This window comes from Amaranthus tricolor, chromosome 13 (genome assembly GCF_026212465.1).
Source record: "Amaranthus tricolor cultivar Red isolate AtriRed21 chromosome 13, ASM2621246v1, whole genome shotgun sequence".
Lineage (NCBI taxonomy): Eukaryota > Viridiplantae > Streptophyta > Magnoliopsida > Caryophyllales > Amaranthaceae > Amaranthus > Amaranthus tricolor.
The window spans coordinates 9,623,020-9,762,810 of NC_080059.1; the positions used below are offsets into that span (position 1 = coordinate 9,623,020).

General features: G+C 32.1%; 11 protein-coding genes and 4 non-coding genes across 21 annotated transcripts; 10 read left to right on the forward strand and 5 right to left on the reverse strand.

Annotated features, from left to right (window-relative positions):
- Positions 1-14,751: 14,751 nt before the first annotated feature.
- Positions 14,752-26,277, reverse strand: LOC130797706 (calcineurin B-like protein 10). 6 transcript variants are annotated; one of them, XM_057660420.1, is made up of 10 exons: positions 26,100-26,277; positions 25,844-26,006; positions 25,661-25,743; positions 19,176-19,235; positions 17,958-18,017; positions 17,600-17,708; positions 17,322-17,374; positions 17,166-17,246; positions 16,862-16,974; positions 14,752-15,397 (listed from the first exon to the last, which is right to left on the reverse strand). In XM_057660420.1, exons 1-10 carry the CDS (start codon positions 26,127-26,129, stop codon positions 15,343-15,345), a joined length of 807 nt encoding a protein of 268 aa, XP_057516403.1. In that variant the 5' UTR covers positions 26,130-26,277; the 3' UTR covers positions 14,752-15,342. The 6 variants fall into 6 exon arrangements, 4 of the variants coding, with proteins under 4 accessions (XP_057516403.1, XP_057516402.1, XP_057516404.1 ...); XM_057660419.1 differs by having other exon boundaries at positions 25,832-26,006; XM_057660421.1 differs by lacking the exon at positions 17,958-18,017 and having other exon boundaries at positions 25,832-26,006.
- An 11,200-nt stretch (positions 26,278-37,477) lies between these two features.
- On the forward strand, positions 37,478-45,532 carry LOC130797708 (histone deacetylase 2). The gene is made up of 13 exons (XM_057660423.1): positions 37,478-37,830; positions 37,921-37,976; positions 41,304-41,421; positions 41,566-41,628; positions 42,279-42,347; positions 42,431-42,597; positions 42,675-42,739; positions 42,824-42,870; positions 43,552-43,596; positions 43,687-43,737; positions 44,032-44,118; positions 44,667-44,754; positions 45,181-45,532. Exons 1-13 carry the CDS (start codon positions 37,741-37,743, stop codon positions 45,279-45,281), a joined length of 1,047 nt encoding a protein of 348 aa, XP_057516406.1. The 5' UTR covers positions 37,478-37,740; the 3' UTR covers positions 45,282-45,532.
- Positions 45,533-52,128: 6,596 nt separating this feature from the next.
- Positions 52,129-59,045, forward strand: LOC130797709 (homeobox protein ATH1). Of its 2 annotated transcripts, none has more exons than XM_057660426.1 (5): positions 52,129-52,178; positions 55,959-57,238; positions 57,328-57,677; positions 58,089-58,149; positions 58,506-59,045. In XM_057660426.1, exons 2-5 carry the CDS (start codon positions 56,159-56,161, stop codon positions 58,671-58,673), a joined length of 1,659 nt encoding a protein of 552 aa, XP_057516409.1. In that variant the 5' UTR covers positions 52,129-52,178; positions 55,959-56,158; the 3' UTR covers positions 58,674-59,045. The 2 variants fall into 2 exon arrangements, with proteins under 2 accessions (XP_057516409.1, XP_057516408.1); XM_057660425.1 differs by lacking the exon at positions 52,129-52,178 and adding an exon at positions 52,607-53,644.
- Positions 59,046-69,502: 10,457 nt separating this feature from the next.
- On the reverse strand, positions 69,503-74,352 carry LOC130797711 (uncharacterized). Its single transcript, XM_057660428.1, has 5 exons — positions 73,265-74,352; positions 71,950-72,002; positions 71,450-71,610; positions 71,220-71,371; positions 69,503-70,792 (listed from the first exon to the last, which is right to left on the reverse strand). The coding sequence occupies exons 1-5, from the start codon at positions 74,064-74,066 to the stop codon at positions 70,389-70,391; spliced, it is 1,572 nt and encodes a 523-aa protein (XP_057516411.1). The 5' UTR covers positions 74,067-74,352; the 3' UTR covers positions 69,503-70,388.
- A 2,049-nt stretch (positions 74,353-76,401) lies between these two features.
- Positions 76,402-82,690, forward strand: LOC130797712 (uncharacterized). Its single transcript, XM_057660429.1, has 3 exons — positions 76,402-76,530; positions 79,451-79,644; positions 82,186-82,690. The coding sequence occupies exons 2-3, from the start codon at positions 79,463-79,465 to the stop codon at positions 82,370-82,372; spliced, it is 369 nt and encodes a 122-aa protein (XP_057516412.1). The 5' UTR covers positions 76,402-76,530; positions 79,451-79,462; the 3' UTR covers positions 82,373-82,690.
- A 156-nt stretch (positions 82,691-82,846) lies between these two features.
- LOC130797710 (ferrochelatase-1, chloroplastic) lies at positions 82,847-87,308 on the reverse strand. Its single transcript, XM_057660427.1, has 9 exons — positions 86,967-87,308; positions 85,463-85,790; positions 85,221-85,364; positions 84,978-85,079; positions 84,441-84,544; positions 84,008-84,134; positions 83,723-83,875; positions 83,433-83,533; positions 82,847-83,259 (listed from the first exon to the last, which is right to left on the reverse strand). The coding sequence occupies exons 1-9, from the start codon at positions 87,035-87,037 to the stop codon at positions 82,950-82,952; spliced, it is 1,440 nt and encodes a 479-aa protein (XP_057516410.1). The 5' UTR covers positions 87,038-87,308; the 3' UTR covers positions 82,847-82,949.
- Positions 87,309-92,719: 5,411 nt separating this feature from the next.
- LOC130798794 (uncharacterized) lies at positions 92,720-95,440 on the reverse strand. Its single transcript, XM_057661890.1, has 3 exons — positions 95,081-95,440; positions 93,090-93,314; positions 92,720-92,962 (listed from the first exon to the last, which is right to left on the reverse strand). The coding sequence occupies exons 1-3, from the start codon at positions 95,438-95,440 to the stop codon at positions 92,720-92,722; spliced, it is 828 nt and encodes a 275-aa protein (XP_057517873.1).
- Positions 95,441-103,069: 7,629 nt separating this feature from the next.
- Positions 103,070-108,982, forward strand: LOC130797714 (thioredoxin H4-1-like). Its single transcript, XM_057660431.1, has 2 exons — positions 103,070-106,948; positions 108,141-108,982. Exons 1-2 carry the CDS (start codon positions 106,822-106,824, stop codon positions 108,518-108,520), a joined length of 507 nt encoding a protein of 168 aa, XP_057516414.1. The 5' UTR covers positions 103,070-106,821; the 3' UTR covers positions 108,521-108,982.
- LOC130799061 (small nucleolar RNA U19) lies at positions 104,143-104,270 on the forward strand. The gene has a single exon (XR_009039207.1). It is a non-coding gene; the product is annotated as a small nucleolar RNA U19 (small nucleolar RNA).
- LOC130799051 (small nucleolar RNA R24) lies at positions 104,362-104,454 on the forward strand. The gene has a single exon (XR_009039198.1). It is a non-coding gene; the product is annotated as a small nucleolar RNA R24 (small nucleolar RNA).
- LOC130799054 (small nucleolar RNA R16) lies at positions 104,982-105,066 on the forward strand. Its single transcript, XR_009039201.1, has one exon. It is a non-coding gene; the product is annotated as a small nucleolar RNA R16 (small nucleolar RNA).
- LOC130799056 (small nucleolar RNA snoR98) lies at positions 106,061-106,177 on the forward strand. Its single transcript, XR_009039202.1, has one exon. It is a non-coding gene; the product is annotated as a small nucleolar RNA snoR98 (small nucleolar RNA).
- A 791-nt stretch (positions 108,983-109,773) lies between the features above and the next one.
- LOC130797713 (uncharacterized) lies at positions 109,774-117,782 on the reverse strand. The gene is made up of 9 exons (XM_057660430.1): positions 117,528-117,782; positions 116,378-116,458; positions 116,053-116,102; positions 115,889-115,966; positions 113,709-113,766; positions 113,568-113,617; positions 111,119-111,227; positions 110,972-111,033; positions 109,774-110,117 (listed from the first exon to the last, which is right to left on the reverse strand). Exons 1-9 carry the CDS (start codon positions 117,609-117,611, stop codon positions 110,075-110,077), a joined length of 615 nt encoding a protein of 204 aa, XP_057516413.1. The 5' UTR covers positions 117,612-117,782; the 3' UTR covers positions 109,774-110,074.
- A 1,495-nt stretch (positions 117,783-119,277) lies between these two features.
- LOC130797716 (uncharacterized) lies at positions 119,278-126,459 on the forward strand. Its single transcript, XM_057660432.1, has 3 exons — positions 119,278-119,618; positions 125,060-125,218; positions 125,842-126,459. The coding sequence occupies exons 1-3, from the start codon at positions 119,352-119,354 to the stop codon at positions 126,190-126,192; spliced, it is 777 nt and encodes a 258-aa protein (XP_057516415.1). The 5' UTR covers positions 119,278-119,351; the 3' UTR covers positions 126,193-126,459.
- Positions 126,460-128,397: 1,938 nt separating this feature from the next.
- On the forward strand, positions 128,398-132,820 carry LOC130797717 (probable protein phosphatase 2C 12). The gene is made up of 5 exons (XM_057660433.1): positions 128,398-128,765; positions 130,364-130,699; positions 131,266-131,380; positions 131,513-131,736; positions 132,267-132,820. The coding sequence occupies exons 1-5, from the start codon at positions 128,601-128,603 to the stop codon at positions 132,465-132,467; spliced, it is 1,041 nt and encodes a 346-aa protein (XP_057516416.1). The 5' UTR covers positions 128,398-128,600; the 3' UTR covers positions 132,468-132,820.
- The last annotated feature ends 6,971 nt before the right edge of the window (positions 132,821-139,791 follow it).

Consider the following 139,791-nt stretch of genomic DNA (forward strand, 5'->3'; position numbering starts at 1 on the left):
TGTGGCATTATCAATATGAATAACATGCCCTAACATTCCTGCAACTAATTTCAAACTTCTATCCCCCCCCATTAAGGCATACTAAGTCCAGGGAACCTAACCCATATAGGGATAGTGGTAATGCTCTCTTTCTCATAAGATACATTCTTAAACCAAGGCTTAACAATGAACGGCTTTTTGTAAAAAAGGATTCTGTTAGAGTCACGGGCCACAGTGAGTGCCTCCTGAGTCTTAAGTCTAACAAGAAAGACTCCCTTAGCTACAGTACACATTTTGTCAATGTGAAGAGGGTTCCATATACGTTTAACAAAGTCGTCGATAACATGTAAGGAAGGATTAACACCAAGGACATAGCATACAACAGATGTTTCCCAAAATGTAGTTTCATCAGCAATATCCTCATAAGAGATTTTAACAGGAGCAGGCATAAGGGAAGGGATAGGGGGTGTCGTACCTGTGTTACCAGCAGCACTACCATTACCCTGAGTAGCAGCATTCGCTATTTCATTTTTGCCTCCAGAAAAAATGCTATGAACATCCTCACATTTTCCATTCAGAACGTTAACTGTATTCGATTGAGTAGCAGCAGCCTTTCTGCCTCCAGAACAAATCTCACGATTGCCATACTGACCAGGTGAAGAAACCTAACATTCGCCATTTGAGGGTTCGACGGACCAACACTAGCTACTGCTGGAAGCCCTACCATTAACCACCGATGCCCAGTTAGCATAGAGACTATGGAATTGCAGTTGGACCAGGGAGGAACGGGGGCTTAAAATCTCATGCTCAAGAATCGTCACATCCGTATTTGGGGAACCATAGCCGGAGTGTGCTAGGTAGAACAGGAGGCACCACTTACGGATCCTTTTGAGGAGGAAGAAGAAGGAATTCACTTCTGAACCACCTGCTTCCTTGACCTTCCTTTGCCTCTCGCCATAGCAGGAACAATCGCACCAGAGGAGAGAAATTTGGAGAGGGAAAGTAGAGGGAGAAGCAAATCAGAGACAAAAAATGAAAATTATTATTATTATTATTATTATTATTATTATTACTATTATTATTATGAACCAAATTTCATTTTATAGAATTAGAAAATTAAAGGTCATATATAATTAAAAAATATAGTTTTTTTAATCATATAAGTTCTCTAAAAATGCTCTAATAGTTAGTTTCCTAATTTTATGTGGTTTAAATTTTTTTTTAAAACTCCGATAAATAGATTTGTTATGATGCTTATATTATTTCGTATCTTCAAATTTAAGAGAGAGTCTTGTGAGATTTGTGATTGTGAGAGAGTGTTTGAGTTGTCTCACACATTTTGCTTTATTACCTTATTTGAAAATGAATAATGCTCTTTTAATCTCATTGATAGATTTCAATTATATCCTAACATATCCATACAATTTTTTTTTTTTAATCATTACTAAATTCTTAACATTTCCTTAGGAACCACCCATTAATGAAGAAATTTCAAGGGGACTCTAAGGAGATGCATTTAGAAACAAAACAAAAAACAAAGAAACTAAGTTAAGCTTGGCATTTAGCATTTAGCAACATGAAACAAAAATCAAAATCATCAAGTGGTCAATGGTCATAAAAATCAAATCTCCTTCAATTAAATGCATTAGCAAGCTAGTCATTATTAGTAATAATAATAGAATAAAAATTGATTTTAAAAGCTTGGATTATACTAATAATAGTTCATAATATGAGACAGTCTCAATATGAGACGTATCTTATTCACGGACTACATAATATAACAAAGACAAATTACAAAGAAAATATAAATTTAAGCTCTTTGTTTTAAGATGATTTTATTAAATCATTTAAATGAAATCAGTCTTTCACGAGAGTTGATAATATATAGTACTACTAATATAGTACTCCATCCAATTTTTTTCAATTGTCCCATTTAGGTTGGGCACGAATATTAAGAAAGTGAAGGGGACTACCTTGAATAGTATACCCATGTGATGTAGTGGGTATTGGGGGTTAAATAGTATAGTTTAGTAAAAAAATAAGAGTGTTTTAGTAATTACATAAATAATATAAGACAATTTGGTCTAAAAATTATATTTTAAAATAGAAATGAGACAATTAAAATAAATTGTCCAAATAAAAAAAATAGGACAATTAAAAAAGTCAGAACGAGTATCTTGGTAGATATGGGGATGCGTTTACCCGTATATTTGTGGTCCAATAAAGAACACAAGTAGAAGTAATAATAAACTCAAATGGATCAACAACAAAAGCAAGAGAAAAAGAGGGTGTCATTGTCAATTGTCATACAAAGCTGAATGCCCCACGCTTTGAAAAACAATATTCATTTAAAACCAAATGTCTTAGGACGCCAAAAATATTGGCGCCAAAAAGCTCACCCATTATATTTTTATTTTTATTATATTTTTATATTTAATTTTTTAGAGTATATTATTATGAAAATGATCCTAGATTATACTTTCACTCTTTGCTTTATTGACTTTATTCCATTTAATTTCGGTATGTTTTCAAGATAATTATAAAAGATTTAATATTTATTATCTTTAATTGTGCATAATTAAAATTTATAAAAAAATAATATTGATAATTCTTGCATTAAGATGAATCAAATAAAATTTCACTTAATTATATTTTTAATTTATAGATTAAAAATAAAATACAAATTAAAAGTAAACTGTGATTAGAGTCAAAAATCCATATAAGATAAAGTCATTAAAACGGAAGGAGTAAGAAAATACTCTACTCATTAACTTTTGAATATGGAATGTTTTACTTATGAATGGAGAATGTTCAAAGTCTAATAATGTATATATCGCCATTCACCTGAAAACTTCTTGGATTAAAAAAATATAAATATAACACAAATCTTTCTTATACTTGATGTTAAATATCTTAAATTATATTCTCATATCATATCAATGACCAATTAATTTAAACCACCGTTATACATTAATGACTAAGAGCCTAAACCCTTATACCAAAACTATATTATCGATTTTTTCTTCATAAAAAAAAAAGAAAATTAAATTATCATCAAAAACTTTAGATTAAATTATTGGATATACTATGAAATTGGATAATAATAATAATAATAATAATAATAATAATAATAATAACCCTTTTATAAAAAAAAAAAATAATAATAATAATAATAATAATAATATGTCATTTCAAAAATAATAAAGACTATGAGTGGATATCCAATCTTTATTTGATAAGAGTTGCTTTCTTTGAACGGTGTGGCGTATTATAAAATGCGGTGCACATGCAAAAGAAAAAAGAAAGAAAAAATATTTCCAACTAAAACATCATAAAAATGTCCCACAAAAACAAGAAAGTGCAGGATTTATTGACCCTTTTGGGTGGACTAGCCAAAGAGAGTTTAAAAAAGACCCTACAAGTAAGAAACTATTCATCATCGTATCATTATCTGTATCCCGTTCATAAAAAAATTATGGACAGGATCTGGAGAGGGAAGGACGGGCCAACTCATACCTATGAAGAAGAGCGCGGCTAAAGGAGTCCCTCGGCTCGAGAAAGATAAAGAAACGTAACTACACGGAAACGATAAATTAAAAGCCTATATAAAATAAATAAGTAGAATTAACTACCAAATAAAAGAAAACAAAAACTAATAATAAAAAAACGAGAGAAATAAGAGGGCAAGAAGTAAGAAACTATTACTATTATCTATTAGCTTCTACTCTTTCCGTCTTTGTCATTTTACATTTAGTGTAAATAGATGAAATATAGTAAAAAAAAAATTAAGTTAAATAAGAATAAAAAAATAAGTGGATAATAAAAATGAGTGGTTAAGATAAAAATAGAGTATAAATTTGTGGATATAAATGGAGTAAAACCATTGCAAAACAATAATATAAGATCAATATGACAAATTAATTTAAAAAGTAGTGCAAAATAAAAAAAATGAAGAAATTTGTTAGTGTTATGGAACTTTTGTTGTTACCAATAGGAAGCTAAAGAGATGATGAAAGCTACCAAAATAACTTAACTACTATTCTTGTTCTCATCTTTGGACAAAATCTTGTTGAAAATCCTTCATAACCCACACTAGATTAGTGTAGCTAATGGGTTCAAGCTCTTAATAATGTTGTTGTTTCTCATTCTTAATTGAATGAATGATGTTATTTGCTTTACTCTAAGAACTAAGAGGTTGAATTAAATTGTTTCAACTGAAATATATTTAATTATTTTAAGTGATTATAATATTTTTCTTAGAAATTAACTTTTAATTTGTATATATGCTAATAAGATTAGTTTACTAATTATTATCTGGTCTTAAGATTAGATTAATCATGTATGTTCAATAATTGTATGGTTTTAATGGAGGATTAAACACACACTTAATCTTCATAAGTTACCAATGTAAATAATTCATATAATTTACGAATTACGATGATATTAAGTATATAATTGATCAGCATAAGTAACCTAACATGTAACTTATGATAAGATTGATACAAATATGTGTAGATGTGTTTAAGGTTTGTATTCATCATCATCTTTTGTGTACTTCATATTACACTACATCATATCATCATCACCATTATCAGCATTTTCAAAAAAGAATTTTCTAATATGTAACACCCATGTTTTGAACACATGACTTTGAGGTTATAAGGTTAAGGATAAAACCATCTATGCTATCATACTTTCCTTATTAATATGAGATTTTAATTGTATTTAATATTGTTGAGAGAGCTATTGCATTGTTAGAAATTTGAGAGCGTTCTTACTTTACTTTAGTATTTGTGATCTTGAGGGATTTGTTCTCAAGATAAGGGAGATTTATTATAATTGTATTGTTGAATCATTTATAATAAAACTACATTTGAGGGGGAGGTATCCAAGATACCTTATAAATACTTGTGTTTTTCTTTGCTTATATTTTATTTTGTTTTTCATTGTTAAACCTTTTTGAGGCTTTCATTTCAAAATAAAAAAATTATTTCTCTATATATTTGAATAAAATCTTTTATGCTAGTGTTAATAATTTGAATGTGTTGTATCTACTCAACGAAGAGAAAGACATTCTTAGCATAGTAAGCAAAAATATAAATTGAATGATACAAACCCAATCTATCTATGACATTGTGGTTTAAAGCATATCAACTCAAGTCACATTAAGAAGTAACACAAAGACTATGAACTTCTAACATATATCTTTTGATCATGAATCATTTGATATATGTGAACTAGAGCTGTTTATGGGTGGGCTACCCATTAGGCTCGACCCACCCGACTCGAAAAACGAGCGGGCTTGGACAATGTTTTTCAAAAAAAATTAAAATTTAAACGAGTAATACCTACCCACCAAGATAAATGGGCGGGTAGCGACACCAAAAAAATACCTACGGGTATATCCACCTGCCCGCTTAATTTAATATATTAATTATTAAATAATTAATTCTAAGTATTAAACTAGTACTACTACTTCACTACTTACTAGTACTAGTAGTACAACACCCATATGTTTATATATTTAATTACTTTCATATATGTTTATATCTTACAGTTACTTTGATAATTTTTTTTACTTATGATGATTGCCGTCTGTAGTAAGATGATGATAAATCGATGATACAATGTTTTGTTGGATCATTCAACATAATGTTTACATTCATATAATTTGAGTATTTAAAGACTTTTTATGTATTTGGAGTATTTTGGACAATTTATTGTATTTTAATTGTTAGTAAAACTTAATTTTCTAATTTGTATTATATTTTTAATTTTTATATAAGAAATACTCGCCTACCCGCGAGTCCCGACTGCTTTAAAAATGGACGGGTAGCGACAAAAAATACGACCACAAATGCGGGCGGGCTTTTGAAAATTTGAACCTGCGGTTAAATTGTAACACCCCTGAATTTCCAACCCCTTACACGAAACCAGAAATCGTGAAGGAAGGGAGGAAATTCGGGTGTTACATAAAAAAGAAAAGGGAAAAATAATTAAAATAAACGCTAAAGATTAATTAAAAAGGTGAGTGAGTGGAAATTTCGGCAGCATCTCGATTAAAACTGAGGATGTGTCAAATATATATATATATATATATATATATATATATATATATATATATATATATATATATATATATATATATATATATATATATATATATATATATATATATATATATATATATATATATATATATATATATAAATGATTAACATGACTAAACTAATCTAAGGCCTTTAACGTCTTTCAAAAAAAAATACGTCACAACGGAATGAATCATCGTCGGCTTCACAAATCATCAACTCTAACGAGGATCGTGGTTCCAGTGTTAACGCATCGATCTGACGGGTACTAAAGGAGTATTCTCCCTACTGTACATCCAAAAACTACACAGCGGATCTATGGATCATATGAGGAGTCACATGGCTCCATAAAAAAGAAATTATACAATCCCAAAAGAAAACTTTACAAGTATTATAGAAGCTACAAGTATTAGACAATTTATACACAATTGTTATGATCGTACTCCGCTCTTTTCCCCAATGCAAAGCAAAAGTAGCTCCTATACCTGTCATGTCAAGCTATGATCCTCCTGCTGCTCAACATAATGACCATAGTCAAATGTGTCATAGCAGGAACATCATAGAGAGTCATGAGCAAACAACAACAAACGCATACACGTCAGTAATTAATGAACTTATAACAATTAGAGTCATTGAACAAAACTATAGACAACAATATAGTATGACAATAGCAAGTCTACTCATCTGTCTAAACGCCTCTATTTACTCATAATTTCTCTTTCAAACTACTAATCTCTTGAAATATATTCAAGGGTAGTGAATCCTTTCTCTATTCATGGCATAGTGACACGGCCAAGGGCGTTATCGGCCATCCGGCGCCCATGGCAAAGTATGAGCTCATGCCCCCTCCAGCAGACCCTTTTGGGTCCTACTGTAACAGGTTCAAATTTCTTAATCTTAATTTTCCGATTAATTATTCCGAAATTTCTTTTCGAGTTCCTAATCCTTTGGTTATCTAATTCAAATCACCTTTAATTCCTAAACCTTATTCCGATTTTTGTAATTTCTTCCAAATATTAAACTTAAAAATATATATAAATATATATGTATATATATATTCTTAAATTTCTTTATAAGCACTAAAATATCATTTTATTATTTTATACTAAGAAAAGTAAAATTTTAATATTATATTTACGATTTTATTAAAACGTTACGTTTCAATTTCGTTTTCTTAAACTAACTTTACTACTTATCATTTTAACCTTACAACTTTGATTTAATTATTTTATACCTAAAAATTTACTATATTTTTCTTATTAACTTTAAGTATAGTTTTAACTAAAATTTTCTAAGTAAACTATCATATTTTCATAATCAAACCTTAATCATACTTTCCCATTAATCTAAAACATTTCACTAGTATAAACTAGAACAAAAATTTGATGAACCAAAATTCTTTCTATATCAATCCATAATGTTCATCACTTACACAAGCTATCACCATTTCCTTACACAAGTTAACCTTCTTCTACACTCCAAACTCTTACACATCCACTTACACACTCCAACTCTTACACATTCACTTACACACTCTAAATCACTTACACAAATTAACCTTCTTTTTCATACAATCTTATGAACTAAAAAGTTGCCCAAAACCCATTATAAATACCCCTTCTTAGCCATGAGATCACTTGCACCCCCATCATCAAATCTTTCTACCATTCTTTCTTATATCTTCACTTCATTAACATCTAACTAACTTTATACCCTTTTTATTTGTTGAAGAATCAAATGAAGATGGAGCTTGATCTTATCACTTCTTAAGCCAATAATCATCAACTTTTGAAAAGTCAAGTATTATCTTTTAGAGCTTGGATATCATTTTCTTTTGGGTAATTGAAGATCTACTTCTTTGAAGCTTGGAACCTTGAAGACTTTCTCTTTTGGAGCTTATTTCTTTAAGTTCTTATTTTCTTATTATTATTCTCTTACGTGGTTTAGCACCACCTTTGGGGGAAAATGGTACATATTTTCTTAACTCTCTCGTTATGTGATATTTATTTATGGTTACTCGATAATATAAAAGCATGATCAACATGACTTTATTTTAGTCATTTAAACTTTACATGGTAATATTAAAGTCATATCCAGTTTAGTGATATTTTCGTCAAAACAATAATACTTTTGGGTCACTCGAAAAAAAAGTCATACATATGGAAATTTTTGATTAATATGATAATATAAATATATATGAATTTTACTAGTTAAATAAACTTATGTGTTTAAAATGATTCCATATCATCTTGGTGTTTTGATAAAATTTTTAATCGGTTTATTGGTAAAATAGTCAAACAAATTTGTTAAAATGCTTAGCGTAGTTTTTCTTGAAAACTCATTTCATTTAGATTTTGGACCCTTAATAACTTGTCGGATTATGTTTTTTTATAGTTATGATAGATCCGTTTTACTATTTTATTGATTATTTGATAAAATACGTTATTAATATTACTCTTGACTTTTGTAATTATTTATGACATAATAATGACTTAGTTTAGCATCAGGAATCTTAGTATAGCTACGAAAATTTGTTATTTAATTAATATTAATTTATTAGATACTAGTAATTTGTTTCTATTAAAAGGGTAGAATTGTCATAATTTTGACTAGTGCAAGTTTGACTTATAAGAATGTAAACTATTTGGGTTTAGAGTCTTGTTTGATATTGCATGATATTGATTGTATGACTCTGATAGTAAGGTAACGTCGAACCATGGACCGGCATGTAAAATCCCGGCGTCCGTGTTAGCCGGCACGTAAAATGCGGTGTCAGACAGGGGGTCCGAGAAAAACCCATCCTGTGAAGTCTCGAGCATAACAGTATTGAGAGGAGTGACGACTCCCACCACAGTTAGGGTTTAGGACTACGGTCCTCACCTAACCAGACCCTTACATATATCAGTTGTCATTATTGTTGTGATCTTGTGATGTGCTATGAGGGTAAAGTTATGAGGATTAATTGAATTCGATTAAATAAGCATTAAGGTTACAAGTATTTAGTAGCAGTAATGAACTTCTGCAAGTATTGAGAATGTAACTTAGTGGCTTAGTAAAGGTCAATAATGAGTAATAACCTTCTATATTGTGCTTGATGATTATTCTGTAAGCATGATTTAACTATCGCATCATAAGCTTGTTGAGAAAATTGTACTCGGCTTTATCGCTGACCGATTTAATCGGCTGTCATCCGTATTATGGATGACAGTATTTTGTAGGAAAATTTAGCTCAGGTTTCGATCCAGGCCGCAACTTTAATTATTCTATCGAGGACTTAGCTTCAATGATTTTACTTGATGACTATATTGTACTTATGTTTTTTTATCGTATTTAAGTAAACCTTATTTTATATTTCTCAGTTGTAAGATATTTTTTTTACTTATGTTTTGAACGATTTTAGTTTAAATGGTTTTTAGTAGTTCGGCGTTTTACACTTTCGCATTATTTATCTTAAGTATAATTATTAATGTTAATTATGTATCGAGAGTACCGCTCCTGCTACACCTACCTTCGGGAAAAACTAACACACTGGGGTACTAAACCAGTGAAGAGGCCACCATATTGGGGTTTGCAAGGCCCGCATGGTATCACCTCAGTCAAGGGGCGGTATCGGCCATCCGGCGCCCAATGACCCAAGCATGCTCATACCCCCCTTACGGTGGTCCTGTCGAACCTCACCTAGGGGACTATTAAATCAACCGGACATAATCCAGTTGAGTCACGCCAACTAATCATACATCAAGGCTCAATAATTAGGAAGTCACTTCGATACCACACACAACCATGGTGCGTTCTCTACTATTTAGAAATCTGTTCTCATAGTCTCCTAATGTTTTCATTCTACTTGCCTATATCACTATTATGACTATACGCTAGCATAGTTTACTTTCTGGCGCTCTATAATTCTAATACGATGTATATAATCATGAAATATTGATAATACTTTGAAACAATGAATATGATAATTAATTACTGCGTATACGTACCTGCAAGCGTCACTGCACGACCACAAGTTACGAAAATCACCCAACTAAGGGTCTACTTTCCTCTTATAAACTGGAAGCCTATACAAGTTAGGAATAGAACTTATAAGTTCTCTTAACTACTTTGTCATACCAGCTAGAACCCAAGGTAACAACTATCATCCATTCACGACAAGTTTTCAATTATTTTTAGCACGTACGCATCTCATTCAACACCAAACATAATCGTCAATTCAACAATAACTCAAGTTTTTCCATTGGCAAAGAATAAAAGGATTATTTCGACTGTTTCATTACACCAACTAACTTTGAGTTATAATGATTCACACTTAAGTCTCACAAGGTTAAATATAACACTACTATGACATGAGGATAATTCTTAAAGTGGTCAGATCGCAACATTCTTCGCTACATCCTCCAAAGTTAGAGAGACTACAATCGAGCATCACCACAAGCAACTTAACAACCTTCTACAATAAGTTGATATCATTCTCATGGCCTTACTAAGATTATGTATTATGATTTCAATAACAATCTAATAAGAATACTTTTCGCAACAATCAAACCATAACAACTAGCAACTATTATCTCCAATTTAACAACCAAGATCACTTCCACAGTCAACCACAATCATCACCATTACTAACTATCACAACAAAATCAATCAACTAAGTTTCAAACAACGTTTAAGGTTACATAATCAATCATCACACCATCAAAATACAGGATAAACGCACACCATTTGTAATTTCATTTCTAAATTCAAACCCTAATCATTTCGTGTTCAAAGATAACATATTTAATTACTACCCATACTAAGATTCAAAGAACTTAACACAAAAATCAACATCACACACATAACCCTTATAAACTTTTAATTGAAACAAGAAGAATCAAATGAAAGAAGAGGAGATGGCTTACAAGGTTTAAAACTAGCAAGAATGGTGAAGAGGTGGATGAAGGTCGTGATGGTGATGCACGAGGGCCAAAACTAGCTGGTGTGCTGCGGTGGCCGCCTGTAGAGGAGAACAAAACAATGCGGCCCGCTGCTGGTGGTGGTCACTGTGGCGCGGCTGCTGGTTCTTCAAACTGAGGGAGGGAAGTGAAAGAAGAGGGAAGAGAGAAAGAAGGAGGAGAAGGAGAATGACGGCTAAGTTTTGAGCAACGAGTCTTTATGCGTTTTATCCTTGTTATTCTTATCATCATCATTATTATTATTATTATTATTATTATTATTATTATTATTATTATTATTATTGTTATTATTATTATTATTATTATTATTATTATTATTATTATTATTATTATTATTATTATTATGTTTATTTATTATTAGGTTTATTTATTTATTTATTTTTATCTCGATTCATTTCTTGCGAGACCCAACTAAGAGACTCACCTTCGTGGGCTCACACACTCTAATAAAATAATCGTTTTGATTCGAACTTCTTTATTTAAGAAATCGTAACTATATATATATATATATATATATATATATATATATATATATATATATATATATATATATATATATATATATAAGTTAACATTTAAATTCATGTATGCAAGAAATTTATTAAAACTAATTCAGAAATAATTAAATATAATTGTAAAATCTTTAAAAACTATTAAAATATTAAATAATTACGTCATTAAAATCTCGGGGTGTTACATAAATTTTTTAGGCACTACTCGATCCGCTACCCGCCCAAGCCCGCCCATGAACGGCTCTAGTGTGAACCTTGTTTGATGGAGAAAATATAAAGGTCACCTTTTACTAGAAAGGGCAAAAGGGCCAGTAAACTTTTAAGCCTAATGCATTCAGATGTATATAGACCAATGAGTACAAAAATTAAAAAATGTTTTAATTACTTCATCACCTTCACTGATGATTTAAGTAGTTATAATTATATTTATTTAATAAAACATAAGTCGAAATCTTTAGAAATTTTTAAAGAGTTAAAAAAGAAGTTGACAATTAAAGCATTACGATTTGATCTTGATAATATTTGAGTTTAAAATTCATTGATCAGATAAACTTGTTTCCAAAGCCGACAATTGTTTCTTCTTAGGTTATTCTAAAAGCAAAGATTTATTATTTCTAAACTCGTCACGAGAACAAATTGTGTTGTTGCTAAGAATGAAACCTTTGTAGAAAAAGATTTTATTTTCAAAAGGGTAAAAGGGAGTCATATAATTCTCGAAGAATTTCGAGAGGCGCAAAAAATAAATGTTAATCAATTTATGTTTGAAACAGAAGTACTTTTGCCAATACATATGGCTAAGGCACGTCTGACTTTGTGTTAGATCTTAAAAACAACGGATATTTCATGATATACCACTGAGTTTTTTCGAAATTCACCATATACCACACAAAATGTTTTAATTCACCATATACCATTGAGTTTTCGTCCGTTAGCACAGAATACCATTAATGGCAACTGCCGTTAGTGTGCCGTTTGTGGTAAATTATTAATTCACCATATACCATTAATTTTATTTTTTTGCGTCAAATACCATTTTTTGCGTCATTTACCATTAATGGCAACTATCGTCAGATTTGACGCAAAAAATGGTATTTGACGCAAAAAAAATAAAATTAATGGTATATGGTGAATTAATAATTTACCACAAACGACACACTAACGGCAGTTGCCATTGATGGTATTCTATGCTAACGGACGAAAACTCAATGGTATATGGTGAATTAAAACATTTTGTGTGGTATATGGTGAATTTCGAAGAAACTCAGTGGTATATCATGAAATATCCGTAAAAACAATGTATACAAGTACATTTTACATGAGATAGGTAGGTCACATTTACCTCAAAGGTTTTAGACATGTCCAACTGAGCAGATTTTGAAAATAGTAATTTTCAATTAGATTATTTTTTCGGGCAAATTTTGAATTGGACTATTTTTTGGTTAGATCTTTCTCGATATTGATCTATTTAAGTCGATTCAACGGTCATGAGTTTTATTTGAGTCATTTCAAAATTACGTATCGTATTCACATTGATTTTTATATAATTTTAAATTTATTTTGAGGTCGAATTAAAATCGAATTCAATTATATGATCAGGTAAATAACAAAATGAAGTGTTTTTTCCTAGCTATGAGAAAGTTAATTGTCATATAATAGATTGGAGTATATTCAATCATTCAATGTTCCAAGAGATATTTCGATAGTTGGTTAAACAAAAACTTGATAGATTGAGAATTAGAATAGTACGGTTATATACCGTTATAAGCTTCAATAGTTAAAGCTTATATAATACGGTTATAAGCTTATATACCGTTGAAGACTGGACTCATTTAAGTGATGATAATTCAAAACACAGATTAAATTAAATAAATAAATTAAGTAATTATATTTAGTTGTTTAAATAGGTCCAAAATCATATTAGATTTAGAGTGGTTAATTGATAAATATTTTAAGTCCAAAATATGTTGAGTTAAGTTTGAAATAAAATGACTTAAGTTAATTGTCTTTATTAAGATAAGGTTAAATCTAGATTAAATTTAAACGTGTATTTAATAAGTAATTATTTTGTGTTACACGTTTTGTTACTTGAATATTTGAATAAATAATTTGCTTGGCAAACAAGTTTTACTAATTATAGTTTTTCCTATAAGTGTGGAGTTATTTTTAACCTTACCTAAAAATAAGAAAAAGAATTCAAATTAAGCTAAAATTTAGGAACTTAATATGGCTTATCTTTTTCCGTTCATATTATATGAATTATTGAATTTTAAATGCCTTGTATGAGTATTAACGTGGTAGCATATTAAAGAATTGAAATAGCCAAAAATAGTATCAAAAACGTGTTTGAACAAGTCTTAAGTGGAGCGTCAGTTTTACTTGCGGTTCAAGATTTTGAAGATTGGTTGAGATTGATCAGATTGGCAAAATAATAGGATGAAGTTTCCTTGGTTTGCAAGAAGCTTCATTCAAGGATTGAGATTTGCAACACTACCCACAACTTAGCTTTTTATTTACTTTAAGATCTAGTATTCAAAAAGTGTTGTAAACTTAGTTCATCTAACACTTTCATTGTAATAGGATTTAGAGTTTAAAAGAATTAGAATTTTTGTTATCATCTACGCTTAAAACTTGGAATACTTTTTAAAGTATTCAATTTGTTTTCTCTTTTGTGATATTTGGATTAGTGCTTTTATTAAGGGAACTTGTAAGATGTTCTTCAAGGGGAAGAACGTGGTGAGAGAAGATAGAGAGATCTTCTAAGTCATCTTAAGTTCATTAATAAAAGGCGTTAAATCCTACAGGTTGGAAGAGAACTCCGTAGGAGGGGAGTAGGCTATTGATAGCTAAACCTCATTAACAAATCCCTTGTTTTTATTTAAGTATATTTTCGCACATATTTGATAGATCTATTATTCGACCTAAAACAATTTTAGAAAACTGTTTTGAAAGGTCTCCCAAGCTCTTGAGCTTATCTTCTAGAGGAAAATTTTAAACGGGCATACTCTCTATGCACCCCACCCCCTCTAGAGAGTATTCGATCTCCTATCAATCTTCAACTGTAATATGGTAGTCAATAAGCATTGAAGAAAGCGTTATTCCTCTCAAATCAGAATGCTTCGAGTTAATCCTGCAAGCATTGCAGAAAGGGCCATTCCTCTTAGACACTAATGAAGTTTATAATAAAGCAGATATGTATGAGCTGATCTGTTACTGTTAACATAATCCTTAATTAGCCATTCTAATATTATTTTTAACGAGGAAACACAAGGTTTACACAGCTCAGTGCTCTCGGGTGCTTACAAAGCTTCAATAATTTGAGATGACAAATTGTTTACATATCCAAATACTGATAACTGACAAGAGATATCCAAGTATTTGCTCACATTTGAGATATACTAGACTCCTGTAATTTACATTTGACAACCCATTACTATCATTTTCATGAATGAAGGTAACAAAATATGGAATACGAAGCTATTTGACAATTTTTGGCAAACAAATCATTTCCCGTGGCACAAAATAAATTGCCCAAGGCGTTCTAACTCCCAGATCCTATAAACGAAGCAGGTACTTGGTGGCTTTGCTCTCTAGGAGTTCATAGGCTCATGAGTGGTTACTTGATTGGTCCTCCATTCACTGAGCACAAACTTTTTGTCAATGCAACTACCAGTACCTCACTTGTGTCAGCCAACTGCTCCAATACTTGTAAGTTTTCTGTATCACGCACCATAATAAATGGTATCTCTTTGGAGCTCTATTTGGCATATGTTTTTCCCACATAATATCACAAATAAGAAGCAAGGCTCATTCCTCAAACTCGGTGTTAAAAATAAAGCTCGGAAAACATGTGGTTATATCCCTGTAAATTCATCACAAAAAGAACTAGTAAACTGACAGTACACAGAATCAAACCACGGCAACTACCCAATACCCTCACCCTAGAAAAGAAGTAAGAGAGAATCCCATCAACAGGAGGAATCCCAAAAGATGAGTCTAATATAGCTACTGAAATATATTTTTAATCAGTAAACAATCAGAAAGCCTTTTAATACATAATGGCAGGGGTAGGACACATAGGCAAGTCATTCATTTTGATTATGTCAATACTTTAACGGTTTAACCCATCAATACTCAGAAAATAGATCAATACAAATAGTCATCCAAAAGCAAGTTTGTAAAGAAATGATTGGAGTTCATAATGATAGTCGATAGATTGGTCATCCTTCTGGGCACCACAAATCCATTGAAATTAAGTGAGACCTTACATGGAATTTTGGAAGTTGAACAAAGTCCAGAAGGCGAGTTATGACATTACACAGAAATGTCAAAGCCTAACCCCAACTGATAGTCTAGAAGGTAAAATTATATGATACACCCGCCATCCTTGTGAATTTGCTACCGTTTTCTTTTGAGATGTACCACTTATTTAGCTACACTGTTATAATTGGTAAATGATATCACATTTGATCTCCCTTGTCTCATCTACAAAGCATCTTCACTTTCCATCTCATGAACATATTTTATAAAGTATGTAACACATTCTCGGGCTACAACTATCAACCCAAGCATTTGGTTGAGTTGTTTCCTTAACAGGGTATTAGAAGTCAATGTGACAAGAGGTCACGAGTTTGAGCCCCATCCATCCCTCGTTAATTCAAGTGGAATTTAGCATTATATTTAAGGAGAGCATGTGCTGCATCAACACTTTTAGTCGGAAGGGCTCTCGTGTAAGAGGGCGTGATAGAGTATGTAACATATCCTGGCTACAACCCTACAACTATCAGCTTAAACTTTTGGTTGAATTGGTTCCTTGACAAAAAAATTTCCGCCCACTTAATTTGTCACTTTCTCCTTCATATTTCAACCAAACCTTAAACAGGGTATTAGAAGCCAATGTGACAAGAGGTCACGAGTTTGAGCCCCATCCATCCCTCGTTAATTCAAGTGGAATTTAGCGTTATACTTAAGGAGAGCATGTGCTGCATCAACACTTTTAGTCGGAAGGGCTCTCGTGTAAGAGGGCGTGATAGAGTATGTAACATATCCTGGCTACAACCCTACAACTATCAGCTTAAACTTTTGGTTGAATTGGTTCCTTGACAAAAAAAATTCTGCCCACTTAATTTGTCACTTTCTCCTTCATATTTCAACCAAACCTTAATAAGGTAAGCTTTTACTTTTGTAGTGGAGTTAAAAGGACAGATGGAGTATTCAATATTTCGTTACTCATTTATCTATAATGGCTAAAACATGTATCATGAATGAAAGACATTAGAGAGGATGAAAGACAATTCAAGGAGGGAACATTTGCAAAACAACATACTTGAGATAAGGAAGAGTCATGTTTCTCAAGAGGCTTGGATTACGAAGAACAAAAGCTTTCCACTCTTCCTTGCAGATTTTGCCATCTTTGTTGGCATCAGCATCAGCAAAAGTCTGCAAAACAAAAAATTCAGAACACATAACAATTATGTCGACATTTTTCAGGAAGTGTCCATGTTTCTAAGAGACTTGGATTATAAAGAATATGAGCCTTCACACTTCAAGGCATTGAGCTCTATCAAGGCAGTTGTGAGCTTTAGACACAAGAAAACACAATTAAGATTAAATATACAAAAACCATTTACCTTATCAAGTATAGACTCTAGAAGATCATTTGACAAAGCCAAACCTGATTCTGATAAAATAGCTTTTACCATTTGCATAACCTGGAAGTATAGTGTCGGAGCAAATAAGTATTTTAAAATGCCCAAATATAACAATGATTTACGCATAAGACTTACTTCCTCACGTTCAATAAACCCAGTTTTTCGCAAATCATACAACCTGAACGCAACTGAAATACACAAATGCATACTATATTAGGCATCTGGTTTAGAAAAGGGAAAAGCTACAGGACGAGCTGTTCAACAGACTGTGAGAGTGGCAGATATGTAATTTTTCTCTTATTGTTGGCATTCACACCTCTCTTGGTATCCATAGACAAAGTATTTGGCACAGACCATACTATTTAAAGAATGCCTGATTACTGAATCTGGAACAGAATGCCCAGAAAACATACAGTGGATTTTATCTTCAATAGGTGCACAGGGATGAAATACACTCAGAACGTGAATAAATTCATCAAATTCAATTACGCCGTTCTTTTTTTCATCAAATAGATCAAATACCTGCAAAAATAATGTGGTGAGTGAATACAGGATGAATCATTTATTCAGCTGAATGTATAACTTATAGCTGATAAAAAGGTAGAAAACAGCCAGGCCAACACCCCTACACTTCAAACCGATAAAAGGTAATGCTACTGTAGCTGAAAAGGGAACACAATTCCAGATGTAAATATGACAAAAAGCAAGTTTACCAAAATGATACAACTGTAATAAAATGAAATAAACCAAAGTGAAGTGATCTGAAAATACCTGAAATGTGAATGAGAGATTGAAAGTTGTAGGAAGAGCAAGATTGTTAGGATTGGGATTCTACGTAAGATCGATGAGAGATTAGAATCGAAATCGGTAGAATCAGATCGTAGGATCGTATGATCCTACAAATATGCATTAATATGCTCTGGATAACTGATTATCAATTATATTTGTTATTTTTTAAAGTTTTGAGGTGTAAATCAAAATTTATTTGACTTCATCTATTAAGTTATGGAAAATAATACTTTTAATAATTATTCAAGCAACAAATCAAGAAACACTTGAATTTTAGTGTCATGTTGTTATACTAATTTTACATATATTTATTTATAAGTGAAATCTAGATTATAAGATGATTTTTTACAATTGAGACTATCCTGGTAGGATCAAATTGTTGAATCATAGGATCGTGGAATCATATTATGATTCTAGCTCTTAAATTCTTGAGATAAGTAGGATCGTACTATCCTACCAACTTTATGATCCTACCAACGATCCGGATCTGTCGACCATTTTTGGATCGTAGAATCGTAAAATTGTAGATTAGGATCGGAATTCTAATAACTATGAGGAAGAGCGTAAATAAATTCAATCAAAAATGTGAGAGAGCAAGTGATGGGTAGAACTAAACTAAACTACATTGAATTGATATTATTCAAATTGAATAAAGCTTAGTTTGACCCAGTTTAATTCAATTCAGTTGTAACAATTGGTTCCATCAGATTCTCTGTCACATTTTCACGTATTGGTGAGTTCTAGTAATTTATTTCAGTCCTATAAAATTTAATTTCATTTTTGTTCCAACTTCCAATTGTTTGGAGAAAAAAGAACCATAGAATTGTATTCACCGACAAGTTCCAACTTTTCCTAAACCAATGAAAGTTCGAAACCCAATCATATTCCTATTAATGCAAAAAACCAATGATAAACCATTCTCGTAAGAACTATGAAATAACAAAATATACAAGAGAAGAAGAAGCAATTGAATGCACACTATCTTTGAGTAATTACTCAAGTAATTAATTCTTCAGCCAGAGAACTATGTGGAACGTCTTTAGTTTAGCATTGCTTATCGATGCTGAGGTGTTAAAGTCATTCTATAGCACTTCTTAGCTTTTTAGAAGTTGATCACCCTTATCCACTGGATTAATAATCATGAATTATAGTCAATGAGACATCTCCAATAAAAATGAACAGGAAAAGAAAGACATTTACCCGGTCCACAAAGAGATTTTCACCATATGGACTTCTGAAAAGAGCCAATTGAAGTTCCTCCTGCATATTGAAGCCGATTAGAACCACCCACAAGAATAACAGCCAAACAAGTAAACAACCACAACTTGCACAATCACATCTAAGTTTTTTAGGAAAATGCTGCATCATCCACAAACATCACGCCCCATTTAAAAGATTTCCCATTGAAAATTGAAAGATTTTCATTGAAAACATAAGGACCACGATCACTACTACATGCTATTTATTCCTTTCAACGAGTACGTTTAGAGACGTTTTGGGATTATTTTGGCATAGTTTGTGTCACCTTGGAGTGAAAATGTCTATTTTCATATAATAATAGTAGCTTTGGAGTATAGGCTAATGATAGACGTTTTTGTGCATGATCAATGGAATATGTTGGGAGTAAAGGAGTTAGAGAAGCCATTAGGCAAGTAAAAAGTTGATTGAAAAGTTCATGTTCATTTTCCAAAACACAAGGTCATTTATTCGAAAGATCATATCTCCAAATGTACAAATGAATTTGCAGTGATTCAAGTCATGAATTTTCAAGGAACCAAACCGCAATGGGGTTGAATCTAATTTTTGTGAAATTCCCTTAAACCAAAACTAACCTAATTTTGATCTTTGACCGAACGACTCAAACTAAATTGCTTTTGTGCCGTGAATAACTCAACTCATAATAAGTTTAACCAAAACTTACACATGACTTACATGAAATAAACAATTACAAACTATCACTCGACCGAACGTTGCATTCACTGTGAACAATATCTTGCTCTCACTTGACCAAATGTTGCATTCACTATGAACAAATTATCACACTTTATGCACTTTCCCATTGATTCCCATCTACATGATCTCAAACAGCTACTACGATACCCCCATGATACCATGAGACATAGCCTTCTTCTCAGCCGCAACACACCTCTTCTTCTCCATGCCGACTAAGATACTAACTAGGTTTGTGATAAAGACAACTATCGTAGCACTTCTAGTTAGATTGTCTATGTTGGTTTAAACCCCATTTTCTGAAGCTCCAAACATCAAGACAACTAGCATACTCTTCTACCCAAGATGAGTTTCGTTCGGTTGCATCTACTACTACCGACCATTGGGTTACATGGCAACTGTAACCTCAACCATTGAAACTTAAGAGCTACCCACTCTTCTACTAATCCTTTTTTCCACTATCCAAAAAAGCATTTTGGTGTTGATTATATTATGTTCGAGAACGCATCCAATCTGATGCTCTTCATGTTACTAACATCTCCGAAAATGAACAACTTGTTGATGTTCTTACAAAACCACTCTCACGGCCTAGATTTGATTATCTTCTATCCAAGATTGTACTTGCCTTAAGATCGTCCATCTTGTGGGGTCATATCAAGTAAATATCAATAATATCTTCCATTACCTTATTTAGATTATTACGTAAATTGTTCTCTTCCATTTTAGCAAAGATTTAGTCAATAATATCTTGCATCTTTCAACCTTGATGTTTCATACTAACACTTAAAATAAGTGGTGAAATCAATAATATAATTAGCAAATCAATTCTTAATTGACTGCTATCTATTAGCCATTTACAAAACAAAGCCTTAAACTTATCAGATTTAAAATATGAAATGATTGAAGCTTATGCGTATGTAGATGTGAAATGAACTTTAGGCATCTCTTATCAAAACTTATTTAAATGATCTAATTTTTAAATGTGAAATGGATTAGGAAAACCCTTAATAAATATAATTTGAATTGATTAGCAATATCCTTAACCTACTTAAAGAATAGTTCCTTGTCTTGGTGACTTGGCCTCATCTTGACAAGGGATTGTTGATAAAATGAGTACAAAAAGTTGTTATTTTTTTATTTTGTTCAATAGTGTAATAAATTTGGTATTAAATGACAGAAGAGATTTTTTTTTTTCTTTTTTGAAAAAGACAGAGGAGATTGAATTGAGTAAAAAGTATTAAAAGAGAGTTTAAAAGTATGAATGCAATTTAAAGAAGGTAATAGAATCCATTTTGAAACAAAGAAATGAGCAAAAAAAAGTGTGACAGTGTAGGAAAATTACGTAAATCTAAAAGTAAATTTAAATAATATATATTTAGGAAAACTTGTTATTCTGTAAGAATATTTTTGGAAGATATTGTTATTTGTATCGGATTAGTCTTTTTGTATAAATATGTTGGTTTAGAAACTCAAAAATCTTTGTTTTATATTTAATTTAATATAGTATCAGAGCCAATGGTGTTTTGCGGTGACCGATAAAAGACCCATTTTTACAATTTCATTATTACCAAAAAAACTGATAGATGAAAATTGAAAATTGTTCTTTTCAAACCCCAAATTGCTGCAACCTAAATGGTTCAAGGTTCAACACCTACAAATCGTTCAAGTAACCAAAATCTCATCAAAATTCGGTTTTTTTGATTAAACAAAAAAGAACATGCACAAGATCTAGATATCTCAAATTCACAAACTGGCTTAAAAATGTGAACATGACTATTAATGGAATGGGGAGGCTTAAAATCATCATTGCTCCCTCACTAAGCATAAAATTGAAACTCAACCTTTATAAACTCAAACTTCCACAGTCAGGCCATGAAAATATGAGTGAAGAGAGAGAAAGACAAGGAGAGAGGGAAAAGTGTCGAAACTCACAATACCTATAAGATTACCAGACTGTTGAAGTAAAACCTAACCTCCATTTAAAAAGTACTCTCACGACTCCAATTATCTCATAAACTCCTTTCAATAATTAGTCAGTTGACTAAAAAACTTAATTGTACTGTTTTTATGTTTTCTGATGGTTGTACCGTGTAGGATGCTAAGACAGGAAAGATTATTGGGCATGATACCGAATGAGGTGGACTTAATTATGTTGATGAGGTGATTTAAGTCGGTCATGAAATGCTAGCTCATGGATCAACAAACATAAATTTTTGAAATTTCTCTAGAGTGTGAAACTTGTTTGTTGACCAAAAGTCATAAACATTCATATTTACCTAGTTCATCTCATTCTGAAAAATCTTTTATTCTTATTCATTCCAACATATGGGGTCTTCAACCTGGATTTACAACAAATCATTTTTCTTTCTCTGTGCTTTTCTTAAAACAAATATTTAAAGTTTTTAATGTATTTGTCATTCTATAAAATGATTAAAACCCAATATAATACTCATGTTCACATTTATAAGATCTAATGAAGGGGGAATATATTAAACTTGACATGAAACATTTCATATCTACAAATGATCTTATTCATATAACCTCTTGTTCAGCAACTGCACAATAAAATAGAGTAGTTGAACAAAAGAATTGTATCTTTTTAGAAATAATCAGAGCCCTTATGATCGAATCTTGCTAATTCTCTCACAAATTATCTTCCCACAAAAACCTTAAATATAAAACTCCTCTTGATTCCCTAAGATCCTTTATGTTACTCTCTATCAACGAGTGTCTTTGGATGCACAGTGTATGTCCATCTGTCAAAACAAAACCAAAACAAATTAAAGCCTATGGTAGTCTAGAGTGTCTTTGTTGGTATGTTTGAAATCAAAAAGGATATAAATGTTTTGATCCAATCCATAATAAAATGTATACTACTTTGGATTGTGATTTCTTTGAAAATTTCTATTATTATCACCACCTTCGATTTCAAAGGAAGAATTCTAGTGATTGATCTAAGCTGGTTGACATATGCTATAGAGTTAGTTCAGGATCTTCCGAAGCAAGTAAATGACAACTCTGTAATTGTCTCTGATAACGTAATACAATCTTTTTCTCCTAGTCACCCAACTTTTATTTTGTCTGGATGAAGAAAGAGTTAAAGAAGTAAATGAGGAGATTGTTAATGAAGTGAATCAAAGGGATTGTTAATACAATTCTATGTTACAGTGCTAAAACAAACTGAAGATGAAGTATCTTGTAGGGACCAATTATCTACTAGAAGTACAAGGGGATTCCCCCAAGGAAATATGATCCAGACTTTGAACCTCAACGATCCAAATATCCTATTTATCATGTTGCAAAAGGAAATTGATCAACAACATCAATTGCCTTTAACACTACTCTTTATTCTCTATAGTTTTTGAAGAAGCATTAAAGATAAATATATGGAAGAAGGCAATGGATAGAAAATTATTGCTCTTCAGAAAAATAAACTTAGAAAAAAATATAATGGTCCAGAAGGAATAAAACCAGTAGGGTGCAAATGGTGTTCACTGTTAAGTGTTAAGTGTTATGCGGATGAAACTATTGAAAGATATAAAGCTTGTTTAGAAGCAAAAGGTTATACTCAAACCTATGAAGTAGGGTATATGAAAGCTCCACCTGGTTTTTCTCAAGACTTTTAAAGGGGAGAAAGTTGCAAATTAAAAGGGTCTTGTATGAACTAAAACAATCTCTTGGAGCTTGATTTTGAAGATTTACTACAACAATGAAAAGATTTTGGTATAAACAAAGTAATACTAAGTTACTAACCATACTTTGTTTCTTAAAAGGAGAAATAATCAAATTACATGCCAGATAATTTATGTGGATGATATGATTATTACTGTAATGATGAAAAGGAAATTAAAAAAATTGAAGGGGAATTTTTTTCAAGAGTTTGAGATGAAGGATTTTGAAAACCTTAAATACTTTCTTCGCATTGAAGTTTTAAAAATAAAAGGGGGATCTTCATTTGTCAAAGAAAGTATATCATTGATCTTCTGGCTATTATGAAAGGTTGACTGCAAACCAGCTGAGACTCCTATTGAAGTGAATCATAGATTGCAAATTGTTGAAGAAGCAACCCTTGTTGACAAGAGACAATATCAGAGGACTGATGGAAAACTTATATATCGTGAACTTGCTTATGTTGTGGGATTTGTTAGTAATTTATGCACCTTCCACAAGTATAACACATGGAGGAAGTTTTGAGTACCATAAGATACCTCAAAGGAACTAGTAGCAGAGGAATTTTATCAAAAATAAAAGTCATCTAAATCTTGTGGCATTAACTGATGCAAATTGGACTGGAGATAGATATGAATGAAAGTCTACTTCATGTTACTTTACCTTGTTGGAGGAAACTTAGTAACATGGAAGAGTAAAAAACAAAAAAAAAAAAATTATTGCATCAAGTGCAGAACTAGAATTCAGTGAAATTGCAAAGGTGTTGCGGAAATTCTTTGGCTACGAAAGCAACAAAAGAACTTGGTCTTCCATAAATGGAAGCATGTCATTTATATTGTGATAATAAGGCGACAATCAGCAAATTCGAAAACCCAATGCAACATGGTTGTACAAAACATAATGAAATTGATTGACACTTTATTAAGGAAATTCTTGAATATAAAATTATTAGTCTTCCTTTGTGAAATCGAAAGATCAAATTGCAAATATTCTCACAAAAGATTGTTGGATGCGAAGCCTTGAAAGGAGCACTTTACAAGTTGGATATTCAAGATCCCACTATCCAGCCTAATAGGAGTGGAGAAAAATTAAGTAAATCTAAATAATATATGTTTAGGAAAGTTTAAAATTATGTTGAGTATTGTTAGGAAAGATTGTTATTTGTGAAAGGAGAGGTGTATATCTCACTCAAGGATCACAAAATGAAAATTTAGATAAGAGTTTATGATGCGTCTTAGTGTAGGAACCAAATAATGCAAGTTAGTGAAATGAATGATAATAATAAAGAAATAATCAAGACAAAGATTTAAGGTGATTCACCGATCAATGGGATGCATCCACCATCTACCCTGGGATTAATATTAAAGTGTATAAGGAGAATACAAATTTTTTGAGAGGAATTACAATGGAGGTTATGTGTAGAAGAGAGAAGAGAGAAGCTTATTTAGGGAGAAAAATAAACTAAGCAAGGATGTTCTATGTATGAGACTTTGGTACATCTAATTAAGGCCTAGAACAAGAGTATTTATAGTAGAAATGCCTTGGTGCCCAAGTACCCACTAACACCTTGTACAATGCACTAATGTACTATGTCCTCTGCTTACTTAACACTAACACACATAATTAATTTTCTTAATCATTATGTAAACATAAGTCGCAAATAATCCTAACAATTTGTATTAGGTTACTCTTTTTGTATAAATATGTGGGTTCAGTCCCTAATATAATCAAGAATATAGAGTATTAAAAACTCAGAAATCTTTGTTTAGTATTCAATTTAACAAGGCAACGAACCACAATAGAAAATGAGTTAAGTTGAGAGGAATGAGGAAATTAGTACATATAATTATCGGAACTTATTTCAAAGCAGTTAAGTATGAGAAAAATAAGTTCCTATTAAAAAAACACAAGGAAAAAAGGTTGAATAAAATCTATGAAGCTAAACATTGCCAGTTGCCAGTTGCCACCATTTCTTCAAATCAAATCTATCCAATAATTCAAAGCATATTCCTAATCAAATAACAGCAAACACTATATAAATTGAATAAAGGAAGAAGAAAAAGTACCTTGTGAATTGAGCCATCATCAATAATTGAACTACTCAATTTTTTGAACAACTCATACAATGCCTCCACTTCATTAACCGAAACTGCAAATGTAATCCACAGATCAATGACATCAAATTTTGCGAGTATTATATATCAGATCCAAAATTACAAAATTAACATCGCAATTACATCGAGATTCACCAGCAAGACGAACTAGGTCAGAGTAAGAATACTTGCAAATCTTCTTCTTAGGAAGATCCAACTCAAAGCAATGAGCAACAGCAAATGCGAAAGTCTCAATTATAGCGATAAACGGTATCAAAACAGCACACAATTTTTCTCCGATACTCAAAGAGCTTGAAATCTGCCATTTACAATTCAGAAAAACAACAATTATAAAAAAATGAAATCAAATCAAAAAAAAAAAAAGATTGAAAGAGAGAAATGGAAGAATTACAGAGGAATTATTATTGGTAGAGAAAGGCATTGCAGTAAAATGGAGAAATCCAAATCATAGGAGAGAGAATAAATCTAGGTTTTGATTATCCTATGTTGCTCAAGAGGAATAATAAAGATGAGAAGGTATAGAGAACGAAAGAATGAAGAGTTTAAAACGTAAGAAAACGTGATGCGAGTTGTTGAATGCATTATTAGTTTTTGAAAATCATACAATATAATAAAAATAAAAAAGTTAGAAAACCACGAAAGACTTTGCCAAATCGGTTTATTTAATAGGTTAGAATTGATTAATTGGTACTTTATTTTCTTAAATTAATATAATATTAAATTTGGGTATGTATTTAAAAGATTTTATAACATTAATTCTTTAAACCTAAATAAGATTTTAAAAAGATTAAGAAATATTTATATACTTTTCTTAAACAAATAAATATTTTTTTATGCATTCAATCATACAATATAACAGAAGAGTTGAAAATGACAAAGGACAAACTCTTAAAAACTTTGTCAAATGGATTTATTTAAACATCATACAATATAATAAAAGAGTTGAAAAATAACAAATGGTACACTCTTAAAGACTTTGCCAGATAGATTTATTTAATAGGTTAAAATTGATTACTTGGCACTTTATTTTCCTAAATTAACATGATACTAAATTTGGGTATGTATTTAAAATATTTTATAACATTAATTCTTTAAACCTAAATAAGATTTGAAAAAGATTAAGAAATATTTATATACTTTTCTTAAACAAATGAATATTTTCTATGCATCCAATTATACAAAATAACAGAAGAGTTGAAAAATGACAAATAACAAACTCTTAAAAACTTTGCCAAATAGATTTATTTAAAAGGTTAGAATTGATTACTTGGCACTTTATTTTCTTAAATTAACATGATGCTAAATTTTGGTATGTATTTAAAAGATTTTATAACATTAATTCTTTAAACCTAAATAAGATTTTAAAAAGATTAAGAAATGTTTATATATTTTTCTTAAATAAATGATTTTTTTTTTTTTGCGTCCAATCAATTAATAAATGTAAATATTTTATAATGACACATGATAATAGAAAAATATATTATTCTATTAAATTGTCATGTGTAATCATAAAATAGACACCTAAGGAACTAGACGGTTAGACGATTAATATAATGTAATGCACTCGATACATAACTAAATGAACACATAGCTAATAACGTATCATACATGTTGTATTGAGTTAGAAAAATGACATTTAGTGCAATGCATTTGATTTTGAGTATGTCCATATTCATTGCTCAATTATGTTTAATCAAGATTCATACATGTATTCGTCAATTACGTTGTTATTCTCCTTTTATTTCGTGTTTGCTTAGTGAATAAAACAAAATTAAAATGTATAATTATGTAAATCGCTGAACTAACACAAACGTGCAATGCACGGGCAACTATACTAGTAAACAATTATCAACTTTGAGATTAAAACAATGGTTCAGATGCTTGCCAACTCAACGTTATTATGTGTTTTTCAGTCTAATATAATATAAATGGATGTACACGTTGGATTTGATCTTAATTAAGGAGCACAAATTCTTGTTAAGCATTAAGTTTTAATGGATTGTGCCTAAGAGACGTCTCTCAGAGATACAATCTCTCGGGAGACTGGCTGATTAAGAAGACCTAAATTAAACATGGATCCATGGAGTCTAAAAGTTCCAAAACATTTTTATTTTTATATTTCTTTCAATTTTACATAAAATACACCTTTTTTCGCATTTATACTTATTTTTAGTTTGTTTGATTTTTATCCATATAGCAAATGGTATGAAAAATTGGAAATGATAAAGTATTAATATTATTTATACATTTTTTTTGTGGGAAAATGGTAGTATTGATAATTTTTTTGAGTCCCTTAACTAGATTGACGTTAATTCTTATGAAAAATCGTAATAATAAGAATTCATTCAATTCAAGTATTTGATATGTCTATGTGTATTAGAACTTGTGTTATGGTATTATTAGCATTCAAGTCTGATTAAGAGGTCAATTAACCACATTCACTATAAACGTTCAATCAAAATATAAACAAGTAGTGAAAGAATATGAAGTGTTTCGACAACAACAATCACAAAAAATAAATAAACAAAATACATGTCATTTATGGCTTGAGCATGCCGTGGCTTCTTTTAGTCCCAAATTCTTGTATGAGACAGTCTTACAATGAGACGTTGTTCATATATGGATTTATATAGCTCAACCAATATAATTATTAGCATATAAATTCCCTTTTTAAAATCGTCTCACTTAAAAACGATCACTCATCAAATCAGAGTAGCTCTCTTTTAGTTACCTTTATGATCTCAACTATGAATATTATAGATACAAGTTATATTACTTTTTACTTTTTATTCATAGGCTTTGTAACTTGTAATATTTTTAAATTGAAAAGGTAGTGTTGTAAGCATTTATGCACTAAATTGGAGTGCCATCATCATCTTATTCAGTGTATTTTGCTCATAGAAAAACTATGGACAGGGTCTGGGGAGGGAAGGACGGCGGCAACTGATACCCATAAAGGAGAGCACGACCAAAGGAGTCCCCTAGCTCGAGAAAGATAAAGAGACATAACTACACAGAAAAGATAAATTAAATGCCTACAAATAAAATAAATAAGTAGAACCAACAACGAAATAAAGAAAAAAAAAACTAATAATAAAAAGAATGAGAGAAGCAAAAGGGCAAGAACACCAAAAGGTAATCTAAGAGTACAACAGTAGTCTAAAACATGGATATGACGCCTCCAACTACCCCTATCTCTAGTTAGGCCCTCAGAGAGGTTTAACTCATACAAGTCAACTTTTATTTGCTCATCCCAAGTTCTCCTGGGTCTTCCTCGACTCCTTTTAGCCTTTACTATAATGCTTTCTATCCTCCTCATAGGAGCATCAAAAGTCTTTCTCTGCACATGTCCAAGCCACCTCAATCTATTTTTGCGCATTTTTTCAGAAATAGGGGTTACCCCTATTGGAAATATAATGCAAATACAAATAAACAAACCGATTTGTATTTCCCTTGTGTGGATGGCAATGGAACTCCTTACTTTGTAAATTACCAAATAGGCACCATGAAGATAAGGTTGCGACAATCAAAGAAGTCGCTCGGAAACTTGATATGAGTAGAAAGCGTTCATGCACTTTGCTATTGCGATATTTCTCCCACAAAAAGTGCTTGGGATGATAAAATGAAATTAGATAAAATATACACAACAAAATCCAAGCACAAGGAAATTCCAATAGTAAATATAAGTATTGTAGTGAATTATGAACTTTGATGATATTAAGAGTTAATTACTCTCTCAATATTATCTCATGAAAGGAAGAACAAGAATTAGAGTATTCTTAAGAGAGAAATCATAAATGATATGAATTTGGGATGGAATGTCCCTTGGCATGCAACCTCTATGGCATGCAACCTCTATTTATAGAGTTATGCATCAAACAATACCTCATTTTGAAACAAAAGTGTTTCACCAAGCAAAGCTTATGAATCAAAGTAATGTTTCACCAAGTAAAGCTTATGAATCAAAGTAATAATTCATCAAACAAAACTTATGAATCAAAGTAATGATTCATCAAATTCTTTGATGCATTTAATTTGGACTTATAATATATTTATTTAAGTCCCACTACTATACTAAGTATGTAGTATATACAAATCTAGGTTTATATACTTTAAATGTTCAACAACCCCTAGTTTGTCCCTAATCTCTTGGTTCCTAATTCGATCCATCAATATGTGCCCACACATTCACCTCAGCATACGTATTTCTATAACTTCTGCATTAAAATGGAGTGTAATCTCTAAAAATTGTAATTTTCAGGTATAACTATTGTTAAGATAAACCAAAGAATTATTGGTAGGTAATTATGGCTGCCAATTCCATGCACCTTCTTTGTGAAAGACCTAAGTTTGATCCTTAGGAAATAATTAGGTTTTAGGTATTATGCAAGTGAAAATGGAAGGGTAGGAGTGGTGAAAGAGAGGGGCACTTTGGGCTTTTGAGGTAATCCAAATTAGGTTTATCTAAAGTTGTCTAAAATGAGTTTAATTAACGAAAATCACGAGTATAATTAATCTGACTCAAAATTAAGTCACACTTAAAAATCAAATCAAATTGTCAAATATATATATATCCACATGAAGTTTCTAAAAATATCCTACAATAAAAACAAAAGAAGTATGTTAAGAGCAGTAGCATTATTTTGAGGCTATTGGGATATCGTGTACCAACACTTGGACTATAATAAAATTAAAAATAATAGAAGGAAGAAATACCGAGAGTGAGCACAAATGTCATTATTTGATATGTCAGTAAGGATAATGTTAACGTTCAATCATTTCAATTTTAGTATTGACATTATTGAAAGCATATGCATTTAATGACCGTCCATGATATCATATTGAAAAAAAAAATAATTAATTATTTTGTCTCATAAACTACTTACACAAATAAAATATATTTGTTATTGATAAATCAAAATATACGACTTTTTAATAACTATTAATAATGAATAGTTTATCTAATGAACAAATATAGCTAAGTTCTATCACATTTTTTAAATTGTAGAGATATATTAAAAGAGAAAAAAACTATATAGATAAGTTAGAAATAATATTAAAGACATTTTCATAAAATAAAGAAAATTATGACCGAAGTAGAAGAAACATATTATAAGATTTAAAAAGTATAATTACTATTTCAAAAAAATATAAAAATTACTACTTATTTGATGTATGTGTATAGGAGTCATAAACTTGTATTTTTTGAATAATAATTAAACGTAAATTTAATATTTTAATGATAAAAAGTATAGTTTATTGAACTTTATCTCAAAATATAGATGGTGTTTGGTATGTAATTCTTTTAACTGTGTCTAGATTTTCGTATGAATTAAGTTAATGTCTACAAACAGTTTTATACACATAGCTTTCGAAGTAAAAAATCGCCTCTAATGTCATTTTAAGAATTTGCATAGTATCAACATTTTTAAAAGCTTTTGAAAGCTTAATATAATATCAAGTCTAACTAAGTCTCATGAAGAGTCATTATTGGATTCTTTCATGTCACATCACATGATCCATTTATCATCACAAGTTTTGCTTGACTTGTGTATCAAGACTTTGTTAGGGAGTGTAAATTAGCATATTAATGAATTTGTCCTTTTGAAGTGCATGTATGACACGTTTTTGTTGTATCTTGGTAGTTTAAGATAATTGATACCTTAATATAGCCTTAGCCATTCGGCATTTAACTCTACATCTAGCCTAAATCTAACCCACCTTAATCCCTAGTCATTTTCTAAGTCAAACACATTCTAATCTTATCTTAAAAGTCTGTTGTTTGTTTATTTAGATTATATTTTTGGTTAAAAATTGGAAATGATCAAATAAATGGGTAATTTTGGATGAATGTGGTGGTAAAATGGTGGTTGATCGGAAAATTACTGAATTCTTGAAAATAAACATCAACCTCGGGGGGTCCCCAGAGGCGGTGCCTCCGACGCTCAAGTTATTACTCACATATAAGCTATTATGATATAGTGTAGTATTTTTAGAGAGATAAAGACTTTAGCCTAAGTTGTAAGCAATACCAAATTTTCCATCCATCATTCTTACCTCCTAAGAGGTGTATATATAGAGGCTTTTTAATGTGCCTATCTAGTGAATAGATTTTAGCCCATTAAAAGTAGACTTATCTTTTATTCAATCATAAACAAATTATATATCACAATTCCTTAAAATTTCACTTCAGATGTAAGTCACTTGATAATATTAAGATAACAAAATATTATGGTTGATATTGTTGTATTTTGGTAGTTTAAGATAATTAATGCAATATGCACTAGAAAAGTAACGATCTAAAGTGATGCGACCTTAGTGGAAACTGGAAACCCTTATTCGAAAGACATGCTTACTAAAGTTCTCCATTGAAAGACATTAGTGATTATTACAACAAAGAAAATAGCTAATTACAATATAGAAAATGGCAAGTACTTCCTTTATTTCTTATAGATGTTTTTATTTGTTATTTTAGGTTGTTTTATTTGTTATTTTCCTAAAAAATCTTTCTATTTATATCAAAAGTATAAGACATAATTAACCTTGTTCTTCATTTTAAAATTTTATTTATGTTATAGTCCCCGCATATCTGCTTTCACTTATTTCAATCTAAAATTTGCATATTATTTATGGTTCTTACATATTTTCTACTAATTTTATTTATATTTTTTTAATACTTATTTTACTTGTGAATATTTCTTAAGGGAACATCAATATGAAACAAAAAGAGTAATATATATGTATGTGGAATACTATGAATCACGATATCAATCAAGACTGTTTACATAATTCATGTTGAATTTATTTAATCTATCCCTTGTTGTACAACTACTTGAATTGTAGTGATGAGTAATGACATTATGGCAAAAATGTTTAGGTAACCTTTCATAATTTCATGTTGAATTTTGTTAGATGTTTGGTGACTCTTAAACATGTGAGTTGAGACCATGACATTAAATTTGTGAGTTGTGACCATGATTTTGATGATAATGTTTATGGAAAGAATAGTAGGAGCGACAATCTCGATATTAATTAATATTAATAAAATATTTATAATAATGTGAGAGTTTCAAAATGCCGATCTGTTAAAACTTAAAAAAAAAACTAAAAACTATTTATGACAAAGGATAAATATTACATCAGAGTTGGAAAATCAAATACATATCGTTTGTTCCAAAAACAAGTAAATTTTAATTATATCAAGGTTATCAATATCAAGGGATAACAAAATGCAGCTAAGTCCTCGATATCATAACTAAATTGTAGCTGCAGCCTAGATCAAAACCTGAAACTAAATCCTGCAAAATGTTGCCATCCATGATATGGATAACAGCCGATTAAATCGGTCAGCGCTTAACGCCGAGCATAATTCCCTATCCAGCTCAACATACAAAATTTATACACTATATTTACAAAATAATAATTAAAATACGAACTTATAATTAATTGATATCACCGTATACTTTTACTATATTCTTTTACTGTTCCATACTTTTAAGTCATTAAGATACCATTTCCAGCCCTGACAGAAATACATTACTGGCACTTATACAATTCGGTAATCTTAATACTTAAGCAAATTCATTTGGTTAATACTCATAATCGCATCATGCATCATAGCATCAATAGTAATCAAGTTTATCACTGATCAACAAGCACAACAATATGACACCTGATATATGTAAGGGTATAGCTGGATTAGGGCCGAGGTCCTATACCTAACTGTGGTGGGAGTCGTCACCCCTCCAATACAATTATGCTCGAGCTTCTATAGGATAGGTAGCTAACCCTCTGTTTTACACCGCATTTTACGTGCCGGCTAACACGGGCGCTGAGATTTTACATACCGGTCTATGGTTCGACATTACCTTACTAGGGTCATTCAATCAATACACAAATAATTTCACACATTTTTATTGCTAAAAGTCACTTTGACTTTGACAATCTTAGATGACAATTTTCCTTTATCTAATATAATCATATTGAGTTTACCTTTAAACCCTTATAAATTTTTTAGCTTAGCATTTACACTTAGTATTACCTTTATAACTTATAACTAATAATTCATTTGTCGATGCCAAATAAAATCATTCTCATAATTGAATGTTCAATTAATAGTCATTCAATTAATATTTTTCACGAGTGGCTACTAAAGTCTTATTTTACTTGGAATAAACTCTTAAAACCAATATTACCTAACTTTAAATCAACAGAACTTATTCTTTTGCTAAATTAATTATTTTATTTATAACTCCAATTTAAATTTTGTAACTTTCAGCGAAATCAATATCTCAAGTAAACTTCATAATTCTCATAAAATTTCATTTTTTTTCATTTTTTTAGTTGTAAGTCAATTGAAATTTTATAAATTTCTCAAAAACAAATACTTTAAGGTAAACTTTACAATTTTCACAAATTCAATATTCTTAGTTTAAATTTTTATTTTATTTTATTTTATTTATAATTTTTTAATAACTTCACGAGAATTAATGTTTTCAAGTAACTCTGAAAGTTTCAAACACTTTAATATTTTCATAGTAATTCAAGTGAAATTTTATAAATTCACGAAAATTATTATTTTCAACTAAACTTTATAAGGTTCAAAATTTCAATATCTTTAGTTGTAAATCAAACAAAATTTTATAATTTCACGAAAATTTATATGTTTAAATAAACTTTATAAATTTTACAACTTTAATATTTAATGCTTATAAAAGATTATTCACAAATATATTTGTAACTTATTATAAACATTTAGTAACTTATTATATTATTTAATATATAAGTGTTTATTATATTATTTTTATTTTTATTTTTCTTTTATTCATTTTTTTTATAGCCTACTTTTAGAATATTGTCCACCTATAAGTAACTAAATTTAATTCATCATAATAATCATAAATTTAAATAATTAACATAATCTATTAAAAATAGAAAATTATACTCTCTAATTAGAAATTTAGTATAACTTTGAGGACCCTTAAATAGCAACATTTTTAATATAATCTTAGTTAATATAACATGTTCATAGGATTGCACACAAAAATAAAAAAAATTATTAAACTAACAATAACATACTAAGAAAAATTCTAGCATGAACATACTTAATATATACCTAATATAACACATAAATAAAACCTACTAGTATTAATTTACACTTAACATTTCTAGAATAAAATTTTTAACCCGAATTCCTAAATAAGTTTATCCTTAAATATTATGTATATAAACATAATTAATATAATATAATCATAATTTCATCAACTAAAATTCTTAACTAAACATGTTTCATACTAAGCATATTATAAGATAAATATAATGTAAAATTCCACATAAAGAGTAGGGTAAGAAGTTATACTATACTAACACCAAAAATTAGTACTTAATACTAATTAGGAAAATAATAAGTAAGGTCCTCCAAGCTAAATACTTCAAGCTTTAATGCTCTAAAAATGATGTTCTTATAAGCTCCTAAAATAACTTTTCAACTCCAAAATGATGATGATTTAAATTAGTGTTTTAAGCTTCATTTTCTTGAGCTTCATCAACTATATAAAAAATATAATTAGGAGATGAATATAAATGTGTTATTTTGTAAAATGAAAATTAGGAATTAGATGGAAAAAAAAATCAAGAGGCTTAAGGTTTTGATAGTGCACGGCTAGGAGGGGCTAATTAGGGGTGTTTTGCTCCACTTTGCTAAGTGTAAATTACAAGAACATGGGTTCTTTTAATACTAAGACTTGGGGGACATATGGGTAAGGGGATTTGGATTAAAAAATTAGAAAAAATCTTAGTCCATGATTTCATATACAACCATGGGTTATAGGAGTAAGGGAGGGGTTGATTTTTTTTTTTTTTTTTGATTCATGAAATTTACTCGTACAAGTGTACAAGTATAAAATAATATGGGTAGGTTTTGACCGAAGCAAATTTTTGATGATAAAATTTAGTTAAGGTGTTAAACTAGCTTAAAATTTAATTAAAATTAATGATAAAATTATACTAGATTAAAATAGTTTAGATAAAAGCGTTAAAGTTATTAAAATAATGATTAACGAAATTAATTTATAAATAAGAATTTTATACGTAAAGTTTTAGAAAACCGAAAACTAAAATAAAAACGTTTTAAAAATTTTCGTAATAATAATAAAAACCTTTGGGCTCATAAAAAAAATATTCCGAAACCAAAAAAAATAAATTCAAATTTTATATCCGAATTAATTTAACAAATCGGACAAATAAAAGGAAAAAATAATAAATAACTTGAAAGAATGGAAAATGAAATCGACAAGATAAGAAATTGAAAATTAAATAAAGAAATAAGATAAAGAAAATAATTAGTTGGAATATAGGTTTTTAGAATAAAGTTGGAGCTTAATAATCAAGAATAAGGAATTAAATTGAATGACTTAAGAACTAATCATAAATGATTAAATTAAGAATGTCGAGTCGGATACAAAAAGTTTAAATTTGAGAGGCGATTTTAATGCGCAATTTAAGATTTTTTGAAATCTTAACATCCTTTTAATGGGAAGTCAATGAACTAGTGCCACTTGTTCTTTTCAATGATGAATTTGATGATAACATTGTTTTGGTATGAGAGACTATAAAATGAGTAAATGTTAAGTTACAGTCACAAAAGGGTTTAAAGTAAATCAAAGTGAAATAGAGCACACAAAGTACTACTTTAGCACAAATAAGAAAAATAGAAACACTGTAGAGTTGGAAGAGAAATTTATTTGCTCTAAGTTGATACTTTAATACCTTTAAATTTGGATATATAATCTAGAGTAACAAAGATATATAGTAGAAAACACACATATAATTATGTGGATGATAAAAATAGAAAGCAAATACTGAAATATTATATAATCGAAATACTTCTGATACCTTAGATGCATATTCTAAAGTAATGAATACATCCAGAAGTCAATCAGATGTAATTCATTCAATTATATATGAATGACAAAAAAAAAAAAGTATTGAGATACTTTAAATACTTAAAAACAAACTTTTATGGTAAGAAATTCATGTTATTCTCAAAGGTATAGTTTTTATCACTTAGTTATTCTTAAATTTAATACTAATAATTTGGAGGAAAGTTTTTAACACTTAGTTTTTCTCGTCAACATCTTTTGGTGGGCCCATGGATGGTCCAATAAAAATGTTAAAACGTAATGGAAAATTTAATGTGGTAATTCTAAGGTACTGAACTTTTCACGCGGTAAATAGTTTTTTAAAATTCACGTAGTAACCCTGATATTTACTAAATTCAAACTCTGTGACCTTTAAAAAACATTAGCAACCGTTAATTATGAAAGAATGTAATTGTTTTTTAAAACAGAAGTAAACATTTGAGTTTGAAGAACATTTGAGTTTTTCACAAATTTAAATTCACTAAATTTATAACTTTAAATTTGAAAAACTTTGGAAGAATCTAAAATTCCTAATTTGAATAGCATGCATTTTAATATAATGTTTGTTAGTTGGTCATACAATTGTTGATTTTTCTTGTAATTTCTAGTCCATAAATTTAGTCGATAAAACTTTGTGTTTAGAGCTGCTTAGTTTAGTTGTTGAGTTTTCATATATATATTTTTAAATGTTTGAATTTTTTGTTAAAGTTTAGAGCTTTCAGTAGAAATCATAATAACTATACAGAAATAAATATATAAATAAAACTAAAAAAATCACCATATTATATTATTATAAGTGTTATAATATAAAAGTATCTTTGTTTTTCAAGACTCTATCGAACTTCCTAAACTCCTTTCAAGACACATCAACATTCAACACGTTGTTTTATGAGATGTTCTTATCCTAGCTATGTGACTATTCTTGATGGTGGTTTTACAATAATACACGTGTACACTCAACCGTCAAAATACGTGTCTAAAGCGTCGAAAATCTCTCGTTCTGCGGTTCTATCGTTGAAATGTTATTAGATTTCGCCGGCGGTATCAGAAGTAGACCTTCACAATGTTCTCAGACATTCCTCCAACATTCATCTTCTCTCTTTCTTCCGCAGAATGTCAACTCCATCTCCATCTTCTTCCGAAGATGTTCGTCGCACTCGAATTCTCTCGAGTAAGCTCTACTTCGATGTTCCTCCTTCCAAGGTATGCTCAATCAATCTTTATATGTTTAATTTATTACCTTTTCAATCTCAAATCAATGTTAATTTTAATTTTTCTTATCTGTTTCTTCAGGTTCCGTTGATTTATTCTTCTGCTTATAATATTGCTTTCCTTGGGATGGAAAAATTGTAAGTTCTTGCCTCTTTATATAGAGTATAGGAGAATAGTATATGAATTTTTACTTGTTTTTGTTTGATGGTTTTGATCGAGTTACTTTATGTTGTGACTTGTGACTTATGCGTTATTTAGTAACAATCGAATTAGATACTTATATAGCTCGTTTGATTGTCTATGTTGAATGGCGGGAGTGTAATTTTGGAATGAAAACTTCTTTGACATGTTTAATCACGCTTTTTTTATTTCAATCGTCTCATTAGCTTTTGTGAACCCTTTTTATGATCAACATATCATCACCATTGAGAAGGACATCGTATAATTCATGGAAATTTACTCTACGAATCATTTTCATTACCGCTATTAAATACTCGTAAATGCTTCTTAATGTCTTTACAAATTAAAAGAAAGATCAAGTAAATCATTCTCAAATGATCTGAGCTTTTTATTTGACATTTGATGGTTTTGTATTTAGTGTTGTTTCATAGAGCAAAATGTTTAAAAAATTAACTCAACCAAAAGCTTTAAGTTAATTATTGTAGCTTGTAAGCTCATAATAAATAATAATTAATATGTTATATACTCTATCACAAAATGAGAATTTGGTGAATTAAATGTGAGATATGAGGTGTGAATTGTTGGTTCTACTTATGAATCTATTGTCGCATTTGGTAGGTAATGACAGTAGTGACGAGAATGTTGAGAGTGTATGATAAATTCCAATTGTAGGCTCACATATCGTTTCTCTCTTAAATTTCACTAATGATAGGCACATCATTTTGTATTAAACTTTTAGGTCTCACCAATTTCCATCTTTCAAGACATTTTTTTATAGTATTGGCCTCCTCTCAAGTCTCATTTTACCACCTCCACATTTCCTATTCCCCTAAAGCAAATAAAATACTTTTTAAATCTTACTAGCACACTGATAAAATTGATTCATGTCCGCGCATCCCGCCATCCTTTTTAATTGTTCAATTCTTTGATAACACGAAAAAAAAAATCATTGTTCAACTCTTTGACAACATGGAAAAACAAAAACTCTTGCTCTTCCTCACCATGCATATCTAAATCTACAAAGAGATGGACGAGGGAGGCCTTTGGTGCCCCCTCGAGTTAAGAATACGGGCCTCACAATCACTACCTACTATGAATTTCTTTCATGTCTTTCTTAAGGTGTAATGTTGTTAAAGCACTTTCTTTCCTCACTATCTATATCTATACAAAGAGATGCACTGTTGGAGGCCTTTGGTGTCTCTTCCAGTTTAGAATTTGGGTCGTACAATGTAGCTTACATGCCTTTCTTGGTTCATGATTTCATATTCTAGTGTCATACTAGTGTAATGTTGATATATTGCAAATGTGATCTTTGTTTGTGAAAGTTGTTGTAGGAAAGGCCACTGAAAATCATACTCATATGGTTTTTTATGTGCTAAGTTAAACTTGCAAGTTACAAGCTCAAAGTATTTCCCCAGTTGGGAAGTACATCACTATGTGATAGCTTGAAATGTTTGCAAATTGAAGATAATACAAAGATCAAAAGTTATGTGCTCTGTGTTCACAGAAGTTTTATTGGGAGACTTAGGATAAAGATCAAAAATAAACAACCTCATCATTATTAAGGTTAACATCGCGTATTTTGATCTGTGGGAGCCATATTGGAAAAATGGGGTAATATGATGTTGTTGATTGTCTTGTAGTTGTAGTATAATGTTCCATCTTATTTTTCGATTAGTAATATGTGTCTTGAGTTTTTTCAAGTTTGGGAACGTCTAAAATATATGGGTTGACGGCTTTGCTTATGAAATTGTGAATGAGCTCTACCAAATATTGATGGGGTTCTCTAACAAGCAAAGAAAGGCTTTGACGAGAAAGAGTCATGGCAGTTGCTTGGCAGAGCTCATGGTCGGACGAGCATATTTAGAGAACCCAGACTTAATGTTGGTTTGGTAGCATGCTTGGGAGAGTAGATGATGCATGTGAGATCAAGATGTAGTTGCGAAGGTAGTGACTAGAGTTGGGATTGTGCTAGGACAAGCGATTGAATCTTTAGGCAAGGAAGTAAAGAGATTTTTTGGACGATCAAAGCTATCGTGTGCAAGGAGAACCATGTAATGACTTGCTCAAACAATGCTTGTTGGTTTTTAGATGAGCTTTATGAGGTGCTGAAACGAGGAATTTGATGCTTGGACAAGCACAATCCAATCTATGTGCGCCTAGCATGTGTGAATGACATTGGGTAAAAAACCTGCATATGATGAATTTCAACAAAGGATGTTGACTGCCCCATAAAGCAACACAAGTCTTATCCGGTACATTACATCTTCACTTGTGAGCATACTAAGAACTTCACAAGAGGTCTCACATCCTAAGACTATTTTGCACCAAGTACACTTATATGTCTTCTTGGAAAATGGATTTCCTTGAAGTTAAGAGACACCTTATTGGTATGAGTAGTTTTATCAATCTTTTAAAGCTGTTTTCTTTTTGATCTCAACTTGAGGTATATAATGTGGTTCTCAAGGAATGATTCCTCTGACCTTGAAGGCTTTAAGTATCTCTCTTGTAGTCAGAGATTGATGTGTGGGGATATGCAGGACATTTTGAAGTTCATTAGACCCCATGAAAAGCTTTAGAGTTTAATATAGTGAGAAAACAAAGCCGCAAAAGAGGGAGAATAATCTTCAATGAAGATTACTTAGTTGTTGTTGGTGAGGGTAGCTAAAGATAAAATCTTTGTAAAGCTAAATTGAGTGTCCAAAGTATTGTAAAGAGTAATCTATTTTAGGAGCAAACACCATTAAAGGTGCTTGAGCTTGGTGAGATAAACATTGAGTGCTTGAGATTCTTGTATTTAAGTTGTAATTTTGCTTGATTTCTAGAAAAATACAAATCATTCTGATAGGTGTGGTATCAAAAGATACAGATAAGCCTCTCTCTTTCCTCTAATAAACCCTTTTTTGTTTTTTTTTTTTTTAATTTTTTGATTGTTATAAGTCATATTTCTTGTGTACTTACTTGTTGATGTAAGGGTTTATTCCTCTCCTTCCCCTACATTATTCGGTTTGATTTTGCAACATGCTCTTAAGATTTTTTAAAATCTTAATTGTTTATGAAGATACTTCCTATGCATAATCAGTATGTTTATTCCCTTTGTTTAAACATGTGTGTAGTTTTTCCTTGATATTAGATTAATTGAGTTTTGCCTGTGCTGCCATGCATATTCAAATGCAGCAACATATTTGCTTGAATCTCTGAAGATAATTTGTTGGTAGACAGGTTGAAGTAGTTTAGTGCTCTTGGCTGATCTCTGTGATTACTTCCCATTTGATAAACTACAGGCATCCATTTGATTCTTCAAAATGGGGTCGCATATGCCAGTTCCTTGTCTCAGCAGGTATATTGGACAAAAGATGTATAGTTGAACCTGAAGAAGCGTCAAGAGAGGATCTTTTAGTGGTAGTTGTCACAAATCTACCCGAATTGTTTTGTGAAGTTTTATTTCTCTCTCATCTTTTCAGCAATATGCAGTGTAAATTGTTTTTTATTCTGATTGAACAATCAGCTGTAGCTAATTTAATTGAGGTCTTCCTGTGTTAGTAGGTACATTCAGAGAAGTACCTCGATAGTCTTAAAAGCAGCATGACTGTTGCCAAAATTGTGGAGGTATATAAGAAATGAATGCTTTATATTTGAGATTTCTGCTTAATCAATCATTTCTCAGCATCCTTGACCTTTGATCTATGAGTTCTCTGAAGAATGTATTGCTGAAGTTTCATATTTATGTCATTGAGTTGAGTGAAAAGTTGGAAAAAAAATACTTGTTATGTTTCTGAAGATCGAGTTTGGGAGCTGTAGAGATCGAATGTTTATTCTTTGTCCTCATTCAACTTACCCGAGTTATAACTGTTTGAACAAATAGGTTGCTAATGACTTGTTATAGAATCAAATATTCACACTCCCTGTCTATCAAATTCCTGTATACTTATAGATATAGGAGACAGTAAGCATTTTTCTAAATAGCAAGATGGTAAAAATAAGTTCGATGATAATATTTTTTGAACTTCCTCCCATTGCTACCTAATTTAGAATTCACTGCTTTCTAAGTTTTGTTATTTCACTATTTCTTTCAAAACTCTTCCATGTTCGAGAGAGAAACAGTGCATGGAAAAAAATATGAAGTTTCTGTTGGAGTAGGTTGCAGAATGGAATACCTTGATTATGGTGTTAGGTTGCTTTTACTTCCCTGAATGCGTATCAATATCATGTTGCAATGTATGCTTTTGCTATCTTTTTTACTCGTAATTTATTTGCAGGTTCCACCAGTTGCAATGTTGCCCAATTGTATCATACAGAGAAAAGTTCTTGATCCATTTCGAAAACAGGCATAACAACTATATATTGTAATGATTTTCCATTTTTTACTTCATTCTTCAGTTGGATCTTTTTATATAAGCATGTAATGTAGGTAGGGGGATCTGTTCTGGCTTCAAAGCTTGCAAAAGAGCGAGGGTGGGCCATCAATGTTGGTGGAGGTTTTCATCATTGTTCTGCAGAGAAGGGTAGTGGATTTTGTGCATTTGCAGATATATCTCTCAGCATTCACTTTGCTTTTGTACGGTTAAACATTTCAAGGTAGTGGCTTCTGAAGGGCATATTTTCCGTTAGCAACTTTAAAGGCCTTGTTTAAATTTCATATTTATGGGTTGCAGGGTTATGATTATTGATCTTGATGCACATCAAGGAAATGGTCATGAATTAGATTTTGCTAAAGATCGTAAGATTTGTCGTCTTTGCTGATTAAGTTATTGCTCAATTCTTATGTCATGAAGCAAATATCTCATACTTCCCATATGTGCAGGCAGAGTATACATACTTGATATGTTCAATTCTGAAGTATATCCTTTAGTAAGTCGTTCTTTTTAATGCTTTTTGTAGTCAGTTTTTAGGTTGAGTCTTTTGTCCCACCTTGCTGTTAGTTTGAAGTTCTGTGGAAGATTTGCAAGTAATGTAGTCCGTGGACATTGCAAAGAAGACAAGGGGCCTTTTGTACAGAAGAAAATTATCCCATATATGAGCTACTAAGTTCAAAACAGGTCTATTATCTTTGTATTAGTCAATTAAGGCAATCACAATTTACTAGTTCATTTTGGTGTTTGGAAATAAGTTTAGCCGAGTACAAATAAGATCAGACAAGTACTCTCCGATTGATGAAGTTGAATAAATTTAGGGGTTTTCAGGTGAAAGAAAATAATCAAAATGGTTAGTACTCCTCCCCCACAAAAATACTGTAGATCGGAGATTGACACAAAAGGGGAGTTTGGCATTGATAAGCTTGCCAGGGATAAGATTGTTGGGAGTACTCATCAATATTTCTCCTTTTAGCAATGCGATAGAACGCAGAGGCACAGATGTGTCGGCAAAGATTTTGTTTTTTCATGCTAAAATTCTATAAGTAACCTATCTATTGTTACCTGTTCATCTAATTTTGAATTCATTGATGAGTAAATTACATACTATAGAGGAATAATGCACCTGTGGTCACCCCTCTAATATTTGAAATAAATGAATGTTTGAGATTTGTCGCAGGATTTCAATGCCAGGAGGCACATCCATCAGAAAGTTGAACTTCTTGTAAGCCATCAATTAGAAAAGGCTGAAATCATGTTGCTATAAGTTGTCTTCACAGATCAGAAATTAGCAATTAATTCAATTTTTCTACAGAGTGGAACCACAACGGATGTGTACTTAAAGAAATTGGACGAAGCACTGGAGGTATGTATTACAGTAGTGCCAATATCTACTGAATTTTCTTGTCTTTTCTTTTAAGCTGATCTATTTGAAGGGTTAAGCTATTATTCAGATTCCTTCCTATTTAAGATAATCGTATAAGCGAGATAGCACTTGACAACTGAATGAAATAGGAGGATTGTCATAGATGATCTCAATAATCGCATCTTAATTTTGCTTTTGTGGGATTCATGTATCCGACCTCATCTTAGGATTTAGAGTTTAACATCTTTATTATTGCTGTTGTATAAACTAGATCCCTTTGTGCATTGATTTCAGGTTGCAGGAAGAATGTTCAATCCTGAATTAATCGTATACAATGCAGGAACTGACGTCCTGGATGGAGATCCATTGGGCTGTCTGAGGGTAAGAGAATATTCCATCTTCATTGATATGTTCCCTTTATCCAATTTTTGTTTTGTGATGCTTATGCTTCTATTCTAATACGTTGCCTCTTTTGTATGTATGCATTTTTTTCAATCTAGTCGAAGTCTGTGGCTTTTTTTTTAAGGACGTATTAGATATCATTTTGCATATCTGCTAAAGCTGGATGGCTAATAAAGTAATAATGTATGATTTAGACTTTTCAAGAGGTTTAACTAACCTTGCACCTACTGTTCAAAGAATGCTCACCAATTAAGAATTAAGTGTTAAATTTTTACCTTAATTAGTGATGACCGTTCATGAAGGGCTGGAAGAGATGCCCCGGGCATGTTATGATGTCTACTCCTATATCAAATGGGTTTAGTTGAAAGCAATATATTTTAGCAACCCACTGCAAGGCTCCTCTGTCAAAAAGCACTAATAGCCATAATTGCATATGCACCGAGCTATTTGTGATAAGTTGGACTTGTAACTTGTTTGACGTTAATATCTAACAGTGCTTGCTCATCCTATCCTATTTATGTTTTCAGATCAGCCCTGATGGTATCATCAAGAGAGATGAGAAGGTGTTTACATTTGCACGTAGTAAGGGAGTTCCTATACTGATGCTGACATCAGGTTTTATTCTGTCTCAACTTGAACCAAAACTGTAAATTACTAGATTCCATCATTCCAGTGTTGTAATGTAGATTGGCTTGAGAAAAAGTTCCTAGTTTTCCTTAGTAGTGTAATTTCCCTCAATTTTTTCTATGCAACTTCAATTGCAAAGGAAGGTCAGTTTCATCTAAATCCTAAAACCAAACTTTTCCCGTAAACCATCGTGCACCGTGTACGCACAACATCTTATCTGGTTTGGATGAACATTAAGACTAATGCGTTTATATATGGTGCATGATGCCGCTGTAATTGATTAATTGGTTCATGTACTAATCTTTAGAGATTAAGGCTTTATAGTTGTTGCATTGCCGAATTCAACATGGGTTTTTTATTTTTATGGAGATGCATACTCAAAAGTCAAAATTATTGGTTTGTATCTTGTTGCAGGTGGCTATATGAAATCAAGTGCTAGAGTGATTGCGGATTCAATTATTAACTTATCGACAAAGTGCTTGATAGAAATGCAAGGCGAACAAAATACTTCATGAAGCAAAGGTCGAAAATCCAGCTCGGGTGGAATATAATATCTTTTGTGCAAAGAAAATAGTGTTTATAGCGGAAGAAACCCCCTTGTGTACACATAGTTGTAAGCATTTTGCTCTGTAATGTACAATTATAAAGCTTTCAGAAAATTAAAAACTTAAAACTAAAAACGCTTCGATGCATTATTGCTTCCATGCATCGAGTCACTTCAGCTTATGCAGTTATGCATATGGTATGGGATATATCTTTAAAATGATCGAAGAACAAGGTTTTAGATTACGTTATAGTAGGTGTTGTATGTGTCAAAAAAATCTTGATGTCTACCTCATATTTTGCTACATTATTCTGGTTAAAAAAGCTCGGAAGAACAATCTAATGGGTTTATGGAATTCATATTTAGAAAATAAAAATACTGTTATATCAACAAAATAATTAAGAACGAGTGATGGATAGGCTATGTATTTGAAATTTTGCTTGGAATTAGATTACATAAATTTTTGTATGTTTTACCTGAGACATATTTTCTATGTAAGTTGAATAGATTAACTAATATAAATTATTGGATGAGTTTTTTATTTTAAAGTCATTTCATCGATAAACTCTCTTACAAGTTACAAGAGTAACTGAGCTCATTACTCATTAGATTATGTGGATTATGGAAGCTATTTTTTGATTCTCAACCTGTTTATGGGCAGATTTGTGTTAGTTTTTTCAAGCTGACTTTTATGGTAGTAGTTTTCCTTTAAATTTGAATCAAATAAGCAAAATTATATAAAAAATTCTTAAACTAGATATGAGGAAACTTATTTCCCAAAATAAGCATGGAATCTCCAAAGCTATGGTTTAGTTTTGTTCGCCGTTAGTAACAGCGAACAAAAAACAAGGTCAATAAAAAGTCAAAGACTTTTGTTCGCTGTTAGTATCAGCAAACAAAGTTGGTGGTCAATAAAAGTCAACATCTTTGTTTTCACTTAGTAAGTGAAAACAAAGATGTTTGACTTTTTTGACCAATATCTTTGTGCGCTATTACTAATAGCGAACTAATGTGTTGTATATATTGTTTCGGAAACATTTTAATTCATTTGCCCCAAGGTCAAACAAAATCAAAACTTTATTCGTTCTTATCAACAGCGAACAAAGGTTTGACCCTGTTTGACCAAGGCTTCTTTTGTTTGCTGTTACTAACAGCGAATAAAGAGCTTGACTTTTTTACCAGGTCTCCTTTGTTCTCTATTACTAACAGCGAAAAGATTCAAATCACAGTTTTAAAAATTTCGTACTTATTTTAGTAATTAAGTTTCTTCCATATCTAGTTTAAGAATTTTTAATATAAATTTGCTTATTAAGTTCAAATTTTCGTTTTCCAATGAAGTAGAAATAGGTTTAATTTTCCTTTAAACAAAATTCATTTTGTTTTCTTTTATTTTTTCATTTACTTTTTGCACATTTTTAAAAGTGATTTTTAAGTTACATAATTTCTAAATACGTGCCACAATAATGTCATTCATATATGATAAAAAATATTACATTGAGATGAATCTAATAAGATTCCACATAATTAATTTTCTCATATACATCTTTTAAAAAACTTATTTAAGTTTCTCTATTATTAAATTGAAATATTCAAAATATGAAATATTAGAAAACTGATGGAGTAGGATATTTGTATATTTCACTTAAAAAGGGTGACAACCACTTAATAATTTTTTTGCTAAAATTGTTAAATTACTTTTTACTTTAAAATTGGATCAAGACACTAATAAACAATCAACACATAAAATTTTACACCTTTGATATTGTCAGGAGAAGTGGAGAACATGACATTGAATAAATGAGGATAAGCAAACATCATTGATACAAAATTCATGTCTTTTTTATGGATAAAATCAATATCACAGATTGTTATATAAAGCAGTCTTATTATAATACGCGTTATATATAGATTAAATAACCTGAATAATATAAATTATAAGAATTTGAACTTTGTATTTTAACGTCTGATCGTGTAATGGTCTTTTTGAGTTTGCAACATTTCTATTTTGAAGTTTGAACAATAGTCCAAAATTTTCTTTTAATTTGATCAATATAATTCATTTCTCTTTAATTTATCCATCCAATTTAATCTCTCTATAAATATCTAATATAACAAATATTAGTATTTATTTTATCTTTAAGAACATTTCATTTTCTTTTTGGTACTAAAACAAAGTTAAGATCACTAGGTAGTTGTCTAGACTTGATAAATCTTTTCTTTCCAATCTTGAGAACTGTGAGACAAGTCCTTTACTTGATCCGTACAAAGGCAGAAAAATACCCCCAGCTTCAGCCTCAAGGGTTCAGTTATTTTAGACTTTAAAGCATCCCCAAGTTAAGATTTCCTGACCATATCTTTGCTTTTAATGGCCTTTCCTATTTTACGCCTATGCTTACATCATTATCATCACCATTTCGGTTCTACCTCAACTTGATATTTCTATTGATTTAGTTGTATTCTGGAGTAATTCCTACCCAATTAGCACTTCTTTTTCATCTCCTACTAGACTTACTTGTAACCAATTTTTAGGATTTTCTTTGGGGTCTCTGGTTTTTTGATTCATTTCAATTCAATAAGGTTTGTGTTATAGAATTAGTATAAGCTTTTGATTGAATTGATTCCTTGACATGGTATCAGAGTCAGTGTGACAACAAGTCACGGGTTTCAAATCTCAATCACCTTTCAAATTCAAGTGATATTTTGCACCAGGTATGAGGAGGGCATGTGTTGCATTCACACTTTTAGCCTAAAGGGCTCTCATGTAAGGGGCTTTTAGGGCCTCAACCATTACCTTAAACTTTTGGTTAAATTGGTTCTTTTTCATGGTATCGGAAGCCAGCGTGACAAAAGGTCACGAGTTCGAATCTCAACCACCCCTCATTTAAAGTGGAATATTCAACGCCTGTGCGCATCCACATTTCTAGCCCAGTGAATTCTCGTGTGAAACGGCATATTAGAGTATATAACATATCTTGAGGCCTCAATCATCAACTTACCCATAAACTTAAGCTTTTGGTTGAGTTGGTTTCTTAACATTTTAATATAAATAAATTTTTGTCTCAATTTAACTACTATATTTTTACAGATTTGTCGCTTTTCTTTAAGGAAAATCTCACATGTTAGCATCGAACTTTCATGAAATGCAAACACGATAGCATCCAATTTATGCCTTATCTAACTACCGTAGCATTTTCAGTTAAATTTTTGTCAATTTCTGTTTAATTCACCATTTTGATGTTTCTACCCTTGTTAAATGTTGGTTCTTATCTTTATAATTTACCCTAAACATTTGAGAGTGTTGATGAATTAGACGTCAAAATGTTGAATTAAATATTTAAAAGCATAAAAATAGTTTAGGGCAAATTATAAAGACAAAAACCATAACTTAATAAGGGTAGAAATGTTAAAATGGTGAATTTAACAGAAAATGCTACGACAGTTAGATACGGGATAAACTGGATGCTACCATGTGCAAGTATCTTACAAAAATGTTACCACTGGCATTTCATGAAATTTCAATGTTACCACGTAGAATTTCCCTTATTTTAATCATTTATGTATTACTATACTTAGTAATATATTATATATATTTGTCCCATTACTATACTTAATATATATATATATATATATATATATATATATATATATATATATATATATATATATATTATATATATATATATATATATATATATATATATATATATATATATATATATATATATATATATATATACTCTAAATGTTTAACATTATATTCGTAAGCACGTTATGAAAGTGGGTAGTGGACAGAAGAGGGCGGGGCAAAAATTAAAGTGGGTAAGAGTTATCAGAAATGTTGAAGAAGAAAGAGGAGAAAGAAAAAAATGAAAGGGAGGGAAAGTTATGGTAAAGGGTAGACAGGTTGTTACAAGATATGTGAAGCAAACTTATCTATGATTGGTGAAAGAAAATTAAGTTAAGCTTCAAATGGGTATTAATGGAGCTTCAAGGGCACAACGTTGGTGATATTGGGGGAGAAATAAAGAATATTATGCGCCAAGAAGAGAAAGAAAATCGAGTAGGAAAGCTATTGTTGGAAAATAAGGGCTTCAAATATAGGTGTTAAGTGATTTTCAATTGGGTTGGGTTAGGCAAAAGATTGAATGCATGGATCATACTACTCCCTCCGTTGTTTTTTGATCTTCCACATTACTATAACAGGTAGTTTCAAAAGTTCTTCCATTTTAGAATACTTTCTATTTTTAAAATGTTTTATCCCACTTTTATCCCTTGAAACCCCCATTTTCTTTTAATGTACCCCTTTTCTTTTATTTATAATTATTTTCTCTCTTATATTTTCAATACAGTCATTACTTCACACTACTATTTAATTAAAATAATACCCACTACAACCTCATACTTTCAATACAATCATTATTTCACACTACTATTTAATTAAAATAATACCCACTACAACCCAAAGATTCTATCTTCCTTAGTATGTGTGAAAAACCCAAAGTGAAAGATCAAAAAAGAACGGAGGGAGTATTAATTAAAAGAACTGAAATTCTATGTACCATACTCATAAAGATTTATCACATGGAATAATCAAATTAATTAATCATTTTATTAACTAAAAACACTGAAATTTCATGTGGCATACTCTTAAAGATTTGTCACATGGAATAATCAAATTAATTAATTGCTATAGTTATTTACTAAAAGAATTTGAAATTTTTATGCGGGATCCTCACAAAGATTTGCCACATGGAATAGCTAAATTGGTTATTTGCTACATCTATTGAACTAAATAGAAAATTGTCAGCAATTATTTCTGGATTATTTTTATTTTTTGACAATGACCCATCACTATATTTTTATCTCATCCATACATGATAAGCTTTTTTTAATTTCTTCAACACGAATTATTTTCTCTCTTTATTTATTATCATATATCGATATTTTTTAAAAAAACAGTCAATTCAAAGGTATGAAATAACATTTTAAAAGGAAGGAAAAAATGTACTCTCTTAGTCCCTTTTGTTTGCTCATTTTACTTTTGACATGCTTTCAAAACAAACTTTAAGTCTTAATATCTTTAAGTATGTATCATAAAATTGTAAAAACTATATTTTAAAAACTTTTGCATCAAGACAAAGATAACAAAATTCCATATGAATGTATTTTATCTTCAATATATATATTTCCAAAATCAATTTTAAATTTATCTCACCTAAAGTGGAAAAAACTTAATGTGAAAAAACTTAAAGTGGATAAACAAAAAGGAATGGAGTGAGCATCTATCATTAAATTGCATTGTTATATAATTATATTGATTATAAAATTTTAATGTGAAAATTTCAACTTGATAACGATAATATATGATTATGTCATTGTTTAAAAATCATAATATTATTATATTTAAATATTAATAAATTTGTGCATTACACGAATTTTTATACTAGTTTTCTATGTTAATTATAAAAGTCATAAAACTAAGAAATACTATGTTATTTTATATAGAAGTATGTTATTTTCCAATTGAACCTTGATAGTAAAAATGTCATGTTTACTTTCATGTCAATAAAAAGTGTATATAATTAGTAAAAAAAATCTATTATCTAAAACTAAAGAAATATTCTTTTGTTCAAAAATGCTTACAACGTTTGACTTTTCACGCAATTTTAATTCCAATGCATCGATTTGATTCTTAATATTTCTAATTATTTATAATTAAAAATTATAAAAATTTAATATTAATAATCTTTGCGTTGAGACGAAGCAAATAAGATTACGTTTGACTATATTTTAACTTATAAATTAAAAACTAATTATAAATTAAAAATGACAGATAAATAATATAATATTTATAAACTAGTATAAAAACCTCGTGCAATGCACAGATTTCTTAGTATGAAGATATATATAAATATAATTTTCAAAGATACGTATTAATAAACACATTATATATTAAATATATGAAATAATAATTGTTATATATATATATATATATATATATATATATATATATATATATATATATATATATATTGTTTATATTATTTTATGCAACAAAAAATTTTTAGCTAATTAGTTTTATAAAAATATTCAAATAAATTATTTTTTAAAATGGTAAATTTACGGTATATGACAAAATTCAATCAATAATTTATTTTATATAGGTCAATATAAGCAAAAATAATTCAATTTATCTTGTTTTTAAAATGATAAGTTACTCAATTTAATAAATTTTTGATATGGCTAAAATGACATGTTAGTTAACTTTATTTGTCATGTAAACCAACATCAACCAATAAAATTCTTCCCATCTAGTGGACTTTTATAAGGATGGACATGTAATGTTTCAATATTTTAATTAAATTGTATATCACAATCTAAGTAATAATCATCAATTTATTCTGCTTTTAAAACTGCAAGTTACTTAATTTAATAAATTTTTGATAGGGCTAAAAATAAAATGTTAGTTAATTATATGTGCCATATAAGCCCACATTAACCGATAAAAATTTTCCATCTAGCGGGACTGTTATAATAATAACATGTGTAATTTTCCGATTTTTTAATTAAATTATATGATTGCAATTATTTGATTACAAAACAAAATTCTAAAAACATAAGGTTTCAAAAAAAAAAGCATGATATGATTATTCATTCCCCTAATAAAACAGGCAACAGTGAAGTATTCAAAGAGAAAATGAAAGGATACTCTGCTTTTAGCACAGTGAAACACACAAACCCCTCCTCTACTTAAACCCTGTTGCATTTTAATCTCCTGAATCCTGAAATCAAATCTTTACTTTCTTTACTCACTTACCTTTCTCATCAAATGAGCTCATGGATTCTGTCTTTAAATCAACTCTGTAAAGTAAGTTAACTACTTTTTCCCAATCATAAATGTTAAATGTTAAAGGAAGTAACTTAATCCAAAGTTCAAGCTGATGGTTGAGCTTGAGGCCCTATAATATGTTATTATATTTTAACAAGTGTCCTTATGAGAGCCTATTGGGCTTAAAATGTGGATGCGCATAGGTACTGAATATTCTACTTTAAATGAGGGTGAATATTCCACTAATAAGGAGGGTGGTTAAAATTCCAGTAACCTCCTATCATGTTGGCTTTTGATATCATATTAAAAAATTAATTCAACTAAAAACTTAAGCTAATGATTGAGGCCCAAGATATGATATATACTCTAACAATAAATGAAATAAAGAATAAAAGAAAAACCCATCAGCCATGAACAGAAATTTGATCAGAAAATGAATGAAACCAGCTATAATTATTGATCATCATGATTGTAGTACTGAAGCAGAAAAATTAAGGGTTATTAGGATAAAAGAGTGATCAATGTTAAGATGGGTCCCACATAGCCTGCACCAGAAATGAGTGGCACTGCACCAAGTTACTGCTGTTTTCCTTTTTCTTCTCTCTTTTCATACAATAACTCACTGATTTTTCCTTCGTTTTGCTCTTGTATTATGTGTGTGTGGTTCATCCTCTCTTTATCCTGATTAGAGGGTCCATTGGCTGCTTCACCCTTTATTTTTTTTTACTATACAACTATGCTTTATGACACTATATATACATATTCCTTCTTTTGATTAGGTTCTCTGAAATGGGTTTCCTTTATTTTGGACTTACACTTGTGTTTTTTTACTTTCAATAGTAATACTACAGTATTTTCTGTGAATTTCATTTATTTTCTTCACATTTTTCCTAATGGCTTTTAACATTTTGGAGTTTTGCTATTCTTTCTCTTGGGTTGTTGTGGGTTCTTCAAAAGAGACTAAGATAGTATAAAGGGTGTCCTTTTTTACTATTCCATTTCACTTTTTTGGTACATTTTTTTGGGTTTTTTTTGGTGCCATTTAAATTTTGAAGATTTTAGTAGTAATTTTCCATAGCTTTTTACCTTGGTTCCTTTATTTGTCAAAATAATGGGGGGAGAAAACTATTTACTCTATGTCATTTGGAAGTTTCCTTAGAGGTATAATTGTAGTACTATTTGAAGGAAAAGGAGAAACCAATGATTTCTTGTTTTGGGTTGTCCTTAGGAAACACATTTGGGAAGGGTAGGGTGATTCCTATCAATATAAAAAGGAACTATCAATAACTCATTTCAAAACCCTTATACCTTCAATTATAAGGCTATTTTATGTATATTTTGGGATGTTCTTATTTGCTTTAAACTAGTCATGTTTGTGGGTTGAATATTCTTGCCCCTCTTCATTGTTTTGTTTACATTTGGCAAGCTTTTGAGTAGAAAAGGTTGTGTTTTTAGTATCAAAGAGATTTTTTTATTGATGATAAGAAGGAAAGAAAGCAAGAAAGGTTAGTTCTTTTTGTATTGATCTCTTTTACTTTTGTTTTCATGATTTGATGCCTACTTTATTTTAAGTAATACTTGCCCTTTATATATAATACTCCAAAGCTAGAACTTTACTTGTAAGTTTGTAACTTCAAACTTGCTTAGATTGCTTGTTGCTTCAGATTTAGTGTTAATTCTACTGTGTTTATAAATGGGTGGCTTTCATTTTGAGGGTTCTACTGGTCTCATAAGAATAATAATAGTAGTACTTCAGCTTGAAGATGCATAAAGCAAGTGTACAGTTACAACATTTATTAGTGAAGAATTGGTTCTTTAACATAATAAATGCCCTATATGGCCCATCTAGAGATGTTCATTCGGGTCATCGAGTTGATTTCGGGTTAGGTGTTTCGGGTCGGTTTGAAATCGGATTTTGGGGTCCTTATTGCTTTTTACATAATTGTAAATCATTTTTGAAGTCCGGTCAAATTGAATTCAATTACAATCGCATCGGGTCTGTTTTGAACATCTCTAGCCCCTTCAAGTTGATAAGGGCATAGTTTGTCTTTATCTTACCCCTAATCATAGTTTTTATTAGCGGATTTATCGGGTATGATGATGTTTGTTAATAGTTCAAATTGCACTAGTAACGTGATCACTATTAAGGGGTTAGGAGCTTAGATTAAATGGTTGTTAGTCTGTCCTACAGTGAATGAATTAGGAAACTGATTTATCTCTTCTCTGCAATTGATGCAATTTTTGGATGGATATGGATGGGTAAGGTGACCCGGTTTTTTGATGCCTATAATGGAAGCAAGGCCTTGTCATGGTAACTTCTTATCCACTATTAGGCTCATTGTGAGCTGAGGTTTTGCATTATATATCTTAAATCATGGCCTTCTATCCCCATGTGCAAAGTGGTGGCTACAAAATTAGGATGATCCAATTTATTTGGGTTTTTTTTTCTATTTAGTGCGAGAAAAGATAGTGAGTAAAACGTGTGTGTAGTACAACGAACAAAATAAGAAGCATAATGGCATGAAACCATGGCTCCCAAAATGTTCAAGATGGTCTTGTCTTCAAGAATATAGAAATGCATGAGTTGGAGAAGGATGTTACTTGTTGTTTACTAAAAGAGGGGGAGACTCAAGGATGTTTGTGGAAGTTTTTTAATTTAGGTCAAATGAGTAGAATAATTTCCAGAAACCTAATTCCACCTCTTTTTCTCCTAAACAAACCCCATAAAAGTCTTTGTTTAGAACTTTTATGGTTATGTAAACCATATATTCTTTTTGGCAACTAGCTTTTACCAACATGTATGGAGATCCTAGGCCTAGAAGTTTCATTTTAGATAGTTGTGTTTTTTAGTTTGATGTCCTTGATAAAGGGTTTTCAGTGAAGCTTTGAAGGCGTACATTCTAAAATGCTAAAACATATAGTATGTTTCAACTTTCAAGTTGGATAGCAAACAATTTCCTTACAAGGCTTGATTGGCCAATCTAGTCAATTGCGACAGGGTCAAGTGAAGCCGTGTAGAACTCAAAGTAATATGCTTTACTATTAGCATGTTCGCCTATCTCTTTTGGTGCTCTGCAAAGGTGAAAGTCGTGTCTTTCTACTAAATAGACGTTGATTTGTATGATTAATTCATAACTATATCCCCTCAAGGAACTAGTACTATAAATTAATGAAATATAAGCCAAAAGATGGTTTTCTATAGATAATCCTAGTGATCATCTTAACGAATATATCTCTTTATATTGCTATTGACAGATTGTGTAAGCATTTTTTTTCTTGTTGAAAATTTTTGAGGAGTGTACGAACTCTCAATTGTTCTCTCTTCTCACCCTTATTCAGCCCTGCACTGGTATTTTTGGATTGGCAAGCATTGTTTTTTGTGCCGCTGCGTGTTAGAGTATATAAGATATCCTGGGCTCCAACCATGAGTTTAAAGATTTAAATATTTTGTCTACTCGGTCCTTAAAGAGTCTTGAGGCTTGGTAGTCATGTGTAGATTTCTAATCACAGTGTGGCTTCATGTTTCATGTTTGTTGATACTACTAATATCTAATGTTGCACTTTCAAATACTTCAATGATGTTGATTTGTAAGAAGGTATGTGCAATGTACATATGTTTCGACTTCTTGCATTTTCAGTATTTTGAGATATTCGGATGGCTACGTTGTTAAAGTATATAATTTATTCTGGGGCGTCAACCATCAACTTAAGCTTTTAATCCAACATACGTTACTTGCAAATGGCGGCCTTTCCCTAGTTCCCTCCTTTTATGAACCCACGATTGTATTGTAACAATGTTTCAAATGGTCTTAATTTCAGGTACGTAATCAAATTTTGCGATCATCCCGAAGATGTATCTTGATGATTCTACCTGCAAAATGGTATTAGCCTAAGCTGATTCCAGTTTACGTAATATGGGCGTGCCATGAAGCGACGTTTTTTGATGATACAAATGACTATTTTGATTATGTCATTTTTCTGAAAACATCGAAAGATTTACTGTTTCGACTTAGAAGATCATGGAGAGTGAATCATACATGCATTTAGATCATCCCAACGGTATACCTATGATCATTAATGGCATCCCTTCTCAATCGTTGTCTGAATCAAATCTTCGAACCAATTTCTTTGAACAAAACACCCAAAATGATAGCATGCTTGGGCTTCCTTTGCTCACATCGCTGCAAGGGCAATGTTACAAAGCCATTCATTCTGATAAAGCTGTCAGCTACGATGGATTAATTGACCGAAGTAACTCTATATTTCAAGATCTTTGCTTGGGTGGTTCCCCTTTTGCTCCTAGCTCACTACCTATGGTTCTAGCTCCCCGAAATGGGCTCAATAACGATGCAAATAACTCGATCATGTCTCTTCAACAAGAGGTTCCCCCCGAATCTCTAAGAGAAATGTTCACAAGCGGAATCTCCTATGCTTCGAGTCCCTCCATTCCAACTATAAATTGTAGCTATGATGGTTCGGTTGGTGATTTAAATGATAAATGGGATCATAACGGAATCCTGATCCATCAAGACATGAATTGGAGAGCCTCTACATCGGGGTTGGAACCAATACCGTTCAATTGTAGCGAAAACGCAAATAATGAATGGTTATTACCAAGCTCCAATAGTGTTTGCACTAGTCATCCAATGGGATTTTCGAGATCCCATAACGAGCTCTCTCTGAGCCTTGCAACTTCTGGGTCCTCACTTCCTTCCGATTTGAGTTCTAGCGTTTTCCACAGTTCGTCTCAAACAAGGTTAAGTTCAGAACGAAGTTCTCATCGCAGCAACGAGTTGCCTCATGGTTGCACCTCCAATAGTAGGTCTGCCGAGGTTTCTCCAGTGATATCTGGCTCAAGATACCACTCTGTGCTACAGCAAATACTCTCAGAAATCGCAAGCTTTTCACTTGACAGTTTGGACAGGACTAGTTATAAAAACTGTATGAGCTCGAGTTCAAACCACCCGTTTTCTGCAAATCATTTATTCGATCCAGGGTCCTCGTTCAACAATCCAAATGAGTTTGACGACAATGATAGATCGTTTGAAATTCCATCTGGAAGTTCAAAGAAGGCACAGATGTTAGCTCTGCTACAAATGGTATGTTTCAGTGAAACATAATTCGGTAGTTAGTTCGCCTTTTAAATTCGCAATTCGCTCAAAATGATTCAAACAATCTTATTTTGCAGGTGGATGATCGGTATAACCGGTGCTTAGATGAGATACACATGGTAATATCTGCATTTCATGCTGCAACTGAGCTGGATCCTCAACTACATTCATATTTTGCTCTTCAAACAATCTCATTCTTCTACAAAAATCTTCGAGAGAGAATAAGCAATCAAATCCTAGCCATGGGAATGGATAGTGGAAGTCCGAGATACAGTAATGGAAGGTCTTTAGACAAATCTTTCATTCAAAAGCAATGGACGATTCAACAAATGAAGAGAAAAGATCAAATGTGGAGACCCCAAAGAGGCCTTCCAGAGAGATCTGTATCAGTCTTACGAGCATGGATGTTCGACAACTTTCTTCACCCGTGAGTTTATGCCTTGATTAGTTATTTGTTTAGTTATTCTCGATGTCGATTGATCATTCACTAGATAAACAGTTAAAGTTGCAAAGATGAATTAACGCCCGAGTGATGCAAATTAAGTGAAATGATATCGATGGCTTCAAGTGCATCGGTAGTTGGATGAACTTCTCTGGCATTAGTTTCTGCGTCTAACTTGTCAAAGAACCAATTCAACCAAAAGTTTAAGCTGATGGTTGAGGTTTCAAGATATGTTATATAATCTAACACAATCCCGCACATAAGAGCCCTTTGGGCTTTGTGTGGATGCAGCACGAGCCGTCTTCAAACCTGATGCCAAATATAAACATTAGAAATAGATGATCCTTTACTCTTTTGAGTACCGGCTAAAAGGGTCTAAACATTGATGATTTTCAGGTACCCAAAAGATGCAGAGAAGCACTTGCTTGCTATTAAAAGTGGATTGACAAGGAGCCAGGTATCTAATATATTCGATCAATTTTTAGCTTGTAATTGATTACTGGTTGTGAATCATTTTCCTGCTGCTGTTGATGAGAAGTTACTTCTCCAATACTCGTGTCTGCTAAACTCATTTCCTAGTTATGGTTGAAGCGTGGTCAAACCCAGGTGTCCGCATGCCCTTGCATCTGAGGGCACTAAGTTTAAAATCGGAATAATTTTTAATATAATTTTACGATTTTGTGTTGAACTTTTTCTGAATCTACCTGCTCACGTTGATTTTCTCCAAGGTCCGCGTTAAAGTTTTTACATATCAAATTCCTAATTATAATGTTGAATGGTTGATCATCTTGTTCTTGATTGTGTATGCTAAAGGTTTCAAATTGGTTTATCAATGCCCGAGTTCGTCTTTGGAAACCTCTAGTCGAAGAAATGTGCTCCGAGCTAAACCGAAAGAAGGGAAGCCGCCAGCACGACGAAGAAAGCAACAACAATAATAGTAGTAGAAGCCAATTATGTGTGTATGATTATAATCAAAGGTGAAGGGAAAGTGTTGGTGATTAGCTGTAGTTATTTGGTAAGGTGAATATGAATGATATATTTATATGTATGTATTGTTTATTTATGTGTATGTGTATATAGAAGTATTAGGTTTTGAGTAGAAGATGAAGGCAATTGTACATAAATTGCTGATATGGTGATTCCTGGGTTGCTACTGTTTTGCCAGCTTCCATGGGAACTTGTAGGTTGTAGCATTTGAGTAGGATCACACATTTGGTAATTTTGTGTGACATTTTTAGTGAATTATATTTCTCTATTATATGTGGTGTACTTGTTTAAGCCCATTTTCATGGGGCCCAAGACTTGAAAGTTTTTCTATTTCCAATAAAAATGAACTATTTTAAAATCAGAAAATTATTGTAAGAGACCGTTTCTTTGAAAGACGCATTAGATATATAGGTTAAATATCCCAACTGATACAAATTAAAGAGAAAATAAGAATGTGAGCTTTTGGTTTTGAGGTCGCCTCTATTAGAGACAGTCTCTCACAAGAGTAGCTGTTTTAAAATATTTATTAATTTATGTTAACTCTTATATTTGTGTTAAGTTGCATAAGATTTTGTTATTAAGAGATAACTTTTGTTATTATTTGTGTTATGTGAATTGTACAGGTTTCTATATCAGTAAACATAATCCATATTTTTATTAATGAAATATTACTCACAAAGCTTGAACTTACACTTTAGTGCTTAAAGTTGAACTTACACCGTAGAGCTTTAAATTTTCTCCTTTAATAAAGTTCACTCATTAATACATGAAAGTCACACTTAATGGAGTGTTTGGGGATAAGTATTTCATTTTAAATTATTGATTTTAATTATGAAATCATAAATGAAGAGTTTGAGAATGACAAGGGTTTAGTAGTAAATTCTTAACTTTAACTACTTTAAAAATAATGGTGGAATTTAACTTAAATTCAAAAATTTTAGAATTTTTAATTTGCCAAATAATAAATTTGAATTAATTCCAAATTTTCAAATGAAATTGTCGTTTTCAAACATGCTTTTCAAAATTATATTTCAGCTCTAAATATTAGCCACCTCATTGACCTAATACCTATTTAGCCTCTTTATGTAAAGATCCCAAACAAAAGAAATGATGTGTCACATAAAATTAGTACACGAAAAATTGAGTTAGAGACTAACTATACAAAATTTGGTATTTCTTTTAGCCCTTTGAGCTTTGAGTAATTATCAAAAATTTGGAGTTTAAAAATTAATTTGTAGTTGGAGAACAAAACAAAATACATGTGCATGGCACAAACAAATAGATAAGATAGAGGGATAGAATAAAAAATAAAGCAAAATCATTGTTAAAAAATAAAAACGTACAAATTTAATAAGACAGACTAAAATAAAAAAAATAAAGTGTTTCATGGAAATAAAACATCCCCATTAGCTTACATAAATGGATTCATTATTCAAATCAAAGGCAATCATATAAGAATGAAGTGAGATTATGCTATCCACTTTTAATACTAACAATCCAACCAGGACTTGGACTAGAATCTTTTCAAACATTACCATTTGATTTGCCCACGACCTATAGCTACTCAGCTACCAATATCATGTACCACATAATTTTAAAAACTCTTGGGTATATCTTAATAATCTCAAAGGATAAGTAAAAGTATTCATTTAGGTTATCGGATTAAATTAATTTTCAGTCATATGTTTTGGATAGGTTTAAATTTGATCTTGTGTCCACATTGATTTCTACATATTTTTAAATTTATTTTGAAGTTGGATCAAGTCGGATTCGATTATAAGGTCGAATTAATATCAGATCATTAGTTCTATTTTGAACACCTTTTGACATACCAATCGTATCTCCAACCTCAATGAAGTGTATCATCCCCACGTTGCAGATACGATGGACTCAACTGACATATATCTCTTGCTTTCCTCCTACATATTAAGGATTCGCTTCCACCCTTTCTTTGATCACACGATTCATAGTATCACATTGTTAAATCTCACATTGTTGCCATCAATACACAGTATCATGTCTCTATGAAATTCATACAATGATAAATGGCACAAAAACTAAAAAACAGGTAGAATATTAGAATTATGGATAAAATATAAAAATATAAAATAATACTAATAAATATTATCAAATAAAAAGCAGATAGCAAAATAAAAACGTTGACTAACTCCTAAAAATAAAGGAGCATAATTTAGTCTTGTGCCAAAACATATCAATTAGAAGTTGGCAATTAAGCATCTATGCCCTATTTATGGGACTAGTGAAATTATGGAAGTCACTTAGTCCACAACTTATCACGTCATATAGGCTATAGCAATGCTCTACTAAATGTCATATTTCTAATTACACAATGATTAACTAATTTCTAATTTAGTTTAGTTTGGCTGATTTTTTTTTTCCTTGGAATATCATACATCTTCCGTTCTGTTTTATATGTTACACAAGAATTTTGCACAAAAATTATAAAATTAATATCTTTATGTTAAAAAGAATATTAAAACCTCTAAAAACAAAGATGTAACAGCTAATGAGATATGGTTTTAGAAAAAAAGGGAAAATATAAATTAACATAGTTATTTTTTGCAAAAAACAATAACATAACAAGTAATTTAAAACTATTAAATAAGAAAAATATACTTCTAGCAAGTATAATAAAATAGATGTCATAATAAGGCTAAAAAATTCCCTAAATAGAAAAATATGTCCCTAAATTATTCTTATGATATACTAAATGTTTTGTATATACTACATTTTAATTCCTTATATATAGCCCTTAGGATTATAAATACAACTACAAATACCATTTTCCGAAATTCTATGCAAAAAAATAAATCTTTGTTTTTTTTAGCTAATAAATTTTTTACTTTCTTTTTTAAGAATTTGTTAGTTACTAATTTGAGAATTGGGTCTTATTTCAATTGAAGCAATTATAATTTTCTCCTGATAATGTCTTAAGTTTAATTCTTACCTAAATCTCTATAAACAAAAAAAATGTAATTTAGTTAGAACCAATTAGGAATAGTGCTACATTGTTAAATCCTTTGTAATGGAATATGTTAGGCACTAAAACAAATTCTCTACTAAGAATAAGACTTTGTTTAGTTTACGTGACTTTTACTAATTTTATTGTTTTTCTCTAATTGAAATTAATTTTTACTAATATAACTTATTTTTACTGATGAAAACTAAACTATATTTATTATGACTGAATGAAATTGATTTATATTGATTCATAGTTATTAGTTAAAACTAGTTTTTAGTGATTAAAATGACTTTTACTTATTAAAATTGATTTTTAGTTATTAGTTAAAAAATAGTTTTTACTCATTAAAATTAGTTTTATTAATTTTTATTAATTAAAACTGATTTTTACTAGTGTTAACTAACTTTTACTATTCCCCCGTTCCTTTTTGTTTGTCCATCTTAAGTTTTTTCACTTTAGGAGAGAGAAATTTAAATTTGAATTTTGAAGTATATATTAAAGATAAAATGTAACAGACTCAATTTCGTAACCTCAATTATCCAATTAATTATCCTTTGTCTCCGATTTAAAATTTCTTAATTACCCGATTACCAAAATCAAACCACCAAAATCCCTAAAACCTTATTATCATTTTCAAATAGCCCAAAAAGCTTATTTATTATTTATATTACGAGAATTGTTACATTTTAAAATCGTTTTACGATTTAATTAAAGTCTACGTTTTAAACTCGTTTTCCAAAACAATTTGCATAATGATTATTTTAATAACTCTACAACTTTAATTTTCGTCAAAAATCTATTTTATACTTCTAATAAATTATTTATTATTTTATGTTACAAATATATATATTTTTTTTTTTATTTATTTTACGATTTCGTCAAAACGTTGCGTTTTAAGTTATTTTTCTTAACCGGACTTTGTTAAATTATTTTTTTTCGACTTTATAACTTTGATTTATATGTTTTGACACAAAGTATATTTATGAATATTATTATCAACTTTAAAGTGTATTTTTAGCTAATTTTGAATACAAACTAAGCTAAATTTCAATACCAAACCTTAAGCAAGCTTACCCATTATTTTGATGTACACCTACTAGCACCAAAATAGGATAAATTTAAGCTAAAAATCAGCTCTAAATAGCCCCTACAACTAGCCCTCTTTTCCCTTAACAAAACATCATTATTTCACTATATCTTCACTTACACAAACCACCTAGAGATTCTTACACCTATTCTAGCCTACCTAGACTTGCATGCACCACAATTAGTCCATTTTTAAGCATGATAAACCCTCCAAATCAGCCCCTACAAGCTGATTATATCCCCTCCCCATGTCCCTTTGATTTTTACTCATCCTTCCTCCTTAATACGCACTTAAACACATTCCTAACTTTCCTTATTTTTTTTCCTTATGTTTTTTATGTTTTTATTTGAAGAATCCCTTGAAGAACAAGCTTAACATCATCCATTTTTAAGTCAAGTTCATCAAATTTTCTCTTAAAGTTTGTCCATTTAAAAAAATAAAAAAGGGGATGAATTTTTACCCATCACCTTACTAACTTGAGTTTTGTTTAAATAGGTTGAGAAGTTTTTTTTTTTCCTCTTTCGAGCTTGGATTATTATTTTTCAATAACTATTTTGGGAGATTATCATTCTTGGAGTTTCTTGAAGAATATATTATTTGGGGAGCATTTTCTTATTTATTCTCTATTTTAGTCTTAGTACCACTTGATAGCTAAAATGGTACATACTCTTAACTTTCTTACTATGTGACATTTACATTATATCTACTTGAATATGTGAAAGATATGACAATATGTTAGATTGATTTAATTTTATCTTGCATGTTCACTCAAAGTAAGAATATTATATTTTTTTTGTGTTAAAAGTAAAAATAAAGTGTTTATTATAAGTTTAAGTATATGCATGTTATAAATTGAAAATTTATGATGTTTTTATATATAATAATGCTAGAAATGTTATTTACATGTTTATATTATAAATATTCAAGTATTGTGATTATTACCCGAAATCGGTATTAAATTAAAGTCACGAAAGAAAAATATATAAATCTGAAAATTTTTCATTTATATAATGTTATTGATGGATATATATTTTATTATGTGTATTTTTACTTTAATGTTCTTGCATGTAAATTTTATGTGATTTTTACTTTAATGTTCTTGCATGAATTTCTATCATGTAAAAATACGTAAAAACGGTATTTTGTGATTTTTTGTGAAGTTCTTGTTCTGAATAAATTTTGTGTGGGCTTAGGAACTTTAGGAGTATATTTTATATGAACTTTACAGTAGTTAAAAGTTAAAAAATCATTTAGGTTCATTTTCATAAAATAATTTCATTAAATGGTCAATTATGGAATTTTAAGTAATAAAATATGTTCTAATATATTAAAAGGGGTTAAATATATTATTAATGGATAAATTAGTTAATAAAATCATATTATTATATCTCCTACAAGTTTGAACCAAAATATAAACTTTTGGTTTTTTTTTTTTATGAATTTTTACTAAGTGTTGGCTACTAACCGAAAAGACACAAAAATGTTAAAATATAAAATAAATACTAAATGGACTATTTTGGACTTGAAATTTTTATGGGACTATTATATGGACAGTAGGTTTGAAATTTGATCATTGGATAAGCTTATATGACCATCTATTGACCCTTGTGAATTTTAAATAAAACGGTAAATTTAAAATCGATAAAATATAAAAAAAATATTAAACGGACTATTTTGGACTTAAAATTTTTATGGGACACTCTCATATGTAGTAGGATTATATGAGAACCCTTGGACAAACTTTCGTGGATATTTGAGGACATTAATAATTTTATGTCGATTTATCGGTAAATTGGCCAAACAATTTAGTTAAAATGCATAGGCTCATTTTTATTGAACTTTCTGGTCCAAAACTAACTTCATATAGTTTCTGAACATCTAATATATTTTTCTAGAATATTTTTTATTGGTTATTATGGATTTTTAATTAATTTATATGTTTAATCGATAAAAATTCCTTATTAAATATTACGAAAATTTTTCTTTAAGTTTTATAAGTTTATATAGTCTTGTAAAGAACTTATATAGCCCCTAGAATCTTGTCATAATTTGTGAATTTTTTTTATGGTAATCTCTTAATTATCGAATTAGCAAATATTTTGACTTTTCCTTTAAAGGATGTTGACTTGGAGTTTGACTAGACTAGGGTTGACTTATAGAAATGTGAAATAAATAACATGGAGTCTTGCTTGAAATTATGTGTACTTGGATGAAGAACTCTGATAGTAAGGAAATGTCGAACCACGGACCGGCGTGTAATCCGGCGCTTGTGTTTCCTGGCATGTAGAAATGCGGGGTTAGACAGGGGGTCCGAGAGAGTCCCATCCTGTAGAAGCTTGAGCATAAAAATTGGTGGAGTGACGACTTCCATCACAGTTAGAGTGTGGAACATGTTCCTCCTCTAGCTAGACCCTTACATATATCAGATAGTCATTATTATGTCTGTTGTGCAAATGTGATTTTTGGGTCTAAGTAGAACCATTGGATGAACCTTATAGTTACCAAGTGTAGGTGACTGTAGCCAATACGTTATTTACATTCGTGTGATAAATGTGAAAAATTGTTGAAAATTTTCTAGAATTAAAAATGAGAAACGAGAACCGAGGAACTTAAAATCAAGGCTTGCAATGTACTTTTGCATATCTCATGAATATATTATGATTGTCATATTATTATATTGTTGAGGAGTTTGTACTCGGCGTTAGGCGCTGATTCCGATTCAAACGGCTGTCATCCGTATCATGGATGGCAGTATTTTGCAGGAAGGTTTAGCTTCAGATTCGATCCAGGCCGCAATATTTACTATATATCGAGAACTTAGCTGCTTTTTGTACTTTTCATGATGACTTGATTATAATGTATTTCTTTTTTATTTTGAACAAATAATATTTCTTATCAGATATAATATTTTTTACTATTTTATTTTAAAGAATTTTAGTTTGTATGATTTGAAGTTTTTTTAACAGTTCGGTATTTGAGACTTCCGCTACATTGTTGTATTAGATATTATTATTATTATCATTATTAAATGTTAATCTTGTATCGAGAGTACCGCTACTGTTATATAAAATATATTCATGTAGAATTTTGTTAGATTTGTCTTGATGCAAACAATTTTAATATATAATTTTTACAATTTTTAATTAAGCGTACTAAGAGATGTCGAGGCTTAAAATTTGCTTTAAAATGCATACAAAAAATAAAATGTACAAACAAAAAAGAATGGAGAAAGTAATTAAAATAAATTTACTGATTGTAACTGATTTTTACAGATTTTTATCAATTAATTATTTTTGAAGGTGAATTTAAATATGGTCTAAGAATAAATATATCATAACTCATCTTTGAGGAACTTGTCAATGTTTGTCCTGTAAATTAAGAAAACTTAATTTCTTTTTGTTATATTTGAGAATAATTATTTCATTTTAAAATCTAGAATTGAATCAAATTTAATGTTAGACAAATCAATATAATTTAAGTTTGGATTTAAGCTAATTTCGCCATCGTTTTAAAAGCAACTAACATTGAGAATTTGATAAAGACTTTTCAAATCTTACCATTTTCAAATTCTTTTTCCTCGTGTTTCTCTGAGAAAGCATCATTTAACTAAAAAAACTCTCACATATTCCAATCAAATGATACGAAGTACTTTATGATTTTATAATTGAAATCTACAAATTGAAATTATTGTTTCAAACATAATTTTATTTTATTTTATTTTTATTTAAAAAAATCTTTAAAAGGTGATAAAAAAATATACATTAGGGTTAGAGGGCGGCTTTGATCACAAAATATAAGGCGGCTTTGATTATGGCAAAATATAGAAAAACACTTGTTGTTCAATGATCTTCAAAAATCAAAATAAAGAAATACTCCTATTTGCATTGTATTTGATTATGGCAAAACAAGAATTAGTGATTATATTTGATTTTGATAAAACCATAATTGAGTTTGATAGTGATGATTGGATTATTTGTAATCTTGGCTTAACTCATCTTTTCAACTCCTTTTTTCCATGCCTTACACCTCTCTTATGGTTAGTTTTTTTTTTCTAAATTATTATTTATTTAAAATTATGTTAGAATGACATATGGATAAAATTAAACATGATTCACATCGCATCTGTCTAAATTGGGTTGGATACGGTATAAATCTGATGGGTAGTGGATGAACATAAATATAAAGAGCGGGTAATTAATGGGCGTAAAAATTTTAGATGAACATGGGTATTGATAGAGCATACTGCACCCGTGTTTGCCGTGCCTAATTATGTGTTGATTTTACAGGTTCAAATGAATGGAGGAACTCCATTCAAAGTGCACAACATTACAAGATATTGCTAATTGTTTGATTAAGCTTCCATTGTCTCCCAAGATCATCAATGCCATTAAATCAGCATATGCTTCAGGGTATACATATATATTGTTTTATCAATTTGGGTTCTATATTCATCCATTATTTTTTATTATTATTATTTGGAAAATTTGTAAAAGAAATATTCTAACTATTGCTAATTCTCTCAAAATACTCTAAACTATCATTATATATCCTCAAGTATTGAGATATTTAACCTTAAACACTATGCACATTATTTTTAACCGATTGTTTTTAGTATTTTAAGTCAATTAGCAATAGTTGGGGACTTGGAGTATACAAATATCTCAATACTTAGGGTTATACAGTCTTTAATGATAGTATTAAGTATTTTAAGTCAATCAACAATAGTGGTGAAAATTTTTTACAAATTTTCATTATTATTATTATTATTATTATTATTATTATAGGTGTGATTTGAGGATTGTAAACGATTCAAATACGTCATTCATTGAGATTATATTGAAGCATCATGGAGTATTTGAGTGTTTTAGTGAAATAAAACACAAATTTAGCAACAACTCTTGTGGATGGAAGACTTAAGATTACACCTTTTTATGATTCTAAATCCTCCTCCCATGGTTGCAACCGTTGTGCTCCCAATCTTTGTAAGGTACACACTCTTTCATTTCTCATGCTTCTCAAACATACAACTCATCATTACCATCATATCCAGTGTATCCCGCTTATAGGAAAACTATGATTAGGGTCTGAGGAGAAAAGAAAGACGGCAATTCATACCCATAAAGGAAAGTGCAGTCAAAGAATCTCTCGGCCTCAAACATACAACTCTTCCTCACAAACCCTGATAACACCTACGTCCCATTTGATAGTCGGTATCAAATAGTGCGAATGATAATAAAAAATTAGTGTACTTTTGATAGGAAAATCTCTTGATAATATTAACGATTATATATTTATTCTCTTTCAATCATCTTATTGTCTTCACAAATTTCTCTAATGCATTATCATGGAAATGACATGTTATATTTCAGTAAAAGTTATCATGTAAGTTATTTTCAATACCACTTTTTAACACCAATTACCAAACAGGCGGCTAATGTATTTTGGTTTGGATAATAGGGAATGGTCTTAAAAAGGATTCAAGCATCTTGTTTAGAGAAACGAATCATTTATGTTGGGGATGGGATCAATGATTACTGCCCAAGTTTAAAGCTCAAAGAAACAGACTATGTGATGCCAAGAACACATTATTCTCTTTGGGATGAAATCAACAAGAATCCTTCACTTCTAAAGGCTTCAATTCTTGAATGGGAAGATGGTGAACAACTTGGGACCAACCTCATTAACTTAATCATTTCCTTAATTGTAACTGATTGTAAGTCTGACCGTAGGGCGGTTTAAGACATGTGAAAGATGTTCGATTGTAAAAGACCTTTTAAATTAAAGGGCTTTAAATTACGTTAGTTTAAGTAATTGTTTGTTGTTATACTTAAGGCTTGGACTACAAAACGTTTATTTTAATAATAAAAGTTTCCCAAGCTCACTTTGAGAATTGTTTTACAAAAGAAGCTTATTTTGTTCAAATTTTCTGTTTTGGTCACAATTTTGTGGCGGATTTTCAAGGGTTTTGTTGTACAATACATTAATGAGCTTATTTTCCTTAATTGTATGAGCTTATCTCTTAGTAAGACGAGTAGATGACTTTATGATTATGAGCTCATATTAGCAGAAATTGTATTAGATCGGGTGTTTGTCCTAAGTATGTTACAATAAGACCGCCTATATAACAATTTGTGTTTTCTAATTGATCATATTAAAGTTACAAGCGCATTAAGATTATAAGTGACTATCTTAAGACCATAAAAATATTCACTTTAAAATTGTAAGTGATTCTTTAAGGTTATAATCGATCACTTTAAGATTATAAGAGATCATTTCAAGGTTATTAGTGATCACTTTAAAATTATAAGTTATCCCTTTAAGATTATAATTGGTCAATTTAAGATTGTAAGTAATCACTTTAAGATTATAAGTTATACATATAAAATTACAAGTGATTACTTTAAGAATATAAATATATAATAAATTAGCCCAATAAAATAATCTTAACTATAGAATTTATAAAATAATCGTGCCTATTGTTTGTCCTTAGAAAATAAGGGCACACATTGACTGTTGTCTTATAATTCCACATAGTTTTTATATACCATTTTCCACAAATACAAGTGATAGTTAAGTTTTTTTCAAGCCAAATAAAAAACATAGATGGAATTCTCAGAGAATACTATTTTTATTTCTGTTATAATCATAATAACAATCGCAATTATTGCGGTTAATGAAATTTATATTTTATTTACGGTAAACTAAAATACTTTATTGTTACAATGTATTGACGCGACTTTATTTTTACACTATAGATAACAAATGTGAAAGATTATTAATGTTATGTTTTATTAGAAAAAAATAATAACTATAGGAAAAAAATTATTTGTGGTTATAAAACAATACAAATGTAGAGTAGGAACTTGGATAACTGTTTATAGTGTTTACCTAGGGACTTATCCGATGCAAGAATGGAAACAAAAGGCTTATAATATGTTGAGGAGTAGACAATATTTCCATATGTGAGAGCTTTTGAGTCAAAAGTTACTATTCCTGAAGCATAAAGGAGTATTTTCTACCACTTATTTAAGCCTTTATATCCACATTTTGAGGTGTTCGAGAGAGGTTAAGACCGATAATTGATGGTTCACTCTTAGGATTTTCTTGTGCATTTGGTGTAATACGATCGAAACTTTCTATATTTAGCTCTTTCCATCCCGATGTCAAGTAGTGGCGGAATAAGGTTGTAAAGTTATGCATTGAGGCCCCCTTCACTAGTGAAGATTTCTACTTCCGATTAGTCGGTACTTGACTACTCGGTATGTAGAACAGCCAAGAGTGCAGCAACACAAGCGACTACACCAAGAAAAGAGAAAAGGCGAAGAAGAGCCGAATCAAGCAATCTGTTATAAAAGGGTCTAAACCTTGGAGTTGGATCATCAATCTCAGCACTAATTTGCTCAAGAGGAAGATTTAATTGGGGCAATCTTGTTGATCAGAATGACTAGAAAAGACAATTAGACTTTTTTTTATATATACTACTACTATTATGCCCAGACCCTAGTTTTTCCTAAGAGCGGGATAGACTGGGTATGATGATGATGACTACTACTATGCTTACAACTGCATACTTCTAGAAACCATTACTCAATCACATATTACGTGCAGAATCTTCTGTGAGTTTCCTGTTGCTTGACCTTCAGAATGAACTTTCTGTGTCTATTTTTGGAAAGGCGTAGCTTCGTCTGATCAGACCAACTTCATTTTGGAAAGGCAAAATATTCTTTATCGGACTATCATGGATTTGGTACTTAAAAAGTTTCACTCGTAAGTCACCTTCATCTTTTTCTCCTTTACGCTTTCTACATGCGCCTGCAAAGTTCGAGTCACAACTTGTTTTAGCACCCTCTGTAGAATCAATCATCTCATGATCCTCGTCTCTGCACTCTTTGTGGTCAAAGATGACATGGTTATCGTTTGGCTCCAAGCATGGTAGCGCTCTTTTCATGTCGGACAAGTAATTCATGGCTTTTTCAAGAAGCATCGAGAACTCATCACTAATAAAGCATCTCGAGGCTTGACTCGTAACCTGTAATAGCCATTCTGAAACAAGAAAAGTTCACAATCAAAGAGTTGGATGTATACAGGAAAAACAGAAACGCCTTCAAGCTTATACGAAAATATAATTCTTTAATGAGGCCATCTCATTGTGAGACGTGGGTCAACCCAAACTATTTTAAAAAAATGCTTGCTGTACAAGTGTTAATTCAAATTTTATTGTTTTTTTAATGTTCTTTTACTAATGGGCTACTTGTATGGGCTTGTCTAACAGTGAGACGGTCTCATACAAGACTTGCTGCGAAACGAGAAACTTTGTAAAAATGGCTCAATAGCTAGCATATATCAGAATGAAAAACACATAATATCTATATCAAACCTCATCCCAACTTGCCATTGCAGAAGACAAAAGTCAAGTCCAAAGCCCTTATCGGAGAGAAAGATTACGAGGGTCACGACAAGACTCACTCACCCATAAAAGCAGTTGGAGTTGAGAAATTAATTTTATTTGCATTCTCTAGCGCAACGATTTGTGTAGAGACCCACTTCAATAACTGAGAGAGTATGAACGATTTCGAGAAAGCTTTCATGTAAAAGACGAGTCTATCATGATCGCCATTACACCTGCAGCCAAAGTCGATTAAACATCCAAGATATAACAAAGTAACGGCTTCCAACTATAGAACTTAGCATGCCTCGTACCGAACAAATTGCATCGCCTTGTCTGCGACAAACAACCATGTTGAAGCAAGTATGTTCGAGTGATGGCTACAAAGGCGAATTCCACATCCTCGATCAAATAAATCTTCTAAGATGATAGCATCAAAAATGGCTTCTCGCAAAAGAACCTCATCAACCGCAGTCTGTAAACACCAACACCAACACCAACCCAAGCTAAATTGTTTATGTGTCATTAGAATTTACATTGCCTCTTAAAGAAAGGTGATAGGTTACCCATCAAAGCGTTTCCATCATTTAATACGGTCCAAAAAAGAGGGCGTTGTCTACAATTCGAGTATCCAGTCCGCAAGGAACTCCTCTAACTGTAGTGTACAAAATGCTAATAGCTGACTAATGATGAAGTCAACATATTTGTGACAGAACGCTAAAAGACATGTTTATCTTCACATAACATATATCTGATAACATCAGCAAAACTTATGTAAAGGATTATCTCAAAGACACAGAAAATACATGCTTACCAGTAGAGATAAAACGGGCAAACTGGATTCCAACAGCATCTTGAGAAGAATGTCTGCCAAAGATTCACCAGTAAGATATTTTCATACTATTTTGTCTGGCATAAGGTGAAAACATCGCATCAAGAAAGCCGCCATGTAAGAGAGCTCAAGAACCAGTTCTCAAGATAAAGCTAAGGAGAGTACACTTTGTAGAAGACACAAGTACACAACTCTTGAAGACCACCAAAATAAGATAGAAAATCAATTTTTCCGAACTCAAAGCATCAGAAAACAATCAAAAATTTTACCAGGTAAAAACAATATGTTAGAACACACTAAAGAGAGGAAATAAAGTATAAGTAGCCTAACTTTATTTCCTATGTAGGCTAAGCACTGATTGTTAAAAGAGAACAAGCAAACTAACCATTGATGAAACTAAAGTGAACACACACAGAACGTTTGGGTAAAGGAGGGGCGACGGGTTGCAAAGAAGACAATGCAATAATGGCAAACAACGACCTATCTGCTGTTGTACACGAATCTTTGTCAACCATAGCTCCCAATCAAGAATCAACTTGTTCAATCAATATAAAATCCATGTGGACGACCACCAAAACTAATCTATTCGTTCATTCAGGCAACCCTTATCTCTTGGGATTAAGATTTTGTCATTGTTGTTCTTGTTGAATCAATATAGATCCAAAAGTTCTTAGAGAAACAGCAAATGGAGTTCTTAGAGAATGCTGTATCTATCATCTCGTTAAAATAAATTCATACATATGGTTGTTCCATGTCAAAACAAATCCACCCTTTCTTTACTTCGTTGCTAATAATTTGTTTAGACACGGTAAGTGCAGTATGTTATAGTACGCAGTTTCAATACATGAAACGTAACAGCAGAACTATACCAGATGCCAATGCCAATAACAACAAGAACTTCCCCATCATCAAGCAAAACATAGAAATGATTTTTTAGTGTTCATGTCACTTACTCCCTCCTCTCCAGCACACATGTCTCATTTTCTTTTTGCACTTTATCCAATACATTGAGAATCAAATAAGATCTCATTTAAAATATTTTTCACTTATAGATCAAGAATAATACATAACAAATTTTGATTGATAAATTAGTTCCCAAATAGTAAACGGTGTAAGAAGGGGGGCTATTAGTTAGTACATTAAACAAAACAATCAAGTAGATACTACTAATCACCCCAATAATTACATGAATACTAGTAAATAGTAAGAAGCAGTTCTTACATGTTATGGCTTCCCTAACAATAACATAATCCATAAAATTACACAAGCATACATGGCAAGAAAAAAGTAATCTTACCAAAGAAGTAACAACTCCTGAATCCACTATTGGTACTTACAACCAAGCTCAGAACATCTGCTTTCAGCTTTTCCTGTGAATCCTCCCAAACAAACTTCAAGCAAAGATACAGCAAAAATGTCTGGTACATTACAATCCCAGCTAAGAGACCAACCCTACCACCCATCAAAAGCTCATTGTGAACTTCACCACTGATAACTGGGAAAAACATCTTAACATCATCCTCAAATGCAAACCGACTCTCCCGTTTTTGAATTGTCCAAACTTTAACCAAATCAACAAAACAAGGCGTAAACACAAGAGCATCATCATGGTCATCTACTGCCTCACAACAACACAAACTAATAAAACTCACTAAACCCTCCATAAAACAACCAATTTCTACTTTAATAACTTCATCTAAGCTTGATTTAGTGTTTGATATTAAGTCAGAAACTAAATTATACAACTCAAAAGTTAATGGGGCTAATACAGCAACTTTTTTAAGACTACTACAACATGGACCAGAGCAAGAATTTAATGAATGAAAAAGTTCTTTAAGAGTGAAAATTCTTCCTAAATTAACATCTTGGGTAGTAATGTTTTTGTGGGTATGATAATTTACAGCCGAGTGAAACCAAATTAGTTCAATCGGTGGGGAAGGCATTGTATGAATTATGCGAGAAAACATCAAATTGAAGTGAGAAAAATCAGAAATTCCAGATTGGTGTTGGGATAAGAAAATATTAATTGATTCTTGTAACATGGTTTGGTAAGATTCTGTTGAAGAGGAATTGGAGGTTTGAGGGTTTAAGAGATTCATAGCTAATTCTGAGGAGGATATAGGAGAAATTAAATTGTGGGTTTTGTGAGAATTTTAGGGAATTTGAGAGGAGAATTAAGATAAATGAAAAAGGTTAACTGAAATTTGGTTGAATATGAGAAATTGAAACCCTAGTTTGTGGAATCGTTGAGTAGAGACTATAGAGGGAAAAGTTTGGGTTTTCTTTGTAACGGACAGAATTTGAATCTTTTTTGGTTCTACTGCAACTTTGGGTATAAAGAGCTTTATTTTAAATAAGAAAATTAGAAGAATTACTCAAAAAAAAAAAAAAGAAAAAACAAGAAGGAGAAAGAAATAATGAAAGAAGAGAGTGAGAACCTAAAATTTTATGGGGCTATTTATTTGTGGTTATTATTTTCATTGTCTCGTTATTTATTAATTGACATTATAGAATTGCTCTTTATTTTTATAAAATGGTAAAATCCTCATAATATTTATTCTTTTTTAAAAATCACTAAATTTATATTAATTTTCTTGAATTTAGAGCTTGAATATAACAAATTTTACTACACAAATGACATTTTGAGATAATTTTTAACAAATCTTCTTATTTTTAAATTTTAAAAAAATCTGAAATAGGGGTCCAAGTCACATGTTTTGTTTTATGAGACTATGACACCCAATTTTTTTTAGTACATAATTTTTATAAAATTATTATTGATTTTTGTTTTTTAATTAATTTTTGATAATCATTATTTATTAATAATTAATTATGTTTTATATGCATTTCTTTATATGTTTAATTTTTTTTTTAATTATGTAGTAATATGGTTGATAATCATGGTAGAGGCAATGTTTCCTTTCGGAGTCTATTATCAATCAATAGTTCTAGGCATATAATTCTAAAAAAGCGACCCTCATGAAAGGGATGTTACTCGGTTCGCTCGTCGTGTTAAGCAGAAGTAGGCGATGAGACAGAGTTAGACTCAAAGGTCTAGCACCATAAAACGTGTGTGTACTCATATAGGTGACTCAATGAGTCAACATATATAGTTTCTCGGGGTGTAGTGATGACGAGAATAGATATAGTTAGCACTACGAGTTGGGCCTTGCATTCATAAACCTTTTTGTAGAACCTATAGGCAAGTTGCGCAGGACGAAGATGTTTACTAGTGGAAGCGTCTATGTCATTGACTTTCTCAGCATGTGCAACAAGACTCAGTCTCTACAAGTGTAGATTATAGCCTACTACATGTTGTGTCGACACTGCTAGTTGACAAGACACGTATTACCGTATTGGGATAAGGCCTCACCTCATTTTAGTTAAGGACGAGGAAAAGTGTGAATTTTTTTAGGGGCAGTTACTCTAGCGTACTTAGATCGTCAACTGGATACCGCTAGCTGGTTTGATTGCAAGATTATTAGGGGATATTTAATGTTGTTACATACATGGATCTATACTCCCTGACCTTTTGCCCTCATCCTCGTCAACGTAACGTTCAAAATAAGAAGTGGGCTTAGCTTTGGATGTCGTCGAAAACATCTCGTGACGTATTCATACTAGCTATCTATAGTTGTATTTTGGACTCCATGTTAAAATTCGGGTAATGTTTTAGATATATAATTCTATTGTTTTTTCTACTTTAAATGAAATTTTTACTGCTTATATATGTATTTGCTTGTTAATTGGACTTCATACATCGCTAATCCTACTACATTATTGAGATCCATAGACATTGAGATTTTTGCTGCTTATATGTCTCTTTGCTGGTTTGATCTATTTTGGGTTCAATTTCCATGTTTACAATTTAGGTTGAGGTCATAATTCTTTGTGTCAAATTAGAGTATTATTTTGCTTCTCAAATCACAATTTTCCATGTTCTACTTTTATGTTCCTCCTACCAAAGAAAAAGACTCTTAAAATATTTTTGTTCTCGCATACCCCTCCAACTTAATGTGAAGCAGATCTACATTAGGTAATCATACCTCAAATGTTACAAGTGTATAACTACAATTATAGCTACACTCAACTATTTAAACAGCTAACAACTGATTCCTCTATTTTATTATATTTATTATATTTCACTTAATTACACAGTTTAATATGTTATTTTAATTATTTATAGTTATCTATATACATAACTATAAATTATAGATATTTAATATATTTCACGTTATACATAAAAAATCTCATATAATTATAATTTTTTATATATGTGCAACAGCGCAAATCACAATATATAAAATTTCATTTAATTTGGTCAGCCTATTATCATCTTTTAATTTAAGTAAGCTTTAATGAGTTGAGTGTGAAAGAGGTTTCATACCACACCCACTGAACCTAAATACTCAAAGTCTTTTTTTTTTTTTTTTTGTCTGCTTGAATTTGGACGGTAATTAAAAGTTTCTCGCACCATAGTATTTCTCCCCCATCATCTCTTTACCTTTCTTCTCTCTCCTCCCTAGCCTTCTTACTCGACGATTTCTCTAATCTGCTCTCGAGGTCAGTTTCATTTTCATCTTTTTGTTACAATTTCTATGATCTCTGATTTTGTATGATTACTTTACTTATGATTTAGTTTGTCACTAATTCTCTATAATTTGCTTACATATATGTTTTTTATACTAGTGGTTTATTTGGTCAAAAAATGTGGGCTGATTTGATTAATCTCAAGTTTTGTTAGGGTTTGTTTGTATCACTAATTCAGCTTTTAAGATCCTGAGATGTAGTCAATGAAGTTAGGATTTTGCATCGTCTAAAGACCGTTTAGCTTTTAAGATTTAATGCAGTTTTTTTGTTTTAAATATTCCCCATTTGATTTAGGGTTTATCATTTTGATTTGTGGCTGTTCCTTTTGTTTGAAGCTAGACAAATTGTTTATTTAGTTAGCATGTTGTGCGACAGCGGAAGCGAAGATCGAAAACAATAATGAAACAATAAAGATTCAAACAAACAATAAAGAAAATCACACCGAGAAATTAACGTGGTTCACTATCAACGTGATAGTTACATCCACCGGCATCGACAATAAACTTTTCACTATAAACCGAGAGATTACAAGATGAATACGAGAAACCACAACAATGGCTCTCCAAGCTTTTTCTCTCTTAGTTTTCCTCACTTTGTGTTTTGCATTGCATCCTATTCTAATTCTAATTACATGGGGCCTTTATAGGAAATTAGGGTTAAGAAAATACAAAAAACCGTCAAAGACTAAGAGTAACCGGCCAAAAACGTGCCAAGAAACCGCCATTACGCAAGCTGTGTAAAACTACGCGAGCCGCAGAGTGAGATCAAAAGCAACTCTGCGCCCCGCGGACTAGTTCAGCAGGCACTCCGCGCCCCGCGGTCTTCTACGCGGCCCTGTTCGAGTCACTATATTTCAACATAGCATTTGGAAACTGTTGTGATGATGTTCTGTTAATTATTTTTGATGAGTCTCAATACATGGTTTGTTTTAGCTGAATTCAATATGTGGGTTTGAAGAAAATACCATTCTAAAGGGTTATGGAGTTGGGATTTAACTGTGTGTTAATTGATAAATGAAATTTAAAATGTTGAGACTTGAGTCAATCCTAGGCATCAATCAACAAAGTAGTTTGTTAACTTTGAGAGAAGTTTTAGGGAAACAAACATTGTCACTGCAATATTTTGAACTTTTCTACAATCAATGATATTTTAATAAGTTATTCTGGCTATTCTAAATTAGACTATATTTTGGACCCTTTTGTTTTAGTGTAGTTATCTATACTGCTAGTTTAGTTGGTTCATTGAAAGAATAGTTGGTTTTGAGTGTTGATCTCCTAGGTTCTTGAAAATGTTTATGGGTTATTGTAGTAATATATGACATTAATATCTGAGTGAAATGATATCTTTAGTTTGGGCATTTAACTACGTAATGAGGAGTCTTGTTATCATGCTCTTGATAAAAATGCACTTATGTGCATTTGGATTTTCTATTTAAGGAAATGCAAATATACTAAATAAATAGAATCATAGGCCGTCAAACGCCCACTTGTGGTAGCAATTTACGAGTTTGAGAATTTACAATGTTGTATCTTTTATTATAATACCTCTCCTTCTTATTAGTCGCTACACTTGCATGTTGCATAGATACCAATATTCACCAACCAATATTGTCTTACTTGTTCTTTATATATAAGAAAAATACTTAAATGAGACCTTAATTGTTAGAGTTACTGGTGACTTGAGTGCACCATTCAAGACCATGCATTAGTAAAGTGCGTAGAATTGGAATCTTTTGGGTGTTTAAGTTAGACACTTAATGTGTAGTCCAGTTGGTGGATTAATTTGTGTGTTAATGATGGTGTTTAAGTTGGTGATCAATGCGTGGTGTATATGGTGTGTTGATGGAGGCACTTAAACATGCATATTATGATGGTAATTAAAGCATGTTGAATAATGAGGTTAATGAGGAATTGCAAGAGGTTGTAGATGCTTTGAACGAGGCATCCAAGAAGTATGGTTCGTGTCTTGATCGAGCAAAAATGAAAACAGAATGCTTCCCTGCACAGTGCTCGAACGAGCACTTCACAAACTCAAGTCAGTAGCTTCATTTTTGGAACTGCTCGAATGAGCTCTAAGGAGGCTCGAATGAGCAAGCTTGGCAGTGCACATTGGATGCTGTTTTTTAATGTTTGTTTTTCTTAGAAGTTACTACATGTAATTTACTCTTAGCCATTATTGTATACACTCATCAAATGTATACCCTCTATAAATAGAGGTCATGCTCATACAAATCATCCACAAAAAATACCCTAAGCCTAAACACATAGCCTATATCTCTTCTCTATTATAATTCTCCAATTTGAGAGTTCTTTGAACTCCTTTGTGATAATATAAGCGAGATACTACACACCTCCGAGGAAGTAGCCAAAATTGGGTGAACCTCGTAAATCAATGTGTCATTTCTATTGCATTATTTTCTCTTTCAAATATTGTTTTCATTGAAAATGTAATTTGTTCATCACAAGACTTCATACCCTCTATCTTAGTGATATTGGAGTTTAAAACACGTCTTGAACTCTAATATAGCATCGTTTTTATAATTGATATATATGGTTGCATTTCTAAATAAAAGCAACTTTTATAATTTTTAGTTTTGTGCAACTAAAGATATTAAGGGTCAAGGTAGTGCATTGTATAGAGTGTAAACAAGAAATGTACCATCTATTTAAAGCATAGGAAGTATTGAACTTTATGAATACACAAATTCTTATTTGTAATATAGTTGGACTTGTAAATAAGATATGGTTCTATCTATACATTCTCTATCTGAATCTGTCGTTTAATCCTCTTCCCCTCTTGTCAATATTGTTCATGTCATCAGATCCTGTCATGAGGATTTAATGATCTTGATCTTTGAAGTACTATTCTCATTTCTCACTTTCTATGCTTGTAGTTCTGGTATTCGATGGCATCCAAGCTTCGTCAGTTGCAGTCCAAGGCTTGTCAGGCTACTCAGTTCCTCTCCAAGCATGGTGAAGTTTATTACAAACAGATGATAGAACAGAACAAGGAACACATTCAAGAGCCTGCAACTGTTGAGACTTGCAATCGATTAGCAAAACAGTTGTTTTACACTCGTTTTGCCAGGTGAGTATTTAAACAGTACAGCTATTTATATCTCTAAAATTTTCGAAGGCCATGTTGACTTATAGTGATATTTATGTTTGACTAATTGAATTCTTTCATGAATGCTGCAATCGTGGATGGGATAGAATAAAAAATTACTTCATCTTATCTTTTACTAGTGGATGGGGTAATGTTAAGATGTTTACTGAATTCAATGTTGTTTTTATTATAATTATCTTAGATTATGTAAAAATCTTTTGGGGGGAGCAAAAAACATTGATATAGTATTGGAGTTAATTGTATTGAGCCTGGAAGGTGCATATTCAAATCTGGTTTTTTTATATCCGGAAAATAATTCTTTATTAGTGTTATCACTAACAACGGTAAGTTTACGAAATTGACCTCCAAAAACACCACCCTAGGTGGGAGTCACTTTATGGCATTAGGGTAAGGAAATGTTGTTGTGTCTGAATTGACGTGTCAAAAGTATCATGTCTTATTTGGGTCCAAAAACTAGTCATTATCACACTAGACAAGAATGAATAGAAAAGGATGTTAATGTGGTTGATCTCATGAATCAAATCTTTTTTTCCTGTAGCGAATCTATCTTTTCTACTAAAAGTATGGTTTTTGTGGTTGTGGTTATGTGGTTGATCTTTGTATTTAAGCCCTTCTAACTCAAAAAAAAAAAAAAAAAAAAAAAAACACTCTTGAGTTTATGCACTGTCTTTAGAAGTTAATGAGAATGCATACATAAACACTTCTGGGAAAGACATTAAAATAGGAGTATAAAAATATTGCATGACTGTCCTTACAATGACATTGGAATTATAGGTGTCATGACTCAAGAGTACCATTATGTTTGACCTGAACAAGTCACCTCCGCCAAGGTATTTCAATCTTTACTTGTGAATGTAGTTTATTTGAAGATGTCTGATATGTCGGAATATTGGGATCGTTGTGTTTTGTCATGTGCGCCTCCTGTTGACTTGCATTTTATTGGAAAAATATTTGTGAGTAGTTTTTAAGACTTCGGCACTTCATGGGCGTTAATCTCGTAAAATGTGTCATGGATAATAGAAATATTAAAATGGCATGATTTATTTGGCATTTGACTTGTTTCTACAGTAATTATGAATAAAATTTAATTGAAATTTTAAACTGATATGTTGCTTGTTAATTCTGGAATTTTCACATTAAAGTTTCTTCTTAGTTGAGCTGAATTATAAGATGTGTTTCTACAGTTCAATGAGAGTTGATTTATTGTAGTTTGCTTGATGTAATGTTTCATTGAAGCATTTTTTGATCATGCTGTTTCATTCCATTCTATTCACTGTCCTGGAATGTCTTTTGGATTAGTAGTGTGTCTGCTTCCCTCTCTTTTTTTATATAGGGGAAACAATACGATGATTGTCAATGATTTTGTGTCAATAATTTCCAGACATTTAAATAGCGTGGCTTGCTTTATTTTGATATAGGGGAATATTTGTGACCATTTAATTTCAAATTGATTGTCAAATAATGGCTCTGGTTGAGGCAGCCTTGCTTAATTACTTGGGTGTGGTTGGTAATATTCGTTAGCAGATTTTTGGATGATATAAGCTAGAGGGCGGCCAATTTTGAAACTTCCAGCCTCTTGCATAACGTACTCTTAGATTTACGTTGTTCAAATTAGACAATATTTCACTTACATAAAATGACAAGAATTTTCAGGAGGCCTAGCCCCTTTCGGCCCTAACTGAAGATCTGCCATTGGTAAATCTTAAACGCTTTTATCTTATTTACAGATGGAACTTCTTTAAAAACTTGTGGGTTATTGTTTGCAAGAGATTATATGTATTTTTCATGTTCACTTTGAATTGTTGATAGATCGAATTAGGAATCAAGAGTTTAGGAACAAACTAGGGGTGGACCCTATTTCTAGAAAAATGCGCGAAAATAGATTAAGGTGGTTTGGATATGTGCAGAGAAAGACTTTCGACGCCCCTGTGAGGAGGGTAGAAAGCATTATAGTAGAGGGTAAAAAGAGTCGAGGAAGACCCAAGAAAACTTGGGATAAGCAAATAAAAGTTGACTTGTATGAGTTAAACCTCTTTAAGGGCCTGACTAGGGATAGGTGTAGTTGGAGGCGCCATATCCATGTTTTAGACTACTGATGTCCTCTTAGATTACCTTTTGGTGTTCTTACCCTCTTGCTTCTTTCGTTTCTTTTATTATTAGCTTTTTTTCTTTTATTTTGTAGTTGGTTCTACTTATTTATTTTATTTATAGGCATTTAATTATCTTTCCCATATATTTACGTCTCTTCATCTTTCTCGAGTCGGGGAACTCCTTTGGCCGCGCTCTCGTTTATGGGTATGAGTTGCCACCGTCCTTCCCTCCCCAGACCCTGTCCATAGTTTTTCTATGAGCGGGATACACTGGATAGGATGATGATAACGACGACGACGACTTTGAATTGTTGATAATCTTCACCTAGGAAAGTCACATTATTTTATGTGTAAGCAAAACTAATTTTGTGATTAGATCATTGGTTAAACTTTTTTCTCATTGCTTGTGCAGCTTACCTGGTCGTCGTGAGGCATTCTGGAAAGAAGTCGAGCAAGTTAAGCAGGTATGGAAGAACAGGAAGGACGTGAAAGTTGAAGAAGTTGGAATTGCAACTTTGTTTGGGCTCGAATGCTTTGCATGGTTTTGTGCAGGTGAAATAGTAGGACGCGGATTTACCTTCACCGGCTATAAAGTCTAACTTTGACTTCCACATCAATGTGACTCGCCATTGAGACAATTTGGCTTCTTTCCATTCTCTTTGTCCCCAAATACTTGGTTGAGTTTAAGTTTTTTTTTTTTTTTGAAAAATAGTAGACACAATGAGGATTTTTGACATCAATCAAAGGAATGAAGTTTAGTTCCATTGAAATATCTCTCTAGTCTCTATTTAAGAAGATACATAAATAAAAGGCAAATTTCATACTCTGATATTTTGGCTGTTGATTGCTGGTGTTAGCGAAAAACAATGTATTTGACTTTGAATGGATTGATAGTGAATAACTCTTTTCTTCAGGTCTGCTTAATTGTTTTGTTCGGACACCCATTTTAGAATAACTATCAAGCTACAAATATACTTCACATTCTTATCATTATGTTTAGCTCATTACAATCAACTATCTTTTACAGCAAAATCTCGTCATTGGAATCAAGAACCAAGAACGAAATGCAAAAATACAAGCATCCTTCAAAACATTTCTCACTAGGTTTACCAATTACCCCTATCTGTTGTTGTGTATAACCGATTCGCTTCAAATTCGAGCAAACCCTGCCTTTTCCTACAAAAGGTTATTCCTAAATGACGAAATCATCTTCGGAGACAACAGCAGGACAAAGGCCAGCAGTGAACCGAAGAACAATTTTATCACATACTTGACTACATCATTGTCCGCCTCTTCGGATGTATTAGTTGATATTGCAGCTGCTGCAGGTAGAGCTTCATTGACAGCATCAGCTAGATCATTGATGAAAGAAGAAGTGCAGTTAAGAGCAGGAACACGACCCCAATTCTCTATGCCAGATTCAAGCGCCAATTCCTTGTATTCCATATCTATCTCTTCTAGTGTCTCAATGTGCTCGCTCACAAAGCTACAATAAGAGTTTGACAGACAACAGTGTTAAAACACTAATAATCAACCACGTTTAAGCTATATGGAGTTTTGGGTTTTTCTTTTACTCCGACATCGGCCCTTGAGGACTCTGTAAATAGCAGTATAATGCGAAAAAAACAACGGTGCGCTAGTATATTATTTGTGACTCACCTCACAGGAACTGCCAAAAGACTCTTGACTCCGTTCTTGCCGAGCTCCACAAGAACATCATCAGTATACGGTTTCAGCCATTGCACAGGACCAACTCGACTCTGATGGGTAAAAGAAAAAAAATTAGCAAATGAATATGTAGGCATAAGAAACAAAAAAAGATTGGAGTTCCATGATACAAGCCTATAAGCATAACTGATTGGTTTAGAGAAGACATCAATGTAGCTTTCTAGATTGGAAATTGTGAAGTCTATGACATAAGAATTTTTTTTCATGGTGTCATTGCGAACCTGGTACGCAAGTTTATGATCATTGTTGATTCCTCTAGCCTTTAATTCTCTCATAATTAAGAAGATGCAGTCCTCCATCTGATTTTTGTAAGGATCTCCAGCCTCCTCTACATAGCTAACTGGCACTCCATGAGCACTGAAGAATATCATAACCTAGACATTGTAATCATGAATCATGAACATCAGTTCCCCGGCAGATATCAAAATGCCAAAAGGTTCAAAAAGAAATGAGCAGGTGCAGCCAGGAAGCTACAAAGTAAAGGTGTATGGAAGGTTCTAGATTACTTCGTCGGGCATGGAAAATGACTGAAGCTCTTTCTCAATCAAGTCAGCCATGGACTTGATATAACCTTCTCTCTGGTACCAGGATCGGATGATTGCAACAGGCAGTTGAGAAAGATATGCATCATTCCTGACAATACCAAGATAATGTAAGACAATAGAATAAATGAAGGCGGAATAATTAAAGGGCAACGGTGGCTAAAATAAGAGGTAAATGAGCCCAAAATCTTGATGTGTGAGGTGTAAATAGTTGAAGGAGAAGGGATAGATTAGGAACTGATAAAAATATTTTGGGGAGGTCTATTAACCCTAGTGGTAAGTTCAACTACTACGATTTGCACCCATCTTTATTTTTCCTTGTTTGATCTCCTATTACTACATCACTTCAATTACAAACATGCCCTCTAGTTCAAAAAGGTCATGTAGACAAGTTTACCTGAACATGTTTTGGAGAACTCGGAGGCTTGAACCTGTTGTAGATATAGAAAACTGAGGATAGAGAGGAAGGACAACAAGCCTTGTTATCTTGTCCCTCTTAATCTGAAAAAATAAAAAAGAAAAGGTCAAATTCATTTACTCCGAATTTCCAACAGATACTCTCAAAAAGAACACAAGAAATAGAAAAAAAGAAAAAAAGGGTTGTTGAAGTAGACACTAGTAAGATAGCAAAAGTTTGTAAAAACACTATACGGTCACTTATAGGCCAAAGATTTGAAGTTCCTTGATTTCGGATTAGTGCCAGTGCGATATGGCTTATTATATCATGCGCATTTCTTACTTATATAAGGTTGCACATGCCGTTTGCTACCAAGGGTCCATCGAAAACAATAACTTTGTTAAAAACACTTATAAGTGAACACTTAAAAATGAAAAGAGCAGAACATGAAACATAGTCCAAAAGAGACACATCCTTTTCCTCAAATAATTGTTTTTAACAAAGCAATGATTAGAAAGAACAATGATGAAAGCAAACCTGGTCAACTGCCTCTTCTGTGAACGGATACCAGTACCTCATGCCAACATAGACAGATACATTCTTGTTTTTTGCTTCCAATGCCAACTTAATTGCATTTGCCTTCAAAACAAAGTCATTTCAACAAAAATTGGCGACATAAGTGACTTGCACAACTCAAATACAAATTTATCCGAAACAATATATAGTAAGGATGTGAAAGAGAAAGTAGAACGGAAGTCGACAATGGAAAACTTGTCTCACCTGTTCATCCGTAATCTTTCGCAAAGGTGAACCTCCTCCTATTGAAGCATACCCTTCCTTGCTTTTAGGGGCCCTAAGTGTGGAAATCAATTGAGCAAGTGGTCTTTGCAGAAATCGGAAAATCCTGGGTAGGCGAATGATGTCCTATTTTAAATTGTAACACAACACACATATCAGATAAATAGACGTCATGTACCTTTTAACGGCTGACAGAATCAAACAAATCAGTGAAGGGAGCATACCGGGTCAGCAAAAAGGTTAAACAAGAATGGCTGGACGTCATTAAGAGTATCAGGACCTCCTAAATTCAAAAGAAGCACCCCAATTTTTTCCTCTGCAATGTGTGAAGAATCGTTCACCAAGTCTTCACTATAAATACTTGTGTGTGTAGCAGCAGAACAATCAATTTTTCTCACTACATTACTTCTCGTATCTGGTTGAGAATAAGAGAGTCCACTGTTCTTTCCAGGTTGGCCGTCAAAGGAGGCTGAGATCGTATACAAACTAAACAACGATTGCTTACGGCTATATCTACATGGCGACATGTATGTTCTAAGTCGCAAACCTGACCTGCCGACAGAGCAATGCATTGGCTTGTCAGAAATCATTGACTTAGCTCTCTTTCATACTGTTTGCATACTCTAAGCTATTACAACACTAAAACTTTTCCATTCAAAAACAAACAGACTTTTAATTTGTTCTTATACAACTAATCATTCATCTATATTATTTTCTAGTTTATCAGCTATAAGACTGTAATTTTCATGCTACTATATCCTTCGGCACATCAGCTACTTGGCCCCCAAATTGCATTTCATGGCTTCCCCTATACTCATAATATAAGTAAACGCAAAATTACTGCAAGACCTTTTAGGATAGTGTTACAATTCTCATACTACTTCCAGATTTTTATCTTGAGGAACATTCGGGACGCTAATCACCAGTCGTTAATACACATCTTACAACATTGATACCCCGATATGGCAGTATGCCAAAGATAAGTGGACTCGCATATCTCAGTGCAAACTACTCCCTGCTATTCACCCTAATAGTCCCATTTGACTTTTAACTTTATTCATCAACCACCACTCTTAATTTGTATTTTACTTTTAATCTATAAATTATAACATAGTCAAGTGGGATATTGTTTGTAATTCTTTTCAATGCATAGAATATAGATCATTAATATCAAACTTTTTACAATTTTTGATTCTGCATAATTAGAAATATTAATGATAGAATTATTGCATTAGCAAACGTGTCCAGTCAAATGAGACTATTAGGGTGATAAAGGTAGAAGAAGCAATCTAAATAAATTCAAGAATGAAAACAACAACAGGGTGCAGTATCAATGAAGCTTTAAATGAATGAAGCGAGTCAACACTTTTGATTTTTGGATCAACAACGATTAAAAAAAGGAGAAACATGAACAAATTTATTATAAATGGAAGAAGGAAATCTAATCTAATAATCCATAATCATAATTTCCGGTCTCCACAGAGAAAAAAATTTATAGCCATCAACAAAAAATTAAATAGGAAGTTTAATTGGGCACCATTAACATTCATCTAATCAAATAAGCAAAAAAAAAAAAGATCAGAATTCATGATCAATAAAAACCCTATCATCAAAAAGTTAGAAAGATCCAACATGAATTCATCAAAGCATCAAAAATCACAAGGTTGATTCGTTTGCAAGAATATGGGCAAAAAAGGGAAATCCAAATTTCACTCAAAGAATCAATACCTGAAATCTCGGACAGAAGGAGATAATAATTTCATCTGGGAAATCACGGCAGAGCTGGAGGTTGCTTCCATGGCACTAATTAAAATTACCCAGTAGCCAGAAAACAGTAATCTAGTAGTTGGAAAATCAAAAGTCAGGAAATTTTTTAGGGTTTTGAAAGATAGAAGAATTTTCAATATCTAAAAGAGTAAATGAAGAATGTGATCAAAGGTCAAAAGAAGGAATAAAATAGAGAAAATATGGAGGTGTTCAAGAATGGTGGATGGTATTGGTTTGTGTTTAGGTGCACCTAATTTGCATGTAGACTTTTTCCAAATATAGGAAACAGCTAGTTTGTTCGATATTTCAATTTTCCGTGGACTAAAAGTCGGTTTTTCTTTTTACTATTTATGGAAGGTCGGTTGGGATCAGCTTCGGAACTCGGAAGCATTGCTTCCATGTAGACGTGCTATGGATAGTTGGTCGCTTTGGTTATGGTAATAGATCTTGGATTCGATTTGGAATTGTGAATATATATGTTTTACAATTTATGGTTGGTATGATATGATGTCCAAACATGCGGAAATTATAGGGGAGACTAATCGATAGTAATCGTGAGAGAGACTAATCGAGAGTAGAATTAGACAGCTGTCGACGGTCAAATAAAACCAATTAGCTAGGATTTGTCAAGGAGATCTACTACTGAAGCAGTTCATGCTTTGAGGCAGTTGATGGAGAAGTATCGAGACCCAAAGAGTGATTACATATGGTGTTCATTGATTTAGAAAAATATGATAGCGTCTCACGCGACATTATTTGGAATAGCTTTGGAGCAATAGGAATTGATTTGAGGTGTATTGAATGAATCCAAAACATATATGAGGGAGCCATGACTAGCATCTAGACATCGATGGACTAATTAAACTTTTCCCTGTTCAAGTGGGTCTATACCAGGGTTCAGCTCTAAGTTCTTTTCTTATTTGCGGCGATCCTTGATGAACTTTCCAAGGACATTTGTAACCTGGTGCATGTTATTTGTTGACAACATTAAGCTCGTAGAAGAATTCATAGAATAAGTCAAGGCGAAATCAAAGTAATGGAGAGTAGCTCTTGTAGGAAAAGTCGCACCAGGACCAAATGTTGGTCCATATTAAAAAAAAATTATGAGAGAAAGATGGAAGTTACGGAAATGCGTATGCTGATATGAATTTGCGGCCATACCAAGATGGATAAGATCAAGAATGAGGTTATTAGAGTGACGCTAGGGGTCACTCCAATTTTTGTAAAGTTTCGTGAAGGCAGATTGAGGTGATTTGATCATATGCAAAGAAAAGTTAGTGATGCACCAGTGAGAATAGTGGATAGCATCACAATCGATGGTAAAAGAGGTCGAGAAAGACATAAGAAAATATGGGAGGAACAAATTATGAAGGACTTAAGTGAATTGTACCTCTAGGAGGAGTTAACTTGGGATAGGAGTAGTTGGAGATGTCGAATCCATGCACGTAAGTCTCATTAGCTTTTTTGTTTTTTTTATGCCTTAGTCGTTTTTGTCTACTTGTTCTTTGGTTAGTTTTGTCTTCAAAGTTGTTGTTTTTGTATGTTTTGTGTTTCTGCTTTTGTTTCCTTTTGCAGTCTTCCTTTATAGGGACCTCATATGTCAAGTGTTACTTGGGTTAAAGGGCTTCCTTTGATTGCGACCTCCTCGTGATGAGGGTATTGTACTGCCTTATTCCCACCCTCTACTGACCCTGCCTTAGACAAGACTTATTGAGATGATGATGATGATGATAAATGAGGGGGTAAAACTAGGGTTATTTGATTATTATTTATGAATTACTTTTAAAAATCTCAATTTTGCATAATTTTATTCTAAAAATCCCAACTGTACATTAATATTTAAAACATCTATCTTTTGAGGCTATTTAATTCTAAATCACTTAACTGATTTGGTAGCTTGTATAAGTGGTAAAAAGGACATGTGGCATCATTATAGTGGTTTAAAATCTTTAGAAATAACGAAACTTGAAGCAAAAAATTCTAACCTATACCTGTTTGCCACCCCACCCTCCTTCAAAACCTAATTGCCCCTTACCAAGCCCATCTTCACCTTTGTAGTTGTCACAACCCAAACACTACTCAATTGACCCCGTTGAACAACCCCAACCACAACCACTTAAACCCTCTTCGTACTACCCCATCCAACATCACTTTGAACCCCTTCATGCAACCTTAATCACCACTCATTCAACCCCTTGCATAACCCTAAAACCACCCATCGATCTCCACCTAGCAAACTTTCCAACCCCTTACTTATTTTCGACCCCTTTCTCATCTAGCAAATCTAGAAAATTTGGTACTTAAAGAAATCAAAGGTGGTGTGTTATTAGTTATGTTGTTAGGTAGCACTTATGTGTGGATTTGTGGGTGGGTTGGAAAAGTGAAAAACTCTCTAAGTTGGTTGTGAATTTATTGAATAGAGGCTAAGGGATGACATGTTTACAGTAGCTGGGGTTCTAGGGGACAGAAGGTTGTATCGATGGTGGCCATAGAGATTAGTTTGATGACTATAGAGGTAAGTTGGTAGTGGAGGGTGGGTTTGTTAATTTATAATGTTAAAATTAAGAAAAGTTAAAATGTTTACTTGATGTACCGGTTAGAGCCTTGGAGGTCATCTAATACTTTAGAATTAAATTGCTTCCAAAGTTGTAATTTTAAATATTACTCCAAAATTGAGATTTTAAAATTAAATCATGCAAAAAAGTAATTTTCTTCATTATTTAAAAAATATAACTAAACTTTATTTTTTTTTTTGTTATAAAACAAATCATGATGGAATATTTTACAAACTTCAAAGTTACCATGCAGAAATAAAAACAAGGATAATAATTACCCTCAATTGAAGTCCACAACAAAGAGTTGCCCTCTAAAATTTCGGCCCGTTTGATTACTGGTACTAAATGGTGGCAATGAGAATAATTATAGTGTAAAAGTTTATAAAAAGTTCCATATCATTCCCATGGTGATGAAACTTTGATCACTTTGTTTATAAATTTCCATTGCCACCTAATACCACATTTTCCAGTGGTAATACATTGGAATGAATTTTATGAAAAAAACGAGATGATTGAAGTTGGACAAGTATGGTCATCAAGGTAGCCAAGAAATTTTTCAACCAAAATTACATTAGTTTTCATTTTTATTACCATTGTTTATGTTAACTCTCTTTTATTGAGAATTTTTACAAGTGTACAAGAACTCTATTCTAAACAGATATGAGGGAAAGATTAGACAAGAAGAGAAAATAGAAGAAGAGAAGTTTGTTATTATTTTTCATATGGTCAATACACTTTCTTTAGCTGTATATATACTAAAGCTAAAGGAATACAATCAGTTGTAACAAACTTTAACAACTAATAACTACTTTTACATTTTGTAGTACCCAACAAGTATACTAATTAGCCACGTCACTAATGCTATAACATTGTTGTCCCCTCAAACAAAACTTGTCCTCAAGTTTTAAGGAAGGATGTCAAACGAAGGAAAATATGACTGAAATAAACCCGTATTCATCCAAGTAGCATCCTACACAGGAGTATTTGTCCATTTAACCAAAACCTTTTGTTGCCTTTGGTGAATCCTTTTGTCCAAAATTTCCTCAGGAAGAGGTGTGCTATCTGTAGCAGCTAAACCTTGTAACCAGTCTGGAATCTGAATGACAGTAGGTAAAGTCACATGAAAGGCCTTTAATAAAGATACATGAAATACATTATGTATTTTGACAGAAGGAGGGAGGGCCAATTTGTACGCAATTGGACCAATTGATGCTGTTATTCGGAAGGGGCCTGAGTACTTGTTAGCTAATTTTTGATAGTGGCGAGGTTTCAAAGTAGCCTGCTTATGTGGATGTAATTTTAACCAAACCCAATCACCAACTGTAAACCATCTCGCTAATCTGTGGTTAGCCTGAATTTTCATCCTATTTTGAGCTTGTAGCAAATGTTGCTTCATCCTATCAACACAATGATTTGATGACTCTCCAACCAAATAAGGTAGATAGAGTGGAGGTGGCTGGCCATACACCATTTCATAAGGAGTTTTGTGAGTTGCAAAATGAAAATGGATGTTGAACTACCACTCAGCTAAAGGTAGCCATTTGCACCAATCTTTAGGTTCACTACTGCACATACACCTCAAATATATTTCCAAGCATCTGTTCACCACTTCAGTTTGGCCATCACTTTAAGAATGGTAGGCTGAAGATAAACAAAACTGAGTTCCCTGTAATGAAAAGAGTGTCTGTCAAAAGTTACTCATAAAAATGGGGTCTCGATTAGATACAATACTTCGTGGTCATCCATGGAGTTTGAACACAAAATCTAAGTAGGCTTGAGTAACCTCTATAGCTGTAAAAGGATGAGAAAGTGGAATAAAATGTGCATACTTTCTGAACCTGTCTACTACCACTAGGATGACATCATTTTTCATTGACTTAGGTAGACCAGAAATAAAATCCATAGACACATCAATCGATACTTCTTCCGGGACTACCAAAGGTTGGATCTTGCTTGGGGTTGAAGTAGTCTTATGTTTTGCAGCCTAACATATCACACATTCTTGCACAAATTGGCGGATTGATTTGGTCAATCCTTTCTAATAGGATAGGGCTTTTAATCTTCTAGCCATACCATCCCTTCCTGGATGGCCTGCCTCTGCACAACTATGGTGCCACTCAATAATGGCCTTCCTCAAAAGCATGTCAGGACCTACCACCAATTTACCCTTCCTTCGCAACAAATTATCAGCTAGGGTATAGTTCTTAACAGAAGTTCCTTGCTTAAGCTTTGTCAAAACAGCCTATAAATTCATATCCAGGGAATAAATAGCTTGAAGTTGATCACCAAGATTGGAAGATACAAGTGAAATTTCTATGTATGACAACGGAGCCCCTTAAACCCTAGATAATACATCAACTGCAATATTATCTTTGCAACTTTTAAGATAAATTTCATAATTGAAGCCCATTAGTTTTGATAACCAAAACTGTTGAAAAGGGGTGGAAACTTTGAGATGCAACAACCATTTAAGACTCTTTTGATCAGTACGTACAATAAAATGGTTTCCTATCAGGTATTGACTCCATTTCTGAACTGCATAAACCAAAGCGAACAATTCTTTTTCATAAACGGATAGAGCTTTCCCCTTAGGCCCCAAACTCCTACTAATGAATGCAATAAGATGGTTATGCTGCATTAAAATTGCTCGTATACCCTCCTTAGAGGCATTAGTCTCTATCTCGAATGGAGCATCAAAATTAGGTAAGGCTAGGACTGGTGCTGTAGTCAAAGCCTTCTTTAAGGAATTTATAGCGTGCTCAACATCATCAGACCACACAAATGCATTCTTTTTCAAAAGATTATGCAAAGGTCTACTCATGCTTGCATAATCTTTAATAAATTTCCTATAATAACCTGTTAAGCCAAGGAAAATACGTAGCTCTTTTACACTCTGAGGGCTAGGCCAACTGTGAATTGCATCAATCTTTCTAGGATCTGTTTCTACTCCATCTCCGGAGATAAAATGCCCCAAATACTCGACCTTATCAGCTGAAAAAATACATTTAGACTCCTTGGCATACATACGGTTATCTCTCATGATTTAAAACACTTAGTGCATGTTTCCAATGCTCTTCTTTAGATTTACTATAGATAAGTATATCATCAAAAAAATTCAAAAAGACATTTCCTGAGCAACGATTTGAAGACCTGATTCATTCAACTCTGAAAGGATGCAGGGGCATTGGTAAGGCCGAATGGCATTACAAGGAACTCAAAATGTCCCAAATGAGTCTTGAAAGCTGTCTTGAAAACATCATCCACATGAATTCTTAATTGGTGGTATCCTGATTTCAAATCCACCTTGCTAAAAACCTTTGCCCCAACCAATTCATCCACTAATTCCTCCAAGATAGGGATGGGGAATTTGTTCTTTAAAGGCCCTAAAACGTAGATCCCCTTCTGTCTCAACACCAACACTTTCACCCTTAGAACAGAGAAACAAGGATTTTGCATCATGTCCCTCCAATGCTGGTTGCACTTGCATCATAGAAAAATGGATGTCAATCCCTCCTTTGTTCAAAGATACGCTATGATCCACTACTTGAAGACTTCGAGGAAGCACTCCTTTTAAGCGCACTTCCTTATTATTGATGAAAAAAGTCATTAACATATCCTTAAAGTTCCAATGATCTCCGAGTGTTTCCAACCATGAAACCCCAAGAACCATATCACAACTCACAATGGGAATGCACATCACATTAGTTGTGAAGGAAGTATTATGCATGTCCCACTTAAAGTTCCTACAATGAAACTGACAAGGAATATGGTTTCCATCTGTAACACCCTCAGAATAGGTCGGACTTTTGAAAACACCTTTAATGAAAAACATGAGCCAAAACCTACTCGTGGGAGTGTTACCGCCACATCTATTTCTAATAAAATAAATGTAAGGCTTAATGACTAAGAAATAACTTAATAACTTTAAATCCAACAAAGGGTCTTACAACATAAGAGAAGACTGAAACGCAATCTATGTCCATATAAAATTTAAACAACTTAAGGTAAAATTTAAACTGAAATACGACTCTAACAAAAGCTATGTTTCTAGGTGATCCTCACTCCACGATTCCCACGCAATCAATAACCTGCAACATAAGAATGCAAGAAAAACAAGGGAAAAATTCCCAAAATCAGAAAATTGAGTAATTCCAACTCCATCCCGTAAAACGATTAAGTTTAAAAATGATTTAAAAAAATAAAATATAATCAAATTGAAAATAATTTTAGAAAATAATTAATAGCTGAGTTTAAAAGAAAAACAATTTGAGAAAACAATATATATAATATCACATAAACCAATTTATTAATTTGATATTTAATAATGACAAACACATAATCAAATTTTTTTAATTTGAGGGAACGAGAACGCCAGTAGGCCGAGGCTTTACCCCTATACCTACTTCATCAAGAGGTCGTCACCCCAAATAATTCAAGGCTAGCAGAGTAGTCTCAGAAAACCCTAGTGTGCACACCCCTTATACTCGGATCACAACAAATAGAAGGAAGACCAAACATCGTATCAAGTATCAGAAATAATAATACCTGTCGGAAGCTATACTAACCAAACAGGACAACCTGTTCATCACCCTTATCCTTGGATCACAACAAATATAAGAGCTTCATTTCCCTCGTATTACACTTTACGTGATTTAATATATTTTAATAATTAGTCGCGTGCACACAAACATATAATCAAACATACATTATACATTTTATTTTATAATCATAAATTTTCCCAATAAATATATATCTCAGGAATATCCAACTGAAATCTCATTTTTCAAATCACCATTCTAACATCAATTGGTGGCAATAGGAATTAATATCATAAATATTTTTCTTTCAAATAAATCGTATCAAATTTCGATATCAAAATAATAATATAAATTTTATCAAAATAATAATTATAAATTCAAGTTTGACAAAAATAATAGTAGATATAATTTGAGAATTTATAAAACATAATATCAAAATAATAATATAAGTTTTATCAAAATAATAATTATAAATTCAAGTTTGACAAAAATAATAGTAGATATAATTTGAGAATTTATAAAACATAATATCATACAAAATAATGTCATATAAAATCATACATCCTATTAAACACATTAATTATCACTTAGCACATAATACTAACGGGATAGTCCTAATTAGATGGACATTGAGAATTACCTTGTCACGCGATCCTAGACAATGTACGCTCCTAATAATCTCTGTCTACGAATCCGCTGTCTTTAATATCGAAATCTAGCGTTTTCTTGACTGAATTTTAAGCAATTGGAAGATGGAGGAAGTAGTTTGTAGGAGAAAAAAAGGACATGTGAGTAATAATGTGAATGAATTAAGCGTAATTGGTTTAATTTATAATAGGTAAGTGAGGTTAGTTATAAGATTTAGAGGGAGAAGTGGGAAGTTATTTGCTAATGGAGAGTTTTTTTTATTATTATTTTTAAAATTTCTAAAATTTATTTATTTATTTATTGTTATTATTTTTTTAAAAAAAACGGATGTTACACCATCAGCCACATTCACCTCCAAAGGATGTATCTGTTCTAGCTTACACCCTAGGGACTTTGCATACCTAATGTCAAGAAAATTATGTGTGCTTCCAGAATCCACCAATATATGCAAAGGTTTCCTTTCATACATTCCTACTACTCTCATGGTATTATGGCTTCTATCCCCAGTCAGTGCTTGTAAAGAAATACAAGCATCTTCCCATTTCTTCTCAGCATTATTGCATTCTTCTGTCTCTACTTCATCATTTTCTTCCTCACCACAAACTTCAATGGTAAACAAGTGTGGTTCTTTAAACCCACAATTATGACCTTTGCTATAAGGCTTGTCACAAATAAAACAAAGGCCCCGAGCCATTTTTTATTGCTCGTACTTTTGTTGGGATATACTTAAATATTTGGAAATTTTGATTTGAAAGGTATGAACTTTGCCTCATTTGTTTCTAAAGGTTCGAACTTGCGTTTATTTTTAAAAGGCTCAAACTTTGGGGTATGTCCGCTTTTAAAGATGCGAATGACCTGTAACCGGATAAATTTGAAAAAACGTTTAAGTTGTTCAGGGTGCCATTAATTCCCACTTGTAAAAGCTTTTTTTCCCTCCATTAATACGATTACATACCCATCTTCATCACCATAACTCCTCTACTACTTTCAACCAATCCCCTCCCTATATAATCACTCCAAATCTACTCTAAAGGATTCAGTCAGGAGGGAGCATTAAAGAACTGTGATGCGCGGGAAGGTAAGTGAAACTAGTTGTTTTGTGTTTATATTTGTTCCATTTTTGCCTAATCTGATGCTTCATTTATGCACAATCTGAATGTTCTTTTGCATGTTTTGTATATTTTGTAGAACATGGATAAGAAGTTTACATTCTGTTACTGGTTTGGTGGTAAATTTGTTTAAGAAAATGATGGTGTTGTTTATGTTGGGAGGGATGGGTAAAATTTTTATGTTGATCCTGTTGATTTATGCCTGAAGTATTTGATGAATCTGGGTGAAATGTGCGTTGATAGTAAAATAATACAGGGTTTATTCTATTGTGTTTCTGATATGGCATTGAAAGAAGGATTAAGGAAAATTGTAGTTGAAGATGATGCATTTCAACTAGGTCAAACTGCAATTCTGAATAAGTATGTTGATGTGTATGTTTTGGCTAAGATTCCTGTATCCCCTCTTTCAATTTTAGGAAGCCTTTTTGTCCAAACTCTAGTTTCACTCACTGAAAGTGATACTACATCAGTTGGAGTCAAAATAGTAACCAAAAAGTTGATTGTAAAAAGAGGACCACAAGGTGGTATTTCTTGTAAAAAACAAACAAAACCAAACCCAGATTTGTCTTTCCATATAGACAGAATCATTGATTCCTAGTTATTAAATGAACCAGTTGATGAACCACCAACTTCTGAACTACCCATTGATAACCCATCCTCCTCCATCATTAATGAAACAACACAACCATTAGATCTAGGTATAAATGAGTTAAAACAAAACATAACAACAAAGGCAAAGAACCCTGTAGATCTGTAGAGTTTGGAGAAAGTAGTGAGGATGTTGATGAGGATGTTGAGGAGTTTATAGGAGCAGATGCTGAGATTCTTTACATGAAAATGAGTTATTGAATGAGGAATATGGGGTTGAAGACTCTTGTAACATCTCGGAATAACTCGGGTCGTACGAAAAGAGAAGATGACCTTTTAAAAACGAGACAACTATAATCCGAGTCAAACCGGGATGTTAGAAAACAGTTTAAAACGGTTTTGAAGTTAAGGAAAATGTGCGGATCGAGTTCTATTAGCGTTATTATGAACTACTAGATAATAAGAAATTCTTAGCAGCGGATAAGAACGAAAAGTTAAATCTACTTATTACAACTTGAGGACGAAAATCGCCTCATAAAAACCAAATGTTCTTTAAACTAAATTTTGAAGTTCTTATCAAGACTTCTCTATCCTAGTAATTTATTTCTTCAAGGGACAATCCTCACTCCCCAGACCTGCAACTTAACTTACTGCTAGTCATTGCCCAGATAGGTAACAACATCATCGCAGGGTCGTTAAGACCAAAAGTACACGTCAGCAAACGTCGCATACCAAATAAATAATAACACAAGAGAAAGTTTTAATTTATTAGCTGACAATTTACAGAACCTTATGCTTCGATCGTGCTTATTAAGAATAATTATTTTCATGTAAAGGTTAGTCAGCCATACTGCTGTACTATCCAGCCATACTGCCGGTACACTCCAAACTCCATAAGTGAGACAATACATTAGGGGGAGCTAACCCCTAAGCAAGTCTCTACCATAGACACTCGCCTTACTTTGGTGTCTATGGTTAAGTATGCATACCCCCGCGGTGGCTCATAATGCCCTCATAAACCGCGAGTAATTCTTTTCCACCAATTGACGTCATACTACGTCCACTTTAAAGTTAGTGAGGTCATACTACCTCTGCTTATCAAAACAATGTATAAAAAAATTACTGATTCGAAAGATAACATTACTCGTACTATATATCCCTGCTTTACTTTTGTATATCATTATTATATGATACATCGGACTAGTGCGAACCACGCTGCGTGTACATACCTTAAGCAAGATAACCAACTCACAAGCGTCTTAATCAATTCCCGGTCACGAATCGACTTCCTACAAGGTTCAATCGTATTCGGGAAATAAGCACACATACACACTTTCCTCAAATCAACCATAACACACACATACAATTACACCCACACCTAGAATACCACACACATCATGAACATCCATCACATACTATAACATGGTAAATGCACAAAACAGGACAGCATACATAATCTGTCCAGAAACGCAATTTAAAACTGTTAAACTGAAAATCCGACTTCACCGTTGCGTCCGGAAGGCGTCAAAACCCCTGGGTACCAATTTTCATAATTTATAACATAGTATAAGTATTTTTAACCTAATTTCAAAGCCAAAAATGTTCCAAAAACACCTTTTTTCACCATTTTCCAAACCTACGGGATTTTGTCATTTCATTTTTTTTTATCACAAAAATATAAATTTCAATACTTTATTTCCTATTAAATCTAAACGACAATATTTACATAATTTTCATGATCATCTATGAAATTAATTTTTATTCCTCAAAAATAATTCTTTTTACACAATGTACACAGACACACATCACATATATATTTATATATATGTCTCTAGCAACATTATAAATTCCTCCTATTAATCAATAAAATAAATTTCTAACACCACATACATTTTTCTATGAGCATCCATTTTTTTTTATATATATACTTTACAATCATCCATCAAACAAATCCTTCACACACATATAAACATATCTAAAACCCTAAAAAGAAACATTCTTCATCAATTTAGATAGAAAAATACATCCCAAAATCATACATGAAATTTTAAATTCATAAATTAAACATGAATTATAAGATAAAACATATAATAATCATAGAATTTTAAATTAAAACTTAAGATTCAACATAGATTAAGAATTACAGTTACAATTGTAAAGGAAAACACCAAATGATGAAGTGTGATGGAGTTAGGAATGTGAATTAGGAGGAATTTTGAAAGGATGTCAATATGAAAATAATTTAGGAATTAAGAAGGGTTAATTATATGGGATTAATGCCTTGATCCTTCATTACCCTAAGGGAGTTACAAGCTCCACCAAGAGTCCCTCCTTTTTTTTATTTTTTTTTATTTTTTGAAAATAAAAGATGGGTTAAGGAAAAGTTTGGGCCCAAATAATTCTAATTGCCAAAAAGGATTGCAAATCTCATGATCAAGCCCAATAATAAATAATATATATATATAGAAATAATATTATTAGTGAATTATTAAATATATCGGGAAGAAAATATCGGGGTGTTACAACTCTAGTGATGAGGAATTTGTTCAAGCAAGAGAAAGAGTCAAAAGTACTTGCTTTAGATTGGCTCAAACTAGTAAACAGGTTCAAGAGGAAGTTGTACAAGGTTGTTTAGGTAGTCATTCTAAGGATGCGGTCCAGGTTGAAGAACCTCAACAAGGTAGCACATCTGAGTATGAAGAGAGTGAAGAAGAGCAAGATAGTCCTCTTACTTCAGATGCTGAGGATACAAGTGATATAAGAAGGAAAATGAGGGGATCTATGGTTGGCAAAAACACAGATTTTAAAACATTTCAATGGGTTGTTGGACAAAGGTTTGGTAGCAAATCTTTTTTTAAGCAAGCTTTAGCAAAATATACAATTTTTCAGGGTAGAAATGTAGGATTAGGTCAAGTAACAAAAAGTATAGGCAAAGAACTATGGTTAGATGTATTGGTGATTGTCCTTTCTACATATATGCTAGTTGGGATAGTAGGAGAGCAACATTTGTTGTCAAGTCTGTGCAGGGTGAACATAGTTGTTGTAGGAACATGGAAAAAAACAAGCAAATGAAAGCAATGTGGGTAGCAAAAAAATTGTTAATTGTGTTCAAGACTAGACCACATTGGCCTGCCAAAGAGATTATGGAAACAGTGAAGAGGGCTTATGGTGTGATAGTCAAGAGGGATTTTGCTTACAAGGTTAAATACAATGCTCATAGGTTGCTACATGGGAGCATGACAGAACACTACAACAAATTGGGGGTTTATGTTCATGTGCTTCAGCAAACATGTCCAAAAAGTTTAATTGAGCTTGTTACTGATCCTGTTCCATCAGATGTACAAGTGCTTAAAAGATTACATGTATGCTTTGAGGCTTTGAAGCAAGGTTGGGTAGAAGGGTGTAGAAAAGTGATATGCATAGATGCTTGTTTTTTGAAAACTTTCTTAGGTGGTCAGTTATTGGTTGCAATTGGTAGGGATAACAATAACCAGATGTTTCCAATTTCTTGGGTAGTAGTAGAAGGTGAGAATAATGACAGCTGGGGATGGTTTCTCAAGGGATTACAGAGCTATTTGGGTTTAGGAACTGGACAGGATGTTGTTATAATATCATATTAACACAAGTTATGTTCAATCACTTCTTTGTGCATCTTTTTATCTGTTTTTTTTTTTTGTGAATGAAGAGTATTGTTAGTTATGTTACGCAAGTTCTTCCTTTGGCAGAGCATAGACATTGTGCCAGACATATTTATGACATTGTGCCAGACATATTTATGCTAACTAGCGTAAGACATTTGTGAATGAAGAGGACTACATCGATCTAATGAATACAAAGCAAAGGTATCTGAAAGCCTATTCATTCTCCATACCTCCAATTGAAGGCCCTAGGTTCTGGCCAAGAATACTAGTGCTTTAATACCACCACCTATCAAGATTGGTCCTGGAAGACCAAGAACAAAACACAGAAGAGATCCTCATGAGGGTCCCTAAAAACCAGGCAAATTGAGTAGACATGGTAAAAAATAAGCTGCAGTGTTTGCATTGGGAAGGGGCACAACAAGAGATCATGTCCAAACAAAGCTTCAACTGCTGCAACAGGTATAAATCTAAATGAGATCCCACAGCAACCTGAAACTGAAGGTAAGGATCAACTCATACTATGTCCATGCCATCTGCACAACCTACAAAGACTGGGAGGCATGAAAGGTCAATATGGAGTTGTGTAGGTGCTAGAGGTGGAAGATCAAAAAGAGGAAATTCTGACCAGCCTAGTCAATGTTCTCATCCAACACAAGGATCGGGAATTTGATTAAGCAGTAGCCTACAAGTACGTATATAGTATATTTAACGATGGTGTCTTTTGGGAATGTTATATTACACCAGTATGTCAGTTACTATGTTTTAGAAAAATTGTTCTTTTGGGATAACATTGGAGTAGGTGTTTGTTGTTTTTTTGCTGATTTTGTGGGAATGTATGTTTTAGGAACAATGTTCTTTTGCAGTAAGCATGAATCAGAAAAAATCAGTTTTATCAAACTGATATTTCATTAAACCATAATTCCTTACAAAACAATCCTTTTGTTAGACATTACATAATCATGTTCTTCTTGAATTTTGCATTCTACTTCTTAGTTTGGGCTGTATACATTACAAACACAGCCCATGAAATAAAAAAAATTAAAAATAGGTTCTTCTCCCTAGCTGTTGCTTTCTTCAATTCCAATTGAAGGTTGTTAATTTCAGCTTTGTATTGTTGTTTCTTCAGTAGGGCTTTGTCCATCTTATACTCTGCTTTTTTCTTCATTTCACCCAATTCCTTCATCATCTTCTCTATCTCACTCAGCTTCAATTGCAAGTCTTGTTCTTCTGGATAAATACATTCTTTTGCCCATTTGAAAAATGCACAATCATCATTTTTCAAGAATACGCATAGATTTAGAATGCTAATAAACCTAAAAAGATGATTAAACCTAAAAATTTAGAAATACTTACAGGCTAATTAGGGCATCCATAAAACCTTTCTTCCATGTTTGGACCCTTCCTAACCATACTGAGTTTAGCATTGAATTCATGGTGATAATGAATGGATTGAGGATTTGAGCTTCACAAGGTCGAGGAAGAAGAAGCCATTGACAAATCTGAATGGTTACCTTACTGCTGCTTAGCTTCACCAGTTCAAATCCATACAACTTCAACATATGAATGGTAAATGGTTATTAAGGGTTACCATTTACCTGAACATCTTTAAAAGCGAACATACCCCAAAGTTCGAACCTTTAATAAATAAACGCAAGTTCGATCCTTTAGAAGCAAATAAGGCAAAGTTCATACCTTTCAAATCAAATTTTCCTAAATATTTTGGTTGGTTGTTTAACGGGTGTATTATTATTAAAGAACTTTCTACTGTTATTGGTATCCAAAAGGGTAGGCAATAAGGTGGTAAAGAACTTTTTGAGGGAGGTTTGAAAGAAGTAGATGAAACATGATTGGATTTTTGTAGGGGTATCTGTTTATGTGTTGATTTGAAGGCATCATATTGCAAATGTGCATATTCTACAGCTTGAGTAATAGTTTTCGGTTTAAAGGCTTTGACAAAGGGTTTAAAATGGGGTAACAAGCCATTAAGAAAAGTATCTAACAAGAATTTGAAAGAGAGTTCATACCCATGCATTTCCATCAAAGATTTGCCATATTCAAAAGCATCAATGTAATCTTCCAAACTATTTGTTTGAGTTAATTTCAAGAATTTGTCAATAGCTGTTTCAAGAATCTCATCTTTAAATTTGGCTCTTGCTGCAACACTAAATTTCACCCAATTAATCATGGGTTTTACAGTCAAGAAGCTAGATACCCACCCCGCTGCTTTTCCTACCATATGCAAAGAAGCTAAATCAACTTTCTCTTCTTCTGATATTTTACAAAGATCAAAATATTTGCAGCACTTTCAGATCTATTCATTTGATTCTGTACCATCAAACTTTGAAAACTCAATTTAAGGATTATAACCTTGTTGTGTGCCATGGCTTACCACATCTGCATTTGTTCCATTTGATTGATTGACATGGGCTGAATTTCCCTCTGAAAGTTTGGCCATGATCATATCAAATCTTCCATTCACTTATGTTCTCAATTCATTTATTTGAGGTTGGAAATCTTGAAGATTGTGTTCCATGTTTGCAATTCTTTTCGACTGATTTGAAGGCGCTATGTTTGTGTTATGATGCTTCTTAAAGAAACTTAGAAAAACTGGGAAGAATGTGCCTTAAGTCACTGCTCTGATACCAGTGTTAACTCTCTTTTATTGAAAATTGTTACAAGTGTACAAGAAGTCTATTCTAGACAAATATAAGGGAAAGATTAAACAAGAAGAGAAAATAGAAGAAGAAGAGAAGTTTGTTATTATTTTTCATATGGTCAATACACTTTCTTTAGCTATATATATACTAAAGCTAAAGGAATACAATCAGTTGTAACAAACTTCAACAACTAATAACTACTTTTACATTTTGTAACCGATAAGTTTACTAATCAGTCACGTCACTAATGCTATAATAGTTTATCGGTGCCTATTAAACAAATCGTTATTAGTCAAAAAAAAAAAATATGTTGAGAGAAAAAAAGGAACGGAAAAATGGGGACGAGGGTTTATAATTAGGTTGGGTCTCTTTGTTTTGGACACGCATTAGGGTTTTAAGAGAACTCTTCTCGTTCTGTTTCCTTATAAATTTTACGCCGTTGTTCATTTGTGCATTCACACATCTCATCTCAAGCCTCAACATCATCGCCTCTTCCTCACATCTCTACATTCTCCAATCCCTCGTCTATCTCTCTAATGGAATTTACCTGTTCCAATGTTTCAATTTTATCTTGTCCCATTTTCCATTAATCTTCACAACTACACAACTCTGTTAACCAGATGATTCTCTAAATTTCTTTTAGTGATTTCTTGTTTTAACTGTGTGAATTGATTGATTCAAAACATATGAGTTTGGTGAAAGTTTTAATTTAGGTGTTATATGATCGTAAATCTTCCTAATTTTGAGGTTTTTTTTTTTTTTCTATTCTTTATATTTCTAACTAGGGTTTTATGGATTCTGAGAAAATAATATGTAATTTGTATTTTTTTGGGAAAAGAATTGGCACATTTCAGACACGGGTGTTAGTTTTTACCAATAATTAGCCACCTTTTGCACGGTGCCTATAAAGATGCTATTCATCACGATTGGAGGGAGCTTTTATTTTCAGCTATAGTTCTCCTTCAAATTTAGAACAGCTATATATTCCAATTTCAAAACTTCCATTATATGCTTTCCGTATTTCCAATTATTGCCTGGTTTTAATTTTTTGTAATGGAACTACTTTTGCTAGATTGAATATGATAAACTGCTATTAATTCTAACCTATCAAATAAATGGCTCCATCATAAGAGTCAACAGCAAGTGCCGATTGATGGTAATTTGACTGCCGCTTGGAGCCAATAGGAAAGCTTGCTGTAGGAAGATTGCTTGAAACTCATTGTTGTTTCATGCCACAATACCCAGCTACATCTCCACCTTCATTTTGATTAAGCTTTTTAACTATGGTTTATTTATGTGCAGTGTAATTGAACTAGTTGAATTGAATAGATTAATGGGTTTGTTTTCATTTACATAATTTCTTGCCTCTAAAGAGTAGCCTTGTGAATTACTTGAATTTCACATTGGTTTAGTTAGGGGGCATACATGAACTTGAGGTTCAAATTTTATATTTGAACCTTTTTTGCTGAGGCCTTTTGAGGGGATTATTCTTTTACCATGTATAGTCTTCCAAGCAGCCTTGGACAGCTCTTTTCAATACATTAATGTCCTTAATTTATTTCTTAGATTACTTGAGATGTGTCATTTTTTAGTTCTATTTGAGAAATCTTGTGTGATCATTCATCAGTGATGAGCCTTTAACATGTAAGAAGATTTGACTTGGTGTTGGATCTTCGATGCAATACTCTTGTTAACGCTTGGCTTCTGAGATGAACTACAAGTGCAAATTCCCATTTTATAGGCTATAGTATCTTTAATTGTACCCTTTACTATTGGAAATGGTCCATAAGGAGTACTCTGTCCGACTGTCCCTTTAAATATGCTAAGTAACGCAAAATAAGAGCTTTTTGGATGTTGTATAGCAAAACGCAAATTGATATGAGATGGATTAGGTTATGAACACTGAAATTCTTGCAATTCGACCATGAAGGCATAATAGGTCTTGTTGATCCCGAATTTCACTTTTAGATTATATTTGATCAACTATAATCATCTATTTGTTGGAAAGAATCACATATATGAAACTAATTGTATATTGCCTTTTGATTCAGTTCATGTTTTTATTGCATCTGATTTACCTACTCTTCAGTCACATATTGATGTTTATGAAGAGGTATAGCAGGTGCATATAATGAAAAGGATGGCTTACCAGCCCATTGCATTGTGTTTTTCTGTAGCTATGGCGTCAAATGGACCTTCCGATATCCCTATTTTTGTGTTATATTCCAATAAGCTTAGAAGTTGGCAAATGATGAAATAAGTTTTATGCTTAACACTGAATGTTTTGGTGTTGACAACATACTCCGCTTATTATCTGATGTCATTCATTTCATCTTAATCATGGTTTTTACTTGCAAGTAGAGGTGTAATTCAGGTTATCGGGTCACATGTTTCAGATCGAGTTGGGATCGGGTTTTGAGTCCATATTAATTTTTACATAATTCTAAATTATTTTGTAGTCGAATTAAGTCAGGTTTGGTTACAATGTCGGCTAAATATTGTGTCATTGGGTCTATTTTTAAAACTTCTACTCTAAGTTTTCTACTTGTTAGTTTGGCATGTTGGTGAAGTCTGGGCTTGAATGTACAAGATCTTACCTTTGTTATACTTTTGTTAGATTGGCGTATGATGAAAATAAATTGTTGAAAAATACTTATCCTACACTCTGAAATTTGATGTTGATTCAGCTCTACTACATTTCTGATGCCTTTCTAGAGTATGTTCTCTTCTTACAAAATGGGCAAGTTTTTTTAAATTCATCAGTTTTATCTTCAATGATGAGAAATAGCAGACGGGCGGTCAGAATCTGATGCTGTGTAGAATGTCTGCAAACTTCCAATATTTGGAATTACTCTGAGGTTCTTGGTTATACTGTGTGTTAATGACTGACTTTTCAATTTTTTTTACTGCATTAAATTTGCTACTTTTACATGAAAAGCTAACAAATTTGATTAAACAGAGAATTATTTCTGATTGAAAAATGAGAAGGTTTAAATTTCCTGCCATGATGAATAGCAAATTTATGTCTGGACTTCTGAAGTTCGATAATGAATTATTTATGCTCTCACTGAGCAGGATTTAAGTCCCATTTTCTTATTTTGTCTGCTAAAATTAAAATAAGTTTAATATGCGATCGTGAATTCGGTCGTGTATGTGTGCAGGTGCCTACTGATGTAAAACCAATAATAATTTGGGGAGTAAATTTCATCTCGGTTCAAGAGTAATTATCACATTTTTAATTTGATTTTTATATAGTTCTTTCATTCATTTGACCTACTTTTAAAAAAGGAGATGGGCAGTGGGTATCTGGTGCGTATTTGGATATCAGATATCAATATGCCCCATTTGAGATTAAACGTCTCCGATATTAAAAGCAGGATTTAATGCTTGTGCACCGATGATTATGGTTTGCAAGTTTGGCTTTTCTGTTACATTTATCTCTAATTATTGTTCATTGAAACTAATAATATAGCAAGAAAATCCTAATCAATAACGGATAAAATGACAAAATACGTAAAGAAAAAGTTAAAATAAAAATCTCAAAAGCCCTCTTTAAAATGGAGATATATAAGTGTGATTTATTACTTTCTTAATTAACTGTTATTTACTTATACCAACTCTAATATAGTTGTATGATTGTACTTTCTTTTGGTCAATTTCAGTTGTGAGAGCGATAGGCAAGTTGGTTTGATGTCTTCTCTATTGACGCCAAAGGGTTTTAAAATAGATTCGATGATCTGAAGTTTGTTCGATTTTTGAATTGAATTCTATTTAATTCGACTTCAAAATGAATTTAAAATAATGTAAAAAGCAATGAGGACACGAGTTTTGGTGTTAAACCCAATTGAAACATCCATTTGAAATATATGGTCTGAAATTTACTTAATGACCTGATTGAATATTCTAAACATTTTGATTTTTTATAAATGTAGTGTGTGGAGCCACTTGCAAAATATATTAAAATGTTTTGATATGTGTTGCCTGTTCTAATGTAAATAATTTTTTTAATTGAATCTCAACTTGTAAACCAAAATGTGTAACGTATAACAGTCCAATCGTCTGATTGGTGTTCAATTTTGAATGCTTAAAAATGATTGGCTAAAGGGCATTAGCGGTCGTGTAGTAGCAACCCTCAGGTTCGAAGCTAACCATCAACAGCATGGATGCGTTGCGGGTGCACTTACATCTAACACGGGCAATGAGCAGGGTACGGCACTTAATTAATGTTTTTATGTTCTTTCATTTGTAAATTATATATATTGTTTATTAATATTACTAAATTTGTACCATTGCACAATTCAATTTGTTGATCAATGTTTCCAAGTATCATGACGGGAGCATTGATCTTTAATTTTAGTTTATAATTTGAAAGGCCGAATTAATTGATACTGTTTAATTACTCAACAGAAATGACATCGGTATTAGTTTTAAAATATCTGTTTACTTATAGAACAAGATATTAAGTAAACCTTTTGATTACCAGGTTATAACAAAAGAATATATTTATTCACTTTTTCAATAATATTATTTGTAGAACAAGTATGATCCTTTCTTGAAAGAAATTTCTATCACTTTAAGTTTTCATGTATGAATGGATATATTCTTTTAATTATGGCACCAATAGGATCTATAAATCCTTAATTAGAAATCGATCAGGAATATTAATTATGGATTCTCCATCATTAGGTCAACCTAGTATGTTATCACTGATATTTAAGAAAAATCAGTAAATTTCTTTAAATCATCATCATCCGACTAACTTTGCAATATCATATTCTTTGTAAGTCTTAAAACCTTAAATGAATGCCAAATGTAAGAAGAGTTTAATGATATAAATTGAATCTCATGTGGGACACTAAATGATATTAATAAATTCCGCTTATTAAATAAAAGGTTTATAGATAAATAATATACAAATCATATATGTATTTCTTGTAAAAGAAAAAAGGAGTAATGATTAGAAAAAATTCACAAATCTCCAACCATTGGTGATGTTCATTACATAAGACATACCTTAAAATGGATGGTATAGCATTAGAAAGAAGAGAATTTCGTTGGCATATGCTATTTTTTATAGGGAGATTTTTTTAGTTTCCTAAAATCAATAAAAGCACCAAACGTAGTTGTTTGCTTCTTTGAGCACCATAGATGTATTCTTGGTATCATTGCTCCTTGTTTTTCTCCCTTGCGTGAATTTATCCATAAACAAATTAATAGCACACATTTTTTTTTTCTAATTGTTAAAAAAAAATTGGATGCAAAAATTTCAACAACTAACTTCAATTGAAATTTCATTGGGGGCTTGGCCATAATTTTTAGATAAATTTGGCCTTCCCCCTATAATAAAAGTTGTAAGATGGTTTCAATCATAAATAAAATATGTTGTTTTAATATATTAGGACTATGCGGATTAGCAGACGATGATGACGACGATTCATTCCACGCAAATGGGAATGTACAACATATTTTAACGATTGAAGCTTGGGAGGAAACCTTAAATCTACCAGGGAAGATTATTATAGCATGTTTTAAGGCATCATGGTGCGGACCTTGCAAGATAATTGAACCCTTTTACGGAGATATGTCTCGAAAATATTCGTCATATTTATTCATTAGTGTTGATGTCGATGATGTACCAGAGATAAGCGAATCATTCGATATTCAAGCTACCCCTACATTCTACTTCTTCTTGGATAGACATGAGATCGACAAGCTTGTTGGCTCAACCAAAGCGGACTTACAAAAGAAGTTAGTTGCTATTTCAGAATTATACATATAAGTGAGTTAGAAATACCAAAATGTGTATGTTAGGGGTAGTCTAACTTACCTTAAAAATAACTTAATCATGCCACATTATCTCTTATCCTAAAACATGGTATCATCATTTATTTTTTCTAAAATCTATTACCACTCTTGTGTTGGAGTTTGGAGAATGTATTGGACTGGTTTCATGCATGATTTTCACATATTTGTTATTAGATTCAAGAGAAGGTTCTAAGAAAAACATTGTTATATTTTTTTGGTATATGATATGAATAGTTGTGTTTAGCATTTAGACAAACTCATCTTGTGAAACAGACTTGCATTTGTTTCTTTACTCTACAATAACTTCATGTATGATTGAGAGTTTTATCTTTTGTTTTTAATGACATGATTTCGATACTCATTTATCTACAGGAAGAATTATGTTCTCTTTCCCTTTACTTGTAGGAATTCCTTTGTTGAGTAGAATTCAATAAATTGTCCTGTACAAGAACACACTACTGTCTTTTTTAGGGTTAAGCTAGAGAGCATCTATAGGTCAAAGGGACATGAAATTTATTCTACCCGAATCCAACCCTTATCACAAGGGCGAAAGAAAAAACCTCAACCACCATGCTTACTAGTCGTTCTCGATATTATTGTTGTAACTACGTATTGCAAACAGAATTTAATTCTCAAAACAAAAATATCATAATTTAATTCCATTGGTCGTCTAAGAGTTTGAGTCGTTGGAGCAAAGGTACATTGATAAAAGCTTGAGTTTTGGTTAATCTGTGACACCCTTACCTGAGAAAGAAACGAGGGTTGTGTTTGGGAACATGTTTTTCATTTTAAATTCTTAATGTCAATTATGGAATCATAAATGAGGAATTTGAAAATGACAAGATTAGACAAGTCATTTTCAAATTCGCAACTTTAACTACTTTGAAAACGAAGGTGGAATTTAATCCAAATCCAAATTTGAAGTTTTTTTATTTGTCAAACACTTAATTTGATCCAATGCTAGATTTACAAATAAAATCATCAATCCCAAACATAGCCTAGAAGTATTTGCAAATAATGCCACCACCAATCCACAAAGAAATATGCTGACATTTTAAACTGAATCACCAAACATTTCACTGGGAAAAGCAAGTCTAAAGGATGTAGAACAATATTTCATCTGGTGTAGGTTCTCACGGTGAACTCGACAAAATTTGCACAAAAATCGTTTAAAAGACGGGACGATTGCAGAACTGCACAACTATCAAAACAAGAGAATGAAACGAATTGTTTCGAACAAGATTTCTTACTCCTTTACACACCTTCTGCAGGCGGGCATTGTGAGAAAACATGTTAAGTTAGTTTTTTGGAATCCGTCAGCATGTTAATATACTAAGAGAGGGATTAACCCATGTATCTTAAAGTCTCCTAAGACAGCATGAATATACAGCATTTCAAGCAAGTAAAGATCAAATCACAGCTGATATCATGCCTATCACTCAAATTTAGGGGTTTTCCTGAAGTAGATGTTGCAGCAAAGAAGGCCAGCATGTCACAAGTATGGACGGCATTTTGTTGCATATTTGCTTCATTCGATTTGTGAAAGACCCCCTCCTGTTTCAGCGCGTGTTCTGTGTGGAAGTGATTGATAGAGAAGACGACTCATAAGTTGTGGAAAAGTTGCAATTTTAACTAGCAGTTCTGTGACTCTGTCTAATTGAGGCCTGAGCACAACTCATTCGACGACAAAGGGTCGCAAAGACGTGAGTAAAGTGAGTTGTCGACCCTACATTTTAGAAGGCCTAGACTATCTATATTTTTGATATTATTATATCAATACATTTAACTATCGTTGTTATAAAAATTATTTTTATCATTGAAATATCATTGAAATTTAAACTAATTATTGGAAAGAGAAGATTATAGATTTGTTTTATAATGTTATAAGGTCTTTTTGGGCCTCTCGAATATTCAAGACAACTCTGTATGACAATGCTATAATTATCTCCATCCTAATTAGATTCATTGTGTGATTTCTGTCCCTTAATTCAATGGGCCAAAGATTTACAGTTTTTTTTTATTTTTTTTAATTTTTTATTTTACCTTTTTACAGTTCTTCGTTTTGGAGTATAATAAACTATAATAAAATGACTCATTTGCTTATGTGTACTTATTTATGTGAAGTTGCAAATGATGTTTGTTACCAAGTAACAAGGGTAAGGTTGCATACATCCGGTCATCCCAAACTCCACCCTAAGTAGGAGACACTTAATGCCCATTGAGGTAATGAAATGTGGTTGCCAATTAGATTCATTAGCATAACGTATGTGATTCAAACTGACTATTAAGAACTGCAACTTTACGTAAAAATTTATTGTATCATTCCGAGCCAGAGTGCTCACTCATAAGAAATCCTGGAAAGACATCATGGAACTACGTCTATTGGATGATAACACATCTATAACATATGGTAAAGAAAACGTACTTGTGATCAGATGGATTTGGCATAAGTTCATATACGATATTTACAGCAACATCCCTTTTCAGCTGAAACTCATTGTGAGAAGAGATGTTAGTCAATAATAGGTTATAAAGAATTGTTGCATTCTCCGCACTTAAGTCGGACGAATACCTGAGTTGCTTCACCCTTCAAGCCAATGTAATGTATCTGAGATGTGTCCGCACCAAAGTTGTCAGGAAAGTGCAAAGTCAAATTGCCCACACTCTGGAATTTAGAATATCTGTTCACATATTACTTAGTATCATGCAACATTTTATAATGATACCAATCCCAAAAATATGGGGTCGGCTACATATACCAGAACAAAACAATGTAAAAGACTATTGCCAATCTGATACTAATCTACTAGTATGAAATCAATTCCAATGATCATCCAAATAATAAAAAGGAAAAATTGCCCAGAATAATTCAATCTTTGTCTGATTTCCCTACAATAATCCCCAGTATTGATTAACCATGAATAATTCCATCTATTGATAGTTGTTTCCAGTGGCAATGTGACTTTATCTGTTACCTGTATGAAGAGAATTAACTTATTTTTTTTACTTAATTAAATAACATTTACTCTCTCTCACATAACTTTTCATCCACTTCCTCCTTCATAACTGATTTTTATAGACTGATTTTTTTTGCATATACATGAAAATGGAAGTGGTTGCATATTCCCTGATTTTATAGACTGATTACATACACTGATTTATTCATCAGTAGCATTTGAATACAGATCTGTATACTGATTTTTTGCTTATTCACTGATTTTTTGCATTTGAATATCAGCATTTGATTTTTTGCATATACACTGATTTTGTTTGACGAAATGTGAAGCATAGAAAAATTGCCCAAATATTTGACTTAATTCATCCGATGCACCATTTGCCCGACAGTTTCACAAATTTTTTGATCTTAAAAGGTTGGGCTTCTATACCTGCTCCCTTATTTTTCATCAGTGACATAGGAAGACAATATTTTTGAGCATGCATATACACACACTGATCTGTACATCAGGTATATACATCAGGTATACTCACTGATCTGGACACAGATTAGTAGCTTTTCATTATATACACTGTTCTGTACATTTTGGAATATACACTGATTTTGTTCTCTACATTGTATGTACACTGATTTTTCATTTTGGATTGGAGTAAGAATGGTTTTTAATGGAGAAGAGGACGTAAATGAGAGAAAAATTGGTTTTAATGGAGAAAAACAAGGTAAATGAGGGAAAGAATGGTTTTTAATGGAGAAGGTAAACTGATTTTAAAGGAGGAAATATCATGTGAAGATGAAGATGCTTTGATGAAGAAGAAGAAGAAAGTCAACAAATGACCTGCTACAGCCGGTTCTTTAACTTGCTTGGATGCCACTGGAAACAACTATCAATATATGGGATCATTCATGGTTAATCAATACTTGGGATTATTGTAAGAAAATCAGACAAAAGTTGGATTATTCTGGGCAATTTTTTCTAATAAAAAAAGAAAGCAACACAAAAAAATACTGAGTTCACATAAAGCAGTTCCGGAGTTAACTTTTCAGCTTTAGCAACACCCAATAGAAGAAAGCTTGAAAGTAAAAGCTCAGTTACAGATAGCAGGTAAGGATAAAGCTTTTCAGATGTATCCACACCTAGCAGGACATTAATTGAAGTAAAAAGCCAATCGTGATAAACGCAGGAACTGGATTTTTTCTTGCGACTTTATTTTTAGGCTTAGTGAAGCATTAATTGTAAGTGAAAAGTTTTTTGCTGTGAATCCAAGTTCTGACTTTCAAAACATGGCTAACGCCTGTGCAGAAGACATTACTTTTGGGATGGTCCGCCAAAGTAGGATTAGGTAAGATTAAAGCAAGTTCTAGCTTCATGATATCACAGCAGAACATCAGTTTTAAATGTCAAAACGTGCCAACATATTTTGATGATTGTAGTTAGAACCAGAAAAGCAACTACAGTTGCACAAAATATTCAAACCTCATTCTTTTCACCTTAAAGAAGTTTCAAGCGAACTATGTTCACATAGGGGTTATCAGGTCAAATGTTCAGATAAGGGCCACCCAATATCAAAGTCGCACCGAGTAATAGTTTAATTTAGGGAAAGCAGGTCCAAATAAATATGTTTAGCTTAAAAGTATAAAGCCTCAGTGTATGGAGAAAAACATTGGTGGAAAAAACATTCTTAACCCATTGTTCTTCTAATGGTGCGCTAATCTGAGCCTGTTTTAGTCGTGATTGGAGTTTGGGACTTAGGTAACCCTTATCTAAAGTTATATCACTAAATACCAATTGGCCCTTTTCCACACTTAATTTGATTTATTTTTTCTAAAACTTCAATTATTAAAATGAAAGGCTAAAGGCTTCATGGAAGATAAATTCGCATCCCTTGTGCTAGCCCCATTTAGTCATGATAGAAAACTGGGTTATTGCAAGTACTAATGCAATAAGTCAAAAACTAGCTGCTTTGGCAGAAAAATGTGACAAAACTAAGAAGACAGATCATATCTCTTTAGTTCTGACCAACAAATACCTGAAACAATAAAGAGAAAAAGACAGCAAGATCATCACCTTGTTTGATATTCCAATATTCCTTGCAGGTTCTCGACCAAGTCCCATTCCTTGACAGTAGAAAACATTGCATTAGTAAAAGAAGAAAGACAGAATATATTGACATACATCTAAGGCAGCTTAGCTTTAGCAAGTAGATACCTGAACAGGCGGCATACTTTCAGCATCAGAGAAATCAATGCCCTCTCGATTGATGAACCTAAAGGTAGTTAACAGGATAATAACATTAATCGTGGCAGCAGATGAATGGATGCAAAACAATGAAGCAGGAAGGTACTTGAGCTGTTCAATATGCACAACAATACAATAGGGATCCTTCTTCTTTCCCTCTCAAAGCACTTGTATGTCCCAGTTGGTCACCAAAATACTTAAAATTGTCTCAATACTAGTAGGGATTGTATTGTGGTCCCAATGTTTTAGCTCTAGAATTGAACAAACACTGTTTGATCCTCAAAATGAATATCATTTTCTAGTATGTATCAAAATAAATTGCTGGTTAGACACTGGAATTTATAGATTTTGTCATATGGAAAACTATCAAACTGCACCCTTTGCTTTCAGCAAGCCACTAGATATAGTAGAACATGTAAATTGTTTGTACACACAAGGAATTAATGAGAGCATTGATACTAAGTACTGAAGCAACAAAAAAGAAGGTTAATATAGCAGAATGAAGCTTAAAATGGGAGCACCATGTGTGTCATTTCTACATAACTTGGCCAACTACCAAATGTAAAATCGTTATATGAATGTCCTTTCTCTTTTGATCATAGTGCAAAATATCACCTGTATCACCATATGTGACATTTGTAGTTTTACAAATTCTTTTTCTGAGTGAGACCAAATAAATAAAATTGTATTCAATTATCTAAAAATGATGTTAAAAAGCAAAATAACAAATGAATAAGAAGCAATTCCCACGAGTAACTCATAGACATCAAATTTAATAAGAGTTCACCGTCTTTCATGAGAAACTAGATATCCTCCATAACAAATTCGAAGAACCGTGGGCCATCAATCTTAATCTGCCCTAGATCAAGCATCTAGTTTTGACACGATTAAAACTATTGATAAGAGAAATTATTTGCACTTATTCTCATGATTTATACACCTTTATGATGGTCGTTATTAGTCAGTTTGTGCTTATTTTAGAAGATTTATGTGACTTGACTAATTTTGGCTATATATGATGATTTATAGAGGTTTTGATCATTTCTAGCATAATTCTTATGATTTTGATGACTACAGAGCTTCGTAGGGTGATTTTGGCTTGATTGAAGAAGTTTTACAAAGAATAGAATTAAAAAAGTTAATGAGTGTTCAAAATGTAAAAGCTTTTAGATGAAATTTGACACATGTCCACTCTTTTAATCATAACTTTTGATAAGAAGATCATATTGATGCAAGACTAGCGGCGTTGAAAACTAGACTTCAAGAGCTTTCCAACGACATATAATATGCCTACTCGAGTAAGAAATGGCGGTCGTTTAAAGGTTGCTAGATAGCAAACAAGCGACAAGTCGCCGCTGTATAAGCGACGACTCGCTGCTTCTACTCTGAAATGCATCCACAATTCGATTCCTTTACTTCCGTCCGAGTTTTATTTATTTAGTTTTTATTTGTTATTTTTCTAGGACATAGTTAGTACAAAAAAGAATTTTATTGTATCCCAAGATAACCATATTTTATTTTATTTTTCCTTTAGCCTTGATCTTTCTCACTCAATTGATATCCATTTAATGAAAGTTTGAGATTAACAAGATCACTTTTAAATATCTTAAGGATCCATGTTCAACAAACAAAGAAAACAATTGATATCCATAAGCAAATTATGTGATTCTCGATATCCTAAACTCATTTTATTACTATTTACAAAGAGTAAATTTACCTTCATATATTATCAGCATTTTTATTGGTAGAGTTAGGTATAAATTCTTCATAACCTTTGTTCCTCATCGCGTAATAATTAGAATTGTAATAATTAGAATTAGGCACAATAATTATACTAGCTTCCTTGAGTTTGACTCGTTAGCTATACATTTTGATGTTTTCTCCATATCAACTATAAATTCCAAACTCTACAAAGATCAACCTATTAAAGCAAATGCTTTTGATGTTTTCGACACATATTATTACAAGGTACTTCACAAAAACAATTTTAAAGGACCATAACTTGTCAGTTTACCGCATAAGCTTTGATAAAATCATCTTTTAAAAGTTATAGTGGAAAGATATACCAGTCACCATAGGAGCTCAAATCAGCACTCACAGACTAGCAAAGGCAACCCAAACAACGTCAAGCTTTGTGAAGAAAGACTTACGCTCTCATCTTTGAAGGACTTGTTCCATCAGCACCACCTACAATCGATATGCCTTTGATTTTGACATCCGAAGTGAATCTAATGTGAAGTTTGCATAAATTAGGTTAATGAGCATGAACAATTTTACACAAAACACAATGACTAAACATTTCAATGTCACTTACGGAATGAAAACAATTAACTCGGGATCTCCTTCATTGCTCTCCAAAAATGCCTGGTTCAATAGAGAAACTTAGATTAGACCTCATGCAGGGGTTTACAACTCATTTTTTAAAAATATGCAAGTAATATGGATAGAAAGATATTAGAGCCTCAAAGGTATGGTAGTCATAAGGAAACTCTGCACCGTTCATTAAAAGTCAAATGGAAACAATACGATTTGAAAATATTTTAAATGACATGGATGGATTAAGTAGCAAAGAATCAATTCAACAGCTATCTCCAATACGGCTTCTCAACAACACAAGTCGCAAGTGTTATTGTAATTACCCCCGCAGAGTTTAGACGATGCTCCCAAGATCTGAAAACTGACTTTGCACTTCCTTGAATAGCCTCATTCAGAGCAGACACCTGCATAAAATCTACAGTTATAACTTTTACTTCCAAATAAGAACTTAAGCTATAGACTCAGCTCTAAGAAATTATCCTAAGCATTAAGTATTAACCATTGTTACTTGGTACGGCATTCGGATTGAAACGGGGAACAGGAACAAGGAAAGGCAACCTAGATTGACACGGGAACGATTGGGTACAAGATACATTGTGTATAAAAAATATATTTGGAAACAAAGTTAAATTAAATTCATTATTTTTTTTCTTTAAGAAGTTGTTTTTAACCGGAATTTATTTAGTTTTCTAGGTCTCATCTTCCTTTTTTTAATTTGATTCGTAAATAAAGGCCAAACTACCCTTTAAAAAGGTCTTCCACATTGAGACGCCATCTTGAGCGATTTAGATCGCATTTCGTTGTGATTGGGGATGGATGTTCTCGGATTGCGGTACGTGGCTAAGTCCCAAGTTCCATGTAACTATGGTATTAACACAAGCTAAAAGAAACCACACCAAGCATCCTGTGCAAGTCCTTCATTCCTCACGGTGTAATGGCTGGTACTAGGATCTTTTAGTGAACAAAACACATGTCCAACTAAAGGCATCATACATTTCTACTGAAATATTAAGCAAACTTTTCCAATGGTCTATCAAAAGTGAGTTCCCTTTGCATGTAAATTCTTATGAAAGAATCTCTAAACCCACTTACACATACAAGAATGAAAAGAAAAAAACATACAATCAGCTAAACTGCAAAAAAATCTAAGAAAAACTCCTAAATTTTTCCTTCCCGAATTTCAAACTGATATGATAAGCCCACAGAATCCATATTATCTCAGTTGTATCATGTAGGACTTTCCCTAGAGAAACCCGAGTTCGATTATAGCTGCCCCACCCTACCCCTCCCCTTCCCTAAACCTAACCTGTACCCAAATTCCAATATACACTATCCAAAAATTCCAAACAAGTCACTGAGTATGAAATTCAAAGCAAAATAAGTCAACAAAAAAGAAATCAGTAATCACATATGAAATAATAATGGGTAAATTGAGAACGAATGGAAAGCAGAAAAGAGAGGGAAAAAGAGAACCTTAGAGAGATCGATGTGCTTATAAAGAGACCAATCAGATGAGCAATTGTGATCCTCACAGCTATGGTCGTGCGAGCATGCCATTCTACGATCTTCAATCTGTGTTCCAGATATCAATGGTGAATCAATGGGTATACTGCTGATAAATTCTCAAAGATAAATTCGTGTCAGGAATATTGGACTATGTTGGGAAGCAAAGAATATTGGAGTGCCAAGTACCAACGCACCGTTTTTGGACTTGTGTTTCGAGTCTCATCCACTCAAAGAAAATCATTTTCATTTAGAAAAAATAAAAAGTTTTTTTTTTTTTTGTTTTTTTTTGTTTTTTTTTGAGGTTTAAAGCTAACTTTAGTATTCTACATTCTTATTATCCATTTGATTTCTCTGCAATAAGATATAAAACTTCACAATCAAACGTATTTAGTGGGGAATAATCTTAGAATAAATGACCTATAATCTTCATAGGTAGGTGTTACAAGTGGTATCAGAGCAACCCTACAACTATGACTGATATATTCAGTGCACCTAGCAGGAAAAGATCTTGAAAATGAGGTGCATCAAAGACGTTGCAATCTAAGGTGGGTGTGAGTGGGATATTTCAGGTTGAGCTTTAATAAAACAGATTGATAAACTACCCATATTAATAAGGTGTATTTTATTTCCAAGCGAGCTTATTTTTGCTAAGAACTCCCCAATTGAGCGTCTTTGGTGGGGGAGCAATCTCAGGAAAGTTTATCGGGTGCGCATGAGTGAGACCAAAGTGAGCTAAAAGAAGTACTTGTATTGGTTTGTGGGGCCAATCTACAGCCTCCATGGATAGTCACCATCAGTTCGATGGGGCCGGAGTGTTATAAATGGTACTAGAGCCACCTACGACTGTAATTAATTATGTGTTCAGTATACCTGAAACTGAGGTGCAAAGAGGACGTTGTATTTTTAAGTGGGGGTGAGTTCTAAAAAACAAATTGATTAAATACCCATATTGATAAGGTGTGTGTTCTTTTCAAGGGAGTCTATTTGCAAAAAAAGTCCATAATTAAACATATTTGATAAGAGAACAATCTCAGAATGAATGACCTTGAATTTCCTAAAACTTGTGTTTGAACATCTATTCCAAAACCTGATCTACCAAAATATGGGTTTTCCATGCTCCTAAATGGATTTTGAAAACAACCCTCCTACAATGATGATTAATTTTACGCAAATTCTTATTTAAGACTGTCTTATCATAAGATAATTTTAAATTGAGTTAAATAACCCAATAAAATTTATCAAAACATTCACTTTTATACTTTAAGTACTCACTTTTAATTATTTATATTAAATATCTCAATTTATGAAATAAAATTGAGACTTCATATATTAAAAAGGAAAAATCATCTAGAATAATTCAACATTTTATAATTTTCTACAATAATCGTACCTATTGATTAATCATAAATAATCCAAATTTTAGGAGTATTTGCCTAAAGTAAACCCGGTAACCAAATAATTTGCTATAACGAGTTTTATTTTATTTAAAAAAGATATATTAAAACAAATGTTGAAAAAAGTTAATTTTTTTTCTAATTTTTTTATTATTTAAAACTTTATATGTAAATTTTCAAAATTTTTCTCTAATTTTATATTAATTTTAAATTAATTATCAATCAATTGGTAGAATTAATGTGAAAAATCACGAAAATGTTGTACTAAACGCAAATTTCAGTTGATTGTTTGAAAGAGCGACTTTGAACCTGTTTGACCGTGACAGAAACGGTCTGGTACGCTATATTTAACCAGCGACAGTCTTATTTGCTTCCACATGAACCCACCAACAAAAGGATGGAAGGCGTAGAGGGAAGCGGTAGCAGTGCTGGTGGTTCAACCTACACATTGCAATCAACAAAGTATAACAATGAAGACATACTCTTCTGTGTTGACGTTGACAATGAATGCCTTACTGAAATGAAGAACACTGGCCCAAATGGTAGACCAATTACTCGACTTGATTCCATCCAACAATCAATCCTCTTATTCATCCATACTAAACTCACTATCAACCCTGATCATCGCTTTGCTTTTGCCCTCCTCTCTAAATCCGCTGCTTGGGTATGTTTTTCCTTTTTTTCATTTCGATTTTTTGCTTTGAAAGTTTATTTTTCATTGTTTATTTGTTACCCAGATTGGCAGTTTGAAAAATTTTAGTCATTTAAGTTGTTGGGTTGATTTTAATTGAGGAATTTAACTACAAAGATGGGATAATTTTAAAATTTGACGGTTTTTAAAGTTGATCAGAGATTTGGATTTATTTTCAAGGGATTTTTTGAATCGCGGTTTTGGGTTTGTTTGAATTTATTTGTGAAAACTGGTTCTTTTAATTCTTTAAGTTTACTGGAATATGGATGAAGTTTAAATTTGCATTTTTTGGTTGGTCTTTGTGGGTTGCAATTTCTCAAATGTGAAGATGATTTGTTTCTGTTTGACTGCACTATCAAACTAGCTGTCTTATATGAAGATGGTTTTGAGGATTTTGTTCGTTTAGAATTTTTGATTGGAAGAATTGCTTAAATTGAGTAGGATTTTGATGGCTAGTTGTGGAAGTTTTGCACATGATTCTTAGTTAAGGTTTAGGTTTTGATCGGAGGTAGTAATGAATTAGATTTGATGCTTTTTATCTCAAGAAAACAAGTTAAGGATAGCCAAGCTGAAATTATTCTAGATAAGAGTTACCAAATTCATATCTAACTAGAATTGAGTTTTAGATAAGGGGTTTACCTCTAAAAACAATGAAGCCCAATTCACTATTATGCATTGTTCAACATCTTAGGTTTTCTTCTATCAAACGAAGGTGGGCTATTGAGTGCATATTGGCGTGTTTGTAATACACTTTGTGATTCATATGGTGGGAAAAAGGATGATACAAGTTGGGAAGGGTTGTTGGCTCAAGCTCTAAGGAAATCTTGATCAAAGGGTTAACAAGGAGGGTTGGGCGTAGGTGTGTCATCGAGAGCATTAATAGGATATCTTATGCGGATGCATTGACCAATTTAGTTGACATCATCACACATGGGCAAGGCAACTAGCATCTGTATTGCATAGTGGCATGTTTGCAAGGTGTCTAGTGAAGTCATCAAGCAACAACTTATAGCACCGAATAAGCAATTCCTGGCTTCTTGACAAGTGCTTGGTCAGTAGTTAGCAAAAGTACATCATAGGCAAGCTAATCAACTCCACGTAGGTTTATCTTTTGTGGCTCCTCATAGGATTTAATATTTTGCAAGATTTACTTAGAATAGGAGTTTAGCTAGTTAGCTACTTATTGTTAAGGAGTAAATAGTAAAGCTATATATACATTGCATATAATGTGTAAGGGTATGTATGTTCCATCCTAGTGAATCAGAGAGGGATTAGTGATCAATGGTGGTACTACATGAGAGTCAATGAGAGGTGGAAGAGCTAGTAGGCTACTCCAAGAAGGTCGTCACTTATGAGGAATCATGGGGACTCTCCTACACATGACAACAATAATCACCAGTAGTTCCCTCTTAGAATCAACTCTTTTTTTTTGGGTAAAGCTAGAGAATCCCTTGTAGTAGAACATATCATGAATATAATGCAAGATCCAAATCTCATGACGGAGAGGTAACAAAACCAATTACGTTACTTAAGAGTTGCGTGAGAAGCTTGCTTTGTCTACTACACCTCACCCTTACGAATATGAGTTACTTTGCTTAGATGATCATCAAGTAGCTATATTTAGGACACAATAATTAGTTTAGTTTAACATTAGTTATTTCAAGGAAGAGGTGTTATGTGATATGTCATGAATGGATGCTGATCATATGTTACTTGTTCATTCATGACAATCACATAGAAAATGTTTGTATGATGGTTATTCTAATGTGGACACAATAATTGATGGAGGAGTCAAGAAATAATTAATGACCTTACCCATTTCAAATATTATACCTCCATGAAGGGAGCTAAAAGAACACTTATGTTGATGGGAGTGCGAGAACAAGATCCTTCAAACCAAGTAACCAAGAACAATATGAAAGTATTCCCATAATTCCTTGGTTAAAGACACAACAATGCGTTGAAGATGCATGGGTCCGGGTTCGAATAAAGCATTCTAAGTATAAGGGAAGCAAGATATAGTGTTTTGATGAAAGGTCATTGTCATTCAAAGTGGTTAGCATAGTGATGTATAAACTACTTTCAATGCTTGTGATCTCCCTATTCATTTTTTGCCTCAAATTGAGGGTAATTTTATCTTATCTTGGTCTATTATTTCTGAACGTCTTATGTTGCTCTAATGAAGGTCAATTTTGAAGGTAACTTTTTTAGATGTTTATTAATTAGCTTTCCGGTAGAAAGTAACTTTTAGTCTTTTTTTGGTTAAGTTTCATAGTTACTTTGTTCTTGCTTTCCTTGATAATGTCCATTAGAGATTTTGTGTTGGCTTTATTTTTACTAAAGACTTTTAGTTAAGCTTTGTCTAGGTTTCATTTGAATGTTTCAAATGTTTTTCATTTTAAAAGGGGGTTTTCAATTCCTAGGAAATGATGTTTGTCTGTGTTTTGAGTTTGTAACTTTATTTAAAGGTTAAAAATACAATTCATTCATCCATTCAAAGTGTAAAAATCCAATCCATGTGATGTTGGATGAATAGAGGCGCAAGCATTGGGCTAAGCTAGGAGTTCCACGTGAAATATGAACAAAATGACCTTAAAAGCAAGAAGCCCGAGTTCTAATTGTGTATAAGGAGCTCTAACGTGAATGCATCCCATAATTTCAGTTGATAGTTTTGACCCTCATTTAAATTCGAAGCACTTGATCCAAATTCGAAGATTGAAATTCAGATTCAAGTTCGGATTCAAAATTTGTATGTTGATTTCAAATCCTTAAAGATCAAGTTATAAGGCTTGGAAGTAGGAGCTTAATTAGGAGTCCACTTATTGAACGTGCCTAACTAGTAGTGACACGTAGCTAAGGTCGCTTTGTGATATTGGAATCCTTTGGTAGTTAATTTGTGGTGAATGAGTTCGACTAATCGTAAGTAGCTATCTATCCCTTTTAACACAAAGACACAAACACATCTTTATTGCTTTTTACTCCTTCGTGACATTTAAAGTTATTTAAGGCCTCCCCATCATTTACGCCAACTCTTAAACTCACAAATGCAATTCTATCTTTCTTTTTCTTCGTTTTCTTCATTCTAAGCCCGCAAACACATCTTCTTTCTATACCTATCCATCCTTAGAGTTAATCAATTTCTCAATCACAAATCCTTTCTATTCTATGCTATATGCTAAACCTTAAAGAGGAATCATCTATCTTCAACCCTTGCCTACTCAAAACCTAACACATTCCTCTTTTATCCCCCCTAATCTTATGCCTACCATTACCTATCTAAACCTTTTCTAAACCATAAACACATTCTCAACCCCTCATCTCTCTCAACCTGACTAAATGTGTATGGCCGGATTTTGTTACACATGATGCTACATCATTTCTAAAGAAGGGTGATGAACTGAACTCAAATGATGGGATTAATAGTGATACAGGTCAGGAATGGTTGTTGGTTCAAGCCCTAAGGAAAGGTAGGTTTCAGAATTGGTAAATAAGGGTTGGCGTAGGCGAGTCATTGAAATCATTAATTGTGATATCAAATGTATCGGGCAATTTACTGGACAACATCACATATGGGCAAGGCAACGAGCAAGTGTAACATATAGTAGCATGCTTGGTAAGGTGTATAGTAGATTCATCGAGCTCTATGTTGGGCTTAGTATCTTGGCTAGTGCTCTGCGAGTTTTCACAAAATAAGGAGTTTTCTCAAAATAAGGAAGCCATGCACTGCATGCATGAATGGTTGGAGATGGGCAATAGCTGGCAACATACGGACATTCTAAGTTAGCAAATCAACTTAGTGTATGATTTCTTTTGCAGTCTGCAACATAGGACTTGATTTTGCGTAAGACTATTTTAAAAATAGGGTTCAGCTAGTTAACAATTTAACTCTCTATTGTTAAGTAGGAGTACAAGTTCGTAAAGCTATAAATACATAGCATATATTGTGTAATTGATCACGAAATTCAAAAATTCAAAACGAACTATTGTTCAAATCTTTTTTTTCCTCAGTGAGGAAAAGGAATACCTAATAAAAACCAATTACAAATATCTTTCTAGGTAAGTGAAGCCAAGATATTTATTGTCCATTTGCAAGAGTGCAAGTATATTGTCCATGCGAATCGATCAGGGTGTGGACTTACATATGCAAACTAATATCGTTGAATTAAGTGAGTGATCCTTGTCAACACAAATCTTTTGCATACAAGCACATCATCCTGTGAGTATTTCTTGATGAATTCTGCACTTTTATCGAATTAAGTTATGTGAAATCACATGGGATGTCCTTGCCTTGAAAGTCAGACTTCTCTATTGTTGGATAACTTGTGCTCTAAATGGTATCATACAAAATTATACGTGTTAAGTAGGTTCTTGTGCACATTATGAACTCGTTGCTTGCTTATTTTCTTTTGTTTGATATTTGTTTGTCTACTTATCTATAAAAGAGTACCAAATTTGTTTCAAAGACATTTGATGTGGCTTTAATTGGGACACTGAAAGAACTCTTTGCAATGTTGTCTATGAGATAGCTGCAAACATTGTTTATTTTGCATGATGTTACGTTGATGCCCTTTCTTAGTTTTGGGAGTTCTGCACCTAGAATTTAGTTTTTAATCTCCTTCTCAAAGTTGAATTTTTTCGTTATGTCCATCAGTCCATTTCCCCTCTACCATTAAAGGTACTCCTGTTAAGCATTTTTGTTAAGGGATCTGGAATGTGAGCTACTTGGAAATATCATATCTTGTTTTGCCTTTTCGCGTTTGGTAACACTAGTTAACAATTAATCCTATGACATGAATTGGGCCATAAACATGTGTTTGGATTTAGAAATATTGATGTTTAAGGAAGAGGAAAGAGAGAGGAGAAGAAGAGAGGGAGGGGATAGAGTTTTATTTACACTCCAAATCTCCAACATGGGAGTGATGGTGTTTATTAATGAGGGAAGGGGATTGGACCCGTCCTTTCTCTCTCTTCCCGCAACCCTCTATTCAAATGAAGGAACTTGACCCCCTCCCTTCCCTTTCTTTCCATTTTTGCTCATTTAAAGAAAGTGTAGGTTCTCTTGTGTTCACAATTATGATATAACTTATAAGTATGATGTGCAATAGCTTAATGTAATATCCGGAACTACATGGGGTTGATCTGATCTTGTATTCAAGCTTGTGATTAATACCTTTGCTGAATGGGCTTAGCTGGTTTATTAACCAGGTCTAAAACTCCAGCGCTTCTATGTGCACATGGTTACTAGAAGCTAAGGCTGTTGTAGTTAGGGATTGATGTTCAGACAAGCCCATTCTTTATCATGGGAGAGCGTGAACTTATGCTTTGCGTTTCTCGTTCCCTCCTTTCTAAAAGGGGAAAGCTTATTGATCAGTCATTTCAAAGCTTATTTTAACAGTCTTTATCTGCTGCTGAAGGTGCGGAAGGACTTCACGAGTGATATTGATTCTGCAATTGCTGCATTCCGGGGGTTGTCCGTGATCCCATCAGGGGGTGAAGCAGACCTTACCCAGCTATTTCGTATTGCAGCTCATGAAGCAAAAAAATCTCGGTCTCAGAATAGAATATTAAGGGTGGTATGTTTCTGGACTTTGTTTGAAGGAACAAATGCATTTGTTGTCTATTGGAAGTTCTTGTCATTGATGATTTCAAAAAGCTTCTTTTCTTAAAATAACTTCAAAAGATTTTTTCTTGTAATTTTGAAGAGCTTTTCTTCATGAAGTATTAATTATGGCCTTATCTGGTTATATAAAAGATTGGGACTTATTATTTGGATGTCTATATAGTTATCGCTATATGTTTTATATGATTGATTAACTTATCGTTGAATATTTCTGTATTCCATTCAATTTGCTACATTTGCATGAGACGAACTCATGGGAGTATCATATTGCTCTTAGTTTTGATTGGCCAATAATTTTCGCTTATTTCGTGTAACTTGCTGGAGATTGGTGTCTCTCTTTTTTGTCGTAAAATTTCATATCCATTTTTTTTTTTATAAAAAATTTGTATTGCATGTTGCGCAATAGGTTTGCTCGATGATTCTTATATACTAATAATTAGTGATTAGCTGCTTTGTGATGTTTTTCTGTTTTCGATCTTTCAAACTAAAATGTCTCAAACATCAGAAATGTCTGGATTGTTTAGTCATTGTCCCAAACTCATCCGACTGATGTTTTATCGCCTATGGTATGTCCAGATCTTATTGTATTGCCGTTCAAGCGTACAACCACAATTTCAATGGCCTGTGAACCAGAAAACCTTCACTTTGGATGTCATATACCTCCATGATAAGCCAGGACCTGAAAATTGCCCCCAGAAAGTGTATGATGCTCTTGTAGATGCCCTTGAGCACGTAACTGAGTACGAGGGCTACATTTTTGAAAGTGGTCAGGCCCTGCAACGTGTTCTTTTCCGTTACATGTGTTTGCTCTTATCACACCCTCAGCAGCGTTGCATGCAAGATGACCTTGGTTTACCTATGGCCCTAACTAAAAAAGTACCCGACTCTTCACAGGGTGATGACACCATCACCGTCTCCAGCCAATAAGAACATTGATAACTAATCGACATGGTACTCGCCACTCGGTGAATGCGACATGTTGCAGGTGAATTTCGAGATTTTTTTGGGTAGTTGTCATATCAACGTTATCTTCAGATATTGCATCGGTTTGGATATTGTTGTCGGTTTTTCTTTTGGGGCGGCCGAGCAGGGCTAAGATCATGTTTTTGTTTTTAGGTTAGCATTATGTAAATTATGAAGCTTTACTACTGAATTTCAATCATTATATGTTTATAAAATTTTCATGATTTTCCCCAAGTCTCCCTTTTCATAAGGTTGACCCTCCCAAAACTTTGAGGCCAGTGCTATCTGCTGGCCGAAAATGACGCGAGGAACACACAAAGAAGTGTCCATACCTTTGGATTTGACTTTCTGCAACATTATTAAAATTAATCTGTCAGACAAGTATATTAATATTGGTGACAGTTGATAAGGATATTTATTATTATTCTTTTAGAAAGATAAGGATATTTATTAAAAATAAAAAGAAAGGTGAAGAAGAATTCTTAGTTGGTTCAGTAATTCTGTTATTATTACTTTCTCTGTTCTTTTTTACTTATAATATTATTGACTTTGACATTATTTATCAAGCAAATTGACTTTCATATTGTAGTTAATGTATAATTTAAAACATAGTCATATGAGATCTTGTTTAAATCGTCTCGATTCAACGTTTATTGATTTCTAATTTCCATAATTTTTTGATATACATAATTAGAGAGATATTAACAATTGAATTCGTACATTTGACAGTGTGAAAAAGCATATATTGCAAGTAAAAAAAGAGAGGAAGTGCTAATTTGGATTAGATATGGTTCTTATTACAATAATTGAAACTGATATATTGATTTTTATAGCGAATCTAATTTTTTAGAATTAAGGCTGACATTGTTGTATGTTTGTTAGTTTAGTGATGGTAAAGAAGCATTTTAATGTTTTGACCCTGATCAAGTTGCACTTTTAGAAAACTATCAACTTGCGAAACTATATTTAGAAAGTTCATTAGCAATTGAGGCAAATCAAGATCTATTGATTTGGATTAGATAAATTGGCACAAATTTGTAATGTTGACCTATTATGTAGTTTGCATAAAAATATATATAGCGGTAATATTTAGCTGTTTGGGTAAATTATCTAATTAAAACGGTCAAACAAGCTTGTTTTGACAGCTTTTTAATGTCAACAAGCTAATTTTAATATGCTGGATTCTCAATCAAAAAGTTAAAAATGACTAACTATAATTTTTGTCGAAAATAAAGTATAGACTAAGTGAAGAAGAATCAAACTTATTAAAAACCTCACATGAGAAAATAATATATACTTCAATTAAGAAAAAATATTATCCTCGTTACGAGTTATATTCTAAATAAAACTATTCTAATTCTTTTAATGTATAAAAATTTAAAGGTCTAAACCGTTGTTCATGCTGATGGTGCGCATCTTTAAACCATCGGGCATGATTGAGTCTATGTAGATCAAGTATTTCCCATAATTGTAGTAATCAAAGGGCATATATTTCTAATATGTCTACGCCTCATCTGCATTCTAGGCGTCACTTTATTTGGTCGGTCATCTACAAATAAACTAATAACAATAATCCACCAACTTAAGTCTTACTCTTCTATGCTTATCAATTTGCCTTATTTTTCATTCTAAATTACTCTTCGTTTCTTAAAAAGTTTACACTTTTTATTTTAAGGTGTTTTATTTGTTGTTCTCATAAGAAATCTTTTTATTCATATTATAAATTTTGGATAAAAATAACCTTACCCATCCTTATTTTAATATTTTAGTAATGCTTATGATCCCCAATTATCTTGCACAAACTTCATTTTAAAATTTTTATATTTCGGTTCCCACATGTTTTTCACTGACTTTATAAAAATATTTTTTTTAGTTGTGGTCCTTATATTTTTTTTCACTAACTTTCTTTTAATATTTATGGTCCCTACTTTTCTTCCATTAAATTTTTTCAATAAAATAATATCTTCGTTATCTAAAATATTTTATTTTTCTTAATTCCCATTAATATTTCTTATGACTTATGGGAACAAAAACGGAGGGAGTACCATTTATTTTACATTATTTCTTTATTTGAAAATAAACCCATCACTTTTTAAAACTTATCTATATGTTTTAATTTTTAACCCATTTTTATTTTCTCGACAAATTTCATCTATCTTTTTATATATTTTTAAAATATTTACATTTTTTTTAAAAACACCTTATTTTTTCATGGATGCTAATTAAGAGCCATGGAGTATTAGTACTTATACAACAAAACTACCCTTTTCATAATTCAAATGAGTGGAAAAGGGAAAGTTCTCAAAATAGCAAGACTAAGTTAGAAGAAGATTTGTGCTAGAGTACAAGTTTTCATTATTATCTGTATAAATATGGGAAATAAAATGTCAACTGGATCAGCGATAATTCCAGAAGGTGTTGGAAGTGTAGTTTATGATCAACAAGGGATGAAACATAATCATCAAATCAAATCTGGGTCTGTCCATTCCCAACGAGGTGGTAAACCTGTTAACCAAGATTCAGCTGTTCTTTGTCAGGTATTAATATTTCTCCTTTTCCCAATTCTTTAGTCAACTTATGGCCTCTAGAACGTTATTGTAGTTCTTTATTTTTACTTTTATTCATATTTCTAGAATCAAAATTCAGACTATTTTACTTTTATTATATTTTACTTATGAGATTCAAGATTTTTTTGATTAATAATTAGTGTTATGGTTATATTTCTAGCTTATGATCAATGTATTTGAACAACACCATGACTTTATCTTAGCCTCTATTAGATCAAATTTCATATGCTATGTTTAAAAGCATGAAATCAATATTTCTATTTTTTGTTTCGTTTCTTGTATCGGATCATATATGACCAAGAAGAAATACAGAGGATATAGATTGTGACAACTGAGGCTAAGGTTCTACGGAAACCATGTGTTCACATGTCAGGAAGATCCCACGCCACTAAATAGTGGCTTGAGGATTTACATATTGCTTGATGGGTAATCTTCCTAATATTATATAATTTTGGGTAAGAGTGAACCACAACACGTATGTATGAAAATCAACGCTCATTACCCGTGGGTTTATAGACTCGAGCTTACGGGTGCCCCGTGAGTATGTTCATACGAGTGGGCCCACAAGATGATTATGTGACCAATTATCAAAAATTTTTTTGAAAAGAATAAGTAATTTCATATAAAAAATTCAAAAAAAAATCAAAATCTAAACTTTATTCCCAAAATAGCACTTATTTTCCATAGCACAAGTTTGGGATTGTTCGCTATTACAAACAGCGAACAAAAAAGCTTGGTCAAATAAGTCAAGGTCTTTGTTCGCTGTTAATAACAGCGAACAAAAATTTTGACCATATTTTACCAAACTTTTTATTTGCTGTTATTAACAGCGAACAACTACAATACTAATTTTACTTGTTTGTCCCAATTTTATCTATTTTTTTGGGCCATGTCAATTTATAAGGCTAATTTTTAGGCTTTTAATTATTAAAAAGCTACGATTATTTTACTTTCTATAATTAAATAAAATCACCCTTAATTTCAACGATTATCAATTTTCCCAAATTTTTAGGAAATAAATTAGAAAAGTTAATTTTATATTTTTAATTAAAATAACATTAAGTCAATTCTTATATAATTGAATAAAATCATCTTTAATTCCGTGATTATCAACTTTCCAAATTTTTAGGAAATAAAATAGGAAAGTAAATTTTAGGTTTTTAATTAAAATAACAGCAAACAACCCGAACTTGTGTTCTGGACAAAAAGTACTTATTTTGAAATTAAGTTTAAAAATTGCTTATTTTTGAAATTTTTATACTAATTTGCTTATTCTTTTCAAACTTTCCCAATTACCACGGCCAAACACCATATGGATTATCATGAGACCAACAAGAAATATACTCCATCCGTCCCAAAGATATGATCCTGTTTGTCCAAATTAATACACATTCCATTACGCCAATATTATTAAAGTGGCACTCACTTTGGGTGGAGTTTGAAAGAATCGGATATATGCAATCTTACTCTGATTAATAATAAAACTAAGAAAGAGGTTTTTAATGATAATGAATAGTAATTAATATTGTAGTACATTGCAGTAATGAACCTGTGTTGTTCATTTAAAGGGTTATGGATCAGAAGAAGGTATCCTTTCTGGAGTATTTGACGGCCATGGAAAAAAGGGTCATTTAGTGAGTAAGGCTATCAAAACTAGGTTGCCATTGCTACTACTTGATCATAAGAATAAGGCTTCGTCCAGTCATCAGCTGAATTGTGAGGATGAATCTGATGAAAGTCATTTGAAAGACCAGAGTTGTTCGTCACCAAATAGAAATAGGTTACTACTTCAATGGAAGGAGGCTTTTTTCAATGCTTTCAAACAAATGGATGAAGAGATTAAAATGGTGGAAAAAGTTGACTACTCTTTTAGTGGAAGTACTGCTGTTGTTGCTCTCAAACAGGTATTTAATAAGGATCCGTTTAAAAAATGACTGTTAAGTTTGAGCTGTTGGCTAATTCACCTAGATGAACTGTTACGTTAATTGTTATAGAAATATTTGGTAAAAGGTTTTTATTTACTGCAAGCTTTTTATTAAAAAGCCACCTACCAAGTAATTTTTTGGCTGTATGATAAACTAAAAAACCAATCAAAATGCTAGTTTTAAACACCCTTAAAACACTTTAAATTATTTTTGAAACACAAATTCTTAAAAGAAATGCCCTTATGGTGTGATCTCTTTATTGGGCCGAACCAATATACATTTATCGTCTTAAAGTAATCACTTGTACCTTTAAAGTGATCCCTAGTAATTTAAAGGAATCACTTCTTTTAGTTTTAATGTGATCACCTATAACCTTAAATTGATCACTTACAACCTTAAAATGATAAATTAGAGATAGAAGCTAATTATACGAGCTCGTCTCATGGTGAGATAGTCTCATTCAGAACAAGCGGTGTTTAAACTTTAAAATTGAAAGCAATAGATGTAAATTGATGTGTTTTTAACAAGAATGGAAAGTTTAACAGGGTAATGATCTTCTAATTGCTAATCTTGGGGATTCAAGGGCTATACTAGGAGTTAGAGGAGAAAATGGAGTTAAAGCAGTTCAACTAACCACAGAATTAAAGCCTGGTACACCAGGTAATATAATACTAATTCAATAACATTATCCTTTCATTTCTGGTTTTTCTCAAGGCATTCTTTAATTATCTGTTTGGATGTAGTTATGATTTCCTTCTTATTTTGTGTGGTGCAATAAAAACTGTCATGTAGAGGAAGCTAAAAGAATAAGAAGGTACAATGGTAGGGTGTTTTCCCTAAGGGATGAACCAGGTGTTCCGCGAGCATGGCTACCTCATGCTCAGAGTCCAGGGATGGCCATGTCACGATCCTTTGGCGACTTGGTCATGAAACATTATGGAATCATCTCTACTCCGGTTATCACCCATCATCACATAACTTCTAACGATTTGTTTATCTTGCTTGCTACCGATGGAGTAAGTTTTTCCATAGGCCTATTTTGTTCCATATTGATCTGTTTAAGTGGAATATTTAGCGCTATGTATGATAAGAGTAGGGGTGTCCAATGGGCCAGGCCGAAAATGGGTCAGGCCGAAAACGGGCTATACAATAATTAAAATGAAGCGGGCTATAAAAGGGCTCAATAAGAGCCGAAAACGGGCCTTTGTAAATAGCATAATTAATGTATAGTTTAAATATCATAAATGACAATGTTAATGGAATTTTTGATGTTTTTTCAATTTATTTATTATCAATGATAGTTTAATTATTATAAATTGATAACATGGGAATTAAAATAATTTTTAGTAGTAAAAATAGGCTGGGCTCATTTTAATTAAGAAGAGCCCTTATCCGACCCGACCCATATTTACTTAAGCCCGGCCCCGGCCCTTATCCGCCCATTGAACACCCCTAGATAAGAGCATGTATTGCATCCATACTTCTGATCCAAAGGGCGCTTTTAATTGACTACTTGACGAATGAACTGAATGAAAAATGGGTGCAGGTTTGGGATGTGCTTAGCAACGAGGAGGTTGTGTCGATTGTAAGGGGTGTAGAGGACGAAAAGATGGCAGCGAAAGCTGTTGTGGACGCGGCTGTGGCAGCATGGAAGATCAAGATTCCGTGTGATAAGCGCGATGATTGTACTGCTGTTTGCTATTTTCTACTGAAGAAGGATCAGACACAAGCAGAACTGGTATCTTGAATGATGAGGTATTTGTTGTTCTTATAACAAAGCTCAAGTGGTCTCATCGTAAGGTGATTTGGACTCGAATCGAGGAACTCTTAGGAGATTCTTCCTGCTCATTTTCTGAGGATAAGCAAGATTCAAAGATTGGGGTACAATATTGAAGGATTTGGCTTAGAATCAAAGGAAAGGTACCTTAGATTAGAGGGGTTGTGGATGTGCATGGTGGGAATGGATTGTAGTTAGATCTTGTGGAAAAATATAACAATGTATGTTGCTGGGTTTTCTTTCTTACTTTTTTTTTTCTTGCGGTATAACCATGATCATGGAATTAGACCTTGGAAAAATTGATTCGAAACTCAACCGAAAAACATGGGTATAATAATAATAATAATAATAATAATAATAATAATAATATAATAATAATAATAATAATAATAATAATAATAATAATAATAATAATAATAATAATAATTATTATTATTATTATTATTATTATTATTATTATTATTATATAGTATATTTTTAATGTTATATCACAATGAATAACATAATTGCAAAATAGATCTAATATTTGATTAAATAAAAATGTTTATGAAACAGGTGGAAGAAAATACAAATACTGTGCCATAGCTCAATATACCAATTTCGTAGCAGTATCAATTAGCTATACAATCACTGCATCTATAAGCATGGCATAAGTGTTAATATATGAAAACTTATTGACCTATATACTAAAAGTTTCATCAATTCTACAATTATTCTATTAATAAAAAGCAATTAATATATATATATATATATATATATATATATATATATATATATATATATATATATATATATATATATATATATATATATGATTTTTCAGGGCTGTAAATCGAGCCATATGCTTCCACAAAAATAGGCATGAAGCAGGATGTCACATAAAAAATAATCTATTTATAATAGTATTCGGAATTTATTGAGATATTTCTGTTGCTTTCTGTTGTTGCTGCTGTAATGTCTTTTGGTTATTCCTTTTCTCGGAATTGATCTTGCCATTAAAAAGTTGCAAGTAAGTATTTGTATTTTATACATTACGTACGCATTCATCATTAAATAAAATAAATATTATTTTGACATTCAAATAAATAAATAAATGTTGTAGGGGAAAGCATTGCAAGGACATCGTTGACAAATGTAGTAGTTGGATTAGATGTGACTCCATCCCAAAAGGTCTGTAATATATATTTACAGCCTTAGGAAATATGTCATTTGCTTATGCTTTTTCCATGGTTCTCATCACGATTCGAGTGAGTTTATATATTGGATTAAATTCATAATTATTCATACTAACAATGTATAATAAATTATCAAAATTAATTAGTTAGTTGTATTACATGTATATTTGTTTGTGCATTAATATAAAATAAATAAACAAGATACAATTAAAAGCAAAACCTACGAAACCGTAGTAATGAAAAGAGCAGTCTCCGTAATCACCACATTCTTTTGCATGTTGTGCAGAATGGTAGGTTACACTGCATTTGAACTTATAAATATATTAACTGGAATTGGTTTCTTTAAATCTTATTGGCTTATTGCAATTACCAATATTTTCATTGTTATCCATATGGGTATTAGGTATTTTATTTTACCTAATTTCAAATTAAATTAAATTAAATTGAATAATTAATTAAATTTATTTAATTAAAAAATATATAGTTTTTTTATTCAGCCACTATTCCAATTTGTAGAGACAAATTATGGTAAAGGATGGCCAACAAACAAATTGATAACGGATCCAACATTTAGTGTCTATAAATTCAATTTGTAACATGGAGGATTTCATGAGGGTAAATATGGAGGATATGTCATTTTGGCCATAAACTATATATTTTCTTATTGAAATATACATTGCATAGATAAAGGTCATCAATAGATCTTATAAATTTGCTATTGCTTCTACTTATTTACGGCATTATTTCCAAAATTATCAGATTTAAACCTTTTTAATCTATTTTTTGATTATCATTTAGTATTAACCACCTAATCAGGAGCCTAGTATTTTTTTTTTCTTTTTTTTATTTTTATTTGTAACAAACATTTTATAATTAATGAAATATATTTTTATTACTTTTTAAATTTTTATATTTCTTAAGTTCTTGCATTTAATTATTTTTTGACAATATTGTTGATAATATTAATTCACAATTGAATTAATTGTATTAAAATATTTAATATAACATTATAAATTATGCAGTGGACTTCCGTGAATAGTTAACTAATGAATTTAGTTAAAAATGCAATTTCAATCTCCAAAAACTATTCTATTTCATCTTTTGAATTGGAATATAATATTATCTTTTGTATGAGATGGTTTCATCAAGAAATTAATTTATCTACTTAATTTATTTCTCTAATTGATCACTTTTAAAATAGTTAAAATAATCCTAAGCAAGCTATATATAGAACCTTGTAGTACCTTCCATACCCTTCTTGAGTATGCTACTATTTTCTATACTCTAGTACCTTCATGAATATACTAAATGCCTCTAGCACTTTTTAGAACCTTCATGGGTGTAATAGATGCATCTAGCACACCCTAGAATAGTCTAGAAGCCTCTAGACCATTCTAGAACCTCCTTGATACCCTTTTGGTTGGAAATGTTAAGAAAAATGTGAGATTGGCGATACAGACCAATCCAATTGTGTTAGGGCTGTGTCAGAACAATGCTTGAGACACCTCTATTGACCTGAACCTAAAAATGATCGAACCCGTTGGGTTGTACAACTGTTAAAAAAAGGGTAAAACTATTCCATTTGTGTGCATAAACAAAATAAAACTTCTCCATTAGCGCACAAACAAAAAAAACTAAAGTTAAAAAAAAGAACTATTGTTTCTTTATTCAACACGTTCTTTACTTTTACTTTTTTTTTGGTAGCATAATGCATTTAGAATTTTGATTTTTTTATGTTGAATTATAATTATTTGATCGTCTAAAAAATGTATTGTTATTTTATCGTCATTTTGCTATGCACAATAGTAAATAGTTTTTGTAAAAAAAAAGTATATATTTTTCAAATTCGATGATAAAATAAGAATCCCACAAAATTTTTTGAATTAACCCAACGAAAAATAATATGGTAACCTGATTGGGTCAATTCGAACCCGCCCGAAATCTGAAGTAATGTGACCTAAAACTGAATCCGATAATAACCCGATCGAAATTAATTCAACCCAAAACCCAACCAATGGAGGGTTTTCATAAATCATAAGTCTCCATGGTGTCAATTAGTTCCAAATAATTAATATCAAAGGCTTATACTGGACTCTTAGTAAAATTACACTCAACAACTTGATACTAAATCATTTTAAGTAGAGATGATCATTTCCTTAAAAGAAAAAAAGGTAGAGATGATCGTAAGACGAATCTAACAAAATTTTAATTCAAATCTCATATGTTTGTTTCTAAACGTAAGACTTAAAAAAGTTGGAGATTTACCTAGACCTTTAAGCTTTGTAGTGTTTGGGGATCGAAAATGGGTCTTCTTTCTTTTTATTGTACAGTATTTTTTTATTTTTGCCTCGCCTGGAATTCAAGATATGGATGAAAAAATCAAGAACCTTTTAGTTGAGGAAATAATTGTAGGATAAAAATCAATATCTATCACCGTGAGACATGCCTCATACTTGGATTAAATATACTTTTAGCTTACGGGGTTTCTGTTTTGAAGTCTCTCATCGAGACGGTCTCATACAAGACGGGCTGTAATAGTCCGGGTTGAAGTCAAACGGATAAATTCATACAAATATGAATTTCGGTCCACACATCGGACATTAAGTTAGACCACTTATAGGATCGATAACGTTCTAGTGATAAAGAAATAAAATATTAATGACGAAATAACAAAACAACGGAAGTCTAAAATTACAACTTGAGAACCTACTAGCTTCTTCAAACCAACAATCCAATTCAAAATATACTTACTGAAATAAAAAAAAAATAATAAAGTTTGGATGGATAAAATTCTAATAGTAGTTCCGGGCACGATAGTCAGCTCGACTACAAGTTCTATTAGAAGAGTCCTCACACACTAATCCCCACCTGCAAGTCAACCTACTAGTCGTCGAATGACAACATCATAGCAAGTTCCAAAGCACATAACAATACACGTCAGAGACAACATACAATGTATTAAATGAGTTACACACAAGCAATGAGTTCATCCTAGCATGCGAAGGCTCTATCACGTTTGACTTTCCAGACTCCAACTCATGTCGTTGCCCGTCCAGTTCGGGTCGACAGAGTATTCTCAAAATTTTGGAGGAATACGCAAGGGAGAGCTAATCCCAAGGCAACCTCCGACCTAAGACGTTGCCCGTCCTATTCGGATCATCAAAGGAAAAAGTATGCTTACCCCTATGGTGATTGTAATGATCCAAAACTGTCATGGGAACAATAACAATGGTATTCCAATTCCAATTAAATAGCCCCATTTGGGTAACTACACAACTATCCTCAAATTCCAATTTAAACTCTTTACAAATTATTTTAGGGTTCAAAATCTTACGTGATATACAACATCACAATATAGAAGGAGTACAACATTACTTTACATAACCAATTACAATTATATGGTCTAAGCGTGTACCTTAGTAGCACGATTAAAACAACTCAAGCGCTTTGCGATTTGAATCTCAACCTCTTATGAATAGAGGTCCTAAACACAACACACATACAAAAATCACGTATTAGAACGTGTTTACACATTTAATCCACTCCATACCATTAAGGCACTATGTAACACCCCTGAATTTCCGACCCCTTAACGAAACCAAAACCGTAAGGGACGAGAGGAAATTCGGGTGTTACATAAAAGAAAAAGGAAAAGAATTTATATAAACGTTAAATATTAATTTTAAAAAGGTGAGTGGAAATTTTGGCAGCATCTGCCTTAAAACTGTGCGCCTTTGTAGAAAAACAAAAGTTAATTAAGAAGTTAATAAAGTAAAGGCACCAACGGCCTATCGAAGCTATGTCACGGCGAAATAATTCGTCGCCGGCTTCTCAAATCAACATGCCAAGCATGGATCGTGGTTCCAGTGTCGACGTTTGCGTTTTAAAAAGACTTAACTCCTTAAAATCCTCCAGTGTTATAGACTACGCAGCGGAAATACAAATACACGTGGGAGGACACAAGGCCTCATAACAAAACATATACAATCAAAATTTACAAAAGATAACAAGAGATACAAAATCGAAAGATAGCGGTAAGGACACAGGTTATGCTTCGCCCTCATCACTTTTCCCAAATGCAATGCAACACATAGGAAGCTCCAGTACCTGCTACGCCTGTCTATAATCCTCCTGCTGCTCGACATTAAACCAAAGGCCAATGCGTCATAGCAGGACAATCATAGAAAGTCATCAACAATCAAACATAAACACAAACACGTACACGTCAGTAACTAGCATCGAATATAATAAGGCCTACTACTAGATAGCATTATATCATAAAACAGAATAAGGTGAATTCATAAAACGCAAGCACAGATAGTAACCGTTTATCGGCCACTTATACTTCTTAATTTCATTACGTGCTTTCCAACCCGAACCATGTGCTCTTAGGTAGAATGCAGGTCTTCGCGCTCCTTCTTTCAAACATAAACTCTTGCAAAACACACATAGTTCAACTCGACCAAGGCATTAACAGAATACCTAACGCACGACCTTATAGAGCTTATCTATCTTAGGGTAAGTGTGACCATAGTCTGTAATACTCCTTGAGGTAACTTAACTTAAGCACACTTCTTAGTAGCATAAACTATTCTATCAATAAGTAGATGTTCTATCAAGAGTGAATATTCTACCAAAGAGTAAACGTTCTATCAACGCGTAAGCTTTCTACCAAAGAATGAACCTTCTATCATTACATAACTTTCAATCAATGAATAAACTTTCTATCACTGAATAGTTTTCTATTAGTGGATCTTTTCTCTACTTCCTGGCATAGTGACACGGCCAAGGGCGTTATCGGCCATCCGGCGCCCATTGGCAAAGTATGAGCTCATGCCCCCTCCAGCTGACCCTCTCGGGTCCTACCTTCGGGAAAAACCTAACACACTGGGGTACTAAACCAGTGAAGAGGCCACCATATTGGGGTTTGCAAGGCCCGCATGGTATCACCTCGGTCAAGGGGCGGTATCGGCCATCCGGCGCCCAGTGACCCAAGCATGCTCATACCCCCCTTACGGTGGTCCCGTCGAACCTCACCTAGGGGACTAATAAAACAACCGGACATAATCCAGTTAAGTCACGCCAGCTAATCATAATATAGTACCTTGTCAGATGGGAATAACTTCCACTCTCAACTATTAAGGAGCGCCCTGGGATAGCAGCGCGCCAAAACCCACTGAGCCACTCAATAGAATATGAAATTCACCAATAAAGGAGTCATTCTAACTCCAATTAGGCATAATCTAATTCTTAAATAAATAAGGGGTAGTTCTCGCCCTCTATTAACTCTCATTCTCTAAACTATTCTAAGCGCAAGGATTTCATAGTCGATAGCTCTTCATGTAAAGTGTACTCAATAGTATCTCATAGTTTCAATGCAATGTATATTATCACAATAAACAATAATGTCTTAAAGCAAATTGCATATAAGGGTTAGTTACTGCGTGTACGTACCTGCGAGCGTCACTGCACGACCACAAGTTACAAAAAATCACCCAACTAAGGGTCTACTTTCCTCTTATAAACTGGGAACCTATACAAGTTAGGAATAGAACTTATAAGTTCTCTTAACTACTTTGCCATACCAGCTAGAACCCAAAGTAACCACTATCATCCGTTCATGACAAGGTACGCATTACATTCAATCACCAAGCATAATCGTCAATTCAACAATAACACAAGTTTTTCCATCAATTTAAGAATAAAAGGATTATGTAAATCGTTCCTTTATATTGACCAATTTGAGTTATATTGGTTCATGTTACCAAAAAAATAAAATAAAAATCACACTTAAATCTTACGATGTTAATATAGTGCTAATATGATGACAATGACAAATCTTAAAGTTACCACATCCTAATACCATTTATTACATTCTTTGAAGCTAGGAAAGCTACAATCAAACATCACAACGAGTAACTTTAGCAACTCTCAACAATAAGTTAGACACTATGCTCATGACTTATTGAAATTACGTATTTACAACATCAATAACAACCTAATAAGGTAGTAGTAATTCTCTACAATTAAATCAATAACAATTAGCAACTCCTACTTCCAATTAACAACCAAAACCATTTCTATAGTCAATTGTAATCAAAACATTACTAATTGCCACC

What these genes read in the sequence shown, in the direction of transcription:
- LOC130797711 (XM_057660428.1), bottom strand. Translation starts at nt 74,066, where the DNA reads ATGAATCTCTTAAACCCTCAAACCTCCAATTCCTCTTCAACAGAATCT. An exon ending in TGCCCGTTTTATCTCTACTG is followed by an intron (nt 71,611 to 71,949) that starts GTAAGCATGTAT and finishes TGGTGTTTACAG; the next exon opens with ACTGCGGTTGATGAGGTTCT. An exon ending in AAGGCGATGCAATTTGTTCG is followed by an intron (nt 71,372 to 71,449) that starts GTACGAGGCATG and finishes CTTTGGCTGCAG; the next exon opens with GTGTAATGGCGATCATGATA.
- LOC130797710 (XM_057660427.1), bottom strand. Translation starts at nt 87,037, where the DNA reads ATGGAAGCAACCTCCAGCTCTGCCGTGATTTCCCAGATGAAATTATTA. An exon ending in CCTTCTGTCCGAGATTTCAG is followed by an intron (nt 85,791 to 86,966) that starts GTATTGATTCTT and finishes CTCTGTCGGCAG; the next exon opens with GTCAGGTTTGCGACTTAGAA. An exon ending in CAGAAGAGGCAGTTGACCAG is followed by an intron (nt 84,545 to 84,977) that starts GTTTGCTTTCAT and finishes TTATTTTTTCAG; the next exon opens with ATTAAGAGGGACAAGATAAC.
- LOC130797708 (XM_057660423.1), top strand. Translation starts at nt 37,741, where the DNA reads ATGTCAACTCCATCTCCATCTTCTTCCGAAGATGTTCGTCGCACTCGA. An exon ending in ATTCTGAAGTATATCCTTTA is followed by an intron (nt 42,871 to 43,551) that starts GTAAGTCGTTCT and finishes GATTTGTCGCAG; the next exon opens with GATTTCAATGCCAGGAGGCA. An exon ending in TATACTGATGCTGACATCAG is followed by an intron (nt 44,755 to 45,180) that starts GTTTTATTCTGT and finishes ATCTTGTTGCAG; the next exon opens with GTGGCTATATGAAATCAAGT.
- LOC130797714 (XM_057660431.1), top strand. Translation starts at nt 106,822, where the DNA reads ATGCTTAAAAATGATTGGCTAAAGGGCATTAGCGGTCGTGTAGTAGCA. An exon ending in TAACACGGGCAATGAGCAGG is followed by an intron (nt 106,949 to 108,140) that starts GTACGGCACTTA and finishes TTAATATATTAG; the next exon opens with GACTATGCGGATTAGCAGAC.
- LOC130797716 (XM_057660432.1), top strand. Translation starts at nt 119,352, where the DNA reads ATGGAAGGCGTAGAGGGAAGCGGTAGCAGTGCTGGTGGTTCAACCTAC. An exon ending in TCTCTAAATCCGCTGCTTGG is followed by an intron (nt 119,619 to 125,059) that starts GTATGTTTTTCC and finishes CTGCTGCTGAAG; the next exon opens with GTGCGGAAGGACTTCACGAG. An exon ending in AGAATAGAATATTAAGGGTG is followed by an intron (nt 125,219 to 125,841) that starts GTATGTTTCTGG and finishes TGGTATGTCCAG; the next exon opens with ATCTTATTGTATTGCCGTTC.
- LOC130797709 (XM_057660426.1), top strand. Translation starts at nt 56,159, where the DNA reads ATGGAGAGTGAATCATACATGCATTTAGATCATCCCAACGGTATACCT. An exon ending in TGTTAGCTCTGCTACAAATG is followed by an intron (nt 57,239 to 57,327) that starts GTATGTTTCAGT and finishes CTTATTTTGCAG; the next exon opens with GTGGATGATCGGTATAACCG. An exon ending in GTGGATTGACAAGGAGCCAG is followed by an intron (nt 58,150 to 58,505) that starts GTATCTAATATA and finishes TGTATGCTAAAG; the next exon opens with GTTTCAAATTGGTTTATCAA.
- LOC130797713 (XM_057660430.1), bottom strand. Translation starts at nt 117,611, where the DNA reads ATGGCATGCTCGCACGACCATAGCTGTGAGGATCACAATTGCTCATCT. An exon ending in AGTCCTTCAAAGATGAGAGC is followed by an intron (nt 113,767 to 115,888) that starts GTAAGTCTTTCT and finishes AACTACCTTTAG; the next exon opens with GTTCATCAATCGAGAGGGCA. An exon ending in TGAAGGGTGAAGCAACTCAG is followed by an intron (nt 111,034 to 111,118) that starts GTATTCGTCCGA and finishes AATGAGTTTCAG; the next exon opens with CTGAAAAGGGATGTTGCTGT.
- LOC130797706 (XM_057660419.1), bottom strand. Translation starts at nt 26,129, where the DNA reads ATGCCTTTCTCTACCAATAATAATTCCTCT. An exon ending in TCTTGCTGGTGAATCTCGAT is followed by an intron (nt 25,744 to 25,831) that starts GTAATTGCGATG and finishes TTACATTTGCAG; the next exon opens with TTTCGGTTAATGAAGTGGAG. An exon ending in GGTTTATTGAACGTGAGGAA is followed by an intron (nt 17,247 to 17,321) that starts GTAAGTCTTATG and finishes CTATACTTCCAG; the next exon opens with GTTATGCAAATGGTAAAAGC.
- LOC130797712 (XM_057660429.1), top strand. Translation starts at nt 79,463, where the DNA reads ATGGCATCCAAGCTTCGTCAGTTGCAGTCCAAGGCTTGTCAGGCTACT. An exon ending in TTTTACACTCGTTTTGCCAG is followed by an intron (nt 79,645 to 82,185) that starts GTGAGTATTTAA and finishes TTGCTTGTGCAG; the next exon opens with CTTACCTGGTCGTCGTGAGG.
- LOC130798794 (XM_057661890.1), bottom strand. Translation starts at nt 95,440, where the DNA reads ATGGCTCGGGGCCTTTGTTTTATTTGTGACAAGCCTTATAGCAAAGGT. An exon ending in AGGTGAATGTGGCTGATGGT is followed by an intron (nt 93,315 to 95,080) that starts GTAACATCCGTT and finishes ATTCCTTGTCAG; the next exon opens with TTTCATTGTAGGAACTTTAA. An exon ending in TTCAAGTAGTGGATCATAGC is followed by an intron (nt 92,963 to 93,089) that starts GTATCTTTGAAC and finishes GTGTTGAGACAG; the next exon opens with AAGGGGATCTACGTTTTAGG.
- LOC130797717 (XM_057660433.1), top strand. Translation starts at nt 128,601, where the DNA reads ATGGGAAATAAAATGTCAACTGGATCAGCGATAATTCCAGAAGGTGTT. An exon ending in ATTCAGCTGTTCTTTGTCAG is followed by an intron (nt 128,766 to 130,363) that starts GTATTAATATTT and finishes GTTCATTTAAAG; the next exon opens with GGTTATGGATCAGAAGAAGG. An exon ending in ATTAAAGCCTGGTACACCAG is followed by an intron (nt 131,381 to 131,512) that starts GTAATATAATAC and finishes ACTGTCATGTAG; the next exon opens with AGGAAGCTAAAAGAATAAGA.